Genomic DNA, 144,179 nt, shown 5'->3' with positions numbered 1-144,179 from the left:
GTGAAGTGAACATTTGACAACCCGGTTATTAAAAAAAGCGATAGGTAATTTTGTGAGTTCGGATGTCACACTTCGCATTAGTGTACAGAATCTTTGCTATACTTGTCGGTACTGATGTCTTGTACAAGACCTTCCTGATCGCTATAATCTGGCCATCATCATATTAGCCGTCCACTGATGGTCATAGGCCTCCCCCATTAACCTCCAGTTCCTTCGGTAGGAAGCGGCCTGCATCCACCGTGAACCCGCGGCTTTAACTATAACTAGTTCATCCAACCGTCTCGTAGGACGTCCTACGCAGCGCTTGCCGATCCGTGGTCTCTTCGAGAACTTTGCCCCAACGGCCTGTACTCCGTGCTAAATGGCCTGCCTTCAAACTTCAATGAGCTTATTCGCTTGGCTATATCGGGGACCCTCGTTCTTCTACGTATCTGCTCATCCATACTATAATATTAATATTATAAATGCGAAAGTGTGTGTGTTTGTATGTTTGTCCGTCTTTCACGTTGAAACGGAGCGACGGATCGACGTGATTTTTGACATACCTAGAGATGGTTTATGGGCCAGAGAGTGACTTAGACTTTTTATCCCAAAAAATGCACAGTTCGCGAAAGAACAGCGCGCAAACCGATTTCCACGCGGCCGAAGCCGCGGGCAAAAGCTAGTTTCTAAATAAACCTAATTCCTCATCATTTTTAAATTTAAAATGGAAGGACATTTACTGGGCAACCTCCATGACGAATAAATGTGATGCCGTCTTTGTTTGTTTTGTTCGAATAAACGGAGACGGCATCAGTTAAAATTAATCAACGGGTGGTGAAACAGCCCCTTATTGTCAATCGTAAGCCTATCTCTGTATGAAAAATAATAATTTAATACTTATGTGTATGTATACTCTACATACAGGCTGTTCTGGGGTATCAAATCGTAAATCAATCATTTTCCATTTATATTGTGGCGTTTGATATGAGGCTTTGTACATGGCTAGAAATACCCTAATCAACCCGTTCTATTCATCTTCGTCTAGTCTAGAGGGTATACGCATAAGAGAGAGGGGGCATGTTGTAGAGGCTAAGATGACAATGATGAATATTTCGGGAAATTCGCGCAGCCCAATGATTTACAGACTTTAATAACGCCACGTAAGGAAGATGAATAACAGTGACAAATAACAAAGCAAATAGAAACAAAAATAATTAAAAAGGAAAGTGTCGGCTAAACAAATGGGTACCCATATGAAAACACCTTTTCATGATAATAATATTACGTAACGCATAGCGCGGGAAAGCTGCGTTTGACGTTGGAATGGGGTGGAGCTGCTTGCATATCGGATTAAACTTTTTGTTTAAAAAAAATTAAAAAAAAAAATTTAACCGACTACAAAAAAACCATGAAAATAATTTTCTACCAGTCTGAAGTCGGTCGGTGTCTCAGCACGAGCCAGCAGGAGTAGACCTATAGTCATCTACCTCAATTACGCACTTTATATTGGGCTTCAATCACTCCTGCTGGCTCGTGCTGAGGCACCGACCGACTTCAGACTGGTAGAAAATTATTTTCATGGTTTTTTGTAGTCGGTTCAATTTGTTATAAAAAAAAATTCACGCTTTTTGGTGTAAATAATATAAGATACAATAGTTTAATCAACTGCTAATCACCTTTTACGAACGATTGCTTTTTCCGATGCGGAGACGTTCATTATTGAGACCTGGTGCTTCGGATCACCACCCGTTTTACCATATGCATTACGAGGAGCATAAATTGCTTAGCCACTGTGTCAAAGTAATTAAAATTCAACCCGTGAAATACTTGTTATTGAGTAGTAACTCCGATGGTCAACTGTGGTCTTCATCATCAGTTTCACTTCACCAAATGATGATTTTCAATAGCAAATGCACGAGTTACTGCTAAATACATCCAAATTACTATAGGTGTCCCTATAATATTTGAAGAGTTCTCTCGATTTCCTTAAGATCCAATCATCAGATCCTAATTTGCTGCTTATGGGACCTAATTGAAAGCATTTCTAGACGAACTAAAAAAAAAATCAAATTGGTTCATAAATGACGGAGGTCTGAGGTAACAAATATAAAAAAAAATACAATCGAATTGATAACCTCCTCCTTTTTTTTGAAGTCGGTTAAAAATTAGATTTTTAGTACAAGCTTTTTATACTATACTTTTTGTTGAATGTACTTGCATTGTCATCCAAACTACCCACATTTCCGAACGAAATTTCAAGTCAATGCCATTAAGGAGTTTCATTGAGGAGTTCCGTCCTGCAGAGACGATCTTGCCCGAACTACCAGGATGTCACTGCCAGATTATTCTTCATTCATTCAACTGACCACTGGAAGTGGGAAAATGTAACTTACAAGATTAAAAAAAAAAACTTTGGCACATTCGCATTTGGCGGTCGCATTCGCCATCTTTCTATCCACATCTTAAAAACGATTGTGATTTCATACGATCGGTAATTTTTACTAGGTAATTTTAAAATTAATTAGCGTTAATTAGCACTGAATTTACCTAGAAATTCTGCATTAAAACTATAATTTTTGTTCAATGTTTTATTTTCAGTTTTTTTGTCATCTTTTTTAATTGCTATAAATTGGTTAGTAAAGTTTTATTAAATTATTGTTATTCCGAAGAAAATAACCAACTTTTTCAGAAAAAATACACTACGACAGCTGATGATAATGGAAAACGATCATTATGGCATACAAAATTCGGGCAAACGATAGTAAACAATAAAATTTTATGACAAAAATTTTGGAACTTCTAATGAATAAGAGTTGATATTTTATGTGCATTTTGGCGTGCCATTTTTGTTAGTCGTTCGCACGGAATGCCCTCTTATGCTGTCCCTCTCACACATTCCGAACCTAACTTACCAAGTGACAATAATATTGTAAACTTTAACATGATTTACTCCGTGGATCCGTTTCGTATACCACAATTTCCATTTTATTCCTTCCGGCGTATCCAGCCATAACTGTCGGCGAGCATTAGCACCAGCTTGTGATTTATATGACCAGATTTATAGCTCACTAGTCTTTAGCCGCGTCTTTGCTTGAGCAATCAGGTCTGGTAGTTGAAAAAGTTTTCCGATTTTACTAAACAAAAAATACAAAGTTGCATTTTGGTCTTCATTGAAGATGTACGTACTGGTAGGAAATTTCAAATCATTCCAGCTATCTTCGACATAAAATACCTACCGACAAAGTAGTAGTAGTAGTAGTGTGTTGTGACGGCTTGTGTTGTGTCGCATCAAAGCTATAGAAAGAGAGAGAGACGAGAGCATCACAACACAACACGACACATAAATATGAATGTGGCTTAATTCGTGCTTTCATGGCAAATGAGGGCATGAATTATTACGTCGTACTTTGTCGTGCATACCTACTCGTAATTTGAGTAGACAAATACTTGGTCGTACCCCTAAATTGCAAGAGTAGTTGGTATATCCTGGCGTATGTTATTTTCATTTGTTTTCCCTTTTTTCTTTTTTTGGTCCTAAAATGGTAAAGGAGGCTGATCTATGCGTATTCCTATTAGTGTAGGTAATTAGGTAAGTATGTTAGTGTTTTTAGAGTCCGAAAATTATGTCGGTTTTACTTTTTCTTCCTTTACTTTGTCTATGTATGTATAATACCTGATGGTCCCAAAAGAAGATGAACATCGTTCGCTAGACCGACAGTTTTCTGATTTGGGACCATTTCGTAACATGCGTATTTTTTCCATCTTGTACCGTGGATGTTTCCTTCCTTTCTTTCTCTGTCCTTGGCTTCAAATCTTGCCAGTTTAATTTCACCCACTACTAGTAATCAAATTGATTTGTGGTACTTGGAGTTCGAATATGTAGTCTGGGTGTAAAGGTTCAGTTAATATAACCTAACCAACAAATCGGTCCACCCGTTTAAGAGCTACGGTGCCATAGACACAGAGATACAAAGACACAAAGACACACATAGCGGTCAAACTTGTAACACCCCTCTTTTTGCGTCGGGGGTTAATATAATAAGGGCCCTATACTACGAAGTCCTCGAGTGGCGACCACGAACCGGAAGACGAAGCGTTGGCAGGCCTCCCACCAGGTGGACTGACGACATCGTGAGAGTAGCGGGAAACCGGTGGATGCAAGTGGCGAGTTGTCGTTCATTGTGGCGTTTTAAGGGGCAGGCCTTTGTCCAGCAGTGGACGTCTTCGGGCTGATGATGATGATGATGACTACGCTGTTCAGCGGCCGGCGAAGCGCCAGAATCTTACTGCTGCCAATAAAGGTAATTCCGCCAGTGTGTTGAGGTCTATGCCGCAGGAGGGCCTCTTAGATGGTGTTTTCTTTTTATAGTTAGGTATATTTATGTAGTTTTTATTTATTTTGTTTCCTATCATATTATTGTATCTTGTGTTGTGTTTTTAAGTATGTGTATATTCGTTATCATTACTTACTTAAATAAAGGTTAGGTTAATATAGAACTATAATTAATTTACTTGCAAGGAATGTTTAGTAAAATTTTATTCTGCTTTTTATTATCCTTATGCAAAGTAATATTATGAGATTATGTCTTTCTGCGTAGCAACTATTCGAACATATAAATATTATTCTCATCGATTTTATGTGATGTTAATATTCTGCTTTACAAATGATAGTATGAGAAAAAATATATGCGGAAAGTAATTCGGTGATATGATGATTCTGCTCAAGGTTGTTATGAGAAACGAAATTATGAGATTCGATTTTATGCAACATATTAGTAAACCTAAAAATATAAATATATTTCGGGGTTCTCGGAAACGACTCCAACGATTTCGATGAAATTTGGTATTGTATGTAAGGGGTTTTCAGGGAAGACATATCGATCTAGCTTGGTCTTATCTCTGGGCAAACGCTTGCTATCGAGTTTTAGCCCGAGCAAAGCTCGGTCACCAAGGTACTGAATCATCTGCGAAAGATATTTTCTGCGAACAGCCAGGATCCCAAAATAGTCAGTAAAAAATGTTACCTGTTTTTTTTTTAACATAAACTCATTTTGTAATCGGTTTAAAATAAGCGGCAACCGATGTTCTTCGAGCGCTTATTCCCACGGAAATGCACGAGCTAATGCCCCCCATTAATTAGAGTGGGGAAAACACCTTTTTCCCTCTCAATAGATAGCCAGGAGTTATGGGCCTTCGTCTGCCCTATTATACTGAGCATTTGCCAAATGATAATGCCTGTTTTTATGTCTTTAGAAATCTTAGGTTCGTGACAGGTGTCTGTTAGTTATCATACTTATCATCCCAGCCTAAGACCTCCTCTCAGAATAAGAGAGCTTGTACTGTAGTTCTCATGCAGGCCCAGTGCTGATGGAGAACACCATCACAAAAAAGAGCACACAATCTGGAATAACGTTTAGGCTACTACTTCTTATCCCGATATTCCCACGGGATCTGTAAATCTCGAAAACTCGTCCGTTGGGAGTAGTCATGAAAATTGGCACTGTTTATGCAGGATCAATAAAGATCAAGGTATAAATTTTGGAAATTCCCACTGTTGTTTATAAATTATAATGTATCTTAAATGAAGATCAAAATGTAATTCGTAAATACAAACTGAGACATATGCACAGAAAAACCAGAAAAAGAGACCAGCACTGGTAATCGAACCCAGGTCCTCAGCAATCCGTGCTGCGTGCTATAACCCCTACACCACTGCTGGACAGTGCGGTGCAGGTATTTACGATATGGTTTCACGGGATACTTACCCGTAAAAGTAACAAATTTGGAGTTGAAATAAAAATACAAAAAGACTCCAGAAAATCAATCACAAAATGTAATTTTTTGGAATTCCCACGGGATTTCAATAAAAACCCGGAATTTCAATTCAACTGCTGGGAAATGATAAACACAAGTATTCTAGTATATAACTTTATTTACTTAATAGTCTTTACCCACAGCTTTGCACACGTAAATCTAGATGCAGCAGCTGAGTAGAAAATTTCCGATTTAAAAAAATCCCGTGTGAATTCCCGAATAATAAATCGTGGTTTTCATTAACATTACTTTAAAAACAATCATGTCAAATTTCATAACTCTAAGCCCAGCTGTTGTTGTTTCGAGATTTTATCCCTATCCCGTAGGAATATCGGAATAAAAAATAGCCTATGTTTTATCCCAAATGTCCAGCTATCTACATACCAAATTTCATCCAAATCCGTCCAGCCGTTTCAGCGTGAAGGAGTAACAAACATACTAACTCACTCACAAACTTTCGCATTTATAATATTAATTACTAGGATTTTAATGGAAACATCACATTTAACTTTTACCAAAAATATCCACGTTTCCCGCATTTACCGTTTCCTTGCCGTTTACGCTTCTTTCCGGTTCTTTTCGTCACGAACACAAATAGTTATTTTCCGTGTGGCAAAACAAAGGCCCTTTGTTGAAGGTACATCATTTACCTGTCGTCGAGCACTCCGGGGACATGGTTCCCGGTTTTCCAGGAAACATGTATGAAGTATGCCGTACAAAAACAGCAACACTTATTATAAGGATCAGTGCATACCGGTGTTGCCTGACGTCCGATTTTTAGCCCAAAATTACGAGGGCATCCGAAAAAATTACAACCAACGCTAACTACACATGTAGACCAGCGTCCTAAACAACTTTTTCACTTCTCATGCTTATGTTTATGCTGGATCTAGGCGACATAAATGATTCGACTTTTTATGCTCTAGTGCATAAAGTAAAATCTTCGTCTAAGACCATGACAACAATCAAACAAAAAAAGTTTCAATGTATTTTTTTTTTTTATAAAACTAAAAATCAATCGAATAAATCAAAATAAATTAATAAAACTAAATATTTATATATACCTATTAAGTGAACAATGATTCCCCTGTTGTTATTTCATCGCCTCGCAATCGAAGTGAAAAGCAGAGTGCAAAACTCGAGCATTAAACCCATTTTCTTCTCGACGTTTCTATCCACCCTCGCCCTCGCCGTACCGGCTCGGGTGGCTATATGAACGTCTCGGGTAAAATGGCTCGTTTTATGCTCTTGTTGTACAATCTACTATATGTCTTTCAGTTAGATTATCAGAAACTAATTCGACATGTTTTTTGGCAATTTAAACAAACAATTTAAAAACAAGATATAGCCGCTAATAGCCAGTTAAAGTTCCGCGTGACGCACGGCCGTGCGACACTTTTCTCCTTGGCATACTCCGAAGTTCGAAAATCGAAGTTCGTATCGTATCTTCCCTCTGGCTCTTGTATTAATACTATAAATGTCAGAGGGACCGAACGATACGACTTCGATTTTCGAGTTTCGTAGTAGCCTTGCAAGTCTTCATTCCTGAACTTTGACGCGCTTCTATATTGTCATTTTTGTTTGATTGGCAAAAGGAAAAATATGTGTCCAAAATTTTCTAATAATCTCACTGACGAACTAAGTAATAATAATAATAATAGTTTTTTAATAATAATAATTAATAGTTTTTTTTCTCCATTAAACTACTCGATTCGCTCAACAAAATCGTACCTATGCGGCATAGGGTAAAAAAAAACCAATTTTACCATGTCTAAATTAAAACTGTTTCACTTCAATGACTATGTCACTTCAAAGTTCAATATCTCAAAAACGGCTGAACCGATTTTGATAAAACATATCTAAGAACCACCGCTAGAAAATCTGCTTTCGAATAAAAAAACCGCATTCAAATCAGTCCACCCGCTTAAGAGCTACGGTGCCACAGACAGACTCACATGGCGGTCAAACTTATAACACCCCTCTTTTAGCGTCGGGGGTTAATAAAAGATGAGTATGAAATGGAAATTTACTTAGAAACTCTTCTAATGTTTATATAAAGGTAGGTAAGCATTATTGTGCAAAATAGTGTATGTCATCGCATAAATCATGGGTTTTTACCACAGAATAACTAATAGGTTTTACTTCGCACAACGAATCTACATGCAAAGTTTGTACAGTCAGTAAATTAAGCCTTATTCGTAGTTTATCAGAAGTGAAACAATTCTGACCCATTTTTTAATGTAAGATGGTCGACAAAGAGCATTTAAAAAGACTTCAAAAAACCGGTCAAGAGCGTGTCGGAAACGCCCAGGATAGGGTTCCGTAGCTGTTACGAAAAAATCTTTGTGTATTTTTATTTTAACGTGGTTATTTTCTACATCTGTGTCTATTTTTTATAATTTGGTCAATGGTAACTACTACTAAGGTTTTTATGAATTGCATAAAAATTTCCAAGTGTATTTTATAATTTAGGCTACTATTCACTTGTAAAGTACCTACCTACTATTCTCGAGAAAACTTAGCTATTTTACTATTACACTATTAGTTTTCCTTGTTAATTTGTTATATTTTTAACCGACTTCAAAAAAAGAGGAGGTTTGTTACCTCAGAACTCCGTCATTTTCGAACCGATTTGAAAAATTTGTTTTTCGTTCGTCTAGGAATGCTTTCAATTAGGTCCCATAAGCACCAAATCAGGATCTGATGATTTGATCCTAAGGAAATCGAGGGAACTCTTCAAATGTTGTAGGAACGCTGGTAATTTCGATATATTTAGGAGTAACTCGTGCATTTGCTCTTGAAAATTATCATTTGGTGAAGTGGAATTCGGTGCCTCAGCATGAGCCAGAAGGAGTGATTGAAGCCCAATATACTCGTATAGTTGTAGGTGAGGTAGACGATTATAGGTCCACTCCTGCTGGCTCGTGCTGAGGCACCGACTTCAGACTGGTAGAATATTTTTTTCATGGTTTTTTGTAGTCGGTTCTGTTTTTTGTTATAATTTTTTTATTACCATCTATTATGTCCTATCTCCGTGCTCTCCGTGCTATTATGACCTCCTCATTGCCACTGCGACACAATACACGTAGCGACGAGCTAATGAGGGCTATCGTTTTTTGTCTTTCCAGATGGCGCCACTGGTGCGTGAGGTTTTAAGTGCGGCTTTCAGAGTCTGTTATTACGGGCGTTAAAACAAAGTTTAGATTAACATCATATTTAATACACCTTAATACCGTACCATAAAAATATCCAGCAACCACAGTGTTGCGTAGTCCCGTTTCGTTCGGAAAAAAAAGGAGGACAAAAGTTTCCGAAAGACAAAACTGTCTCAAAACACATACATTCTTTACGCCGTAACGCATAATTGCCATAATTAATTTCAGGTAATGCAAAATATTCACAAAATTATTCTAATTATAAATAAACCCGCGTAGCTCACCCAAAAACTATGAGATTTGACATTTCGGAGACCTCTCGCTACACTAGCGCCTCTAGCGGCAAATTCATACGCGATAGCCCTCATTGGTTTGGGTATGTCGGTAACTCTCGTTCTTCTTCGGATCGGTAAGCCCAGCGTATGACGTCCACCAACGAGATGGACGGATGATCTGGTTAAAGCCGCAGGTTCACGGTGGATGCAGCCGCTTCCGAAGTGAACTGAAGCAACTGAAGGTTTGTAGGGGAGGGGTCCAACAGTGGACGTCCTACGGCTGATATGATGATGATGATTTTTTCCTAAAATTTTAACCCCCGACGCAAAAAGAGGGTCGTTATAAGTGTGTTTGACCGCTATGTGTGTCTGTCTGTCTGTGTGCCTGTGGCACCGTAGCTCTTAAACTGGTGGATCGATTTCAATGCGGCTTTTTTAATTTGAAATCAGGGTTTCCAGCAATCGTTCTTAGATATGTTTCATCAAAATCGGTTCAGCCGTTTTTGAGATATTGAACTTTTAAGTGACAAGGTCGGGGGGTTTCCAACATTTTTTTGGTTAGGTTAGGTTAGGTTTAGTTTTTACAAAAGGGGCACGCTCGACTTTTAACAAAAAAAACCACTTGCTCAACGTTGCGGTCCATAATATACTTAACGTGGCCCTCCTTAAAATCACTTCTGCGTACTTTTGTTTCGGATTGTACCTACCTGATAAGTCTTTAAGCTGTCTACGGGAAAACTAGATATAATAACAACTGGAAATAAAAGACGTCCTTTCGCAGCGATACTCTATTGCAAGAATGACAATAACATCCTAAGCTACCCTCCACCACAATATTATAATAAGTTGCATCTACCAGCCATACACAACACCCTTCCTCTTAAATACCTACTTAGATATTGTTCTTAAATTTAACTATACTAACTTAGCTAGCTTGTACTATTTTAAGTTACAATGTTTTACTATCCATTGGGTACAACAATGTTACTACTTCCCTAATCAATGTCAAAACCATATCTCTTAGGCACTGTTCTTATTCTCCGAGGCCGGTCCTCCGATGTCTCTGGGCGGGACTGTGTGCACTGCGGTGGGCGGGGCGCGCAGCGCGGCTCCGGCGCGGGCGCTCTCTCCGGCTCGGGCGCGAAGTCCCCGCGAGCCTCGGGGGTTGTTGCTGGCTGACTTTCCGGTTCACCTCTTATCGAGTTCTCTTGACCCTCTTGTACTTCCTCTATCTCGGTGGGATAACCTAAAACAGACTTCTTTCTCAGCTGATCGACATGTCTCTTAACGACTTCCCCATTACCTCTGTCCACTATATAATTACGTGTTCCTAAAACCTGAGCGACGGTGCCGGGAACCCATTTCTCCCCGGATCTGAACTCTTGACTCCATACCTGGTCGCCTGGCATAAATTGATCTCGGCTGACACCTTTCGTATCACGAATTTGCTTCCGCTGTGCCTCTTGCACTTTATCTTCTGTGGCGCGTCTCGAGTGGAGCAAGTCCAGCCGCGAACGCAGTGACCTTCGCTGTAGCATCATTGCCGGTGTTTGCCCTGTTGTACTATGTTCACTATTGCGGTAACTCATCAAGTACGTTTGGAGGGCTATCTCAACATCCACCTTTTCTCTGGCTGCTTTTTTTAAAGCTCGTTTACAAAGTTTTACGGCCCCTTCGGCGGCTCCATTCGATGATGGATGATAAGCCGGCGCAAACAAATGCTTTATGCCGTTGTTTTTCATAAAATCACTTATCTCCTGACTGGAAAACGGTGGGCCATTGTCTGAAACCATCTCTTTTGGCAATCCAAATCGGGCAAATGTTTCTCTTAAAATCTTGGTAACGGCTGTAGCTGTGGTTCTGGTCATTAAAAATGCTTCAATCCATTTACTTGTGGCATCTATTAAAATGAAAAACGATTTTCCTTCGAACGGTCCCAAGAAATCCATGTGCAGCCGACTCCATGGCTCAGTGTGGTACGGCCAGGGCTGCGGCGGCGCCCGCGGCGGTGCGGCGGCCTCCGCCGCGCACACGGCGCACTCGCGGCAGCAGCGCTCGATGTCCGAGTCGATGCCGGCCCACCACACGTAACTGCGGGCCAAGCTTTTCATTTTAACGATGCCCAAGTGACTAACGTGTAGCTCCTTGAGTATAAAATGTTTGATACTTTGTGGTACCACAATACGGTAACCCCACATTATACACCCGTTATCGATGTACAACTCATGTCTCCGGTTGTAAAAGGGCTGAAAATGTTCGCCTTCGCAAGTGTTCGGCCATCCTTCTTTAATAAACCTCCTTATCGATCTCAGCGTCTGATCTCTTTCTGTTTCGTGTCTAATCTGCTGGCTCGTGATAGGTAAGAAGTCCTGAACGAACTTTAAATAGCTGACTTCTTTACCTGATTCCCTAGTGGTGCCCTCTGGCGGTAGTCTCGACAAGGCATCGGCTCCGTTTCTATTCGTCGGGATGTACTCGATGTCGTACTGGTACCCAGATAGTAAAATCGCCCATCTTTGCATTCTACTGGCCGCCATTATAGGAATTCCTACTTTTTCCCCAAAAATAGTCACCAACGGCTTGTGATCAGTCCTTAAAATAAACTTCCTCCCATATAAATACTGGTGGAATTTTTTTATTCCGTAAATGATGGCCAACGCTTCTTTTTCTATTTGCGAATATACTTTCTCCGCCGAATTTAACACTCTCGAGGCGTACGCTATGGGGCGCTCGCCGCCGCCCGGCGCCGACGCTGGATGCGAGATGACGGCGCCCACGCCCACGCTGCTGGCGTCCGTCGTCAGCACCAACGGCAGGGCGGGGTCGTAGTGCGCCAGTACTTCACTGGAAACCAACATTTCTTTCACTTTATTAAATGCCTGGTTACAATCTTCCGTCCATTCGAATACTACGTTTTTTTTTAACAGCTGATACAATGGCGATAATATTGTACTAATATTGTTGACAAATTTCGCATAGTACATCACCATACCCAAGAAGGATCTCAATTCTGTTACCGAACGGGGAACGGCAATTTTTTTTATATCCTCTATTTTCTTCGGGGAGGTATGTACGCCCTGGTTATCAATCACGAAACCTAAATATGTGACGGACTCCGCCAAAAATGTACATTTTTCTTTTTTAATTTTCAGACCAAATTTTTCTAGTCGCTCGAACACCTTGTGTAAATTTTCTACATGCTCTGCGTCATTCTTTCCTGTTAAAATTACGTCGTCTAAAAATACACCAACTTTAGGTAGGTCCGCGAACATCTGTTCCAATTTCCTTTGGAAAATTCCGGGACTAGAGGAGAGACCATATATTAGCCTATTGTATCTAAAAAGGCCTTTATGCGTGTTTATAACGGTATACTTCGAGCTCGCTTCATCTAAAACTAACTGTGCATAGGCTTGCGAAAGGTCCAATTTAGTAAACTTCTTCCCACCATGGAGCCTAGCAAACAAGTCTTCGACTCGAGGTAGAGGGAACCGGTCGACTTCCAATTGTTTGTTCAAACTTATCTTATAATCTCCGCAAATGCGCAGGCTGCCGTCAGCCTTGATGACCGGCACTATCGGCGTGGCCCAGTCTGACGTGTCCACCGGCGTGATGACACCCTCGCGCTGCAGCCGCTCCAGTTCGCGCTCCACCGGCTCGCGCAGCGCGTACGCCAGCGGGCGCGCGCGCAGGAACACCGGCCGGGCGCCCGAGCGCACGCGCAGTGACACAGTGCCCCCCGTGAATCGCCCCAATCCATCCGCAAAAACCGTTTTAAACCTGGAACTGAATTTTTCCAAGTTAAAAATTTCTGGTTGCGCACAAAAAAAATGGTCCACGTGCCTATTCCCTGGAATGAACAATTCAATACCTAACTCTTTTAGCCATTGTCGGCCTAAAAGATTGGTTTTGCCATGATTAATTATATATAAGTCCAATTGTTTAGTAACATTTTTGTATTTTACAATCGGTGTGATCCTGCCCATTGTTCCGACTATCTCGCCGGTATAATAGCGGAGACTCAATTTTGAGGGTAACAGTGGAAAACTTTTAAAGTTATCAAAATAACATTTCGCACTTATACAGGAAATGGCGCTGCCGGTATCGATTTCCATTAATAGTGGGCCCTTATTTACCTCAACTGATATAACAAATGGCTTATACCTACTTAATTTATTTTCTTTTACAAAAGATAAATTTACCTCTAAATCTTCTTCTCCCTCCGATAAATCTATATTATTGTCTTGTATATAATTCGTGCCCGTCGGCCCCCTTAGCCTGGGACACATTCGCTTGAGATGGCCTTCTCCGTTACACACTCGACATACGTAGACACGAAACTTGCAATTTTCTTTCCTGTGATCTACTCCGCCGCACGCCTGACATGGAAACTGTTGACTTGATCGCGCGCGCGCCGTTGCTTGCGCCGCGTTCGCCAACCGGTGTGCTGTCCCGCCGTAACCGCTCGGCCCGGACCGCGGGCTCGCGCCGCTCGGCGCCCGGTCCCGCGCGCCGCGCCGCGCCGCGCCCCGGCCGCGCCCGCCAGCCGCTCCACCGCCGCCTGTGCTGCGCCACTCATCGCTTAGCGCGTGGCACGGCGCCGCCGCCGTCGCCGCCGCTGCCGCCGTCGTTGCGCCGCTATTCGCGCTTGGCCGGCGCCCGCGATCTTCCACCGCAGCCGCGTTAATTTCCGCCGCTTCCATTGCTATAGCTAGATCTTTAGCCTTGCTAAATTTTAGATCTTTTTCCGTAAACAGTCTTTGTCTTATTGTTTCGTTTCCCAGTCCACACACTAACTGGTCCCTTAGGCTTTCATCCAGCCAAGACCCAAAGTCACAAAACTTCGTTAATTTTTTTAAATTAGCTACATAATCGGATATACTTTCGTTATTGAATTGTTTACGTTGTCGAAACTTGTACCGCTCCGCTAACACACTGGGCATCGGTTGTAAATGACCGGACATGATTTGAATAATGTCTTTGTAAGTCTTCGAGGCCGGTTTGTCGGGAGTACACAATGTCACTAATAACTCGTAACTTTCTGCCCCCATCAACGTTATCAGTATAGGTACTTTTCGATCGTCTTTAATATCGTTCACGATGAAGTATTGATCCAATCTATCAATATATAGTTGCCAATTGTCCGAATTCAAACTAAAAGTCTCCATTTTGCCAACCGCCATTTTTTTTGTTTTAACGCACGCACAAAAATGTTTTGTTTAAAAAAAAAAAAAACTGTTCACACTTTGCACACGTAAATTCGATCACGACTGTCGCCACTGATAAGTCTTTAAGCTGTCTACGGGAAAACTAGATATAATAACAACTGGAAATAAAAGACGTCCTTTCGCAGCGATACTCTATTGCAAGAATGACAATAACATCCTAAGCTACCCTCCACCACAATATTATAATAAGTTGCATCTACCAGCCATACACAACACACACACACACACAGTTTGTCCCAGGTATTAAGATAGCAGGAAATATATAGGGCTATATTTCCGTACTATATAATAGACGGCGCTAGCGCTTATCAGACAGCCCTTACATACTGATTGTGATAACGTCGTGGGGTACCATAAATATGGTGGCTTTTCGTTACATTTTAACTGCCGCATTTTCGTTGTTTTATTTTTTTACCACTCACTCACTCAAAATTACCCCTCCAACACAACTAAAAAAAATATTAAATGATTATATTAAATCACATATTATTTATTTGAAAAACACAAAATATACATAGATCAATTGATAGAAAAAAATTAACCTAAACTTATAATATAACCTACAAACTAAGACCTAAACTACTTACAACCTAAAAACCACCATTCCGCGTCGTACCCGGCTCAAAGGTGCCCATAATGCCAGCCGCATTTCCCCGCTGTATGGCCAGCTGTATATTAAATTATAATATTGATTTTATATATCATTTTACATATTAAAATTAGACATAATTTTTAGGTTTTCTACAGTATTCAAATTCCGCAATTTCTTCAGTCAACATATAACCATAACGCTGCACTAAATGCTTTAGATAGATCTTAAGCTCAGTAAAGGTATACAGTCCGTAGAAAATTTGTCTAATAGTGGTCCAAATATTATGAAATGGTAACATAATGTAATTAATACTGCAAAACAGATATACAATCTAATACCAGATTTAAGGGGGCGTAGAAATAATGTTCCAGTCAGTTTATCAGCAAACATGAAGCTGTTCGCTCTCGCATTTCTTCTAAGTTTACTAAATTCATGTTGCTGTGAAACATGTGGTCCAAAAAACGATAATATAGCAAATTTGCAGAAGCGTTTGAGACTTTGTAGTGAATCAACATTTCCTCCGGTAAATAAAAACGAGACTGCAGGAATCGACCATGTCGTTGTAGTCAGAATGAGCTACCTCCTCCAATCCTTCCGTGTTGATTTCGACGAGGAAACAATCACGTTTCATAGTTGGAATTATTTCAACTGGCAAGATGACAGACTCCAGTGGAAGCCGGAAGATTTTAAAGGTGTAAAGAAAACAATATTAAGGAGCTACTTAATATGGAGTCCGGGTTTAAAGTTATTGAACAATGCTGATGCTGGTGACTTTGATTTCTTCTACACTAAATGCCATGTAAATAACACTGGTCACGTGCGTTGTGCCGTTCGTGCAGAACACACAGTTATCTGCAAGTCTTCCCTGAAGAACTGGCCGTATGATACAAAGATTTGCGACCTTGAATTCGATCAATGGCGACCAGGAGAAGTGAAGGTGCATTTCGCCTTGAGCCACATCATGTACGTCGTCGATTCTTTCCAAGGCGATGGATGGGAAATACTCAGTGGTGCAGTTTTTAAGAATTTAACAACTGGAATACAGTCGACTGTTATAATTAGGTTAAGAAGACTGTCGGAAGGACTAGAATGTATTATAGTAATGCCATGTTTTGTGCTCGCTATTATGACAACGACGGCTTTGTTATTGGATTATAAAGAGGATACTCGTTTCGGAATGTTATTTCTTAGTTTAATGAGTCATTTTGCTGTGTCTAATGAGATTGATGAAAATCTACCGAAGCACACTCCAGATACGCCACTCGTTTTGCTGTTTATGAGTAGCTCAATAGTTTTGACTATTATATTTTTTGGTTTATCGTTTGGCTTTCGATGTTTAGCAAAGAAGAAGGAGCTGGCACCAACGTGGCTATGTACTTTCAACGACTTTGCTCTAACTAGTAATTTCAAGTATTTAGTAGTCACAAAATGGGATGTAGAAGCCCGAGATCCAAATCATGAGAAGTCGATTCATTGGAATAACTTTATCTGCATTGTTAACAGTGTATGTTTTTTGATTTCGGTTGTTACTTACATTTGCTTATTTGCAAGCTACATTCCTAGTAAAAAGACAGTACCGTATGACTTTGATATATATTAATTTGATTTTCTGGATGTCAGGACTATCTTGAACTTATGGGAACCGGGTGCGATTGTGCGGCGTCCGTACCTCCCTCTATCGTAATTATTGTGATATTATGGCTACTGTTTGTGCTATGGTCACACTACTTGAACCCTAACGTCGCCCTTCTGGTTAATTCCCTGACTTCCTGAGACAAAAGAAATTAGACTTATTGCAAGCTTTTATTTAGTTTCACCTGTCCCGTTGTCTGTCTGTACTGTAATCCAATCTTGCAAGGTAAATTCGACCAACTTCTAGTGGTTGGATTGACTTGAAATTTGGTATACTTATGTAAATTGCGTGACAATACAATAATCTCGTAATGACATCCTGGTAGTCCACCCAGGATCGTCTCCACAGGACGGAACTATTCAACGGTTAATGGGATCAACTTCAAATTTGGTATAAAAATGCAGTTTGGGTGACAATCTAAGTACAGTGCATCTAAAGGCGTTACTAGGCGTACTGTAATTTAAAGTGAAGTAACACTTACACCTACCTACGTATACTGCATGCATAGGTTGCATGTTAACATATACGTGCCGCACAGACGTAGCGGAGAGGCAAGATAAAATAAAAAATATTTGTTTTTCACGGAATGTTATGTTATATATTCGTTTTTTATCATTATTGTAATTAGGGAAAATAAAAACTCTTAACAACATCATAAGTGTTACTAATTTCGTCATCATCCCAGCCTATATACGTCCCGCTGCGAGGCACAGGTCTACTCTCAGATTGAGAGGACTTGGGCCGTAGTTCCTAAGCGAGTCCAGTGAGGTTGGGAATTTCACACACACCCTTGAATCGCTTCGCAGGTTTGTGCAATTCACTACATTTCCTTTCATTCTTTTACCTAGTTGGTGGACGTAAGCTTGCCTTCCGAATCCAAAAGCTTAATGGTTACTTGACCTAACACATATTTCAGAATTAAGTTTAAAATAAATATTATAATTTTGTCATTGGACGAATTTATCTCCAATTCAGTTTTTTTTATGGTGGAAGCATTGTATGTACGCTTCCACTAAACGAAGATTGAGATAGTTAAGATGAGGTTCTTCTAGAGGCAAGGGACCCTTTACAACCCTGTGATTTTTATTTTTAGTCTATAAATGTTTAATAACAGCTATGCTTGGATTTTCTTTGCGACCTTGCTTTCCGGAATACGGAAATTCGTCGAAAAACTAAAGTAATATTTTTCTAAGGATTTCGCATTTTGTACGGAAAAATCCAAGTTTGGGTATATTACCTAAGGCTGCTATTTACTCTTAAACTACTAATAACTCTGAAGAAAACTTAACCGTTATAGTTTTCTTTGTAAGTTTGATATACTTACTAGCTTACTACCATACTGATTTTTTTCAAATTTCATGAAACAGACAGACAGACAGACATACATGGCGAAACTATAAGGGAACCCTAAAAATTAATCTATTTATTATAACGAAATTGCGAGATTGCGGGGTCGCGGTGGATGCGAAAAGCACAAGACCGGTCTGAGTGGAGAGCCTTGGGGGAGGCCTATGTCCAGCAGTGGACGTCTTTCGGCTGACATGATGATGATGATGATTATAACGAAATAGAACATTACGTAGCGAGCAAGCAGGGTTATGGTAATGGCCCTTAAAGTCAACGCTCTAGTCAATTTAAAACGCGCTGATTTTCAAACAGCCTTACTTCTATGTGCTAGCATTTTTTTTTGGTGCCGTTTATGGTGCCCTGCAAAACATGAGGCCCTAGACAATTGCTTAATTTGCTTATGGTTTAATCCGGCACTGGTTAAGATAATTGTAACTGTATATTATTTTGTTTTGAGAAAACTACCTAGGTACTTGTGCAAGGTCCGCCCGGATTGCTACCACCATCTTGCTCGCTAATCCTGCCGTGAAACAGCAGTGCTTGCACTGTTGTGTTTCGGCGTGGAGAGTAAGACAGCCGGTGAAATTACTGGCACTAGAGGTATCCCATCTTAGCCCTCTAGGTTGGCAACGCATCTGCAATCCCCCTGGTGTTGCAGGTGTCTATGGGCGGTGGTGATCTCTTATCATTAGGAGACCCACTTGCTCGTTAGCCATAGTTGAATAAAAAAAAACTTTGTGTCTTGCTTTTTGGCGATGATGGTCATTCCGAAAGTGCTGGTACTATAAAAAAGTGACACATAAAAGTGCCTTTTGCGGCCTATTTACAGAACTTAATAAACATTTTGATTTTGATTTTGACGCAAGGCTTTGGCGTGAGTCGAATTTTTAGTAGTTAGTCAACCTGCCCCCACAGTCAACCATGCCCCCACAGATTTAACCCTCTATTGCATGAGGTATGAAATATTAATGAAATAACATTTTTTTCGAATATTATGTACAATTTTATGCATAGACCCCAAAAATATAAATAAAAAATTTAGTATACGTATTTGTGAAAATCCTTATATGGCTTCGTATGCATTCACATTGTTTGTTACAGTATCCATATATAGTTTCGTATGCAATTAAAAATAAAACCCTTGTCCAAACTTCTAATTATCTGCACATCTTTTTTTCACATGAAATGATAATCTCTGAAACAATTTCTTTTGTCATTGTAACATAAATGGACTTCACATTTTTCACACATTGTAAATGACCGGAATTTGCAGATTTTAACATACTTGGCGGGTTTTCATCCATTTTGGATAGTGACCTATGTTATCCGTACGCACAGACAGTAATGGAGCATCTTGATATCTAGCAGGACGTTTTCTAGAGCTTGTTGGAGTTTGAGTAATAACATTATGATGCTTTGGGGAGTTTATATTTGGCGTAGCTGAACGGCTTGTGGTTGGGGTATACACTGGCCTGATTTGAAAAAGATCAACAAAACTCTTATTGCATATGAAGCCAAATATGAATTTGATTAATATCCCTAATCGCATGGAAGCCATATATGGCTCCTACGAAAAACATGTTCAAATTGGGTATGAAAGATATTATTAGGTACACAAACTATTATAACTATATACTTTTTGACACTTATAACTAGAATATATAATATATTATTTAAAACTTCTTTCTCACCTCAATTTTATTAAAATCACCTCGACCGTAAAATGTTTTTTGCCAAGCGCTGTTTGTGACACTATGACAGATTCAAGTAGGAATAAAGTTGCGAAGTACCCCAATTTTTTTTACGAAAATATTAGGCTATATGTTAATATTATATTAAAAAATATTACCAATGAGACACCACATATGGTTTCGTATGCGGTAAAGGGTTAATCTGAACGATCTCTTTATAACTGATGAGATGTTGCAGTAAAACAAGTTTTTTTCTCATATATTTATTTATTCCAAATTACATGTTAATACTCGAACGTTGGTTGCTTTGGCATATAGATTCTGAACAGACAGATATATACGACAACAAGAATGGCTATATAAATACTATTTATAACATTAGCGAAGATTAACCATATCTCTTTATTTTTATTATTCAAGTCTTCCGTAGCTAAGTTATCAAACCATTTCGGAAATAATAAGTAATTTCCAAAACTTCCTTCCACTTCATTGGTTACTGAAGCAACCCAAGTCGGAGGCGATGTTGTTTTTACTACCATCACTCTTAAAACTTGCGTCAACAGTATAGAAGTAATAGTCAATATTGTAGAACATTGAACAAATAACAAAATGACTGGAGTTTCTGTACTGTGCTTCGGAAGGAACTCGTTAATAGCACTCGAGAAAATAAAATGACCGATCAGACAAAAACCAGAGAACCCCAGACGCACAACGCCCTTAGGGCTCAACAAAGTAGATGTAAAAGTCAATAGCGATAGGATAATGCACGGAATTATCAAAATAACGACTAAACCGTAAGCTTGTCGTTCCAAAGTAAGAGAAATGGATAACAGCACTGCTGATGACACGTTTGTTTTGAACTGAACGTCCATAATGTTCCATCCTGGTCCATATTCAGCGCCAAACATTGACATCGCTCTATCAGGAAATTCAAACTTAGTAATACCATATATGTCATCATCACCAAATTCTAAGGTGCAATTCTGAACATCATAAGGCCAGTTTCTGAGTTTCGAACTGCAGAATGTATCGTAAAGCACTTGTCCAACACAAAGCACTTTGCCTTCATCAGTTATGGCACAATCACTAAAATAGTCGTCATACATTGGGGGATAGACACCGTGTATTAACTTAAATGCAGGTCTCCAAAGTGTTCCGCTAAGTTTGATGATCTTCTTGACTCCACCGTAGTCGGAAGGTGTCCATGCCAATCTCTTATCTATCCATGTCATCCGCGTCCAAACTTTGGCAGTGTAGATACCTTCGAATTCATCAAGGATGAACGACTTCAGCTGAATTCTCACTGATGCGGAGACGCACGACTGGTTGCTTGGAGGTTGATTCCTGTCGTAGTGTGCCCACAAATTTTGGTGTAGCTTTTTATCCCACGCATCTTCTACTGGTACCAAATTAAGGGTGCAATCCTGTGCGGATAGATAGCTGGGTATGCTTAAAATTGTAAATAGAGCGATGAACATGGTCATGTTTGAATGGCAACTGGTTTAGAAACATCCATTAGATGATGCAGTAATCTTATATGACAACGCCCCCTTAGTAATCTAACAATTCATTTGATACCAAAGCCCGTAGGTACCTATTGTCTAACGCTCGCAGTCGCATCCACTATCGCTTTCTAACCATACTCTAAGTATCCCATTTGAAAAGAAAAGTGATGTAAAAATTTCATTTTTAATACAAGTTTTTTTGCTGACTGTGCTTTTTGTTGACTCCACTTGTATTGTCACCCAAACTACATTTGCACAACAAATTTCAACCGTTGAAGAGTTTCGTCTTGTGGAGACGATCCTGGCTGGAATACCAGGATGTTACTGCCAGGTTATTACCAAACTTCAAGTCAATCCAATTACTGGAAGTTGGTCGAATTAAACTTGCAATATTACTTGCTTGTGATTACAGACAGACAGACAACGAGACAGGTGAAACTAAATAAAAGCTTGTAAAATAGCAGTTCGAGAAGAGGAGCGCGGTGAAACACAGACCATAAAAAATACGTTATTTGGTGTTGCCAAAAGTTAATGCGAGAAATTTTGACAGTAGGCCTCTGTGTTTATTCATGCGTGCATACGTGCAAGTGTGCGGCTATCAGCAATCATTCTTAAATAACCCCACACTGTGTACATTTTGCTTAGGAGCAGGGCTCCGCTCAAACTATTATATAGATAAATGTAGATATTGATAGATACTTACAAAGCACCGACATGCATGCATGAAAAGATTGATGAATGTAGAGGAAGCGAGAGCTGTATGCCAGGATCGTAGCAAGTGGAAGGACGTAGTCTCTATGCCTACCCCGTTGGGAAAGAGGCGTGATTTTATGTATGTATGTGTATGTACTTACAAAGTACAGAACCCTCGGAGCGCGAGTCCGACTCGCACTAGCCCGGTTTTTTTAAATGTCAAAGTGCGACAAATAAAACTGTACCTAGTTAGCGATGTTTCATCTAAAAATAATAAGACTGTTTATGTGGGAGATATGAATAACAATTTCGAAAGAAAGCCGTTTGCGGTCGATTTTTCTGGAAGTTTCATTTGGTCCGTAAAACGTCAGGTGAGGCAGGGGGATGACTAATGCTGTCTCTTAGGTCTTATCCTCTTCTTTCAAGATTTCGTTTCGTCAGTTGGTTTCGCTTCGTTCCACAATGTTCCATAAATCGTGATTTCTAAAGGCACAGAATATATAATAGTACTGGCATACAGAATGGACACGCTCCGCCCCGCACCGGTTCGAGTTACCCCACCCCTCAAGCGCAGATTGTAGGAAAACCGTAGGAAAGCAGTCGGGCGCGCAACGCGATGTATGTCGGCCGCACCGTCGCACGGCACTAAGTTCGGGAGCAATAACTTTGCGAAATGGTGATATACTGTGCATTGTATGGGTGTTTGTCAACAGCCAAAGATAAGAAAAGGAGTTCATTGCTCGGCTCGGTGGCCGTGAGTCGCGAGCAAGCGCCAACTTGTCAGTGGGCGCGCGAGAAATTGAGGTTCCTACCCTGCCTACTTCCTTTTCTTAATAATAATGCTTTCTAAAAGTATCGCGATTAATAAGACATGAAATAACTAATTAGGTACCGAATAATTAGTTCAAGTTTGTAGTCATATATTTATTGTAATGTAAAATAATAATGCTTAAATACATAGACAGACACATTTTAAGTAGGTTTAAATAAAAATATATGATTAACGATTACATTTATTTACACATTTAAGCCATACCTACATACCCTATAGTACTAGGGTTTTGCGATAGTCAGCCCTGTGTGTCTTACGCACACATTGACGCGTGTACAGACGTCGTCGTGCCTATGTAGATTCCAGAACGCGTATTTTGTATGGCGTGTCCGCCCTGTGCTAAAGGTCTCAGTTCATTAGAGCCACCTGGCACCCGACCAGCACCGCCTCAACTTTCGGCGTCCACTCGTTATCGACACTATGGTCTTTGGGTGGACGCCGCGTTAACAACGAGTGAACCGCGCGTGGTCCACGAATTTCCTAGTAGGTAGGTTCCTAGTGGTTCACTCGCCGTCCGCGCGTGGCAACCTCGCGAGTGAGGCGATCCGGTGACGCTACGGAGTTTATGTAGTGAGCGCATGCCCATACAAATCCATATGAAGAATACTAACCGCTCGAGGCGAGGCGGTGCTAGTTGAGTGCCGGGTGGCTGTATTGAGCTGTGACCATAAGCCCCCACGCAAAAGAGGGGTGTTATAAGTTTGTCGCCAATGTCTGTCTGTCTGTGGCATCGTAGCTCTCAAACGGGTGCCTACTACATCCATGTAAAATTACAGCTTCCTAGCACTAACAGCCTCTAAGTTAATCCGCAGATGGATAGACTGAGTACCTACATGGCAAAACTATAAAAAGCTCCTTATTGGACTAAGGAACCCTAAAACTTTTTTGTTTATTTTTTATTATAAAGTTACCGGGTGTGGCCTGTAATTTGAGCAAATAATTAAAACATAGATCATACTCCTCAATATGAACAACATTAGTTCATATGTTATAACATGTAAATAATTAGTTTTTTAATTTTTATTACACTTTTAAGTTTATTCGAAGAAGCAATGTAAAGCAAAATGTTTGATGTATGTTTGTAGCGCGACAGGCGACGTCAGTTGATTCTAGAATGGCGTACATTGATAGCAGTATTTAATTTGTATGCAAAAAAGAAAATTCAGAGACTCCATTATTTTTAAAAGTCGCTGAACTGTTGTTTTTTTATTGACGAGTACGATCTATGTTTGTTCCTGATGGGAAGCAATCACCGACGCCCATGAACACCTGTCAACCCGAGGGTCACAGGTGCGTTGCCGGCCCTTTGAGAGACTGATAAGCTCGTTTTTTAAAGATCCCTAAGTTGTACCGCTCCGACACTGTCCCAGGAAACTAACGATTTTGTCCCGAAACTTTGCTCAGGGCCTTAGACACATAAACTGCAAATTGCTTAAACCGCAACTTATATTCGTGGCGTACCGCTATTTATCTAAAGTAAAGAATTTTTGTTATTGCACAGCTAATAATGACTAACGCACATCATACCTTGTCATCATATGTCATGTCATCACATGTCATCATACCGTGTAATCTTTTTTTTAAATATAGCTTCTATTTTTGCTCAACAAATATATAATTACCTATCAATTTATTTTCAGCATGTATATACTTTTTACATAACCAGCACTGGTAGGGGCCAAATTATTTCCTAAATAAATAAGGTTCTGCCGCTTCGCCGGCCGCTGTCGCAGCGCGCTCGATTTGCTCGCTCGGCTCGCGCGTTGTGGTCGCAATTGTACCTACGCTCCTTCTCGCTCCGCTCGTCGTCGTACCTAATTTTCCGGTACCAAATTGACAGTAAAAGTTATTTTGCTATGAGAATGAGTATCATCTATGCACGCTTTAGTTAATTTGCTGTGCAGTCAGTATTTTTGATGTGATTGTAGTATTTTTGTATAGTTTGTGTTGATGTATATTTTCGAATTATCTGCAGTACTAGTTTTGCTTAACATTTATATTATTAGTATTGAAATAATTTAATTGATGTACAAAGGTATATATAAATGATGAGAATAAATTGATAGGCAATTATTTATTTGATGTGCAATTAATAATATTACAAATAAATATGTCGCACATCGCCAAATGGTTATTGAATATTTATGTTCTTACAAAAACAACTAGTTTTAATTGCATCATATTATGTTTGAAGTGTATAAGGAGTACCATGAGGCATATAAATAGAAAACAAAACAATATACGTGATCAAAGTGACATAGAGACTAATAGTATTAACAATATTAGAAAAATCCATCCATTCGGTACAATGATTTAACGAATCCAAGACAGCCTTATCAAGTATTTCTACATTCCATCGAGGTACGACCAGATGTTTTCCAGAGCTGTTCAATACTAAACTATTAATAAATACCAAGAATGAAGGAGGAGGCGTAGTTAATTTGCTTATATATCTTAGTAAAAAAGTTAACAATGCAATAAGCACGGTCAAAATAGTAGACGAAGACACAAAAGTATGATAACTGGGGTAACGAATCCATACTTAGGAATATTTTCACAAATTTCTGAAATTATTGCAAAATGATTTAACAAATTGAGACACAAAATACCTAAACGTACATCATTGTTAACGTGCAATAATATAGAGGTCACAGTAAGAACAGATACAATAAAAGAAGATATGACTATAGAAGCTTCAAGACACTCTGCCTTCCTTTCTAGATATAGTTCAATTGATATCTGATGATCTCCTGTCAAATTGTTTCTCGCTTTTCCTTTGATAATTTGCCAACCATTGCCAACTTCTGCGTTCATAAAAAAAAGTAAATCAACGTCGCTAAATATAATGTTGGCTTCTAGTTCGAATGTCGTTGCATCATCAAATTTAAAGATACAGTTTTTCCGATCATACGGCCAATTTTTCATATTTGTACTGCACAAAACCGTATGTTCTTCTGTTGACATGCATGCTATAGATCCTGTATTTTTCAATTCGCACCTACCAAGCCAGTCCGTATAAGCAAAACCAGATTCAGGTGCTGCTCTGTTTTTCATTTTCAAAATTGGTGACCAAATTTCAAAGCTGTGCATGTAGGTAACTTTTAATCCTTTATATTTATCAGCTTCCCACTTGAGTCTGTCATCTTCCCATCTAAACGTATTTTTGGTGTAAATAGTCAGTGTTTCCTCGTCGGGACTTAAAAAAAAGGCTTCTATGAGATAATCTAATTTGACTTCGACGCCTTTGGTGTTATTAGATTTTGGTTCCTCCAGAACATAATAATATTCTTTTAAATCCTGGCTTAGCGTTATTTCCGGTCTAACCACTTTAGGTCTTTTTAAATCACAATCTTGACAAGAACCGTAGTATAAGCCAGTGATAATGATAAATGTGACCCACTGCATGATTGAAAATGAACTGACCGCTGCACAGTCACAGTGTGGAATTTGATATGGCGTTTGACGCCCCTTTTAAAGAGTTAATGATAATACACGTAATTTATTCGAAAACACTTTAAATCTGATTTGACTGAATTTAGTTAATTATACCTATATGTAAATAGGTTTTCAGTTGTTTAATTATTATTAACTCCTTGTGTATTATGTAGGTAGATACAACAAGCTGCAAGTACAAGCTGTTGTTATACCTACAAGCTAGGTCCCAAGATACAAGCTCAGTCTAGTTATTGGGGTCCGCTTTGCTTTTCTACATAATAAAAAAAGCCGTGGTGGCCTAGTGGTTTGATCTATGGTCTCGAGGTCGTGGGTTCAAACCCCGCTCCGTACCTCGAGTTTTTCGAAATTCATGTGCGAAATTACATTTGAAATTTACCACGAGGTTTACCGTGAAGGAAAACATAGTGAGGAAACCTGCACAAACCTGCGAAGCAATGCAATGGTGTGTGTGAAGTTTCCAATCCGCACTGGGTCCGCGTGGGAACTACGTCCCAAGCCCTCTCCTTCTGAGAGGAGGCTTGTGCCCAGCAGTGGGACGTACATATATACGCTGGGATGACGATGATGAAATAGTTTTCATTTTTTATTTTTTTATTTTATTTTATTTTTGTGTTTCATAACGAAATGTCCGTTTTGAGAGTACTTGTTTTCCGTCGCATCATTTATCAAGCGGACGGAGGTGCGACAAAAACAACCGGCGCTAATTTTAATACCCCCTTTTGACATTTTTACGATTATTAGCTGCCTAGAAAATTGTTATTAGTGTGTTGAGTGAGACCGAGAGCGCTAGTCTGCGGGATCAACTAATACTATAAAACATACTAATATTATAATACGTAAAGATTTGATTGTGCGGGTAAGTCTTTCCCGGCCCGGATAATACCGACATGGAAATACCCGGGCCGGGAAAGACTGTTACCCGATTGTGCGTTTGTTTCTTTGTAATGGAAAATATGAAGAACTGTTGAGCTGTTTTTGTTTTAAATGAACTAAAACAATTACTTTGCTCACCCGTGACTTAAATATTTTGATAGCTCGTTTGTGCAAGAAATGTGTGTTCATGCAGTTCCTCCACATCCACACTGTAAGAACACACACAAACCACACAAACCCATCTATCACCACCATCAAACTACACTAACGCGTTTCGAACTCAACCAGAGCTCTTCTTCAGAGCAACACAACCGTTCACCATGCTACCAGATGTTAACATCATGTTTGTGTGATTTGTGTGTGTTTTTACAGTGGACGAACTGCATAAACACACATTATCTTGCATAAACGTAGCTATTAGCTATCATAAGGTTGCTGGTGACCAAGTAATTGTTTCAGTTCACTGATATGGACCTCAGCAAAGTAACGCCTGATTAAATATATTGTTTTTGTTTTAACTGATTCGGTTAATGTTATTGATTCAATCAGAAAAATAATTTCTTTATTTATTACTAATAACTAAAAAACGTGCCTATCAGTCTCTCAAAGGGCCGGCAACGCACCTGTGATACACCTCGTGTTGACAGGTGTCCATGGGCGGCGGTGATTGCTTCCCGTCAGGTGACTCGCATATTCGTTTGCCCCCTCTTATATGAAAAAAATACTAAGTCTTCATGATGGTGTACACTGTCTCGTAAATAAATTATGATACCTACTCCATGCTCATTGATTGATACAGCCACTTTATATCCTCGTGGGCCCTGGCGTAAGAATAACGGTCAAACGTACTTGATAAAGTACAAGTGGTTCACTGAAAAAATAATCTTATTTTTTTTTAAATAATATCCAAAATAACAAAGATGGTGAACCACGTCTAGGGCGTAACTAAAAAAGTCTGTTAAAAAGGTCAGTGCCCTAAGTGTAAGTTTTCGGTTACAAATTACGTCTCGATCGCGTTCGCGTTAAAATCTCAATTTGTATGGAAACACGAACATCGCAAACGTTCCGCTAGAGGCGCTGTTCGTGTTTCCATATAAATTGAGATTTTAACGCGAACGCGATCGAGACGTATTTTGTAACCGAAAACTTACACTAGGGGTACAGGTCCCAGCAGACTAAATTAGTTACCGAGCCTCTTTATTGATCACCAGGGATTCGATGGACGTTGCAGACTGCTTCTGATCGAAGCAACTGGAAGTATATAGGCAGGCGTAATGTTCAACAGTGAACGTCTTATGGCTGATATTATGATGATGATAATGCATAGGATCGATCATCTTTCCATCTAAAAAGGGTGGCGGGTAGCAACTGGACTCTAACTGCCCAAAATAGATCGGAGTGGAAGAGGTTGAAGGAGGCCTACACCAAAAATTTGGTAGAAGAAGGCTGAGAAGAAGAAGAAGAAGAATGCATAGGATAGCGCTCATCTAGCGTCGAAAGTACATTGCACCAATATAAACATTTTATACAATTTCAGCGTGGCCGTTCATTATTTTAGTAAGTGTACTTCTACTGAAGTCTGACTGGTGAACAGACAAATCGCATTTGCGCCTCTGACCGCTTTCTCAACCGCACACCCAATTAGGTTAGGCGTTTGGTGCAATTAACAAACTTTTGCACTCAATTCTGCGTCTGGAAGCCACTCTCCGAGAACAACGAAGGTACTCGTTTGTCAAGATGATTTTCCACCGGCGAGACGAGACGAGAATTGAAATTTGTATGGCGGCGCCCGCGGCGGCTCGAGAGAGAACTGCGAGAGAGACAGGGATAGATTAAACATTTATTTACCTACCTACACATTTTGATGCACTTAAAACTATATTAGAGGGAAAGAACATAAAGTTAACATCGAATAGTATAAAGTGGGCCCCACTGCGTAATGTTACGGCCAGCCGCAACGCTGTTTTTCAGTGGGACCACTCAACTTTTGTCCATGGGCGGCGGTGGTTGCTTTCCATCAAGTGACATGTATCTACAAGAACAACCTAATCAACTTAGAAACGTTGGAAAATCCCCGACATTGTTGTCGACCGCCACAATGTGCTTTGCGAGCTGGTGTGTTAAAACAAGTATCTATTCGAACCACTCAAAAATATGTTACTAGGGCCTTATTGCGCCCGGAATAAGAGTCTGTGGTACAATTTTCGAAACTTTGAATAAGTACTTTTTTTATTCGACTGGATGGCAAACGAGCAAGTGGGTCTCCTGATGGTAAGAGATCACCACCGCCCGCCAAACATCTGTAATATGCGTCAAGATGCGTTGCCAACCTAGAGGCCTAAGATTAGAGGTGAGACGTACTAGGCAAAACGGGCGACTGAGTCTTGCGAGTACGCGTCCACAAAAAAAATAGATCCAAAGACTAGGTCCACGAGTATCTACGAGTACTTGACTCAATTGACTCATTGCGTAAACAAAATGATTCCCGTAAATGCGCTCCCGTGATTGCGGTATACACCGTACTAGTTTAAGTAGTTTTACGAATATCGATCTACCGAAATGTTATCAAAAGAAACTAGACTTTTTTGTGTTCATGCTAAAAGTGTTATTTGAACAAATGATAAATCCCGAAGACCCGAAGTTCCCGGACGTTTTGCGAATAGTTCCAAGCGCGAGCGCAGTGAGCGCACGCATCATGATTGTTTTCAAGTTGGCGGAACGTTGTCAACCGCCGTACTCCTAAATACTCGTACGCTAAAAGAATCCCGGGCGGGAACGCGTACTCACGCGTCCAAGCCAAAACCTGTTCCAAAAACCTAATACGTCTCCTACCTAAGATGCAAAAACCTCAAGCGCCAGTAATTTCACCGGCTGTCTTACTCTCCACGCCGAAACACAACAGTGCAAGCACTGCTGCTTCACGGCAGCGAGCAAGATGGTGGTAGCAATCCGGGCGGACCTTGCACAAGGTCCTACCACCTGCCAATATTTACACTACATACTACATATCTTACTATATATTGACGACCAGATGGCCTAGTGGTTTGAGAACCTGACTACGAAGCCTGAGGTCCCGGGTTCGATTCCCGTGTCGGGGCAGATATTTGTATGAAAAATACGAATGTTTGTTCTCGGGTCTTGGGTGTTTAATATGTATTTAAGTATGTATCTATCTATATAATTATATTTATCCGTTGCTTAGTACCCATAACACAAGCTTTGCTAAGCTTACTTTGGGACTAGGTCAATTGGTGTGAATTGTCCCGTGATATTTATTTATTTATTTTATTTATTTATTTATCTTTACACTTGACTGTACTTGACTTTTACACAAATCGTCCTACTACTTATACAATGTTTTACTATCGCGGTCATTACTAATTTTATGTTAAATTCGGGTTTTGTTCCACGTACCTTGATTTTAGAGATACTAGATGTTTCGGCACAGTTGCATGCGCCATGATCACGAGACTATAGAGACGTAACTGTCAGTCAGAAAAATAAATCGGACGTAATCGATCTACCCTCTGCCTAACAATACCTACTTTTCACGAAGGACAAACGGCCTCGCAAAGACCTGCCGCCCAGAGCCCCAGAGACCCCAGCCCCAGCCCAGAGCCAGAGCCAGAGCCTCGCAATGGGTAAGGCCGCCGCTGCTAAAGCGGTCCATGATACCTGCTTCCATATATCCTATGAACACTTCACGGCTGTGGACGAAACAGCACTTATGTCACAGTAAAAATCGCGCAAACACCTCTGGACTGTATGTCAAAGTGTTAAATCTTATCCCTTGCGCCCCGCATCAGCTCAAATGAAGGCGGGAACAGTCCGTATTCCCCGCAAGCGAATGGAGAAAACTGTTATAAACGAATTAAGATTTTAACTTCAACTGCGCTCCATTCGGACTGCAAATAAAACTAATTCGTATTGCGGTTTTAATTGAAGCTGGAAGGCATATTATTAGCGTTCCGTACCTTAGCCAGCTACAACGGACGGAACACTTATGGTATGCGCGCACGAGCACCTTTTGTCTCCGCGACTATTTTGTGTCTCACATCAAGTCTATGGGTAGTTGCGTCGGTACGTGTGCGCACTTCCATACTAACCCATTGACTTGATGTGAGAGACAAAATAGTCGCGGAGACTAAAGTTGCTCGTTGCTCTTGACTCGTCTGTAAAGGCCATTTTTTTCGGAAACTCGAGGAGGGCATATCAGACTAAGGCCTGCACTGGGGCTCAGGCCTCTCTAAATGAAAGCTTGGGCTATATAGTTTACACGCGGGCCCAGGGGACTTCACACACTTGAATCGCTTCACGGCTGTATCCAGCTTTCCTTACTGTTAACCTGCTCTGAAAAGCTGATGGAATGTTATTAACTATCCCATACATACATTCTGTCACATAGTAAAAATGACAAATTTGATGTATGCCGAAAAAAAAGACCACTTTTATTTATGTACACGCAGAAATATGACGAATTTTAAAATGTTTCACCCGAAATTATTTGTTTTGGGCCTACATTTTAAGTTAAGACTTGATTTGGACAACATTCACTTATTACTTATTTAATTTTTGCTCCTAATTTATAATGGACAATATTCCATTTGGGTTTAATTAATTTACAACAAAAATAAATTTTGTTTGTAAATATTTTTCAGCACAATTAAAACAGCAGCCTGCAGGAGTTCCGTGACTTGTTTAATCTTAGTAACAACACACGTCTGCGCGGCCACCAATTTAAGCTATCTACTGAACGATCGCACAAAAATCCTCGTAAACATTTCTTGTGTAACAGAGTGGTCAAGACATGGAACAAACTACCAGAACATGTAGTCTCAGCACTGAATGTGAACCAATTTAAGAACCGGCTCGACCAACACATTAACAATACAAAGAATACTTGACCAGGGAACAGCTAGATACAGGCACCTATCAGTTGCTTGCAACTGCCTGCCTGATAATTTATATAATAATAATAATAATAATTACATTTCGACAAAATTCACTTTGGATGGTATTCATTTTGGAATATATTCAAAATGGTCAATTCAAGTGGACGATTTTCCATTTGCACCGAATGACAGTAAATCTTTAACCCGTTTCTACAATAATACATGTGTATGGCCATATTCTGGCAAATAAATACATATTGAATTTGAATTTGGTTTGGCTGTCTGAATCATTTGACAGAAGGCGTAACATAATCGTAAAGTCCCTAACCGTAATCGTAACTTTTAACGCCGAGTTCGATCTCCTAAGTTTAGGCCCTAAACTTTTAACGACATGCCTCGAATTATTTTTCCTTGTTTAATTATTACTTTCATGTTTTTGAGGTCACGTTGATTTGACTAATTATAATCTGTATTTTAATTATTTACAAGCTTTTCATTATGCAAGTTATTAAACATACGAATAGGTAGATAAGTAAGTTGGATGCCGAGCCTGCATTGCACTGTAATTGTTACATGCTTTTGAACTAGGTACATAGGTATAAATTTTGTTTACCACGTTGGCGTCACCTAGAGCTCAAAATTGAGTTTCATTTCAATTAAATTTTTGACGACCAGATGGCCTAGTGGTTAGAGAACCTGACTACGAAGCTTGAGGTCTCGGGTTCGATTCCCGTGTCGGGGCAGATATTTGTATGAAAAATACGAATGTTTGTTCTCGGGTCTTGGGTGTTTAATATGTATTTAAGTATGTATCTATCTAAATAATTATATTTATCCGTTGCTTAGTACCTATAACACAAGCTTTGCTAAGCTTACTTTGGGACTAGGTTAATTGGTGTTAATTGTCCCGTTATAAAAAAAAAAAAAATCGTAAAATGTGTTGCTAAGCGCAAAACTCGGGAACAACTGGTCCGATTTCGATAATTCTTTTTTTGTTGTGTTCGTTACTATCAGGAGAAGGTTTTCATGGAAGAAAATAAAGAAAAAATACAACGGGGGCGAAGCCGCGGGCAACAGCTAGTTTCAAATAAACATAGAATAAACTGGAAAGCTATCAAATTAAGCAAATTGACAGGCCGAACCTCGGCCAGACAAGTGACAATCAACGTTGCACTATTTCTGCAGCGGAACAGAGAAGTGCACTTGGTTCGCGATATAATTACGGAATATTGAATTAGTTGTGATGAGAAAAGCTAACTTTTGAAGCGCTTGGGAATACAACATAATAGTAGTTTATTTATATCTAGGGACTACAGAGAGCCGTTATAATAATAATATTAAATCCAGTGGTAGTGTAGGGGTATGGCACGCAGCACGGAATGCTGAGGACCTGGGTTCGATTCCCAGCGCTGGTCTCTTTTTCTGGTTTTTCTGTGCATCCATGTCTCAGTTTGTATTTTCGATATGGTTTTACGGGATGATCGTAAAAGTAACAAAGTTGGAGTTAAAATAAAATATACAAAAAGACTCCAAATAACCAATCATAATAATAAATTAATTTATTTCGGGCAACTTGGCCCATACAATAAATACTTTACAGACTAACATATATATTTATAATCAATAATATTTAAAACTAACTATGCGAGTTTTTTTTTATATAATGTACCTACTTAGAGTGCGTATCAGTTTCAGAGAGTGACCTCGCAGTCTCTCATTCATGCTCCGTGTAAATATGTCACTTAGTTCAGGTACATTATAGTGTCCGGTCAATATCTTGTAGGTTTCGATCAGATCACCACGCTGCCTCCGCCTGTCCAAAGGGTAAGTCCCAACTCTCTCAACCTGTCTTCATACCCCCTGTTACGCAGACATGGTACCATTTTTGTAGCATTTTTTTGTGTGTTTTCAGTATTATTATTTTTTATAGGGATCATTAGGTACACACCTAATCCCAGTGCGTGTGTCAGTGGGTGTATCGTATGCCAGTTGAACATTTTGTGCCGTATCCATTTCGTGATACCATGTTAAATGGAACGAGTTGTCATTGAACGCATCTAAATCCAACCACAGGACAGTTAATAACCCCGTCAATACAACCAACAGTTAAAACAGTCGCCAATTAATCGGCAAATATGTCAGTTAGCCAGGCTGTCAATATAATCCGGCACTCGGAATGACAACTTTGACAGTTTGAATTTATATTCCGGCGATAAATTTGCTTCAAAAGTAGATTTTAGGCTTTGATTGACGATGCTATCTGGTAATAAATAGTCTTCGTGAGAGCGGCGGGTACTGGGCGATTTAGGCCGGATATTGATGAAAAAATGTGTTTAAAAGAGATATTAAGTTGAGTTTTGCGGAGTTTGATGAAGCGTTAAGTTTCTAGCGCTTTTAGGTTACCTACTTTTTTTAAGAACCTTAGCTGGTTTTTAGGGATCCGGAGCCAAAATGGCAAAAACGGAACCCTTATAGTTTCGCCATGTCTGTCTGTCTGTCTGTCCGTCCGCGGCTTTGCTCAGGGACTATCAATGCTAGAAAGCTGTAATTTTGCACAGTTATATATGTAAACTATGCCGACAAAATAGTACAACTAAAAATGTATAAAAAAAATGTTTTTGGTCACCTCCCATAGACGTAAGGTGGGGGTGTTTTTTTTTCTCAACCAACCCTATACTGTGGGGTATCGTTGGATTGGTCTTATAAAACCATTAGGGGTTTGCTACGACGATTTTTCGATTCAGTGATTTGTTTGCGAAATATTCAACAATTGCAAATTTTCATTAAAATCGAGCGTCCCCCCCCCCTCTAAAATCTAAACCGTTGGGTGGAAAAATTTGAAAAAATTCAGATATCAAACTTTCAAGGAAAACTATAACGGCTAAGTTTGCTTGAGAATTATTAGTAGTTCATGAGTAAATAGCAGCCTAAGGTATAAAATATACCTAAACTTGGAAGATTCCGTATAAAATACGAAATCCTTAGAAAAATATTACTGAATATTTTCGTAATGGCTACGGAACCTTATTTTGGGTGTGTCCGACACGCTCTTGCCCGGTTTTTTATTTATGCGTTACTGGCAATGAATGTGTTAAGACGTGTAGTCGCATTCGCATGATAACGTCTGCCGGGATCTACTGGGATTTTTTAGCCAGTCACGATTTTGAATGGGTCCCGACTGTTAGGTATAGTTTAACTTACTTAGCAGTAACTGTTATATATTAAATAAGTACTAAACTTGTTTTTCCTTTTTAGTTTTTATAAAAAATTTCTTTAGACAATCATGTTTTTGATTTTTTTTGTAAGTTTTAAATTATACTTTTTGATGTTTCCGTGAAAATAATAGGTCAAAAGTGTGAATGAGTGACAACTTAAAATAATACATTATTTTTATACCTTCCAGAAAATCAAGTTGAAATATAGATATATTAGTTGAAGAATAAATGTATTGACATAGCCCGAAGAATTGCGAAACTGAAGTGGCAGTGGGCGGGGCACATTGCCCGCAGGACTGATGGTCGATGGTGTCAGAAGGTTCTCGAATGGCGTCCGCGGACTGGGAGACGAGCTCTCGGCAGGCCTCCAACAAGATGGAGCGACGACTTGGTTAAGATCGCGGGATCGCGGTGGATGCGGAAAGCACAAGACCGGTCTGAGTGGTGAGCCTATGTCCAGCAGTGGACGTCTTTCGGCTGACATGATGAAATGTATTTGTATTAAATGAGTTTTAATTTAAACTTGCAATCTAACTCAATGCACATATTGTACTTCTGTCCTATAGGTACAGTCACCAGCACCAATATCTGACACAACAAGCGTGCATAAATATCTGATACGACTCTATTTCTAGGGCCGGTATTATTTTTGCGCGGATATTTTTGCACGCTCTGCTGTTGCAGATATTAATGCTGGTGACTGTACTTACCCACTTTGATTTTGAGCATGATCGTTCGTGCACTTTTCGTGCATGTCATTTATTTATCAAGAAAGATATATATTTGTCAGTAATAAGTAGTACTTATGATAATCTCAAACCTTATAAAAGCATCGCTTTTTCTTCTGTTCAGTATACGTTGTCCCAACTGTTCCTATTGGCTAAATTAGCAGCCATTCGGCCCGATATTAATATCCAACAAAGCAATCTATTCCATATCTCTGATAGATAAATTATATCATTAGTAGCTCAGCCGTCTATTATGACTGGATGTAATAGCAGGAGAATGCATGATCGGAAATATGACAGAATAATGACCTTTATTTATGTGCGAAAATACATTTGAAATTATGAGCTTCTCGGTGGAGCAAAACATTCTGCGGAAACTTGTATGCTTGCGAAGCGTAGGATCATCTTCTTATGATCTCGGCCTATATATATCCCACTGCTGGGCACAGGCCTCCTCTCAGAATGACAGGGCTTGAACTGTAGTTCCCACGCGGGTTCAGTGTGAATTGGGAACTTCACACACACCATTGAATTGCTTCGTAAGTGCCGGTTTCCTCACGATGTTTTCCTTCACCGTTATAGCTTGCATTTCCTCATAGTGAGATCTGTGTAAGATAATAAAGTAGGTACCTACTTACCTAGTATCACCGAATTACCAAGTATCACCGACAAGCCAAGGTTTGTCTTGTAACCGGTATTTCATGATATAACCGGTATTAAAATAAAACCCTTTGTCGCCTAAAGCATTAGGTACTTACACGAAAACCCTCGCTGGTCGGAAACACTGTTTGTGTAGGATTGTTTATTTTGCGGCTTACAATTTTCTGAACTATAGCCTAGTTCGGGCTAGTGTTTACATTAAAAGATTATCAACAAGGCGATGTAGGTCAAGCGCGCGTTGTAGAATACTTTAGATAGCAGTGGCAGTGGGGTGGGATATATTTTTATTAGGCGATCCGGAGTAAAAGAAGCGTGAGTTTACACAACCCAAATAATTCGGCATCATTAAAATTACAAAACAATTTAACCCGATGAGAATGGAGTTGCTACGGCGCCATTATGCCTCTTATAGATAGATATATTTATCTAATCTAATCTAATCTAATCATGTCAAACACGTAAGAAATTCACAAAAGGATCGTCAAATGTATTCGATCGAAAAAAATAAGCTCAAATATTCGAAAAAACTAAACAAGAAGGTTATTCATTTCACAGGTGATTGGTGACCACAGGTCTGGCTCTTTCCTCGGGCAACTATACCTATTGGCATTGCCATACATTATTGCCATTTATCACTATCCCGCGGGAATTATGCAATTTTTCGGGATAGGTAAACTATATAATACAATACAAATATTCTTTATTGATCACCAAAAAATCTAGTTGAAAAAATCAGGTAGACAATAGGCGGTCTTATCGCTAAGAAGCGATCTCTTCCAGACAACCAGCAACACTTTCTTCCAGACAAACACTTTCTTATATCCTTCCCAAGGTCTCAAACTACCTTCATACCAAATATCTAAACGGTTCAGCACTTTAAGCATGAAGGAAATACAGAATTATTTATATTATTTATTATTAGTAAGGTTAAGGATTCTATGAAGTGAAATATTTTACAACAAACTCTCAACCTAGTCTCGGTGTCTCTAAGCCGCATGAACTGATTACACGCTCATAGATGCTATAACGAGTTCACCCTTGTTAATACAAGCTCGCACTATGGAAGGCTGCATTCTTGCCATAAACGGAGCGTCTTAGGACGTGGTATATTGAATAGCTCAGAATTCCTCAGCGAGCTATGGAGAGAGCTGTGCTTGGGGTTTCTCTACGGGATCGAATCAGAAATGAGGAGATACGTAGAAGAACAAGGGTCACCGTCATAGCCAAGCGAATTAGCTCGTTGAAGTGGCAATGGGCAGGCCATATAGCAAGGAGAACAGATGGCCATTGGGGCCAAAAGGTTCTCGCGTGGAGACCGCGAATCGGCAAGCGCAGCGTAGGACGTCCACCAACGAGATGGACGGACGACCTGGTTTAAGTCGCGGGTTCAAGGTGGATGCAAGCCGTTTCCAACCGAGGCAACTGGAGGTCTATGGGAGGCCTATGTCCAGCAGTGGACGTCCTATGGCTGGTATGATGATGATGATAATTGAATAGGTATAATATGTGAGTCATCGTCATCATCGATTGACGACCAGATGGCTAAGTGGTTAGAGAACCTGATTAGGGTTCGATTCTCGGCCGGGGCAGATATTTGTATTAATAATACGAATGTTTGTTCTCGGGTCTTGGATGTTTAATGTATTTAAGTATATTTATCTATAGTACGAGTACCTACAGGCTTTGCTTAGTATGGGACTAGGTCAATAGGTGTCAAGTCTCCAAGTATTTGTTTATATTTATTTATCATCATCTCTGCGTATATACGTCCCACATGCCTCCTCTCAGAATGAGAGGGCTTGGGCCGTAGTTCACAGGCCAGGCAGCTTAGGTCATCGTGAATGACTCTACCTATACCTATAGTACCATTTACAAAAAGAAGTTTACATTAAAATATAATGTATTTTTACAAAAACTTATTTAAGTGTAGGTACTTTTGTATATGACCTGGACAGGGCAATATTATGTAGTTTGATGGTCGTAAGTAATTGTAATAATACTCCTAAGTTATCTGCGAGTATTATTTTTTTATTGCTCTGCAACCCTATTCTAAACCAAAACGTTGGTGCTGAATAATAACGACCTTCGCGCGCAGCACTAGAGTTCAATGTTGCTTGGTGGTGCGCGGTGATTTTGCTAATAAAAATTACGTAGGCATATAAAATGGCGGCTTGCGTCAACATCAAAAGAGAGAACCTTCTGTACTTGTACTATTATCTATTCTGTGCTTGAGGCCATAGGTCAAACCACTAAGCTACCACGGCTTATATCACATCTCATTAAATTAGATTTATACTAGCCGTTACCCGCGAGTCTGTCCGCGTAGAATTTGGCTGTTGCTATCCCGCGGGAAGGCAATTTTCCGTGATAAAAAAAACTATCCTATTGTGGGGGGAGGTTCCAATATAGAGATCTCTCCAGGCAGGTGTTATGCCTGAGGACCGAAGTCCGAAGGACGAGCGTTTGGAACTTGATTATATGCGTCTGAGTTTAGAAACTTCGATAGCGTGATGAGCGCGATGTAGAACAGTTTGGAGTTTCTATAGTTGCTCACTAGATGGCGCTAGGAGTCGCTACACTATGTCCTTCTCGAGACTCAAACTATCTTTATAGCGAATTTCATTTAAATCGGTTCAGCGGTTTAGACGTGATGAAGTAAGAAACAAACAAACAGACTTGCGAACTTTCGCATTTATAATAGTGGGATTGGATAGTCGCTTATCGCTCTGCTACTGCACGGCGTTTCTTTATCTTCCGAATTCGTGGATAATTGTCAATTAACTGGCAACAAACTGAAACTTTATGCAACGGAGTTAATATTTGGCGCAAAATAAACAGACGATGCATCTTCTATTTTGATACATTTTAACATAATAATTTTTTCACACCTCTCCTTCAGAAAAAGTAACTTTTCCTCCCTGACGAGAGGGAGCAAAGTGCAACTTTTCTGTTCAAGGCTTTTCTAAGTGTTTTATTGCAAATGCCATTTTTTTAAATTGATAATTGTAAAGCTATGCCATTTTCTATGCTGGTTGTTCTTTAATAATATCTAGAATTATTTTTTTCAAGTTTCTTAATGCTCGGTGTGAAAAGTTGTATGAGCCACTCGGGAGCAAAATTATTTTCATCTTGGGCGTTAACACTTGAATCCCTCATTACGCTTAGGATTCTACTTTAGAATCCGTCGCTACGCTCAGGATTCTATTGCAGAATCCTTCGCTACATTCTGGATTCAATGTACGCCCTCGCCGTAAATACACCATTTTGCTCCCTTGTGACACAAATAACTATTGAGGATTCAATTAGCCGTACGGAAAACTCTTCTGCGAGCCGGTTCTCTATCGTTTGCCTGATTTTCATGTGACATAATGTATACTTTTCCATAATTTTCATTTGTCATAAAGTAATTTATATCTGAAACAGTATTTTCTTCAGATTTGATACCTATTAAACTAACCTAACCTATTGCATTCTATAAGATGACATTTTAATAAATCCTGAAAACGTGACTTACTGGCACTTGAGGTATCCCATCTTAGGCCTCTAGGTTGGCAACGCATCTGCAATGCAGATGTCAATGGGCGGTGGTGATCTGATCTCATACCATCAGGAGACCCACTGGCTCGTGTGCCATCCAGTCGAATAAAAAAAAAAAAAAAACAGCTCGGTTTTATTTATATATATTTTATGGAAAACGTTGTTATGGCAAATGAAATTATAATAAATGAAGTGATTCGCTGCGAGCCCTCTATGTCCTTAATGACTAATGAGAAATAGCAGGAACATATCATCAGACCGATCGTTCTTAAAACTGTTTCTGAGAATCTCAATAAATCGATAAATACACAACAATTGATCACTAGATATGTACCGAAGCAAAGTTTGCAATTGAGTTTTTCAATAAAAACGAAATTGGATAACGAATTGGACTTGACAGGTAGTTTTGTTAGTGGAAATGAACACGAGAATGTTCGGCCCGTTTTTAAATATCAGAACAGCGGCCGTTAGTTCAGTTTTAAACGAGAAATTTAAAAACTATCCTTATGAGGAGAAAATTGTTACCCGTACTTCAGTAGTCCCTTGTCAATCCACTGACAAAATTAAAACCTTAGTATGGCTTTACGCCTTTTTCTTAATAGCCTAAACGGTGTGCCAACTGTGAGTCTGTAGGGGAGGCCCATGTCCAGCAGTGGACGTCCTATGGCTGAGATGATGACGACGATTATACAGTGTCCCACTGCTGAGCAAAGGCCTCCGTTTTTTCCTTCCAATCGTCTCTGGCTTCGGCAAAATGTCGTCAGTCCGGCTGGATTAGCTCCAAATCGTCCCACCACCTCTTAGGCCCAGGCTCGTTGACATTCGTCTTTGTTCGCGAGCAACACTAACAGCTAACCCCCTTATTCATAAAACTTAACAAGCCTATGTTAACTAACAAATGCTTTGTCCCTTTCTAACAAATACAAATGTCGAAGTGACAGATAAGGACAAACGAATTTTAGCGGCATTTTAACTAAAATAGGTTTGATTGTCGTTTATGAATAAGGGGGTAACTGTTCGGTTTTTATGGAAGCATATTTTTTTATTGGGAAATAGGAGGCTAGATCAAATTTTGTAACATTATAGGTATACAGTACTTACTTAGGTACTATTTATTCCGTGCTTTCGTGCTACTTATTGAACCTTAAGGCATAAAGAAACGTTATAAAACATTTATACCAACTTTAAAACACAAGTTGTGACCGCACTAACTGCTGAATTAAAACGTCCTCGTAAAAGGAACAGACCATTAAAGCAAGCCGTGGAGTTTTATAACTGGAAGTTTACCGTTCGGAATAACGTGGTAAATATCTAGTATTTATGGGATCTTCAGTTGGATATATGGGCTGGAATTCAGGTCAGTTTTGTCTAGAAGTTAGTTTAAGAGTTGTCTTTTTTTGAAAAAGTTGCCGAATTTATGGGAAAACTAGTTGTTTATACCAAGATAAACGTAATATACGACAGCAACATTAGGAAACAAATTACGGCTAAATAAATTAATACGCTTGAATAAAAAATATATGTTGGTAAAAATACCACTTCCACTACCGTTGGTAGTGTTTATATTATAGGTTTTTTTTTTACTGCTTTATGGTGTGCAATAAAGAATATTTGTATTGTATTGTATTGTAATACTTCATGGTTCCTAAAACTGCTTGTTTTGCTAGTCTTTAAGACTATAACAATAATCAAAACCGAACAGCTTAAAAAATATACCATTGTTTACCTAAGCATGGGGGAGGATAGAACTTTGCTTACTTTTGCTGACAAGAGGTCAAAAACTAAATGAATGACCCCTCTGCTTGAAATGCCATAGGTTTTGATCTATGGTCCTAGGCTAGGCTATCAAGGCTACTCTACCCAATATGAGTCCGGCTCTACACGTCACTGGTAAGACATAGTTATATAAATAACAAGGGTATGTACTTAATACTTATATTCACAATAGTACATAAGCAGCCATATTAGCGACACCACATCTGTTGAAGCCCCTTCGTATCCTGCAAATAAAAATGAGAGTTAAAGTTGTATTAAATATAATGACCCGGATAACTCACGTCTTAAATCGAGTTTAGCTCTACATGTTTCGGGCTAATCCGTAGCCCTTCGTCTTCGGAGCAACGCGACTCAGCGGCTGCTGCAACACGCGCACTGCGCGCCGCCGCTCTGCTCGCGCGACTACCCGACGAAACTGACACCGGCACACAACTACCCGCGTTTTCATCATCATTACAACTGTCAAATGTAGGGTAGCACACAACACTAACAACATCGCTCTGTAAAGGTACGTTCACACACACCGATGACGCAGCACGAGTATTTAACACCGTTTTCCAACTCGGAGGTACCGTCCAACCACTATCCCGGTTGAAATTCGGCCGACGACTAATCTCGATGGCTTCACGCACTTTCCGCGGAATGAAAAATTTCTCTCTCAGTTAAAGTTGTATGACTATTTCATGGTGGCCAAAACAAACTGGTCTGTATCTATCACGAGCATAGGTATTATTCGAACATTATCAAATATGATATAAAATAACTTTTTCACTTCTTATGTTTGTATTTATGCTTCGTATTTATACTGGATATAAGCAATATAAAAAAACATTTTGTTTTTCACTAGTGCATAAAGTGAAATCTTAAAATAATCACAAAAAATTGCAGTTCAAAGTTAGTCAAAATATTTTGAAGATATCTTCACTAAAACAATGACTTATGCATGTCAATAATCTACAACCGGTTCGGAAAAACCTCTGTGGAGAAGAATCTGACAAGAAACTCAACGAGATATAAACAGATCTACAATGTTTCTAATGACTCATCATTAGTATACTTATTTATTATTTATGGAACAAAAACTACCACTGTTCTCGCTAGTAACTCCAGTTCCCTTCCATGGGTGCCCGTAACTGACAACCACAAACCGTAGGCCGTATTCCTCATACCTCATGTAGCCGTCCTCCCCCCACTGCTTCCCCCACCAGTTGAGCAGGACCCAGTACTCCGGCGTGTACCCCACCAGAAGCATGGCATGGTTCAACTGCCACGGCGTGCAGAATGGATCGTCATATACGCCACTCCTGGGTAACAAATAGTTACTTGTGTCACAAGGGAGCAAAATAATGTATTTACGGCGAGGGCGGTACATTGAATCCAGAATGTAGCGTAATGAGGGATTCAATTGTTAACGCCCAAGATGAAAATAATTTTGCTTCCGAGTGACTCATACAACTTTTCACACCGAGTATGACGAAAATTGAAATAAAACAATTCTTAATATAATTAAAGAGCAACCAGCATAGAAAATAGCGTGGTTTTAGAATTATCAACTTTTAAAAATTGCGTTTGCAAGAAAAACACTTAGAAAAGCCTTGTGTAGTGTGAGCTGCGCCACACGCACACTCTCCCAATATGTAACCTATATAATAAGAATTCATTTTATGTTAATAGAGAGTATTTACACAGCACCTGAGAGTTTCACTTGTCCCTCGATCGCTTCCTTACACTTGAACAGAAAAGTTGCACTTTGATCCCTCTCGCCAGGGAAAAAAGTTACTTTTCTGAATGAGAGGTGTGAAAAAATATTTTCTTCCAATATGCTTTAATTTCATCATAACCGCACTAAATACACAGCCCAAGGGACTTTTCTGCTCTAGAGCAGAAAAAATGTATGAAAATCCTTTATTGCATTGTTTTAGTTTTTTTAATTGCACGACCAAAGAGGTAACACGAGTATTTTTGCTATAAAATTAGCCTGCCTAGTGTAAAAAAATCTAGTGTTAGGTTGGTCAACCTGACGGTCTTATGAAATTTGACAGATTGCGTACAAAAAATCTATCCTACCAAAAATGGTAAGTACCCGTATAAGTATTTAAAAAAAAACTTTGTATGTTTGGTTCTCCAACCTGGCGCCCATCCGAAATATGACAGATCGCGGGTAAAAATATCTGCTATATATACTAACTCTACCAAAAAAAAATAAGAAATTAAAAAAAAAAACAAATTGTCGGGAACCTTGCGAATTTTCCGTGGACATTTTTTGAGAGTGCGAATGTAAACTTACAATTTATTATTTATTTTTATTCGAATGGATGGCAAACGAGCAAGAACAAAAATGGAATCATCGAGTGCTAGAGATATTTCTTTCCTATTATTTGTTTAGCATGAGTTTATTTTTGCGTCTACTATTCCTGTAATAGTTGAAAGAAAAGCAGATTATGCACCTCGCATTAAGTAATTTATATTTCCGTCGTGCTTTTTAAAGCCCTCGCTAACGCTCGGGCTCCAAATCGGCACTCGGTGCAGTAATAAATAACTTTCTGCTTGGTGCAACAATCTACTATTTCAAATCATCAACATCATTCCAACCTATACTAAGAAAGAAGAAGAAGAAAGAAAATGCGTTTATTGCCAACAATTAGGTAGGTATATAATGCATATTACACAAGAAGGGTACCTACTCTAAAAATTAAGTTAACTTACTACGCTTGGACTTGGGCCGTAGTTCCCAAACACTGTTGCAAACTACGAATTAACTCCAAACTGCACTGTGCACTGCGCTATGGAAGGGAAGGGAAACTACATTGTTTTGTTTTCCCAGACAAAGTTCATAAATCGGTGGTGATCACCCCATCAGATGACCCCATCAGACGACCTTATTCTATTTTCTTTAAGCCAGTAAGGTGCAAGTCTACCCCTTTGCATCCCATTCGGACGCCCATGGTTGCCAGTTGCCACGCACAGTAAAATGGTGGAATCAGTACCCGACAGCGGTCTTCCCCTGGTCTTTAAGAAAAGAGTTTTTAAGACCGGTAAAGGACTCTCGTGGCAAGCAGTTACCATCCGGTGCTCCCGCGCTCGTTTTTCTTAATATCGATAAAGAAATACCTGTAAAGTTGAAAGGTAAACGGCGCTGCATTGACAGCCACAGCCAGGGGTCCAATGGCAGCTAGAGCCAGCTCCATGGCGTCTTCGTCTCCTGCTGGGAGGAAGGCCCAGCGCTTGGGCTTGGCGCGCACCAAGAGGCTACTGTAGCGGCAATGGTCTCTCTGGGAAAGACAAGGTTTTACGTGACCATTACCTGCTGGATAACCAGGTTAAGCCATTCTAGCGCCACCTAGTATCGAATAGATTAACTACTCCGATGAACATGTTAGTTTTCAACTGCCATCCTTCGGACTTGGTAAATTACCATTATGCCTCTGCCTCAACTAAGGGTGAGGTCTGTATTGTTAGTTCTGCATTTAGGAACTAGATGGCGCTAGACGTTCAAACCTTAGCTGCTAAGGTAAGATAAGGGAGACTGGTATCTAAGGGTTGATGCAACATGACAGCGCACGCTTTATTGAAAGAACAACTACTCGTTCATTATATTTTCTCAACGAAATGTGCAGCTTCGATTCGCGAATCAGTGTAAATTTACCTTAAGGCTACGTACGTAATATGGTTTTTGGTTGCAAAGTACGTAATTTACGTTTAATTCGCAGTAACGTAATCGTATTTCGCAGTTCGTTGTTTAGCAGTTTCATGAATTTAACTTTGATGACTGTCAGCCGATACCAGCCCTTTTCCCCTATTCACAAGTAACAAGCAAAGTAGCAAGCATTGAAAATTTACAGGATGTCTCTGACCACAAAACACAGACAGTTCAGAAGTCAATCTCCAGTATGTACTTCACTTTTCATACCTACGCTCGGCGGTCGCTCTAAGGTTGTCAACTATGGCTTATGCACAAAAACTATCGTGGTAGTGGCACTCGTATCTAGTTGTTTGATTTATTGTTGAGAATGAAACGGGAAGTATGGAAATGTAAATTAATAACTAAAATATTTTAATTTTAATGTCATTGTTAATATTAAAATTTGTCACAGAAAATATCTTGCGTCGATTTCGTTATTGGCGAAATTCACGATTATTTAATTTAAACAACCGTTCACTGAACAGATAATAACTTTTTTTTTTGTTGCTCCATTATTGCACAAAACAGTTCACAGACGCGTGTCTCAAGCGGATGGCACTCGCGCTCGCACTGGTCCCAACCGGTTCGAAATATCGTGTCCGTGAGCAGTGTCTATGTGTGCATTACTCGAGCGCACTTGTATGGAGATTGATTTCTGAACTATCTGTATTTTGTGCTCTGGATTTAAATCGAAGGTTTGATTCTACTCCCATAACCGAGCTACCTTTTGTTCTGCAACTTTTTCAAAATTATGATCACTGTTAATTTCTTTTTTTTTTCATACAGATTGACAGCACATTGATAAATGATTACCTAGAGATGACAAATAATTGTCAAAAATAATTTAAAGGCCCGGTACCAAGAGACAGCGATAACACCGCCGTGTCCGATACACTGATTTAACGATTAAACTTTGAGGATCAATAAATTAATTAAATTGTCTAAGTTCAAGTTATTTGAAAACGTTACAAAACAAAAGTAGCTTAGTTATGCGAGTAGAATCGAACCTTGAATTTGAAGCCCCGTGGTCAGAGATACCCTGTATAAAGTTGGTCGCCCTACAGCAGTTACCTTTCCTTCGTAAGGATAAGCAGTCTCCGTGATGAGGCCTGCCCTCGTGACATACCGCATCGTGGCTCGGAGCGAGCCGCCTTGGCAGCCGTCGTTGCCGTCCGGTCGGCTGCAGTCAATTATCTGCTGTGGACTGGAATCAAAATTAAAAAAAAGGTTATAAGGAACAAAACAAAACAACAAAATAAAACAAACAAACAAAACAAATTAATTAACATAACATAAAACAACAAAACAAATTGTAGTTTTGTAGCATTTTATCACTAATTAGAATATCGTACCTACATTGACTGATTCACAGAATTTCAATATTTGCTCCTGGAAACAATAAAAAAGTGCTTCTGCTTGTTCTTTCAACCATATTTCCAATCTTCAGTTCAAATTCGGACTCGTATCTCTTAGTTCCATTAGTGGTATTCTTGTGCGAATAAAAAAAAACACTTGATTTTTACGGTAAAAAAAATTCAAATTCAAAATTCAAATGATTTATTCAGTAAATAGGCCGCAATGGGCACTTTTACACGTCATTTTTTAAACTACCAGCGCTTTCGGAAAGACCATCATTGCCAAGAAGAATGCGCCGCAAGAAACTTGGCAGAAAGTCAATTTTTCATAAAAATATAATTATAAATAAAATACCTACTTAAAAACTATATTATACAATAAAAGAAAGAAAAAATACAAAAAATAATAATAAAAGAAATACAGGGATGTATGGGGTCCCTTAGTTACAATACTAAACACTAACTATATCTAAACTATATCTACGTTCAGTGGAAGTGTAGAATGCTTCCACCGTCATAAATTTTAAAATAATAATAACAATAATTTAGTTCTGAAATATACATTTCATAATCATTCATTTCATAATAGGTAATACTCGGAAGCCCGGTTCAAATTATTCCAGTAAAATCATGCCAGTAGCAATACATTGCGGGGACACAATCCAAACGAGTTACACAAGATCGATCGAGCACCGCAGTGTAATGCTACTGGAATAATGTGAACCAGGCATAAAGGAAACCATCGTGAAGGAGCCCGCACGAGCCTGCGATGCGATTTAATGATGTTTGTGAAGATCCTTATCCTCATTGGGCTTGCGTGAGAACTACGCCCCAAGCCCTCTCATTCTACGGGGCCTAAGCCTTACAGTGGGACGTATACAAGCTGTTAATTAAACAACTGAAAACCTCAGACACCCCAAAAATATTTTTTCATTTTAAGTAAGTTGATTGAATTTATTTTTTAATATCTTCATTATTTTAAAAGATGTTGGTGTGTTTTGCTAAGTCAGTAATTCTACTTAATTTCTAACTCTACACTCATGATTTGTTTTTGTCAGTTGCGCTTTGACGTTTTTAGAAGAAAACCACACAGTGACAGCAAACAGGCCAGTATTCAATTATCGAAATAGTATGCAACCTCGCTAAAATATTTAAATGGCGCCTGTTGCAGTCGTAACTTTTAGACTGGGCACAATAAAAAAGGGATTTAAAGACACAAACACAACCTGATTTAAAACATAGTGTAATCGATTCTACTCTCGATTCTGAGCAAACTACTTTCTGGTTTTCAGTTATTTAATTAACACCTTGTATAGGTTGTTTTTTTTTTTATTATTTATAGGTTGAGTGTCACCTGAGCTCGCCCCATGCGCCGTGTCGTTTGTAGAGCTGCGCCTGCAGCGCGTGCGTCACAGCGAATGCGTAGCACGCGCCGCAACGCAGCTGCTGCTCGCGACGCGGCCTGAACCCCCTCGTGCGCCAGTCCACCTTTAAAAGCAACAGTCTTATAACCTCCTACGCAAAAAGAGGTGTGTTATAAGGTGACAAAACGAGAGTACTGTCTAATATGATAGTCCCGGGGTACTGTAGTTGTTATGAGTGAAAACCACGAAGGTTTAACACGTTATAAGTTTGACGCCAATGTCTGTCTGTGGAATCGCAGCTCTCAAAAGGATGGAATGCGAGTTTCTTTGTGATGGTTCTTAGCTGTTTGATGGAAAGCGGTTCAGCCATTTTTGAAATTTTAAACTTTGAAATGACAAATTTTTCTATGTTGGTTACAGCTCTTTTAGGAGTTGTGGCACTTACTTGTCTAGGAGCCCTCTTGTGGGCGAGTTTGTGGAAGTCTCTTCGGTGGTGGTCGTGAGCAGGGTCCCACAAGGGGAAGGTGTCTTTTAGCTTCAACAAGTTCTTTAGGTAGTCCATTGGAGCCTGGAAATTGATACTGATGATAGTGTTACTAAAAGACTTTGAACGTAGCGAATATTCAAAACTTTAAACCCCTAGATAATACTTAAACGAAATTCATTAAGTACTTTTAATTTTTAAACTAAGTTTTACTTTCACTTTCTATTATCGAAAATTGAGAAGTTCCCAGGACTTTCCAGGTTTTAAATAANTTAACCCCTAGATAATTCTTAAACGAAATTCATTAAGTACTTTTAATTTTTAAACTAAGTTTTACTTTCACTTTCTATTATCGAAAATTGAGAAGTTCCCAGGACTTTCCAGGTTTTTAAATAATTCAAAGCCAATTTTAGATTTTTTTTATCGTATAATTGTTTTTTTGTTATTTATTATTATTTAATAATTTAGATTTTTCGTCTTTTTCTGGTAATTTATGATGTGTAATAAGTAATAAATAAAGTGTATTACACAAGTAAAAAAAAATCGAAGCCTAATTTAATTTCATTTATATCAGTTCAACAATTTAAACGTGAAGAGGTTACAGACAGACAGTTACTTTTATATTTATGATAAAGAAAATACACACGATTATGAGGGTAGATAAGTTTTTTTTATTAAGTTTTGCTAACCGAAAACTAGATGGCGCCACAAGTTGCTGCAGATACAATTTCGAAGTTTTATAAATAGAAGGAGCGGCTTTTAGCGATGTTTTAGCACAAAATTAAAACGGCAATATTTAATATGTGTCTAACTGTCGGTAGTCATGCAAAAATATTATAAAAAATGTATAATACTTAATATACAATATACCTTCACCAAAAAAATACTGCCAACTTTTTGACATTACATATTCTATAAGTGTTATCACATCATTATTGTAAGTGTCACAAGGGTCATCGTAAAGTCTCGACCATACTAACATTTTTGGTGGTGTACACCTGTATTAGCAAAAATCGCCATCTGTTATCATTTCATGAAACTTGAGAGCCTTCCACCAAGCTTTATTTCGTTGCATTGGTTTTAACCTGTTTTTCATGCGTCGGACTAACCGTATTGTAATTTTACTTACAAAATCTCCTAAATGATTCAAATGCAAGGAGTAACTCTGTTTTCCAGCCAAATATTCTTGATTATGTGACGCTACTCGGCGTAAATTCTGTCGCCATTTCCGAAGTGCCGCCATCTCGTGGTGAGTAGATTCAAAGTCCTTGTCGTACACCGCCTATAAGAAAATGCGATCGCAGCCCTTATAATATGATCATAAACATTATGATATGCACTAGGTATTACTTGTCCTATTATGATTATCTATTCATTCTGTGATACCACATAAGTTCTAAGTTTATGTTATTCCTAAATAAATGAACAGTTTATTTAGATACCTTACATAAAGATAATTTATAAGTGTTCCTTAAACCTCTTCCTAAAGATTACATGTGGTTAAAATAGCATAATATGTTATGCATAAGTTAACTAATGTAATTAATTTTAAAATTGCCACGCCCCAACAGGGCATCATTTTTTATAACTTTTTGTAAAAGGTGTTGCAATAAATAAATACTGAATATAATACCTATAAATAAAATAATAATCCTTTATTATTCCTCAAAACATAAAATAACTCATGCACGTTGCATTAAAATATCTTTTAAATTAAAAAGTATGACTTACCACTGATCAGCACTACTTAAAATGTAGCTCATGAGATTTTAGCGGGTGCCCTTGGCAAGGTCTAAAATTTTTTTTCCTAAAATTTTTGGACCAAATTGTTTGGTATAATATTGTATGGCATATTTACCTACTTCTTTTTAACATTTCTTTTTTGCATACATGTTTTTCTTTAAGGTACTTTTGGTCTAAAATTATTGTCTAAAATTTTTATTACTAAAATGCTAAATCCATAATATTGTTAAATCTAATTATTATTTAGTCTAATATTCAATGTACAAAAAAAAATTATGAAAAGAATGAATATTTGATACTTGGATATGCGAAACAGTAAAGGGGGGACGGGGGGCGAAGCCTCCCACAAGCTCGGAGGGCAGAGGCCGGAGCCCCTTGCAAGAAAGAAAACCCAGGTAACATGATTGCTCAACTATAGGTTAGGTTAGGTTAGTATTGTGTCAGTAGCGCCTTAACTAGGCGAAAAAGGAGCTCCGCGAAGAGGAGCTCCGTCGACTTCCCCTCAGTCTTTAAATTCATATTTGTTTTCCAGACATAAAATTAGTGGTTACAATATTCGACAAAACAATGTTATACCAGACAAATGTTATACAAAACAATTTTTCGACCATAAAATACTATGAAAAACAATTACGACCAAACAATTTTCGACATTTTTAATCATTCGACGAAACGTATTGTTACACAAAAGAATATGTTACGAAAAAAATGTATGCAAAACAATTTTAGACCAGTCGATATAGACCCGATTTTAGCACTGATCAGTGCTTTGGCATACAACAGGAGTAGCGCTGATCAGTCCTAGAAGTCATAAGCTCTTAGCCTCAAAAATATACGGGTATTTTGGAAATACATACTTTAAAATTAAACGAATTTGTTGACCTACGTTAAGCCTATATTTTTTTTAATTCATTAATTTTGTTTTAAATTAATTATGACCAGCAAATTAAATTTATATTTGGCTTGACCTTTTAGTAACCATTGAAAAATAAAACCTACAAATAATAATTTAACCAACCTTTAACACCTACTGCATTCATTGACACTATTTGCTTCATTTTAATAACCATGTATCAGTCATGACCCACTTTACCTACTATAATCAAATGCGGGCTTATTAAAGACCTGGACGACCGAGTTTTGCTGGAGTATTTTGATAAATTGTGTGGAGAAGTTACATAGATAAATAAAACTTAAGGACCTAGATTTATAGACCAGACTTCCAGTCTACAAGTCCAACACGATACCACTGAACCACATGCTAATGACAGAATTTTTGAAATTATCGATCTTATTGCGTGTGACATTCCTTATTGAGTAATTCCTCGCTGTATAACAAACAATGGATCCTAATTAAAAAAAAATATAACAAAAAATTTAACAGACTACAAAAAACCATGAAAATATTTTTCTACCAGTCTGAAGTCGGTCGGTGCCTCAGCACGAGCCAGCAGGAGTGAACCTATGGTCATCTACCTCACCTACGCACTTATATTAATATTGGGCTTCAATCACTTCTGCGGGCTTGTGCTGAGGCACCGACCGACTTCAGACTGGTAGAAAATTATTTTCATGGTTTTTTGTAGTCGGTTCAATTTTTTGTTAAGTATAAAAAAAAAATTCACGCTTTTTAGTGTATATAATCTAAGATAGAATAGTTTAATATCAACTGCTCGTCACCTTTTACGAAAGATTACTTTTCCGATGCAGAGACGTTCATTATTGAGGAGTCCTTGTGCTTCACCATCCGTTTTACCATATGCATTAGGCGGAGCATAAATTGCTTAACTGTCTCAAAGTAATTAAAATTTAACCCGTGAAATACTTGTTATTCAATTTTAACTCCGATGGTCAACTGTGGTCTTCATCATCAGTTCCACTTCACAAAATGATGATTTTCAAGAGCAAATGCACGAGTTACTACTAAATATATCCAACTTACTATAGGTGTTCCTACAACATTTGAAGAGTTCCCTTGATTTCCTTAAGATCCAAGCATCAGATCCTGATTTGGTGCTTATGGAACCTAATTCAAGACGAACGCAAAAAAAAAATCAAATCGGTTCATAAATGATGGAGTTCTGAGGTAACAAAGAAAATACAACCGAAATAACCTCCTCCTTTTTTGAAGTCGGTTAAAAAACAAAAATTTATTGTCAAGCATAAGCTAAGTTAAGAACACCATTTGGTATCACATAAGAAATTTACCCGGCATGTCTCTTAGCGACCATGAAAATTAATACTTATGTGAAATTCAACTTACCTTATATTCATGCCAATGGGAATCAGGAACCTCATGATGTATCAACAAACCATCCAAAATATGTGCTTGAACGTAACTCGGATTAGTTTCTAAACCCCTGCAATCGCTAACGTTGTATGTTTTCAAAAAATCACCAAAACCTTCAGTTCTATGAAAAAAACTCAAAGCATTTTTAAACAATGAATCCGTGGCGCAGTTCACACATTTTTTATATCTCGCATTATTTAATATGAATTTAATTTCGTTAAGAGTTTCGTTTAAGTGTAATTTCGAGTTAATTAGAGATATTTGAAGAAGAATTATAAGTAAGTACATTTTTGTGTAAAATTAACCAGCGTCTGTCATTCATGAGTTAATTGTGGTAAATAAGTTTCGGTGAAATTACACTGTTTTATATCTTATTTCAAACTGTTACATGTTAAATTGCTATGCATTATTATAATGCTGTGCTTTTATATTGCAAGCCTCAATATGGAAATTTGATCAATGAATAAAATTGTTTACGTAGTAATTGTTTGAATACGAATACAATTTGCGAAATCATTCTGCATTGCTTGTATTTTATTAAAAGTTTTTATTTAATTTGCAACGTTCGGTTCGTGTTGTGGTTTCGAAAATTGCAAACTATTTTTTAATCACTTCCTGCTGATTCCTCTGTGTCATAGATACTTAATAAGTCCGGCGATAGTACAGTCTGATCTGATAGTACAATTCTGGTGATCTGGCCAGGATCGTCTTCGCAGGGCGGAACTCTTCAATGGTTAATGTCATCGACTTGAAACTTGGTACGGATTTATTGTTAGGATGAGAATGTAAGTAGAGTCAGCAAAATAAAATTTATTTTAATGTTTATTTTTTAACAAAAATGCACGATCATCTCGGCCTATATATTTCCCACTGTAGGCACCGCCCTCCTCAAATGTAAAACGCAGAGGTGCGACCCCGGGTTTGAACCCACGATCCTTTGCTTGAGGGGCCATAGGTCCAACGACTAGGCCACCTAAAGGCTGTCATGAAACATCGAAAATTGCTAATAAAACAACGAAAATTTAATTATAAATTTCTTATTTATTTGTCAAATTTTATGATACAATCTAAAACACCATGGCATAGCTCGACTGCGGTCGTAGGGTAAAACGTAGTAACCCAGAATAATGAAAAAAACAACAACTCAGAATAATCTAAAACAATCTAGGAACAATATGGCTACAACAAAACATGTCCTAGTCATAATACATAATTATACAAAATATCACAAGTGAGATGTTTTAGGTTACTGAGATACCAAACCGATGACGCCAATATAAATACTATCTATAATAATTTTAGGGACTAAAGTCCTTCAAAACTGATTCTCGAGATTAAGCGTCACTGTTTGTAACCGCTAGAACTAAAAAATAGAAGATCCTTTTACCTAAAATAAATAATTATAAATATTTATTTCACATGAGGTTAGTTTCAACTGTCATTTCATTCACTATGATTGTCTGAACTGTCGTAAAATTTTATTATTTATAAATAAAAAAACCTACAATAAAAAATACAATTACGAGAAAAATCTGACTAATTCCTACTCAATCCGTTATAAATTAACAGTGTTAATACAATCTACCTTCTATGTCCGTTAAGAAATAAGATTACATGTCATGATATACTTTTTCCTATATGCATTAAACGAAACAAGAAAAAAATATACATTTAAAGTTACACTATTTTGGTGCCAGCACCAGTTTAAAACAATTCTAGCTTATAGCGCGTAATACACTGAAATGTCCAATTTGAAAATTCTAAAATTTTGCAAGAATATTCAGGCATAGTACATTATGTACAGTTAAGCTCCAATTTAACTACAACGTTTTAGACACCAAATTGGGAATATTTCGCCGGATGACAAGCAACTCACAAAAATTTCAACACTGCTCTTCAAAAAGTCGTATCTAGTTAGTAATTTCATACTGAGATACGGGCTTTGTTGTAAGTAGGTATTTGGTACTTAGTGACTTATGCTTGTCACCCGACGATTTGACGTTTTGAAATCACATTTTTAATAAATGCAATAAACATTCAACGATTATTACTTACAGCGAACAGAAAACAAAATTGTCTACTTAAACCTATTATTAACAACTAGTACACCTAATAATACTCATGATCAATACCTAAATAGAACTTCTAAGAAACCATTTCTGTCCCAAATAACATTAGGATTGTAAAGAAGCCATCTTGTCTATGTGTAGTGAGCTTGTGACATTTTTTTTGTGATTTTCATGCCTTTTACTTACATGTCAAAAAAAAATTGAGCGTACATTAATTTAGGATAATAATATTTGCGAAATGAATATGAACATATTAGTTATTCATACTTTAACTTTTTAACTCGCTCCATCGTTTTGACTTAACAGAAGCAAATGTCAAATAATATAATGAGAGTTTTAGTAATAGACTAGTTGGCGCTAAGCATCGTGAGGTCCGTTTGACAACTTTGAGATTTGCGTCACGTTTGTGTTTTTTTTTTATTGATGGCTACGAGGACATTAGCCAATGACAAAGTTAGGGAAACAGTTGTTATAATATGATAGGACGGTGATAGGATTACGGATAAAATTTAGGATCAAAAAGGATTGGAGTTAACGGATTGGTTAATTAACTAACTGTGACAATCATAGCAAAACTGTAATGTCAAACGGCCCACTCGATACTAACGCCATCTAGCGATATTTCGCCCCTTATTATTTAGTAGAATTTTTTTTCCAAAAAAAGTGTTATATTAGCCAGCTGTCAATTTTATTGCAAAATTGGCAAGTTGACCTGATAATTATGGTCAGTAAATACAATCCTAACGTTATTTGTATTGTATACACAGTACTTTTCTGACTACGGACTTTGTTCAGGATGTAAGGTGTTTAGACAGATTCTTCGATAGCCATACGATCTCGGATGAACTGTGATTAGTTTTACATCGGACACTGTTAATTAGAACTTATTATGTCGCCGGATCTGGTTCAACTTGTTATTAAGAATAACAAATACGTTCTCAATAAAAAAAAATCATAGAAGACACAGGCATAACACAGAACTGACAACGTACTATCGCTTATGATTAAGGCATTGAAGAAAGCCTGAAATATGTCATTACAGCGTCTAACAATTAAAGAATCCCCCTAAACAAAATCTCTTCAACAAATTAATATTATTTGCACTACAATTTATAAAACAAACAGTAGTGCAATGAACATTTGCTTAACTCTTAATGAAAATATACTAAAATGAATTAAATCTCTTATAAATAAGTAAAACAGAATAAAAGCGTCTCGCTTTACATAATGAGCATTTAATCAATATTTTATTGATTGAACATTTTAGATAAATTATATAAATAGAAAATAGTTTCATAATGAGGGTCTCTGTGGAGATTAGTTGGCGCTAATATCGTGAAGTTCGTTTTTCAAATTTTGACATTTGCGTCACGTTTGTGATTGATAGAACAACTAAATGAGCCAATCACAAGCAAGACTGTAACGTCAAACGGACTTCTCGACACTAACGCCATCTAGCGTCCTTTCACCCTTATTAGAAAAAAAACAGAATAAAGTTCTAAATTGTCCAAACCATAAAATATCAAACACTAGTTGAATAGAAATGTGATTTCAAATCGTCTTTTGACACAAAATTGTATACAAAATATTGCTTCTACATAACATTGAGCTATAGTAGTCTTGGGTAAATATTTTTATTTCAATTGATTCAGAACATCAATTAAGGGATACTGGAAAGCCGGTTTAAATTTTATATAACTACTGAATTAAAGTTTCTATCTAACCTTATATTTCACTTGGTCATCAAAACATTTTTTTTCTCTAAAAATAACACCACCCAAAGCAGTTATTTATCTATCTTAAGTCCGGCACTGTTTTATTTTTGTCATAAATTTAAGTGACAAGTGAAATGTAAGTTACAATTTGGTTCACAAAGCTGATGTCGAAGGAGCGTTTTTTTTCTCATTTAGAAAACCAAATCACGCTACTCATATTAAAAAAATACACTCGTTTGACCTCAGCATTAAAGTGAAGACAGTTAAGCATTGAATTGTGTGTAATGTACACTGGTAGTAATATAGTACCCAAAATGAAGCTCCTAAAATTATATATACAAGTCATTCACAGCACTAGAAAAACTGTTATTTTACTAACGCCATTTTCTTAAAATAAAAAAGTCATCGGAAGCATTTTGTTGCTCGTTTAGTCTGTAGCTATTAAATGTTTTAACAAATACGACTTTTGTACGGTAAAACTGAAGAGAATAAGCTTTTTCGGAGGAGCGTTATTTCCTCGAAAATTTTTTATACGGGGATATGTCACTTTACTACGCTAACTTTTTTCATTTGGTTTCCACTGGAACTCAAACTCGCAGTATAATTCCGAGTTCAAAATGCCTAATATTAATTTATCATATTTTATCTACATGCATATCATAACTTCCCTATTATATGTTCAGAAACGACTATCAAATGGCCTTTATTAAGAAACCTGGTATCTGCGGGTGCATCTTAATGTTCACATTAAAGTACAGTGCATCTTAATGTTTACATTAAAGTATCGGTAATACTTTTTTAACAATGCATATCTGTACATATTGTAGAAAACATGACATGCATGTAGATAATAATTATTTTTCAAAGTCAAAGTCAAAATACAGGCCATATCTGAACATATTATAGAAAACTTATGATATGCATGTAGATAAAGTTATGTATGCGGCTATACATAATTAGGCATTAAAACACTCGTGTGATCTTATTATGAAACTCGCCTTCGGCTCGTTTCATAAAACCACACCCGTACTTTAATGCCCCTCATTATGCACCAGCCACATAAATAACTATTATACGACAAGCAAGCATTGGCTAAGATATATCGATGAAGGTATGTCATACTCATATGAAAAAATAAATTTTGCATCTCGCCAAGTGAAAATCGCCTGCCATTGTTGTTCTATGACGTCAGCAAATAAACCTAATTAATTTTGTATACTAGGTCAGCATCATCAGCCAGAAGACGTCCACTGTTGAACAAAGGCCTCCCCCTTAAGCTATGCCCACACCTCAACTTGCGCCGATCCACCGGCATTGGATAGACATGCGCTAGCGGGACGCGCTGCTGTTCAACTAATTTTGAGGCATGCGCAATGGCTTGGGCATCATCATCATCATCTCAGCCTATATACAGGGTGGCCCATTTATATCGGTCAGTATGGGAAAGTCTGAAACTATACGACATACGAAAATTTCTTCTTAGGAACCATGACATCGATTTTAATAACAAGAAAAACTGCATTCATGCATTAAAAAAAAACCTGTACTCAGCTCGGGGAATCGAACCCGGTTGTTTTGAAAAAAAAAAAAAACTTCGAATACCTACTAAAATAAATTAAAGTATGTGAAAACAATGCATTTTATTCATTTTAGACATAATGTTTCATGGACACATTTACTTCTTAAGACGTACACAATCGATATCTGAATAGAAAATAAGTTTACCGGGTTCGAGTACGGGTTTTTTTTAAATGCATGAATGCAGTTTTTCTTGTTATTAAAATCGATGTCATGGTTCATAAGAAGAAATTTTCGTATGTCGTATAGTTTCAGACTTTCCCATACTGACCGATATAAATGGGCTACCCTGTATACGTCCCACTGCAGGGACAAGCCTCCCCTCAGAATGAGAGGGCTTGGGCAGTAGTTCCCACGCGGGCCCAGTGCGGATTGGGAACTTCACACACACCATTGAATTGCTTCGCAGGTTTGTGCAGGTTTCCTCACGATGTTTTCCTTCACCGTAAAGCTCGTTGTATCCACGTACACTAGCATCCACGTGGTTTACTAATATTTCGGCGAATAACGTTTGGCAACCTGTTTCATTTGGCAACTTTTCATTTCCCAACTGTTTAATATTTCTGAAACTGTAAATATTTCAGGATTTTTATAAAACTAACCTAACCTAACCTAAAGGGTGCTACACGATGGCCCTGAAATAAATTATGAAATATTTACAGTTTTAGAGTTTGCGAAATGAAAAGTTGCGAAATGAAACAGGTTGCCAAACGTTACGTTGCGAAAAGGCAGTACTCGGCATCCACGTACAGTCACCAGCATTAATATCTGCCACAGCGGAGCTTGCAAAAATATCTGATACATCCTTCCGGCCCTAGAAATTAGTAGAAATAGAGTCGTATCAGATATTTATGCACGCTTGTTGTATCAGATATTGGTGCTGGTGACTGTACCTATTCTTTTCAATGAGGGCTACCGTTTTCGCGCTCACCAGTTGGCGCCACTGTAGACAAAGGTCCTGCCTGAACTGAAGTATAGTGGTTAGTTAGTTACTGCGGGCGTGAAAACAAAATTTACATTTAAATCATATTTAACCTTACAACCGTAGGTACCATAAAAATATCGAGCATGTCATAGTGTTACGTAGTCCCGTTTTGTTAGGAAAAAAGGGAGGACAAAGGTTTCCGAATGACACTGTCTCAAAACACAGACAATCGTTGCCCCGTAACGCATATTTGCCATAATTAATTTCAGGTGTTGCAAAATATTCGCAAAATTGTTCTAATTATAAATAAACCCGCGTAGCTCACCCAAAAACAGTGATATTTGACATTTCGGAGACCTCACGCTACACTAGCGCCTCTAGCGGCGAATTCATACGCGATAGCCCTCATTGTCCTCAGACTACGATCACGGTGCGGTGTCAGAGGACTTGCACGCACAGACGCTCGCTTAGTAGCTGAATAAAGGAGCGACTACAATGCTGCTTAAAAAACGGTGACGGTACGGAATCGTAGTGACGCATCGTATGCGCACCGTTTCTATCACAAGCCCTCCACACCGCTACTTAAAATACGCAGACTGTGCGGAATCGCAGTGAGGTGCCGTAAACGTCACGACTTTTGGTAGAGAGCATGCAGTAAAGTCCTGGCGTTTACGGCACGTCACTGCGACACAAAATACAGATAGTTCAGAAGTCAATCTCCTGTATGTACTTCACTTTTCATACCTACGCTCGGCGGTCGCTCTAAGGTTGTCAACTATGGCTTATGCACAAAACCTATAGTGGTAGTGGCACTCTTATCTAGTTGTTTGATTTATTGTTGATAATGAAACGGGAAGAATGAAAAAATAAATTAATAACTAAAATATTTTAAGTTTAATGTCATTGTTATTTATTATAAATTTGTCACAGAAAATATCTTGCGACGATTTCGTTATTGGCCAAATTCACGATTATTTCATTTAAACAACCGTCCACTGAACAGTTACGATAACTTTTTTTTGTTGCTCCATTATTGCACAAAAAGTTCACAGACGCGTGTCTCAAGCGGATGGCACTCGCGCTCGCACTGGTCCCAACCGGCCCGAGATACCGTGTCCGTGAGCAGTGTCTATGTGTGCGTTGCTCGAGCGCACTTATGTGGAGATTGACTTCTGAACTATCTGTGTTTTGTGACTGCGATTCCGTACCGCCACCGTTTTTTAAGCAGCGGTGTGGCCGCACCTTAATACAGAATAACTTAGAAGTGACGTCATTGCAGCAAGGTCTTTCATCGAAGCCGCGCGCTCTTCCCGTTCATGCTACGCAATTCGGTGTACGGGCGAGAGAAAAACTTCACGTTTTCACCGGTAGAGAGCGGTACGTAGCTGTGCGCTCTTTTTCGATACATCATGAGCCTGTGGACAAAAGTTTAATGTTAATTTTTATCACTTAAGAGTGCCGCCAGAGTTGATCACCCACACAAGAACATATCGTGTACCTAATGACAGCAGGATTTGGCATTTACTCATTCATTTAGTTCATTCTCCTTTTGTGCAATCAGTTCTTTTTGTAGCTGTGTCTGTCATTATCATTCACTACAACTCTCGTGGCAATAGTTATAATTATTAAGTCACAATTTATATTATCAGAATATGAATTCTTATAGATAAGTAAAAGATTTTTTGTAAGACTGAATCTTAGTCTATAATATTCGGTCCTCTTAAAGCAAAGGCGGTATCTAAAAAAAACTTTTCAGTTATTTGTACCATTGTGTAACTTAAGACATTAACCAGATGGTTTATATAACTCAAAAGTGTTTTTCTTTTGAGATACCACTTTTTGTTTTATGAGGGCAGTACTTTACACAAGAGTAACTAATAATACCTTACACAAGACCCAAAACAGACATAATTATTTTATACTATAGACGTACACTTTGTTTGTTTCTAATTTACCCATTAAAAAAATCTATCTCTAATAAAAAGCTTCACTATTCCAGTTTAACGGACTTCTTTTCATCACGTTAAAGTGGAAAATTATCACAGGATGGAGACGAGGTGTCGGGAAACAGCTAGTTATAAACATACATATAGTTATGTTAAGTATTACAGGTATAATATACCGATAAACAAACATACGCGAAGAAACTATTTGCAGAACAGTTTTGCTATCTAATCTTGGTGTTAAAGTGAATATTTATTTAATTTTCATGGCGCTTGAACACAGTTTTCCATGTAAATTTGTATGTATGCAATGTTAATTAGGTATACGAAACGATAATAGTTTGGGCCTTAATAATAATTATTATTATCTAGCCTGGATTGATGTCCCACTGCTGGGCAAAGGCCTCCCCCCCATGTCCTCCATTGGCCTTAATATGGACTCCAAAATGTTCCAATAATTCGCCCACACAATCGAATGTGGCATATGCCTATAAGTAAACTATATTTCTTTAGATATACATATGTATGTATGTATATATTAACTTTACTATCGTAATTGAAATTTTTATAGCGTTTGAATCGAACCCGGGACCTCAAGCTTCCTAGCCAGGTTCTCTAACCATTGGGCTATCCGGTTATCTAAGGTTATGGTACGTCTGTATGACATTCACTGTATCTAAACATATACAACTCGTGATTGTCACGTACTTGAAACTTTAATGATGCATCTGTGTGTATTGCACATCTTTGTATAGGTAATTATACTGCAGTTTATGTTAGTGCCATCTTGGCCTTGCTTACTGTAGCCTCGTAAAGCCCAATTAGTGAATCACAGCTCAGGACTTATTGCAATGTGACATCAAACTCAATAATAATAATAAGTCACATAAAATTGTATTATTCAGTACCTATGTCGTAACAGGTATTAATATTTTTTACCTTATTTAATATTAATTACTTAAATCTAATTTTATTATTTTGTACTGTTCTGATTTCTTTAAAAAAATATAATTTGAGTATAATTTTTGTATGTAATTTTGTTTAAATAATGTAATTTACTTTGTTTATTTTAATTTAGTAATGTTTTATTTAATTTTGTAGTGCCTGCTAATGTTTAATTATAATTATGTAGGTACTTCAATTGTTTAAATAAATGAATTGAATTGATTGAATTTAATTTTTAATATTTAAAGTCCTCTGTTTAAGGTGTAAGGTGAAATTTAATATCGTTCGGGTAGCGGGCAGGTCGCCTGGAAACCCATAAAGGTTCATTAAAAAAGCAACACTATCAAATTAACTGTCTGAAAGTTCAAATAAAGTGGATTTACAGTAAAGTTCAACTTTCATTCAAAGGACAGTTAGTTTCATCTCGTACAACCTCTTTGACCAGACCAAGCATTTATTCAGGTTTTAATTAAAAACATTCTTACAGATTTCTGTAATGTTAGCACATGTACCGTGATAAAAAATAAACATACCAAGTTAAGTGCATAAAAAACTTTCAAAAATGTATAAAACTATAACTTGTACGACTTGTAATGATGTCATAGGTTCTTGCCAAAAAGCTATTAGACCTCGTGACGTAAATAAAAAAGAAACTCTACAAAAAACAACTTTAATAACCTAATGCTTACGCAACAAACGAAAAACAAACTTAAAACCACGGTGTTCAGAAAGTTAAATCAATTAATCAAAGTCAAAATATATCTACTTACATACCTATTTAATTTAGGCTGTACATAACAAGCACTTATAATGAATATCGAAGAATCTACTATCGGTTCGGAAAATCCTAAGAATCTGGGAGAAACAAGAAGGTATTTCTTTTTTTTTCAGAACAAGTGTTCAATATTTACACCCAAAACGCACAAGACACAACTAATTTTTCCAACACTGCAGATACCTATACTCTTTGAATCTCTGTCTTCAAAAAGCGTATCCCTGGATCGCCAATGCGTATTAGAAATATTTACAAAATCATTAATTGAGTAAGACGCCTTGGATATTGTTATTGATGTCAGATTTAATTATTATAGTACTGTCCGTCCGTTTTCGGTTTATGACACATTAATGTCAAAAGGATCGCATTTACCTACTAATCTCTTGAAAGCTAAATGGATTTTTTTTTCCGAAACACAGCAGTATAAGAACTGCTTCTTATCTTCAGGATTAGAGAGAGTAACTGTAGAAATACATGTGATAAAAAACATGCCATAAAACTTGTATTAAGGTTGACGTTCATTTAAGTATTTTTTATCATGACGACGCAGAAGTGCAAGAGTTTTGTATGAACACAATAAATATCGTAATGTTTGTTAACAAACATAAATGAATCCGGAACGTCCTGTAGCGTTGACGTGAAACTATTTTATCACGCTGTATACGTAGATTATAACAGCGAAGTCTTTTGTGAAAAAACACGCGAGTTTACGAAGTGAAGTTCCACATTATCAAACTTTGCAGAGTAGATAAATTATTCGTTATTTATTTATTCACGATTGTATTAGCAACTTTAAATTGGATATGTACCATTAGCTAAATTATTTTAACGTTAAATTTGCGGCATAAGCATGTTTTTTTAGTAAATTGTAGGTCGATTTTCGGTTGCAGTTCGTTACTACTTATATTTTTAGTGTTTCTACTCTTTTTTCCAGGCCCCATTAATTTAGATACGCAACTGGGTCAATCCAATATTTAGTGCAGCTTGTTGCCATGGTAACGCCCCACTGAGTTACTTATTAAAAGTATGATTTTATGGGGTACAAATCCACTAAAAGTTACTTTAGTTATGACAGTTTTAAAGCAATTCCTTCATGGTAAATCTCCTAAGCGTGCTAATAGTATAAATTGCAAACTTTTTTTCTAACAAAGCGTATCCACTTATGTCTCCTGAGTCACGGCACAGAATAACAACATTAAAAAGTTGATTGACCCAACTACAAAATTACCTATGAAGGCTCAATTTAAAAACGAATATAAATTCTAACGACTTCAATTGATTTTGTCCCATATTGTTAATTTAGCAAGGTCGAATATTGGTATACATTTATGTGGTCGATATTACACACTATGCCTGTAAAAGGGTCAACACAATTTGTACTGTTAATTCCCTGTGTACAGAAATTCAGTGCGCTAGCTGTGAGTAAATAAGCTGCGCTAAAAGTTGCGCGGACGCAAGATCTCGTGAATATTCGCTAGTACTGTTCCGACGGCCCGACCGACCGTGCGCAACCGAGGTATCCAAGTTGTTTTAAACCTAAGTACCTATTAAATTCTGAAAATAGTTTTTTAAAGAAAAAGTAACTATTAAAAGTTATTATTGAGTAAGATATGTTTTTTGTAAAAACGCAGTGTCGCAAAATATTTGTTCGAAGAGTTCGAGGTTAACTTAAGTGTAGGTATTTTGTTAAGATATTTTCCGCACAAGTTTTTTTTTTTTTATTCGACTGGATGGCAAACGAGCAAGTGGGTCTCCTGATGGTAAGAGATCACCACCCATAAACATTTGCAACACCAGGGATATTAAGATTGGTTATTGGAATCTTTTTGTATTTTTTATTTCAATTCCAAATTTTTTGTTACTTTTACGGTCATCCCGTAAAACCTATATCGAAAATACAAACTGAAATATAGATGCCTATGTTTCAGTTTGTATTTTCGATACCAGGGATATTGCAGATGCGTTGCCAACCTACAGGCCTAAGATAGGATACCTCAAGTGCCAGTAATTTCACCGGCTGTATTTTCATCTTTATTTTAAACTACGAAATTGTTTGCAAATGTTTAGGACGTATTTATGTCCAGTGAACCGTTTTGTTACATCAAAACAAGAAACAATTCCGAGTTTTTTGTCAATAATTTATTGATGCTAGAGACTAGGATGCCTTATAGGTTGTTCTTTACCTATTTGTAATACCACTTGTCGGAAAAAATCTTGCTTTACTGTTTACTGAACTGAACATGCCTGTAAATATTGTTCAGGATATTTTAATTGTGGTTGAGAAAGCCTACAAATATAACAAAGGCGAAGGTTTGTATGTGTCTGTGTACGTTTGTTATTCCAGGATGGATTTGGATCAAATGTGGTATGTAGATCCCGATATTCCCACGGGAGCAGGATAAAATTTCGAAATTTCAACCGCTGGGTTTAGATAAGAGTCATGTTTGGCACGGTTGATTTTAAAGCGACGTTAATGAAAACAACGATGTAATTTTTGGTAATTCCCGTGAGAATTTAGCAAAATCCCGGAATTTAAATTCAACTGCCTGATCCCACTAATATTATAAATGCAAAAATTTGAGTCCCAGGGACATAGGATAGTTTTTATCCGGGAAAATTGCATAGTTCCCGCGGGATAGGGATACCTAAACGAATTCTACGCGGACGGAGTCGCGGGAAACAGCTAGTTAGTAATAAAAAGTAGTGAAGCTGATTTAGTAATGTGGTCATTTCTGTAGGTATAATAATTAAAATTAAATTTTATTTTTTTACAGATTCGACCACACAATTGGACATCAATATCGGCATTATTACACAACTGTTTTAAAATATGGGGTTTATATCTGGGGTGCGTGCATGCAATTTTGTATCTTAGTACACGGTAATATGTGTTAACGTGCAAGCGTGGCACATAACTTAACTATTTTGTGTTTGTGGCAATAAAATTATCAAACATTGTCGTTTTATTCAACCCAATATAACACTTCTAAGATAAATCACATAACTATGTAATAGCACTTAAAACTAATTATTTACATACCTACCTAGTTTCTTCGTTTATTCATTTTACATAAGGGAAATAATATGAAAGTATCTCCTCTTAAATAACTCTTGTTTTTCTATTTAAATAGTTTATTATTTTTCTCCAAAAGAGATTATTATTTCGTGAATTATCGCAAGTGTTTTTTAATAAATAAATAAATAACATAAGGCGAAAAAAATATCTAACAATTTCTACTTGGATAACATTTAAAACTGATCTAAGAATATAATACAATCTTCAGACTTTGTGTACACATAAGAAGCAATACAAACAACAGGTACACTGAGATTTTTTTAATAAATAAGTCCTAAGCGACCTGCGTAAGCGACATCAAACAAAATAAATTACCCTTTTTTCCTGCAGAATTTATTTAACAACATTCAAAACCGTGAACAGTATAATGCAAATTGTATATGGCTTTGTTAGAGCTTAGTACACATTAGATAATTATAATAATAGCGAATAGATACAGATAAATCACTGAACAATGCCAGTAGTGCTAGTACAAGGTCACTGAGTTTTTTCCATTTCGTTCACGGTACAATTCATAAGACTGTATAGTTTTGTCACACAAAATGTTCTTAAAACTATGCTGTCGCCGCCGGTAGTTTGAAAAAAATACGTAGTACTAAAAATCACAATGTCTTCTCAACTAGGTAATATTAATAAAGAGAAGTGATCGTGTCCTGTGTTTGTTTATTCTTATAAATTAACTCAAAAACTACTGAACGAATTTTAAAAATCATTCCCCTGTAGAAAGTTTTATTATCAGTAACTACTACATTAAAATTTTATCCTAGGTACGTGTAAGTTGTAAACTTCTCACAGGACGCAAATGAAGCTTACATATTTTAATTAACTTAAAAGATCATCGAATTTCACAACAGCCTCGTATTTCTTACAACTACCGTGAGACATACATAATCATTAAAATAAAATACACAGGTCGCTAAGGTATTAATAATCGAGGTATGCCCGATATGTTTCGGACAATCCGTGGTTCATTGTTAAGGTGAGCTGATACCTATATTTTATTAATAATTAAACTCGTAAATAGTTAGTGACTTTTAAATTAAATCGGTTGCTTTCTTGACCGCATAATAGCAAGTATAGTTGTATTATTGATATGGATCTCTGCGAAATAACGATTGGAATAACCCAAGACATGTACGTGCAAAAATACCGTTACTTAATATTAAACAAAAAACTTTTTAGAAAGTTATAGTTACTGAGTATTGTGAGTATGGTACAAAAAAACTATAACAATGAGAGCAAGATCGGTTTTGTCGTAATGGGATGCAAAAACCATACTTAGGTGAAAGTAGGTCAAGCTATGAGCATTTTAGTTGCGAAAATTTTGCATTTTTATTATGTAACTGAACTACGCGAAATTTACTTTTAGAAGTCTCAGTTTCAGAGTAATAAGATAGCACTTCTCTAATGATTTTTGTTACATTTATTCAATTTAATTGATAGCCATATTGTTTTTCGTGTTTTTGGCTATCTATCGCATTTGATGCAGACCACGCTGTCGTCGATATGGTATGGAAATGATGGTGGTGTGGAAGTACAAGAAGAAATAGTACATGTAGAAAGAATAAGTTCAAAAAGAATGTCATGATCATGATAAACAAAGACAGCTGACGGCTTGGTAAAATAGTAATGTAAATCGCTGCCGCTTATTTCTGTGCCTTATTCCATCATACCTCAACATTACAGTGTCATGCTGACAAAGTAACAAAAGGATGTGCGTTATTTAACGACCTTGTAAAACGATAATTATAAATAATTCTAGGCTTATACGACATTTTTAGTCACATGCTAGTTTAAAACATATCTATTTACCGTAACGTCTCTTACGATGTTAAAGAAGGCGTAAGCGTCAACTACAGGTATGTAAAAGGTAGTCGCCAATTTCAATGATTTATACAGCCACTAACTGGAAAAATTTATGTTAAGCTCAGTTTATCAGTGTGGAGGGTGTTAGGTACGCTTAAAACAACTTTAAATTAGATTTGTTTTTTCAGTAAGTAGCCATTAGAATCATCTCGGCCTCTCACCGGTCTTGGTCTCCACATTCTACTGCAGATCACAGGCGTCTTTGCGGAACGAGAGGGCTTGAACCGAAGCTCCCACGCGGGCTCAGTGCGGATTGGGAACTTCACACACACCGCTGAATATTTTCGCAAGCGTGTTTCCTCATTCCTTCCCCGAACATAAATTCCGAAAAACTGAGGTGCGAGCCCGGGTTCAAACCTAAAACATCGGTTACACGATCATCATTCAGCTCATCATTCTGGTCATAATGATGACAGAATTACCCTGTAACCCTCGCATACCGACGCACTGATGGTCCAGGTTAGTCATAGTCATATATCTTTATTCCATTGACACAAACAATTATGCACTAGCTTACGATTAATGAAAATCACATGTTCTGAATAGTATATTCGTCAATCCGATGCGAATGACAGATAACCAGTATGATGGACTGAATCGACGGCAGAAAGTGCGTGTAACCGAAGTCTTTGAACCTCTGCTTTAGAGATCAGGTCAAAGCACAATCAAACCACAATTAGTATTTTATTCCTACCTTTAACTTAATTTTAATTAAGGGGCTGTTTCACCATCCATTGATTAGTGTTAACTGACGGTTAAATGTGATGCCGTCTCCGTCTATTCGAACAAAACAATAGAGACGGCATCACACTTAACCGTCAGTTAACACTAATCAATGGATCGTGAAACAGCCCCTAAATATAATTACTTACAAATTATCAATTACTACAGTGTCAATTTGATATCAAAACTTTTTTGCGAGCAACATAAACTTTAAATTAAGGCAAGAATCAATTTAAACTCAAGTTTTTATTGCAAAAAGTTTTCGACAGTAATTTTAATTGGCTGCAGGAAGAAATAAGCAGATAATAATTACAATTTTAAGTGAACTTTTTGTGTAATTGCTTTTAAACTGATATGTTTCAGATATTCGGAACAAGGTCGAGTGAACGCTGTTATTGTTAATACGGCATTAAAAATCATATGTGAATTGGAAGGGACAATATTTACACAGACTGTTTTGGAATTAAAGTAAAGAAACATTTTTATATTTACCTATCTATTTTATCATCATCATCTCAGCCTATATACGTCCCACTGCAGGACACAGGCCTGCTTTCAGTGTATCTATTTACAAAGTCAATATTCACGATTAAAGCATGGTAAATACTAAATGTTAGGAAATGCAAGTCAATGTAATGCACCACCGCTGAAACAAATAACTAAGGTAGGCATAGATTTGGCAAATCACGTTAAGAAAGAATAAGAAAATGGTCTACATGTTCAAACATGACCATGTCAGGAAGGCATTTATAAAATTGTTACATGAGTTAAACATACCTATACCATTATGTGTTCGCAACCGGAGTCTAATTACAAAAACCAATAATTTTAGAGTTAAAAGTTACCTACTAAAAATATATTATTTAGCGGCTTTAATTCGGAGAAGCGAATGCAAAAGGATTTGAGCCAAGGTTAGAAGACAATCACTAAGAATCTCAAAATACGAAACGTCGCATGTTATCAAATCTAAATAGCTATACTTGATATTTCCCAACAGAAATTTTAAACTATTAGCAGGTTTACATCCTAATCTATTTCTAACATTTTGTCCTTATTTCTAGATTATTTGTACACATTTTCGGTTAAGGTATTGTTTTTGAAAAGACGATATTGTTTTTAAAAAGTTTTGATGCTTGAATAAATTTAGAAGCGCCGATTAAAATATAAAAAAGGTCCTTTTTCCAACTGTATACTCTGTTTCTGGTATTATCTACTTTCTTTATGAATTTAAACCCTTGCCTTATCCGTGATCCCAAAAAGGAAACGTATATCATTAATTTAAGTCGCAATACGTTTGATGTATCCCGCTGCGACAATTGTCTTGACTATAAATAGAACATCCTGTATGAATCTGATCTGCTCTGGGAAGTTATGAGAATACTGAGGAAGTTACGTACGAAATGAAGTTAGAGATAAAGGAACTATAAAAGAGTTAAACGCACATAGAAATAAATAGGATATTCTTTGCAAAGATATTCGAAACAAATATACGACTTGCGGATCATTTAAAAGCGGCTATTACCTAAAATTTAATTAGAAACAAACTTTTTACGTTAAATTATTTTCAGTCAAACCTTCAAGAATATAAAGGAATAAATTTTATAGGATATACATACTCCGTGGTATAAGTGAGTACATAATACTTCCTTAATTTTCTTTAGATTAAAAGAGAATATACAAGCTGTGTGTTAGAACGTGATGTATTTTTATGGCTATCGAGCGTTCTATCGCGTTAAAATTTCCTAAGCGCCAAAGTAAATAAGTACTTTCCAGGGGTTTTAAAACAAACCTGTTAAATCGAGTTCAATCTAGTGCTGTAATCTAGAAAAACCGTAAACGACGGTCAGCACTAAGCCAGGACGTGTCTCAGACAACCTATTAGAATTAGCTCGCGCACGCGCAGTCACGACATGAGATTATGGCTAGATTGAACCACACAAGGTGAAGAAAATGTTCCAGAAAAATCTACTAACTGTCTACTCGGGACTCGCACTTAAAGTCGTATTTTTTAAAGCAAACCTTCAGAATTGCAAGGTGTAAATTAATCAAACGCTTGGAGTGCGGCGTCCAAAATAAAATTGGAGACGCTTAAGACGGTTATACGAGCCGATTAAGTATGCGCGATGCAAGAAACAAATAATAAATTAGCGGCATCCGACAGAAAATTTGTTAAATTAGAAAAGTTCACAATTAGGTTAGTTTTTGGAATCACATTGATTTTCATTGGTTAATGGTTTAGTATTTTTTTGAGGAATAAAGATGTGTGTTTTGATTTATGTCTATCACTTAGTATGACTGGGCCATGTTCCGCCACTCTGATAAATTTAAAACATTTTATGGGACAGATAACAAAAACTTATCTAATGTGATCAAACAAGCCCTTGCTTGTATTTTAAAAGGAAATAACTTAAGGAAGTTACAGGATGTTTATATGTAATCTTATAGGCAAGATTTCAATGTCGAGACTACTCGAGGCATCAGTCTTCCGCCTATTACTATGAACCTTGATTGATATACCTATGGATGTACATGCGTATACTTCTTATATTTTTTTTATATCTTGGTTATGGTCGCTAGATGCGGTGTCTGAAGATGACAAGTGACTGGACACAAGATATAAAATGGAAAATACTGTGATTTTTCATATGTAAAATTCCAAATACTAAATCGTATTGCGAAATCTAAAAATATGTAATTTCCTTTTGGATTGATTGTGTCTGGCCTGGAATGATTACCTAAAAATTTTGAAATTCTAAAATAGATTAGGGTAGATTCATAGTCTAAGCCAAAGTGTGACTGGATTGGCCATTTTTATTAAATATTATGCAAAAATTATTACGGCAACCCGACCCGACAGTGGAAGGTGATGAATAGAGGGAAAAATTGGACTTATTTTTGCATGGCCACAGTTTGCATATGCTTGCAAGCATAAAAGCATTTTTTCCGTCAAATGCTTTAAGATGGCGGTAGAAAGAAATGGCGGATGCAGCAGTGATTGCAAACGTATTAGATCATAATAGGTATGAACATAATTTAACTCAGACGTCCGAAAGCTGGATAAAAATCGTTACACGTGGCCTTGTATTGAAGCAAAGTATTTATAAATCCAAACAAAACCAGCATTGTGTTGTGTAGTTGTCGTCCCTTGAGTCAATCAATGCTAACCGCCATTCTTAACTGCTAGGTCATTTTGCAATCTAGAAATTATTGACACTTCCTTCAATGAACGCAGCATTTTTTTTTTTCAATGAAATACTATATACTTAAAAAACTTTGTTTACTTTCGATTTGACGTAAAAACTTGCAATTTAATGTTTTTTAGGAAGTGATGTTATTGTGCAATGTGTAATTGTAAAAATATATATCTTTCAAATACTAAAGTTTTCTTTATTTTAATTAAGTATATATTAAAAATTAAATAATGTAACTCACAAAAATGGCGCTTACGTCAAAAATAAAATAATGCGTTCCTAAGCGTAAACGCCTTATGCACAAAAAATATTCATGCCATTATTATACCTAAATATGAATATAAGTAGGTTTCAAAATTATAACGAGCAAGAAAAAAGTTTTGAACAATAAAAAATATTATGTGATAAAATACCGTTATAACTTTGACACTTACTTAATCGATTTTTAATTATTATACTTAGTTCTAATATACATAATACATTGCAATTTATCACAATCTTTAAACATGATGCTATAATATCAAAGTCACTGGGTAATAATTTATTTATTTACAATTTAACATAATATGGGGGTTACCATGAAAATGAATGTATTTACCACCATAAACCTTAGCCTACTTTTTATAGGGATCCAAGTACATATGACATTAACATTTATGTCATTAACAGTTCGGCAACAAGGGCATAAGACTTACATGACGTAATATAATGTTATTCACGTTACTATACTAACAACAGATATGGCTGTATGGATAACATTTCCTTTGCCTATCCCTAGGCAGAGAGATGAATGAAAAAATAAAGTTATTGATACTACGGTTACACAAACAAGATAGTAGTAAAGTAATATCAAAACTAATATCGATGATGTATTAAGTCAAATCTGCTTTAATTAACTAGGTACACTTTAAATATTGAATCATCCTTAAAATGTAAGTTATATACTATAAATACAAATATATATCTAAGTAAATAAGCAAATTCTATAAATTTTAAATAAATTCCTTAGAAATAATTTAATTTATCATAGTCAACAGTGTTATATTGGGTTTTCTATCACTGTATTAATGTAAATTTTATTAAGAAATAATTAAAAAAGCTTGTATGTTTTTCTGCGACAAAAATAGGGAATCTATAGGGTAGGGAAACAGGGTTTCTTTTCTAATTATCCCCTAAACAGAGGCATGTATTTAGGCTTAGTTAAATACTGAACGAAATATTTCTGCGCTATCTTAGATTGTCGGAAGTATCTGTGCACCTTTTTTTTTCTGAAAATGCGTATTTCCCCAATGAGGGCTATCGTTTTTTGTCTCACTAGATGGCGCACTGTTGCGTGAGGTTTTTAAGTATGGCTTTCAAAGTCTGTTATTATGGGCGTGAAAACAAAGTTTAGATTAAAATCATATTTAATACACCTTAAAACCGTACCATAAAAATATCGAGCATGCCACAGTGTTGCATAGTCCCCGATTTGTTCGGAAAAAAGGGAGGACAAAGGTTTCCGAAAGACAAAACTGTCTCAAAACACAGACATTCATTGCCCCGGAACGCATATTTGCCATAATTAATTCCAGATATTGCAAAATATTCACAAAATTATTCTAATTATAAATAAACCCGCGTAGCTCACCCAAAAACTATGAGATTTGACATTTCGGAGACCTCACGCTACACTAGCGCCTCTAGTGGCGAATTCATACGCGATAGCCCTCATTACCGGCTCGTGTTCGTACACAGATTCGTTCATAATTTGCTTGGAAGCAGGAATTGTCGCTGTCTATGTCGTGTTCCATGTGTTCTTCGTATCTCACTAGATGGCGTTGATTCTATGGTGGTCATCATAGTGATGTCCATGCAATGAGGGTTTTCACGGAGGCGAAATATCGCTAGATGGCGTTAGTATCGAGAGGTCCGTTTGACGTTTGCTCGTGATTGGTTATAGTAGATTATTGTCGTGGCCTGGAAGTAGGCAATTGCTGGCTGAGTATGAGTATTAAACGGACGAGCTTGCGAGTCCGTTTAACTAATACGAAGCCAGCAATTGCTATTCCAGCCGAGACTAATATAAAGCTTTTCTCAAAAATGGTGAATAATTCTGAAATAGTATTCTATACTACTACTTTTTCTCTAAATATATTATAAAATTTAATTTTATTCCAATAATTTTCTTATGCTTTCCCGCCTTTTTTCATTAAAAATAAACTGCAGGTGTATTTTTCCACCGAAAACACCACAAGCTATTTCAGACCCAATAGAAAAAGTCCGGGGTTCCAACAAAATACCTGATACCGGCCATTAGACTTGGCTGTATACGACTTGTGCCAACATATCCATGGCCTTTTAAACTTTAAAAAAAATGTGACTGATTGCAGGCGCGCTAATTCATTTTTGTCGAGCTAGCGCGCCTGCAATCTTTTTAACTTTTCGCTGACCATAAACTATGCACTTCACCTTCTGATATGTAAAGAATAATGTCAACTTTTACGGACATTTTTGAGAAAAATAACTAAATGAGCCAATCGCAAGCAAACGTCAAACGTCAAATGCTCACGATACTAACGCCATCTAGCGATATTTCGCCTCTGTGAAAACCTTAATTATGATCGTGTATCTACGTAGTACTGGTAGCAACACAAACGCATGTGTGGTAATGTTATTTGGTTGTGTTATTTGTTGACTCTCCACTTTGAATGACATCAAACAGTCAGGTGCACAGATACTTCCGAACATTGCGTAGTATAATGGAATGATCTTACTTTGTCTGGGTCTTGTGTATCACACGTCGGTAGTAGGTATAAAGATGTTTATATCTGAAACAAAGAGCAGATATTAGTAATCCTGTATTACAATGACATCAATTAATTATTTCCTATTTTTTTATTGTATAATTATTTAAATTCATAAGTAAAAATTTGTTTGCTGAAAGGCAAGACATGAAGGACAGGACATAAAATTATTGTACATCTATATATATTTATATATTATCTTTATCTTTATCTTTAGTACCTAGATGTGAGTAAGTACACCCGAAGGCAAAAATATCTATACATATATAGCGTCAAATATATGTATACATAGACCTTATGGTAAGTAGAATAAAGGTATATAGATGTTTTTGATGTTTTGAGAACATACATTTATGACCTTGACTGTACATAATATTTTTCCAAGAATAAAATGGATTACCTAAAATTGTAGTGAAATAACGCAATAACAATACACAATTTTAGGAGCCCTCTAAGTACGCCATGTTCGTCTGTCTGTCTGTCCGTCAGACCGCGGCTCAGCATTACAGCTGCGTTATGACTGTTAATACTACATAAAGCTGTAACTTTGCCTGGGTGGGTACATATCTCTCGTCTAAGTCACTACCAACACTCTTGACGTAGCATCGGATGAGTTTACATTACACACCGTAGTAGAGTCCAAAACCCAACGAGCCTCAACACGTCGCCCAACACTCGTGTCGAGCCCTACACTCAGTTAGCTGACGTCATCATCATCATCACAGCTTCCCAGTGCAGCAGGGCTACTACGAAACTCGAAACTAGAAGTTCGTGTCATGCGGTTCCTCTGCCACTTATACTATTTAATACGAGAGCGAGGGGGACGGTACGATACGAACTTCGAGTTTCGTAGTAGTCCTGCAGCACTGTTGGGCATAGACCTCTCAGAATGAGAGGGCTTGAGTTATACTTCCCAAGTGAGCCCAGTGCGGATGGGGAACTTCAGACACATCTTTGAACTGCTGTGCACGCACGCACCTGAACGGTTTCCTCACGATGTTTTCCTTCACCGTAAAGTAAACTTTAAATGTAATTTCGCACATTTGCGAAAAAATCAGAGGTGCAAACCTTGATTTGAACCCACGATCCTCCGCTTGAGAGGCCATAGGTCAACCAAGGCCACCAAGTGGTAATTTTATTAAAAAAATTTTTTTTTTACTCACCTCACCCAATCGTCCCCGCAGCCAAGGAAGCGGCGACCACTAGCAGCGCCGTGGCGACTCCGCCAGCGCCGACCTGCGCCGCCACAGCTCCGCTTGCCCGTGTCCCGAACGCCTCCGCTGCGGTCAGCGAGCCTGAGAAACGGGCACCGGTCAGACCGGTGGACGCTTCGCAGGGTTTTGTGGTACACGCTCAAATAAGGTATTTTGGCATCTGTTTGTGGTACGCGCTCAAATAAGGAATCTGACACCTTCTAAAGTGGTAAATGCTCAATATGGGAATTGGACAACTCCTAGATTTGTGGTTTATGCTCAAATAAGGCATTTGACACCTTCTAAATTTGTGGTACACGCTCAAATAAGGTATTTTGGCATCTATTTGTGGTACGCGCTCAAATAAGGCGTCTGACAACTTCTAAAGTGGTAAATGCTCAATATGGGAATTGGACAACTCCTAGATTTGTGGTTTATGCTCAAATAAGGCATTTGACACCTTCTAAATTTGTGGTACACGCTCAAATAAGGTATTTTGGCATCTATTTGTGGTACGCGCTCAAATAAGGCGTCTGACAACTTCTAAAGTGGTAAATGCTCAATATGGGAATTGGACAACTCCTAGATTTGTGGTTTATGCTCAGATAAGGCATTTGACACCTTCTAAATTTGTGGTACACGGTCCAATAAGTATTTGACAACTGCTGAATTTGTGGTACAAACTCTAATAAGGTATTTGACAACTCCTGAATTTGCCATAACCCAAAGTTATTATGAAGCTACAGATATAACTAGCGAAGAAAAAAAAATCGGTTGGAAATTTACTTTTGCATGTCACAAAACAATAATGCCAATAGACGTGTCTGTCAACTTGAAAGTTCGACTTTAGCGACATAAGTATTCATTTGATAGCAACTTATGATTGGTTATTTGGAGTCTTTTTGTATTTTTTATTTCAACTCCAAATTTATTACTTTTACGGGTATCCCGTGAAACCATATCGAAAATCTGAGACATGATGCACAGAAAAACAGAAAAGAGAGGAATTCAGGTTATCCGTTGTGTAAAAACTGAATTTAGACCAATTTTTCCTATGCATACATATCTCAGGATTCATTAACTGTACCTACTTACAGAAAAACTAACAACCGTTTAACAAGTGTCAGTTCAAAAAAATCTTTATATTTGGCATGTTTGTAATAATTATAATTAATTATTATTCTAAGAAATATGTGTCATCTTTAACTATTTTGTATATTTTTTACCTTTCATTAATATGGTCTTTACGTAAAATAAAATATAGCGCAATTTTCTATAATCTTAACTTTTAATTACCACTTTTATTGTTTAGTTACTCTTTTGGCCTCATCTGCGCTTTCCTAATTAAAAAAGACTAATTCAAAGGAGAATTAAGAAATTGCTGAACATAAATTTTCACTTAAAAATAACGTTATGTTAATCCATATCTAAGTCAAGTGCGCTATACCAGTGAGTTAAAAATTTTAAAATAAGAAACAAACAATATTCCATATCCTAAAATATAAAATCTACATACTAAGCCACAAAACCCAGATGAAGCGCCCACTGCATGCAAAACACTTATAAAACTAAAAAATATCTGTGAAAAAAGTTAAAATATTATAAACCAATAAAAGTTATTATACATATAAGCTGTTTGTAATATAGTAGCTCCGTTCCTAAATAAATAAGCAAAGAAAAATTAATATACAAACACCAATAACATCAATAGCATGCAACTAAAGAAACTTTGTATTTTTTGAATTATGAAGGAATAATTAAGTATAATAAGGTATAATAGTGCCTACAAGAATTATATTATATACTACAAAGTTGGTATTACACATTAACGAATTTGGAATATTCTGCCACTCTATAGTAATTAAATAATTAGGGTACGATATAAAACTACAAAAAAATACGGATGCAAAAGGTACTTAGAGTTTACATAACAAGTTCTTGCAAAGTTCAATCATCTACTATAATGCGAACGACATCTAACAGTGAATGAATGACATACCTATAGGACCAACTGCATCGGTGAATGGGGAATGAATGGAAAAATAGATTAATAAAATGTCGCTTTAACAAAAATGGCGTACCGAAGTTTCATGGCAACTCTGATGTGACTAGCGATCTAAAGATAAGTGCATTATTTTAAAGATACGAAATAGAGCTTTTCAAGGCTGGAGTGAATAGGCTGTTAATGAACTAGTGCACTACATCTTCGGCGGTTCGCTGCTCAGTTCATTGTAAAAAAATACATTACACTTTTACATTACTATTAATATGAAACTTCGGCAGTTGTTTCACTTACAAGCTTTTTGAATTGAAATGGAATTTAATAAAAAAACTTGTAATAATGACAAATTCTCACTTTTCTGTATTTTGGGTATTTTTTTTTTTCTGGTATACATTGTAAGTCGGTTTCTTGCCTTATAGAATTGATTTTTGTTTCTTTCATAACAATGCAACCGATATCCCCGAAAAGTAAGAAATTGGTGTTTCTAGTTGTTTGTCACATATTCCTAATGAAAATGTTATTTCTAGAATATTCGCCGGGAGTTGATAGGTAAAACCAGGGGCTCTTAGACATTACCAATGCTGCCCGCTAATTATTTTTAACACTCTAAACTCAGGTTAGGTTATCTTTATCATACAAAATACAAGTAGTCTTAACTATTCCGAATATTAAAACATATGGCTGGGTTACTATTTTCACTGGATTTTTTATGCAAAATTTTGTTACCCCTTCGACGCAAGACTATGTTACAGCGATGGTATGGAAACATCTGGCAGATGTATTAAAATTCCGAGATTTTACTAATTCTCATATGAAAGCACAAAAATTTACATTGTGGATTTCATTAACGTTGCTCATAAAACAACTGTGCTAGATTTCACGACCCAGCGGTTGAGTTTTCGAGATTCATCCCTATCCGGCGAGAATATCAGGGTAAAAAGTGCCCATGTGTTATTCCAGAAGTCCAGCTATCTAGACAAGATTCGTACTTTAATCCGTTCAGTCGTTTTAGCGGGCGAGAAGGAGCAAAAACCTACACACACACATACTCACAAACTTTCGCATTTGTAATTTTAGTGGGATTTGTCAACATTAATTAAAACATCCTGAAAAATATTTACAGGCATGTTCAGTCATTCTTATTCAACTTTCTGCCAAAATATTCTGGAATAATTAAGTCACCTGGTATATTTAGTCATTTAATTTATGAATAGAGGGGATTCTTATCCCTATATCTGATCGGACAGGACCCAAGATTATTATTAAGAACCTTCTCCATATAGTATTAAAGAAACCAACCTCCGTATTTGGTGAGCAGCTCCATAATAACGCCGTTGCTCCAACCGAATCCGGTCTGTAGTTCGTACTTTAGCCGCCGAAAATGGTTGCGTCGTACTGAAAAATGGTCTTTATTAGATAAATGATCCAATGGTAGGGGCCAAATGGTCACAACCTCCGTATTTGGTGAGCAGCTCCATAATAACGCCGTTGCTCCAACCGAATCCGGTCTGTAGTTCGTACTCCCCACCGCCGCCGAAGCCGCCGAAAATGGTTGCGTCGTACTGAAAAATGGTCTTTATTAGATAAATGGTCCAATGGTAGGGGCCAAATGGTCACGCTGAGCATCATGCTGATTGTGGCCCTTTATGTGCTTTTCGGCACTAAAAGAAGATAATATTATAATGTGTTTGTTTTTTCGACTTTCGACCGGGGCAAAGGAACTGGTCCGTACATACATAGTTTAACGTTTGGACTCCACAGAAAAGCAGCGTTGCGGCACATGGTGAGTCGATGGCCTTTTTGGTGTTCTTTCGTTTCATCACTTAATTTAGTTTTACTGTTAGTTTTAGTTATATTATATCTTCTGTTTTTAGGGTTCCGGAGCCAAAATGGCAAAAACGGAACCCTTATAGTTTCGCCGTGTCTGTCTGTCTGTCCGTCCGTCCGCGGCTTTGCTCAGGGACTATCAATGCTAAAAAGCTGTAATTTTGCACGGATATATATGTAAACTATGCCGACAAAATGGTACAATACAAAATTAAAAAAATATATTTTAGGGTACCCCTCCCATAGACGTAAAGTGGGGTTGATTTTTTTTTCTCATGCAACCCTATAGTGTGGGGTATCGTTGATAGGTCTTTTAAAACCATTAGGGGTTTGCTAAGACGATTTTTCGATTCATTGTTTTTTTTTGCGAAATATTCAACTTTAAAGTGCAAATTTTCATTAAAATCAGGGAAGAGATGAACCCTCGCTTTAAACTTCAAACCTCGTACCTTCTCCAACATAGCAGTCTTCTGACTCCACACAGCGAAGTTCGACCGCACCCACTTGGTAGCCATTTCCCTCGCCAGCCGCTGTGCTTCAGGCTGGCCGGTCTTGTCCAGGCCTTCCACCACTATGTACTGGAGGGGCGGCCACGCGTTAGGGTAGTCCCACTGCTCGCCGGAGTGCTCGAAAGTCGTCGGTATACCGCCTTCGTAAATGTCCACCTGAGGATGTTCTTAAATTTTAGAACAGAGGCCGTATTATGGCATTCCAGGACCTTATCACGTCTTAAATGTTATGTTCAACTATTTGACTGTTTGTTGCCTTAATAATTTTTGAAAAATAAACAAAAATATAACATAATCTTATTAAAAAAAATGTTATAGTAAGAGAGTATTCAAACTATTTCAAACGCATTCCAAAAGGCTTAAAAATCGACTTAATTTTTGGTGGGTTGTGTGTGCGTGCGTGCGTGGGTGTGTGTGTGTGTTCGACATTAGTATCGAGTTACCCAATAAGAAAGAGAGAGAGAAACATTCATTCACACATATTCGATATACGTACATTACAAGGAAAGAATAAACACAAATGAACATGGCAAACCATAAATTGGGTCCCACTCAGTATAACATTGCGGTCAGCTACAACAATGTTTTCCAGTGGGACCCATTTTAACACTACCCAATACGATACTGACCTTACTAATATCCAGATAGTTAATGACTCTGTTAACGTAGTACTCCTTTCGACCCTTGTCATAGCTCCCCGTCCAGAGTGGTGCGACGTTCGAAGGGTAGAAGTAGTCTCGACGCCGACCTGACTCCAGGTTGAAATCCAACCAGACACCCACGTCTTCATGCCATAGCACCTAAGAAAAGTAATATTGACTTTGACTTTGACTTTGACTTTAATAGTGCACAGTTAACAAAAAATCGGTTATGTGCGAGTCGGACTTGTAGGTACATGAAGTACGTAGTAAGTAGTCGTATGTTTTAAAAACAGTCCAGTAATAAGTTTTTGTTGAAAACTCTATTGCAAGCTCACTCGCGTAACCCCTAGCAACTGCCGGCAGGTACTTTGGCTGCCTAGCAACGCCTAACAACGCCTAGCAACCAAAAAACGCTGAAAAAAACAAGTTTCTTGTATGACGACCCCTTTAATTTTTAATTTTATTTTGTTTTTAGTATTTGTTGTTATATCAGCTACAGTAATACATAATCTGCGAAAACTTCAAGTGTCTAGCTGTTACGGCTCAAGAGATAGAGCCCTGTGATAAACGGAGGGACAGACAGACAGACAGCGGAGTCTCTGTAATAGGGACCCGTTGGCGCCCTTTGGGTACGGAACCTTAAAAAGTGACATGTAAAAGAGCTCTTTGCGGCATAAACGTCTTGATTTTTGATTATTTTGATATGAATTACCTTTTCTATGGCCAGCATAAGTTTCCCGTGCTCCTGTCTGTAATAATCGGCTTTCGCTTTGTTCCCAAGCCGAAGGTGGAAGTCCCGCATTATCTCGGCGTTCCAGCACATGATGGCGTTCAGGTCTACCGGGATGATGGAGCGGGTCTTCAGATTCGTCAGGTTTCCTGGAAGAGAAGATTATTTAAAGTACTATTATTTTAGATTCTTGACATTTTAAACATTTAATGAAATAAATACAGATAACTCACATCTTAAATCGAGTTCAGCTCGACATGTTGGTTCGGCAAGAGCTAAACTCGATTTAAGACGTGAGTTATCCGGATTTATTTCATTAAATATGATAGTCTCACTGTAATTGTTCAGAATGTTAAACATTAAATATTGTTTTCGCCAATATGCTTGAAAATGTCCGCCTAACTGTCGCAAACATAGCACACGAAGTTCTTCCTTATAGACTGTCACAAATTAAAAAAAAAACACTTCCGGGCCGCCACTCACTCAGCTACGCTTCGTCCGTCAAACTCTACTCATCCACGAATTGCTTTTTCCCGGCCTCGGCAGTAATGTACTATTTTAATGATTATTTTACTATATTTTTGCTATGACAATCCTTAGTGGACAACCAACCTTATTTTAATTGTTATTTTTTACTATATTACTTTTCATTCTTAACATTTTACTTTTAAATAAATAAATAAATATCACTGGACAATTCACACCAATTGGCAATTGACCTAGTCCCAAAGTAAGCTTAGCAAAGCTTGTGTTATGGGTACTAAGCAACGGATAAATATAATTATATAGATATAGATACATACTTAAATACATATTAAACACCCAAGACCCGAGAACAAACATTCGTATTTTTCATACAAATATCTGCCCCGACACGGGAATCGAACCCGGGACCTCAACCTTCGTAGTCAGGTTCTCTAACCACTAGGCCATCTGGTCGTCTACTACTACTTTTATATTATTATTAATTTTATTTAACAGGTCTGTATTAACTTTGGAGACTATAATATAAATTCTTGTAACTTTACATAATTATGGAAATTATGATGTAATATAATGCATAAATAAACTAAACTAAATAAACATACCTTTGTTAGTGCCGTTAAGAATGAACCACCTAGAAGAGAAGTCCCAGCCCGACTCGGCTGCAGCTTTGAGCTCAGCATACAACTCTTCCTTTTTGTCGTTGCTCTCAAAATGTCTGAAAACATACATTTCCATGGTAAGAAAGAGTCGGACGCCTTTCATTTCACTTTATATCTTAGGCTACGTACGTTTTCAGCGTGCCGTCCCTCTTCAAAGTATCGCTTGAGAAAGAGACGGCGGCGGCGGATATTATAAATGCGAAAGTTTGGATGTTCGTTTGTCGTTCAAGATTAAACGACAGGATTTGAATCATCTTGATATAAGTATAATTAATGTGTTTGAGCTACAATTGAAATTTGTGTTATACTTTATTAAACGGTATTTGACTATTTTTTCTTTATTTTGTAAATCAAAGCTTCACAATGCGTATTAACGAACGGAAAAACGCATTAACGCCCAAAATAAATTTTGTTTTATTTGTGTTTATGTTATTTATTAAACTAACCCCTATTTCACCATCCATTGACTAAATTTATTTGACGGATAAATGTGATGCCGTCTCTGTTTGTTTTGTTCGAATAGAAGGAGACGGCATCACATTTGTCCGTCAAATAAAATTAATCAATGGGTGGTGAAACAGGTCCAAAGTAACAACGAAGAAAAATTTAACCTTTTTTTTTGGAATTTTAGCGGTGTACACAGACAGGTACAATGGGCAGATCAGGAGTGAAATTGTGCGAAACAGTCATTCGACTCCATCTTTTACTACTTTATAATTAGATCTATGAAATTGCAGACAGGTCGTCTTAATCTCCTTTTGAGCAGCTGTACACATGCGGGTACAGTAGACATATGGGTTTAAGCTACCTAAACATAACTTTAACAGAGTTAGAAAGGTTTCAAATTCAATATTAGACAGAGAAAGACTTACGTATGAATGAACTGGAACAATCACTTTGCTCACCCGCGATTTTATGATAGCTATACCTAGTGCCATCCACGAAGACGCGTGATTTTGTCAAAATTAGCCATTAATGACATTGTAATAAGAACCACGGCAGGCGCATCGTGAATGACTCTACCTATACGTTTATGCAAGAAATGTGTGATTTATGCGTCAGTGTAGTGTGGTGGTGATAGATGGGTTTGTGTGTGTTCTTACAGTGTGGAGGTGGAGGAACTGCATGAACACACATTTCTTGCATAAAGCTATCATAAGGTCGGGGGTGAGCAAAGTAATGGTTTCAGTTCATTGATATGGACCTCCGCAAAGTAACGCCTGATTCAATGAATTACTTACGTGTCACAAGCAAGTCTTGCAAACAAATGATTGATTTATAAATTTTGTATCTGCAGATTACTGAGAGCTGACATAATTTTGTATGAAGATAGAGAGAGAGACGTCGAACTGGGTTTTTGTATCAACACAGGTGACTTTAAGTCTACAGACATGAAATTTGATTTATTAAGAAAACTAGGATTTTTGGGGTTTCTATGGTAAATATTTACAAACGTCTATTTCCACTAGTTCCATTATTTAAAGGACTTCAGATAATAGAACTGGTCGGAATGATATTTTATTATATATTATATTATTACTGAATGCAATTTTTTCATTTACGGTACTACTGAGATTTTTTGAAAAATAATTTACACACAAACACCACGCCTGTATTCCCAAATGGGGTAGGCAGAGCACACGAAACGTTACCGCTTCGGAGCCACTTTTAGCCATTTAAGGTAGATTGACAAAAAAAAAATTAGATTATTAATAAAATAGAACTACTCGGAAAAAACATTCCCACTAATTCTATTATCTGAAGTCCTTTAAATAATGGAACTAGTGTAAATAGACCAATTAATTCCAAATTACCATTAAACAGCTTACCTGGCAACATCGACGTCTTCTTTGTAGCTCTCCGGCCGTGGGCCTTGTGACATGTCATTATACCTCAGCATTGTATGTCTAAAATAAAATAATTTGTGATCAAAATCAATATATTTCTATAAGGGCCACTGCTTGGCTTGCCGCGGCCCGCTGTTTCATGTCACACACAAAATCGTGTATGTTTTAATTTTGGTATTGTTATTAGTTTTTGTTTCATTTGTGTTTGTTGTTTATTTCATTTTATTGTTTAATTCTGTTAACTGTACTTGCATTGTCATCTAAACAACATATCCGTACCAAATTTCAAATCGATGCCATTAACCATTGAGGAGTTCCCATCAGCGGAGACGATCCTGGCAGGACCACCAAGATGTGACTATCAGGTTATTGTATTGTCACCAAATTTACATAAGTATGCCAAATTTCAAGTAAATCGGACTACTGGAAGTGGGTCAAATTTAGCTTCCAAGATTTGACCCAAACATTATATTTCGAGACGCTGGTGATGAGGAAATGATGATGATGTATGGAATGAGGGTACTTCCGCCTCTCCGTCAGGATGCGTTAATGATGTCGGTACTTCTCGGTCCTTTGGAGCACACTTGTTTTATTTCATCAGCCGATAATAATTAAGTTACAAAACCAATCAGAGTATGTACAGAGCTAATCGACAGACGAACTGACAGAATCATTAGCCTGGTGTTGTCGACCCTACAGTCCGAAGTAGAATGACGCTCCGGCCAACGAGTAGTTACGTCACACACACGGCGTTCGCCGCCATCTCGATATTCTAATAGTCAATTGATAATCCTATAAGGCTTCCTAATTTTTGTCCACGACATATCCAAACTAATATTATATATGCGAAAGTGTGTTTGTATGTTTGTCCATCTTTCACGCCGTAACGATGCGACGGATCGACGTCATTTTTGGCATAGAGATAGTTTATGGGCCCGAGAGTGTCTTAGGCTACTTTTTATCCCGGAAAAATGCACAGTTCCCGAGGGAACAGCGCGCGATAACCGAATACCACGCGGGCGGAGCCGCGGGCAAAAGCTAGTAAATAAATAAACAAACAGGGCAAGCTAAAGAAAAGCTTGTAATAAACTTACATAATGCCGTCATGCTCCACGTCGATGGTGTGATTGGTCATCCAGTAGTCGAACTCCCGGTCCAAGGTGTGGATGCGCGGGCGCAGGAACTCTAGGTCGTCGGAGTCGTCCACCACCGCCTTTACCATAGGAATTAGGAGGGGGGGTTGCGATCTACAACAAAAATTACGTCAAAAATACGCATAACTGATAATAAGGCCATAAAAAAACTAGGTACGTATCATAACAATCTAAGAACAAAAAACTTAAACACGTCATTATCATCATATCAGCCGTAGGACGTCCACTGTTGGACATAGGCCTCCCCCATAGAGCTTCAGTTGCTTCGGTTGGAAGCAGCCTGTATCCAGGGTGAACCCGCGGCTTTAACCAGGTCGATCATCTATCTAGTTGGTGGACGTCCTACGTTATAAAAGTCTGAAAATCTTAAATTTCTATGTCTCTTCGACTATGTCCGTAACCATTGAAATTGTGATAAGTCATTTCGTCACTTGTTGTATCAAAAAGGGCGCCAAAGGCATGACTTGCCCGAGGCGTCTATATGGCTAAGGCCGGCCATGATACAAGGTTTTCATTAAATATTCGTAGCTGAAAACCTGAAAGTAGTTTGTTCTGGAACGGGAGTAAGATCTGAACATGAAACTACCGTGAGACTCACTCATATTAAATATAATGACCCGGATAACTCACGTCTTAAATCGAGTTTAGCTCGACATGTTTCGGGCTAATCCGTAGCCCTTCGTCTTCGGAGCAACGCGACTCAGCGGCTGCTGCAACACGCGCACTGCGCGCCGCCGCTCTGCTCGCGCGACTACCCGACGAAACTGACACCGGCACACAACCGGGTCGCGTTGCTCCGAAGACGAAGGGCTACGGATTAGCCCGAAACATGTCGAGCTAAACTCGATTTAAGACGTGAGTTATCCGGGTCATTATATTTAATATGGGAGTAAGATCCATTACACTAAACTTTTTTTTAATCCCTTTCTTTCACTGTGCCCAGTCTAAAAGTTACGAATGCAGCATAGACTAATTAAATGTCTTGGCAAGGTTTTCGTCACTGCTTTGAAAAAATCTCGTATCTAAAATCAATATGTCAACAAAATTGAACCTTAATGTAATGTTCATAAAGTTCACTCAGAAAAATTATCTATTTTGAGGTACGAGTTTTTTTAAAGTAGTGACGATTTATTTAAATACTTTAATATTGGCCGTTTTTGAGTCAGTATTTTTTTTTTACTTAAACCTGATTAGCCCAACTGTCAAGTACAAATTATGAGTTAGAAATTAAATAGAAGTAAGTAGACTAAGGGGCTGTTTCACCATCCATTGATTAGTGTTAACCGACGGTTAAATGTGATGCCGTCTCCGTCTATTCGAACAAAACAAATAGAGACGGCATCACACCTAACCGCCAGTTAACACTAATCAATGGATGGTGAAACAGCCCCTTAGTAATATACATTTTTTTAAATGAAAAAAATTGCAGTAATTTAACTTAAAATATAAAAAGGTGGTGTCTGAGTTTTTCAGTTATTTAATTAGCACCTTGTACATCCCGTATAAAGTACATTGTTTAATTAACTTTAATGAAAAAGTACCTCATAACGTAGTATATCCTGCCTCCGTTGGGAATGAAGCCGATTCTATCGACTACATCCATAAAGTTGGAGACCATGCCTCTCGCAGTCATTCTCATTTCCGACAGCAGAAGCCCCTTGATGATCCAGTAGGAGTCCCAATAGTAGAACTCCCGGAATCTGCCACCTGGAAGGGTGAAAAATGCCTTAGTAGAGTCCATCCATCCCAGCCTATACACGTTCCACTGCTGGGCACAGGCCTCCTCTCAGAACAAGAGGGCTTGGGCCATAGTTCCCACGCGGGCCCAGTGCGGATTAGGAACTTCACACGGACCATTGAATTGCTTCGCAGGTTTGTGCAGGTTTCCTCACGATGTTTTCCTTCAGCGCGGGTGCAGGGCACTGGATTGAACTTCACAATCCCAAAATTCTCTCCACAGAATGTCATTTCTACTCAAAAATTGTGCGTGAAGTGGTTGAAACAAAAAAAGAACAAAAATTTCAAACGGGACGATGGATACAAGCTTTCATCTTCGTGGAATCCTGTTATAAATAAGTGTCGGCGTCGGGATGTATGTTCCGAGGGACGGTCGGACGTTGTTAGTGTTGTGTGTCGTTGTGATGGGGTGACAATTAAAAATGACCAAGTGCGGGTAGTTCGAAGGACTCGCACTGCTAAGGAGACATGACCTCAGTCAGTCTACTCGTGACCACGGCCACTGCAATGTGGTCGGAACGGCGAGGTCATTATTACTCTTGTAACGTGATCTAATCTATCTAATACCTTTAAACGAGCAATTATTGTATATTATATGTTTCGGGGATCTCGAAAACGATTTTGATGAAATTTGGCATGTAGGGGTTTTCGGGGGTAACAAATCGATCTAGATTGATCTTATATCTGGGAAAAAGCTTATTAAAGAGTTTTAGCCCGAGTAAAGCTCGGTCGCCCAGGTACTGGCATTTAACTAATAAAAATCACGAAATTTTAAAACATTATTACTCACTACATATTTTGTATGTTCTTACCCGGTACTATCACAGGATTCTTGACATAGATGATGGAGTACAGTTCCTGGTTCTCCTCTACATCTTTGGACATCTTTCTGCCGAGCTGCAGCCAGAGCCGGTTTAGCTCAGACGCCCACTCCAGGAGTTGAGGGTCTTTGATCTGCTTCAGGAAACCTGGAACACGTGATGAATCAATAAGAGGCTTGTTTAGAGTGAGAATCATTCCTGTAGTGTAGGATCAAGCCATGGCGGTTTAGTGGTTTGCGCTATGGCCTGTGTGGTATCTAATGAAAGGGCTTACTAAGTCGATTCTAAAACTGAAAATGAATGAAAATGAAAAATAGTTTATTCAGTATCTTACTCAATTTAGCAGGTTTACAGGTTGGTTCCTCCTTTTAAGTATTAAGATACCTGTGTCAGGAGACACCGCTCCTCCATCGAATGTAACATTTACATGCACAATGTGTTACAATTTATACTTAATATTAAGTTATTAAGTTAGGAAAAAAATATGTCACATCATTGTATTTCAGTCACTTGTTTTAAATTAAAATTAAAAGTAATTTTCAAAACATACCAAGTTTGGGCTCCTGCAGATATGATACGGTTGAATCATTATTTGTAAAATATACCTAAAATGAATGACTCAAATATAATGATGTGATATATTTTTAGATTCGGCTTAGTAAGCCCTTTCATTAGATACCACACGCGATAGGTTTCAGAACAAAAACATATTTAAGATTGGTTTTTTGGAATCTTTTTGTATTTTATATTTCAATTCCAAATTTTTACTTTTACGGTCATCCCGTAAAACTTAAATTGACCATCAGTGGTGTAGCGGTATAGCACGCGGTACGGAATACCGAGGACCTGGGTTCGATTCCCAGTGATGGTCTTATTTTTCTGGTTTTTCTGTGCATCTATATTTCAGTTTGTATTTTCAAAAACATATTTTCCTATACAAAAAAAAAAGACGTCATAACTCCTCTCCTTTTTTTCCGTGCTACGGGTCAAATTGATTCGTATGGCCTAAAGATCAATCGTTCCGATTATCATGATTTTAACACCATTTGCAGCTTTTTACTGAGTTTCGGGGTGCTGTTAACACTAATTTATGTTTTGAAGGTTCTTGAATGGCGTCCGCGGACGGGAGACGAGCTGTCGGTAGGCCTCCAACAAGATGGAGCGACGACCTGGTTAAGATCTGGTTAAGGATCCTGGTTAAGGATGCGGAAAGCACAAGACGGTCTGAGTGGAGAGCCTTGGGGGAGGCCTATGTCCAGCAGTGGACGTCTTTCGGCTGACATGATGATGATGATGTTTTACATTAGGTTGTGTTTATAAACCTTTTTTATTGTGCCCAGACTAAAAGTTACGAATGCAACATGCTCCAATGAGGGCTATCGCGAATGAATTCGCCACTAGAGGCGCTAGTGTAGCGTGAGGTCTCCGAAATGTCAAATCTCATAGTTTTTGGGTGAGCTACGCGGGTTTATTTATAATTAGAATAATTTTGTGAATATTTTGCAATATCTGAAATTAATTATGGCAAATATGCGTTCCGGGGCAATGAATGTCTGTGTTTTGAGACAGTTTTGTCTTTCGGAAACCTTTGTCCTCCCTTTTTTCCGAACAAAACGGGGACTATGCAACACTGTGACGTGCTCGAAATTTTTATGGTACGGTTTTAAGGTGTATTAAATATGATTTTAATCTAAACTTTGTTTTCACGTCCGTAATAACAGACTTTGAAAGCCATACTTAAAAACCTCACGCAACAGTGCGCCATCTAGTGAGACAAAAAACGATAGCCCTCATTGCGGTTCTACTCGTAAGATAATACTTTAGCGAGATAATATTAATTAATTTATTTATTATTATATATTAATTGATTAATTTATCTATTTATTATAAAAAACTATTTATTATTATTATTAATTTATTATTATTATATTAAGATAATACTTTAGAGAGAAATACTTTAGCTAGGTTGCTTTCTTCTAAAAACGTAGAAACGCAGCTGGCAAATACAAAATTAAGTTATGGATGTAGACTAGAATTTCTGACTAATCATAACATACGAATATTTTTTGAAATACTGAAGGTATTCAATAATAAATGCGATCAACTCGCTTTAAATAAAAAATATTTTTGAGGTGTCTGAAGTTTTCAGTTATTTAATTAACCTTTTAGGTATATAGGTTAGATATATATATCATAATCGACACGTTCTGTTCATCTTCGTCCAGAGGGCACAGACACGTTGTACCTATAAAAAGTACCTAATACTCGACTAATAAGCCTGAGACAAATATAAAATTTCACGCTACTCGACTATAAATGTATATAATACGTGACTTGTTAAAATTACATGCTATTGACTTGATTACTCCTCGGACTTTTATTAAATTAGTTCACATTAGCATTGTTCACGCATGTAGAAATCTTGAACATGAAACTACCGTGAGATTCACTCATATTAAATATAATGACCCGAATAACTCACGTCTTAAATCGAGTTTAGCTCGACATGTTTCGGGCTAATCCGTAGCCCTTCGTCTTCGAAGCAACGCTACCCGGTTGTGTGCCGGTGTCAGTTTCGTCGGGTAGTCGCGCGAGCAGAGCGGCGGCGCGCAGTACGCGTGTTGCAGCAGCCGCTGAGTCGCGTTGCTCCGAAGACGAAGGGCTACGGATTAGCCCGAAACATGTCGAGCTAAACTCGATTTAAGACGTGAGTTATCCGGGTCATTATATTTAATATGTAGAAATCTGTTGAAAAGAATAAGTAGATAATTTCGTACTTAAAAAAAATGAATAAAACCAACTCGTGTGTTTATTTAATTTTGACGACCGGACGCAAGCGGTCAGAGAACCTGGCTGGCTATGAAGCTTGAGGTCCCGGGTTCTATACCCAGTCGGGGCAGATAATTGTATGAATAATACGAATGTATGTCATCATATCATGACCGTAATAGGAGCGTATCAGGCACGGAATGTAACGCGACACGGACTACAACTTGTCAAAGGCGTGTCATACCCATAGGAAGCATATGTGTTAAAAATAAAGTTGTGTTAAATACTTGTGATGTATACATATCATTTAATAATATTGTAAATCTGTTTTAAAAAAATATATATACCTCGTTGAGTTTCTTGCCGGATTCTTCTCAGCAGAGGTTTTTCCGAACCGGTGGTAGATTTTTTTTGACATTCATAAGTGCTTGTTATAGCCTAAATTGAATAAAGATATTTTGACTTTGACTTTGACTTTGATATCGGCACCGTTTTTAGGGTTCCGTAGCCAAAATGACGAAAACGGAACCCTTATAATTTCGCCATGTCTGTCTGTCTGTCTGTCTGTCCGTCCGCGGCTTTTCTCAGGGACTATCAATGCTAGAAAGCTGTAATTTTGCACGAAGATATATGGAAACTATGCCGACAAAATGGTACAATAAAAAAATAAAAATATTTTTTTTAAGAGTACCTCCCATAGACGTTAAGTGGGGTGATTTTTTTTTCTCATCCAACCTTGTAGTGTGGGGTATCATTGGATAGGTCTTTTAAAACCAGGGGGTTGCATAAACGATTTTTCGATTCAGTGATTTGTTTGCAAAATATTCAACTTTAAAGCGCAAATTTTGATTAAAATCGAGTGTGTCCCCCCCCATACCGGTAGGTGCAAAAATTTGAAAAAATTCAGGATATACCTAAACTTGGAATATTCCGTACAAAATACGAAATCCTTAGAAAAATATTACTTAATTTTTTCGTAATGGCTACGGAACCCTATTTCGGGCGTGTCCGACACGCTCTTCGCAGGTTTTTGATGCTCCGTCCAGTTTGATGCAACGAAACTTACTTTTGTATGAAAATGGAAACTGCGACCAGCGGCGAGCGTACTGGCGACTCTTAAGAAACGTGCTAGTTTTTTTTTATTCGACTGGATGGCAAACGAGCAAGTGGGTCTCCTGATGGTAAGAGATCACCACCGCCCATAAACATCTGCAACACCAGGGGTAGTGCAGATGCGTTGCCAACCTAGAGGCCTAAGATGGGATACCCCAAGTGCCAGTAATTTCACCGGCTGTCTTACTCTCCAAGCCGAAACACAACAAATGCAAGCACTGCTGCTTCACGGCAGGATTAGCGAGCAAGATGGTGGTAGCAATCCGGGCGGACCTTGCACAAGGTCCTACCACCTGCATAGTCTCATACTTTTCAATACAAAGAATTATATTTTTGCCTGTCACATTCCTATTACGGTGCTGGTATGTTACGGTACTAGAAGACCTTAAAGATTGATAAGACTTACTAGGATCTTCCTTCCAGTCGTCCGGAATCCACCTCTCGAACTCTGAACCCTCAGGGTCAAAGTTATCTGTCACGAACTTCATGATGTCAGCCTTCGTAGGATGGGATCTGGTTCTGGAATAGATCATCATTGATTAGCAAGTCTCATCATGTTGTCTACGTATAAATGTTGCAGGCACAGCTGCAGGGTTGTTTGAGATACGAGGTTGAGTAAGAAAATACACCTCTAGTTAAAGTTAATGATAACATAATAGTAAATTATATCTTAAGGGCGGTAAATTAGGACTTACGAACGAGAGTAGGGTTGCCATAATGGAAAAATGAAATGCCCTGATAAAAATCCTGACATATTCCTAAAAATCTTGACATTTCTTGTAAGAGAGATTTGGCGTAAGCAAAAAAATAGGATCTTCATAGCTGTGATATATATCATATTTTAAATTAAGATTGGTTTTTTGGAATCTTTTGTATTTTTTATTTCAATTCCAAATTTTTTGTTACTTTTACGGTCATCCCGTAAAACCCATATCGAAAATACAAACTGAAATATAGATGCATAGAAAAACCAGAAAAATAAGACCAGCGCTGGGAATCGAACTGTCCAGTGGTGGTGTAGTGGTAGCACGTGGCACGGAATGCCGAGGACCTGGGTTCGATTCCCAGCGCTGGTCTTATTTTTCTGGTTTTTCTATGCATCTATATTTCAGTTGGTATTTTCGATATATTTTAAATTGTTAAACTATTCATTTTGTTGAATACTTACAAATAACTTACATTTATATTTTTTATTCAATAAAACTGTGTAAACTTTGTAGTAAATGTATAATTTCCAAAAATTCTGATACTTGCCAAGTCCGGCCGCAATCCTGGTAAAGGGTCAAAAATCATGCCACGTTAGGACAAATCCTGACGTATTGCAACCCTAAGTAAGTCTCTTAGAAACCCGAAGTCGAAGACTGAGAGGGCTGAATGAGTCGATGTTCGTAATTAATTACAGTACCGCCCGTGTTACATGAGTACAATGTTTTTTCATCACATCCTTTTTTTTAGGGGTTACAACAAAGTTAGCCTGCATGTTACGACACTGCTTTGCTTACAAGCAAGTGTGATAAAATACATTAAGTGTATTCACACAGAGCATGAGAACAAGTCAATCTCTTCAGTTAATATCCTTTATACTCACTCATTCATCATCTTCTGGAACTCTCGCATGGTGGCTTCAGCGGAGACCTTGATCTTCATGTCCACGAAGGTCTTGGAGTCCGTGTATAGCCCGGCCATTTGCACCGTGTCCAGCAGTGGGCCGTGGCAGTATATTAGACTGAAACCAACATACAATACAATACAATACAATGATTCTGTATCGTACACCACAAATAGTAAAAAACGTTTATTGCCACAACATAAATACAAGAATGTCGAATTCGGAACAAGATTAGAAAATTGTAAATAAACCAATACATCCATACTATTATTATAAATGCGAAAGTGTGTGTTTATATGTTTGTGTGCTTGTATGTTTGTCCGTATTTCACGTCGAAACGGAGCCACGGATCGACGTGATTTTTGGCATAGAGATAGTTTATGGGCCAGAGAGTGACATAGGCTACTTTTTATCCCGAATAAATGCACAGTTCCCAAGGGAACAGCGCGCGATAACCAAATTCCACGCGGGCGAAACCGCGGGCAAAAGCTAGTTGGAAATAGACCAGCAACGTTCCGGCAATGGGTACCAATCTCAGGGAGTGCTAGGGCACATGATAGCATGCACCCAGCGCTGATTTTCAGACCGGTCCCTTACGATAATGCCCTGTTTACATTATTACAGTAAAATCGTTCCAGTAGCATGGCACTGCGGTGCTCGATTGATCTGGTGTAACTCGCTTGGATTGTGACCCCGCACTGTATCGCTGCTGGAACGATTTTACTGGATAAATATAAACAGGGTCTAAGCGAATACTCGTACAAAAACTAGTAGGTACACAAAGAGAAAATTAAATTTAAAAAATCAAAAAACCTGACTGCTTTAAAACTAAAAGGAAGAAAATAAGTCTAGTGGTCTTGAACTCTGTCAAGAAGCTCATTTAAGGTTCAACAGTCGGGACCCATTACCAAGATTTTTTGAGATAGTTAAGATTTTTTTTAATTCCTTCGCTATTATTATATATTGAAATATTATATCACTCTGAGAGTTATGACGAATCCAATGATACCGCATATGTTACAATCCGTCCAGCCGTTTAGGCTGCAGCGAGGACCAAAGAAATGGACATACATACCCACATACATACATACATACGCTCGAAAAACATAACCCTCCTTCGGGCAGTCGGGTAATTGCAAGGTAAGCAATAGGCGGCCTTATCGCTTAAGAGCGATGTCTCCAGGCAAATGAAACGTCGCTAATTTGACGGACAGTTACGGACGTACGTACGTACAGTACGAAAATAATATCGCAAATTTGCACTTAGCAACCAACGACTAGCAAAATTATTGTTTCGTAATTTTTTTAACTACGAATTTCCACAAATTACTGAGATGTCCAAACAAGTAATTGGTTTAATTAACATTTTAAATATGAAAGATCATTTGACAAATGGATATTTAGCAATTGTTACCTGGAAAAACTTCTCTTGGTCAAAAATGTTTGCTATAGTAGATATTAATAGTGTATTATTTATTTGATATATTGTGTTTCTTTTAAGATGAATAATTTATACCGAAAAGTAATTCCTGTTTTTTTCCGAACGGTTAAAATCATGTAAAGTAAAAGTAAAGTCTAGTGGACAATATAGGTAATGCATTTACTCATTTTGTTGAAATGAATCTGAAAAAACTTAGGATGTTCATACTTTCTTGAAACGAAATCACGAACTCAACGAGTGGATTACACCCCGTATAATACAAATTAGCGCAACTTTACACACCTGAAGAATACCTGATTTGTTTACTTTCTCAAGCATGGATCTTTTTCCGCGTTTACACTAATTTTCAACTTTATCTTCAATGTCATAAGGTAGTATTAAGTGCTGCAGAGTTGAGTATGATACGAGTTTGAGTAAGAAATTACACATGAGTAACATGAACGTGAAACTGGATTTAACCGGTGTAGCTAAAGATGATATTGATATAGTCTGTTAGGTGTCTCGGTTTAATGGTAAGTAGTTTGTTATGATATGACTAACTGCCCGTGGTTTTGTCAACGTGGAAAATTGAAAAAAATTGTTCCTAATTCCGGACGAAATAAATATAACCTAACCAGCATAAAGTTGGAAAACCCTGACTTTGTCACTTCAAAGTTCAATTTCTGAAATACGGCTGAACCGATTTTGATAAAACATGTCTAAGAACCATCGCTAGAAAATCTGCTTTAAAATAAAAAAAACCGCATTCAAATCGGTCCACCCGTTTAAGAGCGACGGTGCCACAGACAGACACACATAGCACAACTTATATCATCTTTTTGCGTCGGGGGTTAAAAACCTTTACACCTTAACTGTTCATCTTGAAAATCATCAAAAATGGAATCTCCCATGGTAAAACTGACAAATTTGATATACGTCGCTAAAACTAATAACCACTTGTGTTTAAGTAGACACAGAAAATTACCATTTGTTAATCGCACTCCTAGATCAAGAGTATATCAACTCAAAATAAAACCCCTGATTTGGACTTCACTCAACTTTTGGAAGGTCTAAATTAAAATCTAAGAGTGCGAAATATGTTCCACTTAAAGCAGCGTTATGGGCATAAGTAACTCTATATCCACTTTGACAATATTCAATTTGGTCTCTATTAGTAATAATATTGGTTCGATTTCAAAAAAAGTAAATTTATGTGGACGACTTTTTCATTTGTACTGAATGACAGTAAATCTGAAGACTAAAGGTAGCCCAATAATATTATAAATGCGAAAGTTTGTAAGTTTGTTTGCTTCTTTGTTTGTTCCTTTGTTACCTTTTTACGTCTAAACTACTGAACCGATTTAGATGAAATTCGGTACACAGATATTACGAGTCCCGGAGAAGGACATAGGATAGTTTTAATCGCGGAAAATTGCTTGATTGAATTTTATGCAGAGGTCAACAGCTAGTTCATAAAACCGTGTGCGCCAGCCAACCAGGGCACACTTGGGAGCTCATGATTCGTATTCAGGTTCTCTAACCACTAAGCTAATCGCTCGTCAACCATAAATTCATTTACATTCATATGCCAGCTTACTTTTTGCCGTTTTTTCGCTAGATCGTTGACCCGCACACGCGTAGCCTTAGTGATAATCACGAACACACGTGGTGACTGGTAACACGTGCTTATCAAGCTTAACTGGCCCTATCTACGAAGTGCAAAATTCGAACTTCGTATCTTGCCGTCCCGCTGATGCTAATATTATTTAATACAGGAGTGAGAGGGATGTACGATACGAACTTCGAATTTTGTAGTATCTTGGCACCCATTTAGATCTCACTTCTTTTGTCGTTAAAGTCAACAATCAAGACATAATTATATCCTAATATTGAACTTGGCTCTCATTTCACACTTATGTTTTGATGGGATTTAAAATCCTTCCGTAGATAAAAGACACCTTTGTATTTTTTATAGACAAAACTGGCTGGTGATTGATCTCTTCTCACCTGGTAAAAAGGGAGGATGAGGCCAAGGGTATCTCACCGGTTCAGTAACATAAGATAAGATAAGATAATGATTTATTTACCAAAATAGATTACACAGTCATAGAGATATACAATACAATATGAATCGCCATGCTACTTATGAACTGAAGTTTAACTGTGGTTCACACACTAGGTCGAGCCTGTATCGGGTGAGCCCAACAAATTACCAGAGGAGTAGCAACTAACATATATATTCGATTTTACAGAGCAGAGCCCGATGACAAACACAAAAAATCGCGATATTGCCTCTTAACTTAACAATAGAAATATTTAAAAACATGGTTGAAAAACTCTTTCCACACAAAAAATTGTTAGTTTAGTCAGTAGGTACCTATTAGTTTTGTATAATGTAATGTACTGTAACTATTGTGCACAATATTGTTAAAATGAGTGTTTGGTTCGCCAACAAATTATTTTGCAATTTGGCGGTGTGTGTGTGTGTGTGTGTGTGTGTGTGTGTGTGTGTGTGTGTGTGTGTGTGTGTGTGTGTGCGTGCGTGCGTGCGTGCGTGCGTGCGTGCGTGCGTGCGTGCGTGCGTGCGTGCGTGCGTGCGTTCGTGCGTGCGTACGTGCGTGCGTGCGTGCGTGCGTGCGTGCACGTGTGTGTGTGTGTGTGTGTTTGTTTGTTTACCCAAACCAAGACTGTACTACTGTTTTTAGTAATTTCTCTGTTTCTGAGTATGAAATCGAGAGTAGCATGTATTTTAGTTTTTTATGCAATTGTTTTACCGTATCATTACGACCATTGCATAGTTTTAAGATTCGATTGTATATGAGCGAGTGAATAAATTAAATTAACCTATCGCTCTAGCCTTGTAGAGCCCTAGCTTGTATTAGCTGTAAGTACAGACGATGGGGTGGAATGGGATCCTTTGCTGATATATTCCTAATTCATTTTAGATTTTCCCGTGTGGTGTCGGGTTACAATTTTATTACACCTCTCCAATTCTCCCGTGGATCTCGTAACACGCGACAAAGGATATAGGTTAAGGTACACCGTAGGCGATAGGCTAGCAACCAGTCACTACTGTACCGTTTTTGTCAAACTTTAAACCTAAAATTGCTAAAAGTGGCTCCGAAGCGGTAACGTTTCGTGTGCTCTGCCTACCCCATTTGGGAATACAGGCGTGATTAGGGTTTGCAAGATCCGGTCATTTTAAGGATCCGGATAATTCGAATAGGTCCATTTATTAAATCCGGATATCCGGATATTTCGGATAATACGAATCTTTTACTAAATAAAACAAAATGGTATAAGTAATTTAATGAAACGGTAAATCAACATGTTTGTAATCAAGTAACAACCCAATTGTGCTAACGCAGCATAAAAATTACTCGTTTTACGTCAAATAAACATTTTATTTTCAAAATCAGAACATTTGTAGGTATATTAAACATCGTCTTAATAGTCTTAAGCTTTGAAAGAAAGAAAGAAAAAAAGAAAAACATTTATTCGTGACATTTTACAAAACAAAGAAAAAGAAAAAAGGAAATCAAGACAAATTTTGTCACGAAATGGTCCCAACTCAGCATGATGTCAACCTTGCGGCCGACGCTGGTGATAGTGATTTCACACCTATTTATAATTATAGGTCAATCGAATAGAATACGTAAAAACAAAACGCTTTTAAGGATTCTGTTATAAATAGGTGTGAAATCAAGATCACAAGAGTTAGCTGAAAATCGTTTGAAAACTTAATTTGGTCCTAAATGCGTGTAATCTGAGTTTGCCCCTTGCCAGGGCCCAGGAGGTGTGCATAACTTTTGGGAGCCAAATGATCACAAAATTTTCACTCTTTTTTTTCATTTTCTTGCTTGTAGCACAAAAACGGTACATTCGTCGGAAATGTCATTTCCTTCATTATTAAAGAATGTTAAATTCTGTGTTGAATGAGCATCTAAAACTTCAAACTCGATTTAGTGATACAGCTGAAATCAAAGGTTACAAACCGAGACTTTTATCGGTTACCTAAAATGACACTTTAAATGATGCCCTGATTTTTACTATATTTTCTTAAATTACTCGTATACAAAAGAAGATCTTAAGATTAAGCATAGAATGATCTAAGGGCTGCCAGTACAGCACCTGAAAGAATGACCAAATCCGTCATCGGGGCCACTTCTGTTCGCTTAGCCTGCTAGACCACAATTGACCACAAACGATGTTTTAGATTCCATTCGACGCAAAGTTTAACACACACACACACACACACACAAACATCACGCCTGTATTCCCAAATGGGGTAGGCAGAGCACTAGAAACGTTGCTAGCTTCGGAGCAAAGTTTTATATTCTTTAATATTGAAGAGAATGACATTTCCGAAGTACCGTTTTTATGCTAGAAGCAAAAATCTGGAAAACAGGAAAGATTTCAGGGTTATTTTGCACCATAAAGTTATGCACACCTCATAGAAAGGGGCAAACTCGGATTACACTCATTTAGGACCTAATGAAAGTATTAAATCGATTTCCAGCATGTTGGAAATTGATTCTTCGAAAAATTCGAATTCGATTAGTCTATTATGCTAAAACGAGATTTATAACCCAGACAGAAATAATATAAATTAACTGAAGTAAGCATAGCAACGAAAAAGAAAATGGCAACAATTAAATTGAAGCAAATCATTGTAAATGCACTGCCCTGGAGCTATAAACGGACTTTAAACAATAGTGCAGTGCCATACCAGTGCAGTAATGCTTATAAGTGCGAGCGAGAGGCTCGATTGGCAACCATCCGTAATACTTTTATTATCTTATTGATATAGCCAAGTAGTTGACGTCCATCCCAATAATGTACATTAGTGCAAGTTGGTCAACTATAAAAGCAAAAAGAAAAGAGCAAGCTCTATATTTTTTATGTTTTAGGAAAGCCCGAAGCATGCTATAGCAGTATAGTGCGACTCTTAACCGCGGGTTAAAGGAAAAAATACTGAGATTGACGATCCTATTATTCGTACAGTTATTATTTCATTTTGCGAAGCAGGATTAATAATATTTAATTATATTTCACTTCGTTAACAGTACTATCCGAAAGATTCAAATAATCCGAATCCTTAAGGTGGTCAGATCCGGATCCGAAATAGAGCGGATATCCGGATAATACGGATATCCGGATATCCGGATTGCAAACCCTAGGCGTGATGTTTGTGTTTGTGTGTCATTCTAGAATTCATTAAGTACAATGGCGATGATGATGATGTTGAGTTTCATGCCACCATTTGGCTGACGATCAAAATGATGTGCCGTCAATCTATCGATTGCTTCCCGCTGTTACAGCTACAGGTCACCCAGTCACCCATTCATTCATTTGCGACCTTGGTCTCCACTCCGGTAAAAATAGAACTGATTCAGCCCACAGTTTGTTTATTTTTAGGGTTCCGTACCCAAAGGGCGCCAACGGAACCCTATTACTGAGACTCCGCTGTCTGTCTGTCTGTCTGTCCATCACAGGGCTCTATCTCTTGAGTCGTAATAGTTAGACACTTGAAATTTCCACAGATTATGTATTACCGTGGCCGCCATAACAACAAATACAAAAAAGAGAACAAAATAAATATTTTTTTTAATGGCATCGCGTTCTTTGGCTTTGGCACATTCAGCCAGCACTGGCCAGCAGCATTATGCCAGCATGGAGGTTTGGAGGTAAGTATTACGCATTAAAATCTCCTTGTTTACCAGTTCGCGAATACAAATAAAATGAGCACCATTCGATTTTTAAATTTACTTACATCCCTAGAGATGTAAATCGAATTCACAACACGGATTTAAAGTTAAATGCAACCTACTTTCAGCTCGCTCGGCTCGCGCGTTGTGGTCGCAATTGTACCTAACGCTTCTCGCTCCGCTCGTCTTCTTACCTAATTTTCCGGTGCCAAATTGACAATAAGTTATTTTGCTATAAGAATGAGTATCATCTACGCACGCTCTAGTTAATTTGCTGTGTAGTCAGTATTTTTTGCTGTGCATGTCAGTATTTTTGATGTGATTGTAGTATATTGTATATTGTAGATTGATGTATTATCTGCAGGACTAGTTTTGTTAAACATTTAGTTTATTTGTATTGAAATAATTTAATTGATGTACAAAAGTATATAAATGATAAGAATAAATTGATAGGCAATATTAAGTATATAAAAAAATAGAACTTACCTATCACAGGTTGGGGGGAAACTACTCCTATCTGCCATCACCGCTGCCGCCATCATCATCATTGACACAATCCAGATCATCATCATTTTAACTAACAATGGCACTTCACTAAACACTTACACTAATATCACTAGTTGTTTAAGGAACTATAACAACTTATCACTATATCACTTTAAAAGTATTTTGGTAGAGTTACGATTTTGGTTTTACGTGTTCAGGAATGTGTTTGTGATTCTAAATGGCTTCCTTCTGAATGGTGGGCTGGTCATTTTTGGTGGTATGGCGGGGGGGTTCAGTTGCTCACGCTCGACATGCCTGGACTATCTGGAAAGAAAGAAAAAGATGGTTAAAAAAGAACTAATGTTAAAATACATAATTGATGGAGAAATTGGAAAAAATATTGGCAACGTTACTGATAACGGTTGAAATGTTTAAATTGTCGCTGATTCTGTTGAGAATGTACAAACAATAAAAAACACAAAACTAGATTATATAATATTAGATACTGATAAGGATAGAGGAATAGATGACGTAAATGTAGCACTAAACGAAACAGTTGCATGCGTCATGATAACGGGTAGACTGATGAATTTGTGGGTGGACTTTGATGTTGCACAGACCATTCTAAAATAAAATGTAATAAATATAACCAGACTACCTATATTTATTCGAAAATCTTAAATACAGAAAATGTAAAATTACAACTCAAAACTAATAAAACATAAAACTGCGTCGAAATATTGGAAGTACAGTGTAAAAAATACGCATTTATTGTATTTTTTACACTGTACAGTCACCAGCACCAATATCTGACAAAATAAGCGTGCATAAATATCTGATACGACTCTATTTCTAGCGCCGGAAGGACGTGTCAGATATTTTTGCACGCTCCGCAGTGGCCGATATTAATGCTGGTGACGGTACTTCCAATATTTCGACGTTTTCGTATAAGTAACGTTTCGCGCTTAAACTACTCCACTGATCGCGATGAAAAATTTGGTACCTAAATATGTGGTTTGAGACTGTAAGAAAAGTCATAGTATAGCTTTTATCCTGGAAAATTGTATAGTTTCTGCGGGCTCGTGATAAACGATGTCTTCGCAGATGAACTTGCAGGCAACAACTAATTTTAAGTGAATCTAAAACACAAGTTGTCCCAGGCATTCCCTTATAATTTAACCAAAACACAATAGTCTTCAAACGACTTGATAAGGTGTGGTATTTTTTCTTTAAAAAAATTGGTCCAAATGCGAAGTTTACCTTCCCAAACAAATAATTAATCAGGATTAAGAACTTCCTCTCTTTATTTAAGTCAGTTAAAGTCATAGATGTCACTGAAACACTTGAAACGAAATCAGAACACACATGTCAGTACAAAGACTATAAAGGAAAGATATAACTGGATCAGTGGATATAAAGTAGCGATGTGTCGACCAGTGAGCTGAATGTTGAATTGCAAACAGACACTAGACTCGGCGGGTCCATTGTTGAAGGCACTGCGCAAGTCACAGCACTTTGCAGATTGAAAACTTTACTAAATAAGTTTTTTTGCTTAAAAATTAACAGCAGCGGACTTCGAATTAGGTATTATAATTTCAGCACCGACTTCTAACTTGCTCTTTCAAACGATTTTTTTTCCAAATTGGACCGCAATTGCTGAAGTTGTCGATGAAAATATAAAGACCGATTTTTGAAATTTTTGATGTTTTTTTTTATTTGCAATTACCAATTCCAGTTTTACAGTCACGAGTTTTAATCCGATCCTCTCTGGAAAGCTTGACCTTCTAGCTCTCCGCAGAGATATTAGCTCTCTTTGCGTTTTCTATAGGGTCTACAACGGGGAGTGCTCTGATGAACTCTTCGGGCTAATCCCGGCTGCTAAATTCCATCACCGCACTACTCGGCATAAAAGTAGCTTCCATCAAAATCATCTTGATGGGTGGCGGTCATCCACCGTGCGGTTTAAGCGTTCCTTTTTACCTCTCACATGTCATTTATGGAACAGTTTACCGGCCTAGGTTTTTCCAACTCATTACAATATCGCTATACATTCAAAAAGCGAGTGTACCATTTCTTGCAAGGCCGGCAACGCATCTGCCTGCAGTGCTGCGGATGTCTATGGACGACGGTAATCACTTAACATCAGGTGAACCGTCTGCTCGTTTATCTGCTATTACATAAAAAAAATCTTATTAATAGCTCCTGAAACTTTTATTGCTGTTTAGGTGCAAATTATTCGAGAACAAACTGACAGCATCGAACTCGACTCAAATTATTATGGCATCGTAAGTTCTAAAACGTTGATGGATGTAGAATACGAGTATATATATGTACATCATAGTAAAAATGTATAGTCGTAGCTCAAATACAAGCATTAGGTACTACTATTAGATAGATATGTATTTACTCTGTAGAATACATAACAATGATTTATGACTACTGGAAGCAAAACTATTTCATCTGTCACGTATTGTCATTGGAATATTGGTTCCTTTATAGCAGCAGCTGCAAAGTTTATTATCGAGCATGTTGCATGATCCTTGACGTTATTTGGAAATCTCTCGTAGGTAAATCTCGTATAAGCGCTCGACGTTCAAGTGCTTTACACAACTATGCTACACTTAAAATTCATAAAAAAACTAAAACAGAACATTATTAAGCATTTAAAGGAGTCCCCTTAGGCGAGGTTCCGAAGATGCTGGCAGCGCTCCTTCTCTTAATAGACAATTATTTGTCCGAGGAAGCTGCCAACTCTTCGGTCTCCTGTGACGTCAACTAACCTCTTTGATATTTCCTAAATTTTCAAAGCGCTACGACCCCATGAACCAAGGGTTTCAATACAGAACGATAAAAAGTCATATTTAGTGCCTAGACCTAGACCCCTGTTATTTCTATTAATTGATTAAGTTTACATTATGATAGATCACACAAAATCATCTATTAGCCAGAAGAAGAAGAAGAAGAGTTCGTTCGTCTTTAAAATTCTCTTGAAATACTTTACTTTCATTTTTTTTGCATCTTTTAGGAATGATGAATATAAACTTCACGGTCATTGACCGAGCCTCGGAAATACCCAAGGTATGCCAGAGGACGATCGCAAATACCTCGTTTCAATGTTAGGCTGCGCTCCAGAAAAGTATAGTTGAATGGCGGTCATTGGGAAACGAATAATGGTGCCAAGAGGATAGTTTGCGACAAAATAGGAAGAGTTTGGTAGGAACCGCAAGATTTGCACCAGAACCATGCTGCCAACCATGATAGAACTAATAATATTAGGAATAGAAACGATCATCATCGCCATCATCATCATATCAGCTGTAGGACGTCCACTGTTGCACATGGAGCTCCCTCTAGTTGCTTCGGTTTGAAGCGGCCTGCATCCACCGTGAACCTGCGGCTTTAAGTCATCCACCCATCTCGTTGGGGGACGATCTACGCTGCGCTTGCCGATCCACGGTCTCCATTCGAGAACTTCTCAGCACCAACGGCTGTGTTCTCCGCGCGAAACGATATCTCATCTATATTAATAGAATTAGAAATCAGCCGAGAGATTTCTATCAGTCAAGTTTCTAACGGTGTATTCTTCTCATCATAATCCTGAGTTAGCGGCCGTTTTGCTTTTGCGGGGACACATTAACAAAATTGTGTAAATAATGTATTTACTTTATTCATGTTCCTAATTTTTTGTTTTATTTCTGTGCCATTATGTAAATTTTGTTGTATTTATGTGTCTTTGTGAGAGCGAAGGTCGTCTTTCATTCTTTCAATGTTATTGTTTCCGAAAGCGGACCAACGCTTTCGGAAACAATATCAAGTAGGGTAAGTTATATGTACTACAAACTATAACTTCTCTCGAGTAGATGTAAATCGCTGTCGCCTACGTTTTGCGTCAACCTCAATTACACGTGGGACAATACAATGGCGAAGTGTGGCAACGTCGGATGACAACGACAGGTACTTTGTTAGTACATACATACTTACATACATACGTACTTATAGGACATACGATACTTCCAGCTGACCGTAACTAACACATGACTTTTATGTATACTTGTTAAAAACTATTTTATTTATGTAAAGTATGTACAGTCTTAGTAGTAAAGTATTCATCATCAATCATCATCATCAGCCCGAAGACGTCCACTGCTGGACAAAGGCCTCCCCCTTAGAACGCCACAATGAACGACAACTTGCCACTTGCATCCACCGGTTTCCCGCTACTCTCACGATGTCGTCAGTCCACCTGGTGGGAGGCCTGCCAACGCTTCGTCTTCCGGTTCGTGGTCGCCACTCGAGGACTTTTCTCCCCCCAACGGTTATCTGTTCTTCGAGCGATGTGGCCTGCCCATTGCCACTTCAATTTGCATATTTTTCCAGCTATGTCAGTGACTTTAATTCTTCGTCGAATTACTGTCGTTACAGTAAAGTATTACTGTCGGTAAAAGTATATACTTTAGTCACAAGAAAAAACTGGCCAAGTGTGAGTCGGGCTCGCGTACCGAGGGTTCCGTGCAAATTTAAAGGTATCTATGGTAAGTATGTAGTGTAGGGTAGGGTCACTTTACTGCCATAGATAGACGTAAAAATTCGTGTAAAAATACCATTTATTTGCCATAAGACTATTTGTAGGCTTTTCTATAATCTATATACAACTATTCTTTATAAATTCTGTTCAAATTTTTATGCCGTTTAAAAATATAAAACCTTAGTTGGGTAATTATTTGAGGTGTAAGATAAATGTTACAGAAATAAAAACACACATTTTGATGTGGTCTGTTTTATTTTGAACATAAGGATATGTACCGATAAGATGCTTTATATTATAAGAGATCGATAAAGTTTATTTTGGTTAAAAAAAGCAAAAATCCAATTTTAACGGTAACGAAAATGAGCATCGAGACCACGAAAAAGAACATTTTGTTTATTTTAAAATCTTATAATTGTACTATTTGAATGAAAATCCGATCATAATGAGAAAACGAATAATCATTATTTAATTAATCAGGTATCAACAGAAATAGACAATCGATATCTATATAAAAAAAAATTAAAACTTGACCACGAAAATGACGACTTCAAATTGTCATTTTTGTAACCTTTTAAATACTATCTAGAAATTACTTAATTAAAGTAAGATTAATAACTTCAACTCACAAACCAAAACAGTTTTTAATACCTTCCCCCCCGTGCAGGTCTACGGTAAACCAGAACGAAATTATGTTACAACGAAACAACACAACAAAATGCTCCTCTAAATGACGAAGTTTTCTTTTAATATTTAGATATATACATTTCACACGTACATTCAGGGCAAAATAATTCTTGAACCTCTTGCCAGTTAACAAAATTGGCGTCGCACTGGTCATAATTCCTATAACCACACCTGGAGCAAATGTTGTTGACGGTCAACCATTCTTCGTTTAAATCAATTAAATCAATAACGGCATAAACGATTACACTGTAAAAAGCAGATAATTCTATAAAATGTGTTCTGTATTTTTTCTACTTGTAGGGAAAATCATCTTTTTCGTGGTCTTTAATCAGTTTCGTGGCCCATAGGACCACGAAAATGATGACCACGAAATTGAAAAGCTCTTACTTTCGCGGCTCTGCAGTAAATATCCTATAGATTTGAAGCAAATGAAATCAATATTCAATAACTTAACTGCAAATGACACAGCACCAGTAAAACATTATATTTATTTACCCAATACTTACCAAGTCGCAACCGTAACGAAAATGACGCTCGATCTTTGACGCAAATCTAACTGAACCTTTATTACATTAATTATAGATAAATAATTATGACTTGCGATAAACATTATACGTTATATTGACGCAGTCTTATTTTCAAAGTTGCTTATAGTTAAAAAAAGATTTACAGGAGGTTTGACCTCTTTTTTTTGTTTAAAATATACTTAATAAGTGTGGCTACGAAAATGATGGTGTATTTTGGAACAACGGGAAATGTAGAAAAAAATAGTCTTATCAATGTCCTAATTTTTTTATGTTTGCATGCATGGTATATCATATTATGAACATTCAATCCATGTTTTAAACAGCAAGTTTTCTATACCTTGTATTTTTTACAATACTACAAAGTAATCAGGGATAATCCGAACCTGACCACGTAACTGACTTTTGTGCAGAAAATTTAAGTTATTGTGGAAAAAAAGATAAAATAGAATAAAATGTATTTACCACAAGTTTCAGTGATAATATCCTAAGCAACTTAAAAACAATAAACGATATATTTCTAATTTTATAACTGAAAATTTGAGTCTGAACACAATTGAACCTCTCGAAATAATAACCCAGTTCAAAGATAGATAGAACAAAAAATATGCTTCATTTTTTTTTCTGCTATCACTGAGAAATGTCAGGATTCCATCGCATAGTTAATTCAAGTATACTAATAAAAAAGTAATAGAAGTCAAATTTTTGCAGTGCCGTCTTAACATTTATTTATTAACATAAACTACCAACCTAATTGTTTAAAATGCAAGTTACCTACATGGTCAATTATACCACTACCGAATGACATCAACTTCGAAACGGCTATTAATAGAATAGTACAGCAAGCAGAATATGAGATAGACTCACGTTTTGCTTTTTGCTGACTATTGCCGCATGCAAATGTATAAGTACTTATTAATTGTTGTCAAGTACATGTCAATGTAATGTCTCTTTCTCTCTTTATATACCTATATCCCATTGCAAGACACAGGACTCCTTTCAGAATGATAGCGCTTGGGCTGTAGCTCCCACGCGGGTCCAGTGCGGATTGGGAACTTCACGTACATCATTGGAATTAGATTAGGTATTCGCTTAATTAATTTCAAACTATATTTCGAAAAGCTCAGCGGTTCGAGTCCGGGCTCAAACCCACGACCCTCTGCTTGAGAGACCATAGGTCAAATCACTAAGCTACCACGACTTCGTAGAGTCGCCATCATATATTTCGGAGCGGCCAAGGTGGTCAAACATATCGGAACGTGCGTGACTCTATTTTCAAGGGATTAGAGTAGAGTCCATATTCCGAAATCATAGCCTTACAAAAAAAAATGGGAACCACGCAGCAATCACAACAAAAACAAAAGGCAATCTGCATGACGTCCCACGCTCCAGCGTCATACATCCAATTGGCCAATCCGCTAAATTGCAATTGACGTCGGGGAATATGGGTGCGACGGCCTGTCAGCTCTGGAAGTTTCGGGACAGTTGGAGGAAGCAGATTGTACCGACTCTTTAAATTGCCATAACTTTCCTACATACACACGTGATCTGAATGAATCGCCGCACAAACATCTGATCCAATTACAGAATTAGCAAGAGGAATGGAAATGTTCTGTCATATCCGCGTGAGCCCTCGCGTATTTTATGAAGAACAACACTAAAATAACGACCGAATGAATTTTATTAGCCTCGTGCCTACATCCTTCCTTTGGGAAGGACATAAGAAATAATTATAATTGGACACTGTGATAGATAGATAGATAAAACGTTTATTTGTTACACACACAATCAAAATTACATAAATAAGAAAAAAAAAAGAACAGTCCTAACTTAAAAGTAAACAATTTTCAATTGTTTGTGTGCGCTGCAGTAGTGCAAAAGGGTCATGGCTCAGTGGTCAACATTGCTCATAGGAGCAAAACACTGATATTCTGCCACAACCCATGTGGTCTTTTGTAAATAAAGTACATAGTGAAAAACTAGTAAGTAGGAAAAGTTCCCTGAACATCTTAAGCTCTAAGCAATATAATTTGAAAGTTTCAAAAAGATATTCCAAAAAAGTACCTTTAGTAGGCAGGAGGATAGAGCACACATTATGCATTGAAAAAAGAATTTTAAAAATGTTCAAATAATATCCAAAAATTTATCCTTTAACCGCAATTCCTTCGTGTTTTCTATTTGTACTTAATACTTATTGTTGTAGCTTGTGTTGTGAATAAATGTATTTTTCACCTCAGCAGCTCAAACAGGCAGGTTTTGCTATTCAAAATCAGTGAGCAAAATCGCATTATACTCGCTATCGCTCGAATCGTGATTCAATTGTAGAATCCTTCGCTTACTCGGGATTCAAAATCAACACTCGCAGCAAAAAACGACTTTGTTCTCTTGTTGCACAAATAACTATTCTTTATTAAAGAACACACACAAATCACACAAACCCATTTATCACCATCACCACACTACACTAACGCGTTTTGAACTCAACCAGAGCTCATCTTCAAAAACGAAATTCAAATTAAAACGTTCGTTGAGGTTTGTTAGTCTAACATCTAGTAGCATGGTGTACGGTTGTGTTGCTCTGATAATGTAGTGGTGGTGATAAATGGTTTTGTGTGATTTGTGTGTGTTTTTACAGTGGGGAGGTGGAGGAACTGCATGAACACGCAAAATCTTGCATAAACTTGGCTATCATAAGGTCACGGGTGAGCAGAGAAAGTCTTTTAGTTCATTTTCTTTTTAACGACTGTTCTGTGTTAATTGCAGCCATACACAGCCCTGGCAGTTTTAACTCCCGTTATTTTTATTAGTTCTGTGGATCCGATCAATCGGTCCTCTACTACTATTGGCTACGATTCAACAATGTCATCGCATGATCACTACAATTTTTGCAGATGTTGCTATTAACAAACGAGACTACTGAAACTACTGTACGACTACTGTTGTTATTACTGAAATCAACGACTTTTCAGGAAATCCCACTAATTGCAAATCTGTTTGTTTGTTACGTCATCACGTCTAAACCACTGAACCGATTTAGATTAAATTCAGTAAACAGTTAGTTTGGGTCCCGGAGAAGGACATTGGATAGTTTTTATACCGGAAATTGCTTAGTTCCTGCGGGATAGCGATAAACGAATTCTGCGCGGACAGAGTCGCGGGTAACGGCTAGTTTATAAAATAAATCTAACCTAACCTATTCAAAGTAACCAACGCATGAGGTGGTCTGTAATTTTTTCTGTTTCAGGTGTTAGGACAATCGGTCATTAGGACAAACGACGTTAGGCGATACGACGGGCTCCCAAGCTTTAGACTTGATACTGAACCTGTTTTTTTAGTCATGGAAAATGATGTTAAAGACACTTCTCGGAATATTTTGATCTAAACACCTGAAAATAAGTACGAATATCCGTTGCATGATATACGGCCGCACAATTGACATTTATAGCTATATCAATTGAAAGATTGGTGGATTAACCTTGGTGGAGTCGAATGGATCCTTGATGGATGGCAAGCTGAATTTCTTCTAAGGTTTTGATGGACTTGTTTCTACATAGGTACGTAAAGGACTTAATAGCTGAGTAGTTGTATGTATGTATGTATGTAAACTCTTTATTGTACAAAAGAAAATTAACAAAATACTATTGACAAACTTTGAGATACTTGTAGTTGTAGTTGTCACTACTTACTAATAACATAAATGCAAAAGCATCTGCCTGTGTGACTGATTCTTACCTATTCTCTTCACGTTTAAACTGTTGAATGGATTATAATTCCCAAACGCAATTTCCACAAAATAAACTATATTTTAACACTGAAAAGAACTTTTAACCGTCTATTTAAAAACCATTTTCTAAAAAAATCAATGAATAAGTCTCTCGAACAATGCGCAAAAATTATGTATAAACTTTTACACATATTAGGATATGTACTTAAAGAAATGTATAAGAGTATCACAGTAGTACTCAATTATTTCCTAAAAATACTCATTGCTTTACATTTAATAGTCACATGACAGAAAACAACGCGACATTTTCGCAACATATCAGTTAATCTATCTCTAATTAATCACTTATCAACCTGAGCCAACTCATCTCCCCACTGTTGACACAAGCAAGACAAACATCTCTACCGTAATAGCACATTCTCTCCTTTCCCAACCACTCATCAATCATCATCTACCTCTATTTACAGTCATGACGTCAGGAGCACATGTCAGTGACGTCGCGGTCACGTGAGAGCCCCTCCCACATAAAAACGTGACTTTTATGGTGTCCGTGCGTGCACTCACGTCGCACGTCTCTCATATTGGTGGACTTTGGGAGTCATCGGTCACACCCTCCAAGTGACACAATAATACAATTTGTTGAGGTAAACCGCAGTTTTACATATAAATGTCTGTACTATAATAATAAAGAGGAAAACCGCTTGTTGGTGTGTTTGCATATGGGAGGTAATCACTAGAAAAAATCAACAGATTTTGAAAACTCCTTTGCCAATATGTTTTATTCCGGACAGTGGAAGTTCCCGTGAGACAGTGAAAGCAGCGGGTATCAGCGAGTGCACTGCGTCTATAAACAAATTAACATAGATAGGAAATTTATTCTTCGCCTGACATACTCGTACATAAAAAACGGAGAATGAATTCATAAAGGTAACGTAAGTATATGTACATACGCTATGGCACAATATAGTTACCGGAATGCCACAAAAACTGATAATAATCCCTATAATATAATATTATGAATGCGAAAGTAACTCTGTCTGCCTGTTACGCTTTCACGTCGAAACCACTGAACCTATTTTGATGATATTTGGTATATAGGTAGTTTGAACCCCAAGGATCAACATAGGATACCTTTTATTCCGGTAGAGGGCGCCACCGCGCGATAACCTAGATCCGCGCAGACGTTTTCGCGGGCATAAGCTAGTAAGGACATAAAAGGTAAGTGACTCGGCAGAAAACATGTCAGTGATAAAAAAACGCCCACCTGTCTGATAGAAATATTGAATCTTAATCGCGTAATCGTCGCTTCTAATTCGTTAACTCGTTTAATCGTATTCGTTCATTGCATCGCCAATCTTATTTAGTTCAGAATAATAGTTTTTTTTCCACGTAGGATCCAAAGTGTAGACTAAATAGAAAAGGAAAAAAGTGTAAAGGCAAGTTCACAAAAAAGGGAAAATCAAAGGAGGTATTTAGACGATTTATTCACGGAAAATCTATAAATGTAACAAGTGGGTGTGTCCAAAACGCTTGCGTAAGGTACGCTCAGTATAGAGTGCGCATTGGCAGGGTGCCTTGCCAGTGATCTTCCGTGACGGTCATTTGTCTTCGCTAAAAGCGGAACAATTGGAGACCGCGAATCGAGTACAGATTTACGTAAACTGTACTGTAAAATGTCGCTCGTACACACAAAAAATAACTCTGTCATACAGTCACTTGCATTAAATATCTACTACAGCGGAGCGTGCAAATAGTACTTTGTGTCTTAAGGGACGTAAGTGAGGAATTACGAACGAGATTCTATTAGAAGCCCGAATTCGAAGACTGAGTCGTAATTCTAGTACCGCCCGTGGGACATACAATGTTTTTCATCACATGTGCGAGGAGAATTGTATAGTTGTGAAAGAATAAATATTATTTTTACAAAAAATGCCGATACCGCTGGCTGCGCTCTCGGGCAGCGCCAGCAAGCTCCCCCGCAGCGTGCGCCAGCCTTTGATAAAATTCAAAGGCGCCTGCAGTGCTCGCCGTCGTCGTTCGTGTCGTGCGCAGCAGCAGCGCGCGCAGCATAATAGTAACCAAGCATAATAATAACTAATAAGTTACGCGCAATGACTCATTTACCGACCTTGGGTTTCATGACAAGAACGAAGGAAGAAAAGAACGAGGGAAGGTCGAAGGTTTTATTTGGGGGGTTGCAACCAAGATCGCCTGTATATTACGACACTGTTTACGAGCAAGTGTGATGAAGAATATCTGATCTGACAAGTCCTTCCGGCCCTAGAAATAGAGAGTCGTATCAGATATAGGTGCTAGTGACTGTACACTTGGCAATTATGTTGTACCGACAGTCCTTAGCATTCTTCCTAAGTCTTTCAGTGTGTTAAAACATTATTAGTTATTCTCTTAAATACAATGTTATTTGCACGTGTAGCAAGCAAACGTGCTTAATGTTTCAACCGATGTAAAGGTTTGAAACGCAAATAAAAATGGAGTACATGGGGAAAATAATAAATCATTATAAAACACTATGAACATGTGTCTGAATATACTTATATATTTGTAAACCTCTTTTTTATGTATCCTGCTAGTTAGAAATCTCTGTGTAACAAACAATAATCTAATAATCCCATCCGATTTTCATTAGTTAACGTGACTCATCTTTTGACGGCTAAAATTAAATCATAAAAATTACAAGGGTGTTTTTTTGATCTTCCTCAACCACTAACTAGAATATTCCAGATTTGTTTTGTAATATCTCGTAACTAACAAACAAAGTATTTAATGAATATAAGGCAAATAAAGCATCAAAGGACATTCAAATAACGGCTAAGCAAGGAGTATCTAACATGGGTACAAGACACAGATGCAGATGACACGTGGTTTTTCTGCTCCTACATTATTGGTCAAAGTCAAAATCGTTTATTGCATATCGACGGTGAAGTACCAATACCTCCTAAGTGAATGACTTTTGACATGCAATTGAGGACCTTAGCACCCTCTAGCTAGAGAGCTAGCTAAAGCTAAGTTGCATGTACGAGATTTATCAGTTAGGAGATATTGGGACTTCACAGTCGATATCAGATTACAGGCTTGAGCTGGAACACATAGACTAGATATAAATGTGATGGCAATACAGAGGGAATCACTAGTGAAAAGACTAGATCGCAAAATCGCACGGCTTGCCGTGGCATTATGCTGAGTGGGGACCTATTTAGCGTCATGTATGTCTTTATCTGTTCTATGTTTGTTGTATGGCGTTAAATAAATGTATTTTCTTTCTTTCTTTTTTTATATCTTTCAAAATGACCACACGGCTTATAGTCCACAGCAAGGTGTAGTCATTTCGGCTTTCTGCGAGGAAGCACCTTTGCGATGCAGCACTTACGCGATGTGGTCATTTTGCGATCTAGTCACTCTATTAGTGTAGTAGTGATCCATGGGAATCTATTTTTACAACTTAAAATTTTTTTGCTATTCTAATTAAAAACTTTACTATTCTTCAAACACAATTTGAAACAAGTGCATATTATCACAAGCCTCAGTATCTACAGCTTTTCTATACGGTACCGTCAAAGAAGAAATTTATATGCGACAACCAGACGGCTTTGATGACAGAACTGGCCGAGTATGCAAGCTGAAAAGAAGTCTATATGGACTTAAACAGGCACCTAAATGCTGGAATGAGTGCATTCATGATTTTCTTATAGAATCTGATTTTATACAGAGTGAAGCTGATCCCTGTGTCTATGTCCGAGAACGTGGACAAAATAAGATACTAATTGGGCTCTATGTTGATGACGGTCTGTTGGCTGCATCAGATGAGAAAGAGGCAGATGATTTCATCCAAAATGAATTGAAAGGTCGGTTTAAAATAACGACAAGAGTTCCGTCTTACTTCCTTGGGCTCGAAATAGAACAAAACAATGAATGTATTAAGGTTCATCAAGCTGCTTACACTCAAAAATTGCTAGACAAGTTCGGGATGAGTAACTGCAAAGCTGTTGGGACACCCATTATAAAATGCGAAAAGGAAATGGAGAAAGAAGAATGTCCTGATCAACAGTCAAATTTTCCATACCGACAAGCTGTTGGATCTCTAGCTTATCTTATGGTTGCAACGAGACCAGATATAGCATATGCAGTTGGGGTGGTATCAAGAAGCCTAGATAACCCTACCAAAAATAATATTCAACAAGTAAAGAGAATCTTTAGATACTTAAGAGGAACTGTCGATACAGGACTCGAGTATAAAAAAGGCGAAAGTCGTCTTGTATGCTACAGTGATGCAGATCACGGTGGTGACGATACAAGCGGATGCTCTACGAGCGGAGTGTTATGTCTTTATGCTGGATCGGCCATATCCTGGCGAAGCTCCAAGCAAACCACGGTTGCACTGTCGTCTACCGAAGCGGAGATAGTAGCGGCCAGTGAAGCAAGTCGAGAGATTATTTGGCTGAAAAGGTTGTTACAAGATCTAAAAGTAAATATTGACACGCCTACTTTGCGAATTGATAATGAATCAGCAATTAAACTGGCATACAACCCTCCATCGGTACAGCATCGAAAGACTAAGCATATAAAAATAAAACACTTCTATGTCAGACAGTGTATATCTGAAAATGATATAGTCATTGAACAAGTACCGACAGCAGAACAATTGGCTGATATATTCACGAAGCCTCTGTACAAGCCAAAATTGATTAAGCTTTGTGAACAGTTTGGCTTGAAAAAGGCAAGGAAATGTTAAAGTACTTCCAGTAAACGAGTCTTCTAGTGACTTTATAGAAGTCTGTGTTTGATATCTGTGTACGGTTGCTATGACTTGTTATTCTTTGATTTGTCTTTATTCCAATATATTTTCCCTTAACAAATGCATTTACTTTAATAGCTATCCGTGTAATGGTATACACCGAATAGTAGCCCTATAGTTTCTGAACCACAAATTAATCAGCGCACCCACGCTTACAAATAAAAAAGACTATAACTATACACGACAAGTTGCGAACCAGTGAAGAATTTCAATCAAGGTCGAAAAGAAACTATAAAGGTCAGCGAGTTCGCAAAATTTGACTAAATATCGCATTAGAAACAGCGATACAGATTCAGTTATATATTTGTTATAAATAACAAGTGACCTTGTCGAGTTACTCTTACTGAGCAAGGTTGTATATTTGCAAATTCTTTTCTCGCGGTTGCGGCTTGCGATAAATAAATAACAGTTATGATCAACCGCTCGGCGATACCACTTTTTTGCGGATTATTTGGCTTGCAAAAAATGGTCAGCAAAATTTTGTATATTAACCTGTCAAAAGACAAAATTGCTTTTCATTAGAAGTAAAATTAACATGGGATAAATAACAACAATTGACTAAATCTTAAATAGAAAACACGCACTTAAATGCATATTAAACATCCAAGTCTCGAGAACATTATATGTTAGTATAATATATAGAGCCTACTTAAGACAGATCTTGTGTTTCTTGTTTTACAGCCTTTTTTTTGTTATTTTTCACCTGCAGAGCACAATTTTAAAAATATTATTTAAAATAAATGTTATAAGAAGTCATGAACAACTCGCCGCTATATGTTCTGCAAACTTCAGTCTTACTAAAGCTAAAAGAGGTCAAACAATCATATATTTTAGTAGAAGTAGTAGAAGTAGGTTTAGTAGACAATGGCCAGACAGTCAATTGTTTTCCAATTAACAGTTCAACAGTTGTCTTAGCAACAGCTGAAGTTTTATGATCGCTTTGAATAAATTATAAAGACACGTGTTTTATATGTTGTCCATGTTGTTTTACGTCATTGAGTCTCGAAGTATAAAATTATTAAGACTGCTTGTAAAGTGAAATTACAAAACTTGTTCCGTTCTTTTCGCTCGACAAACGAAAAATACAGTTTTTAGAGGTGATCAGATTAATAGTAGGTTCAATGAACAATATTTTTTCTTCGTCTGATCCGATCGGTTGAGATGTTTTTTTTTAGATTAGGTAGCTAGTCGTGTCCTACTGATGATGGGCAAAGCCCTCCGCCCATTTTCTCCATTCGTATCGATTTTGCCAATCAAACCATTCCATAAGATAATCTTACGCCTTCCACAAACTTTCCGTATCAGATTACAAAATGGCTCTAACCAAAATGGTCACCAGTAAAGTCACCGTAAAATTTTCCGGTCGCTTGATTTAGAAGATAAATAGTTACAAGTGATGAATGTCAGTTTGTGTTTGTTGATCTAGCAGGTTATTACGTCGGTAGTCACTAAGCCGAATATTCCACGGCACTTTTTTTACTGACACTCGAAAGTAAATGACTAGATTTCTTAGATCTTTTACTATAAGAACTGTCATAAAAAATGGTTGCAGCCCTACCTTGGTTGACTATACGCCTATGTTTGGTAGACTATCTAATGGAATATTATTTTATCGTACCCCCTCATATTTAACGAGTGTGACGTCAGAGATGACGCAACAGGGTCACGCGGCTTAGCCACCTTTATAGGTTTAATACATTTTATTATTAATTACATGTCTGCCATTCGGTAATGATTATTATATGGGCCATGTTGCCCGAAATAAAATAGTATGATTATTATTAAATCTACAGCCTGACAACAAAGTTTTTGTATTTGTTTTTGATCCCCAGTCGTTTTATACGTCTTGGTTCACTCGGGCCAATTTTCAGTTTCTATCCTGTTTTCTTGAGGTTGTTAATTGAACAAGAAACTACTTACTTAGCTTAGAACAATGACGTGCGATGCACGTCGGTTTTGACAGCCCACGTCATCTAGAATCAATGGTGACCTTTTGACATGGCTTTGTTAGTTTTTGCCGCACTTAGGCTGCATTTCCACCAGAGATGTGCGATGAATGTGTTTTTCATGAACCAATTAGAAACGCTTTATTTACCTTAACACTGCATTTATTCAAAATAGAGGTTAGGAATCCTAAAATCCTAATCCTAGGTGGTGATCTCTTACCATCAGGAGACCCACTTGCTCGTTTGCCACCCAGTCGAATAAAAAAAAAAAAGTTAACTGTCAAAGGAGGGTCATTGAACTGTAGTGTGCTTTTATGACCCATAGAGTCATAATTAGACTTTTCCCGGACTTATTATGTATCTGTATTCGTGTTCATGGACCTTTGATTGTAAGGAAAAGTACCGGAGTAAAAATAATTATTAATACGATAATATCGTTAAAGTTCGGGAATGGGGGGTCATGATATGGGTAAAAGAAGTGTCGCACGGCTCGACGTCACGTGGAACTCTTCCCTTGTTCCCCGTACATAACCAACTTCCGTTACCAGCACTGGGAGAGGACAAATAATTCCTACTCCAAAACCGGTTTCGTAAAAGGATTTTTTTTTCCTCGCACAAAACCAACGTCACAAAAAAAACACCCTGCCATCCAGCTCGCGATCTGAATGCTGTGGACACGACATTGCCTTGATCTTCAAACAGGTGATCTTGAGAAGCGGTTTTATCCGGTAGCGTTCAGAATCGTGACAGTCCACTCACAGGTAGATAACTAGGGTTGCCGCACGACGACAGCTCCACATAGCATCTATGGGCTACTTACGGGCTCACAACTTGGTTGTCACAACTGGCAAATAAGTAAACATCGTAATAAGTCAACCATAGCCGAACATTTATTTGAGTCAGGACTAAACCACTGGATTGAGCATCACAATGCCAAAATCCTCTCCATTGAAACGGTACGAGAATATCGTGCAAGATTTTGTTACATTGCTGTGCCGTGTGACTTTGGATTTATGAGTGATCACACATCGACGGTGATGTATTGCTACTTGAGATAGTTCTCGTTTTATCGAAGAGTTAAATAGTTGTCGCTACGAGTTCGCATAAGAAAGATTTTTTATGCTCATAATCGATACGAGTACATTCGCAAACTTATAAGTAGGTAATCTTATAACTGAAATATTTAATAATATGAAATATATGTTAAATGAAAATGCCGAAAGGCGCGAATTAAAGCTACATTCAGTATGGCTTAGAGCCTAAACACATATATAAAAACAAAAAAATCCTATGCATTACAAATCAACATAGAGACTTGATAGAGACACTATAGAGATTGTTTTAAATATATATATTTGTATCTCGTTGTGTTTCTTGCCGGATTCTTCTCAACGGAGCTGCGGAGGTTTTCCTTGCCGGTTTTTTTTTACATTCATACATAAGTGCTTATTTCGGATATTCAAAGTTCTTCGTTCATTAAACAATTTGTACTTAATAGTACACAAGTTTTTTACTTAGTAGTACATTCGGCAGTTACTCATGCTATTCATTGGCTCTTTATACTAAAAAATACTAGCTGTTGCCCGCAACTCCGTCTGAAGAATTCTTTATCGCTATCCTCCTGGAAACCGCAATTTTCCGGTATGAAAGTATACTCGGCGGCACTAAATTTAGCCCAATCTATATACAGCATTACTTATTAAGTAGGTACTGCATACATTTGAGCACAGAAATGAGGGCCAGATTTTTTCCGCTCAGTATAGTTTAAAATTATCTTTGTGTCAAATTTCATGTGAATCCGTGTCGAACTGTTATTCCATCCAGACCTCTTCACAAACTGTTATTGCGTGATTGAGTAACACACATCCAAACCTCTTCACAAACTGTTATTGGGTGATTGAGTAACACACATCCAAACCTCTTCACAAACTGTTATTGGGTGATTGAGTAACACACATCCAAACCTCTTCACAAACTGTTATTGCGTGTTTGAGTAATACACATCCAAACCTCTTCACAAACTGTTATTGCGTGTTTGAGTAACACACATCCAAACCTCTTCACACTGTTATTGCGTGATTGAGTAACACACATCCAAACCTCTTCACAAACTGTTATTGCGTGATTGAGTAACACACATCCAAACCTCTTCACAAACTTTCTCATATAGGGTAGTTAGGATTAGTGAGATTATTTGATTTGTTCAGATACGGTAGAGATACGATATTATAATGTCAAGGCTAAAGAAAAAATGCCGTTTTATTACTAAATATTCGTCATTTCAAGTGTCTCGTTTTCGTTTGTTAATCATGTCTGTCTAAACTCTATTTATTTTGTGTTAAAATAGTTACTATTTGAAAGTTAGAAGAACTATGCTAAAACTATAACTATCCTGAACTTTAAAATATATATAAAAATATATATAAAAATCAAAAATTGCAGTCAAAGTCAAAATATCCTTATTCAATTCAGTAAGGCAAAATAGTTTTTCAGAACTATATAACTGCCAACTCTCCTCTAGGTTTTAAACAGAACAAAACAGTACATATAATAGAAAAAAATCAGGACTCTGGACGTTAGGGTTGTTAGTAACAAAGACCTGTGACTCGCAATGCTACAGCTTGGAAAGGTACCATACCTATACACTCGCAAACAAGTGCAAATTGCTCTAATTTCCTTATTAAAGTCGCCCACTCACTGCCCGTCTCGTTGTAGCCCGTAATTTGTACATTTAGGTCCTATATATAGAACTACATGTCAAACATTGATTCGGTATATGGTTCATGCCAAATAATGAGCTGTTTTCGTTAAGGTCAATAAAATAGTGTCGTTAGGTTATGTTACAAACACTAACAGGCATGTATAGTTCAGGAAATATGAATAGTAACTTACCCGTACCCGATAAACCAACCCGGATACCCGTAAAAGTAACAAATTTGGAGTTGAAATAAAAAATACAAAAAGACTCCATAAAACCAATCAGAATAGTAGCTTGTTATGTACGTAGTGAACCTTACAGATGGTCAATCCAGATTTCCTGGACTGTACCTATTACGAGTAGTATATGTATTTTCAGCCAGAAATTCACGTAAAAGAAAAGTTTGTCACTTAGTTTTTGTCAAATATAAATACAAATAAATCTCCCTAACCTAACGAGTATTCGAAAATATTGAGTGATGTATATGAACTACCTTTAAGGAGCTAGCTCCGTATATCGATGCAACTGCATGCATTCGTCTACCCGTGAGGCCGTGATCATGATCTATGTAACTGAATATAATATGAACTAAAATAATTTCTTTGCTCACCGCAACCTTATGATAGCTAAGTTTATGCAAGATATGCGTATATCAATATCATATGCATAAGATATGATATGTAAAATTAAAACGTTTGTTGTGGTTTGTTAGTCTAACATCTGGTAGTTTGGTGTACGGTTGTGTTGCTCTGAAGATGAGCTCTGGTTGAGTTCGAAACGCGTCAGTGTAGTGTGGTGGTGGTGATAGATGGTTTTGTGTGATTTGTGTGTGTTCTTAGGTAGAGGTGGAGGAACTGCATGAACACTCATATCTTGTATATACTTAGCTATCATAAGGTCGCGGGGGGGCAAAGAAATTCTTTTAGTTCATTGATATGGACCTCCGCAAAGTAACAAAAGGAAGGAACTATGTATCCGATCACGGACGACATCCCTTAAACAAATTTATCTAGTGTAAATAACGGTGTTATTAAATTTTTTAAACAAATCTTCTTCATAAAGTTAAGGTCTAAAGCTGTGCTGTTTGGGCTTTACGTTGAAGTGTATCACTTATCGTCATTCAGTCGGCTTCTTCTTTCAATATATCCTTGCGAGTCCTCGCGTACTTTATAAAGAACAAATTAGGACTAAGAATAGCGGTCGAATGTAGGTATTTAAAATAGCACAAATTGTTCAATGAATAAAGAAGTTTAAGATTTTTGTAATAATATCCAAACTAACAAAGCTGATGACCCTCGTCTAAGTACTATTATACATCTCTTACATTTAGGACTCAGGAGGAAGAAAGGTGTATTGGAGTTGACACTATTCCAAAATTATTCTATTATCATTATTATTTTCTTTCTTTTCGGACTCTAGCAAGTTATTTAACCTACTAGCTTTTGCCCGCGGCTTCGCCCGCGTGGAATTTGGTTATCGCGCGCTGTTCCCTCGGAAACTGTGCATTTTTCCGGGATAAAAAGTAGCCTATGTCACTCTCGGGCCCATAAACTATCTGTATGCCAAAAATCACGTTGATCTGTCGCTCCATTTCGACGAGAAAGACGGACAAACATACAAACACACACACTTTCGCATTTTATAATATTAATATGGATATTTAGAAAGTGTTACTTTAAAGTACGCATGTTAACTATAACGTGTCGTTTTCGTTTTACGATCAAGCAATAAATATAAAAAATACCTACAATACAAACGGATAAGAGTATAAAACGAATAAAAAAAATATAACTAACGAACAAGAACTATTTAGGATCAAGCAGTTTACTTCGGAAATTCTGACAGACACGAAGATTTTAGTACATTGTGTCTTAAGGGCGGTAAATAAGGAATTACGAACGAGAGTCTATTAGAAGCCCGAAGCCCAAGAAGCGTCAGCTTACCGCCGCCCTCCCCTCCCCCCCTCCGCAGCATGTGCATGGCGTGCGTGTGCAGCGCGCGCACGGAGCAGCAGCACACCATGCAGTAACAAACTTATTTGGGCTTCATGGCATGAAAATTAGTACGGGCAATGACTCATTCACCGACCACGGGTTTCATGAGAAGCACATTAAGGTCGAGGGTTTTATTTGGGGGGTTGCAACCAAGGTAGCCTATAAGTTACGACACTGTTTACGGGCAAGTGTGATGAAAAATAATATAAATATTTATTAAAAATCGCGTTCCGTTTCACGGTAGAAACTGCGCACGAGTTGCGTCACGTGCATGCAAGGCCGCGCGCGATACAATGTCACGGTTATGGCTCGCCCAATACGTTCCGTTACACGCATATAATCCGGGTTATATTGGGTTTTGTTTGTTAGTTATTTAAGAAGAAGGAGGCAAAAACGGAACCCTTATAGTTTCGCCATGTCTGTCTGTCTGTCTGTCCGTCCGCGGCTTTGCTCAGGGACTATCAATGCTAGAAAGCTGTAATTTTGCACGGATATATATGTAAACTATGCCCACAAAACAGTACAATAAAAAATTAACTAAAAAAATTTTTAGGGCTCCCATAGACGTAAAGTGGGGGTGTTTTTTTTTCTCATCCAACCCTATAGTGTGGGGTATCGTTGGATAGGTATTTTAAAACCATTACAAGTTTGCTAAGACGACTTTTCGATTCATTGTTTTTTTTGCGAAATATTCAACTTTAAAGTGCAAATTTTCATTAAAATCGAGCGTCCCCCCCCCCTATAAAATCTAAACTGGTGGGTGGAAAAATTTGAAAAAATTCAGGATTGTAGTAAGTATATCAAACTTTAAAGGAAAACTATATTGGCTAATTTTGCTTGAGAACTATTAGTAGTTTAAGAGTAAATAGCAGCCTAAGGTATAAAATACGAAATCCTAAGAAAAATATTACTTAATTTTTTCGTAATGGCTACGGAACCCTATTTCGGGCGTGTCCGACACGCTCTTGGCCGGTTTTTTTACGTGCTTATATTGTTTTCGTCATTAACGTTTCGGCAAGTATTATTAAAAGAGATGATGCTCAGGGTTTTTTTTTTAATGAAAACTAAGACAATATCGAAGCTTAATCTAGCGTTATCAAAATTCTTGCGACATGTCCTTCCGTTGTGCTAATGAACGTGGGATTGTAATCCGGTCAAAACGCTCGAATATGTCCCACTACTGGACACAGGGGACACAGGCCTCCTCTCAGAATGCGCGGCTTTGAGTGTCCTAGGCCTTATGCTACGAAATTCGAATCGTGCCGTCCTGCTCAGGCTAAACTAAACACGTTTCAAACTCTACGATTTCATTCTGAAAACCCAAACACCGAGCACACATCCACTGTCAAACAAAACCACCATCGTACTCAAACGTAATATTGGGTATCGGGGTAGCAGCTTTGCATAAAATGGACAGTTATATAATATCGTAACAAATTCTTTGCCAATACTACCTATACTCTACAATACAATGACTCCTTCCTTATACACCACATATAAAATGTTGTTGTGTCAAATACTTGTGACGTAGGACATTGTAAATCTGTTTAAAAAATAATATATATTGAGTTTCATCCCGCGTCTTCCCTGCTTTTTTTAAACCGCGAAAGGACGCTCTGGCCTTGCAATCACAATAAAATTAATATTGCTAGCAATGTAAAGGTAATAAGGTAAACGTCTGAGTGGTTGTCACTGTACCAGTAGTTGTCACCTTTAATTTAGTCATTAGCATTAAATCACCATAAATTATGTCTCACATTTAGTGCACTCACAGTTTAAAGAAAGAAAGAAAAAGAAAACATTTATTCGTGACATTACATGACGTGACGTGACATGGATAAGAATAATAATAATAAAAATAGAATAGAAATAGTTTGTGCAGGTTTCCTCACGATGTTTTTACTTCACCGCAAAGCTTGTGGTAAATTTCAAATGTAATTCCGCACATGAATTTCGAACAACTCACGAGGTGCGAGCCGGGGTTTGAGCACGACCCTCTGCTTGAGAGGCGATAGGTCAAACCACTAGGCCACCACGACTTTTTAAAATTGGTTTGACGTACTTTATAGATGGCCCCTAGAGATGATAGTAGGGTGTCATCTATTGGGCAATAGCGTGTCAAGCACTGGGACATTTTCCTTAGCTGTAATTGTAATACAGGAGAAACGAAGAACGGAAAGAATTCAATGCAATCAATAGTTTTGATGACGAAACATGAGGAAGTGTAGTAAAATAATCTACTAAAGGTCTATTAATACGTTGAAGAGTTACTTGAAACACAAAGTTTTAAAGCTATTTCAAGTAGGAAATCAGCATTCTTCAACAAATATTTCTGGTCCACTTTAGATAGTGTAGTACCTATATGCTGGGATCAATATTAGTTGATTCCCCATACAATTTCTAAGAAATTATCCTCCTGTCGCCCAGTGTCGTCCTATATATAGGACATATTGTAGGTAATGTGTGTGACATCAAACTTTTTCATAACTGACAGAAAGTTTCAAGTTCAAAACTTAAATTTGAGTGGGGCGGCAGGTTATAATGGAAATAACAGCTATCACATGGTTCAAGTCCGTGATGGCCTAGTGGTTTGACCTATCGCTTCTCAAACAGAGGATCGTGGGTTCAAAACCCGGCTCGCACCTCTGAGTTTTTCGAAATTCATGTGCGAAATTACATTTGAAATTTACCACGAGCTGTACGGTGAAGGAAAACATCGTGAGGAGGCCTTCCCAATCCGGCCTGTGCCCAGCAGTGGGACATATATAGGCTGGGATGATGATGACATGGTTCAAGTTAGTGAATCCAGCTATAGTTTTTTTATTCGTTTAACTTTAAAAGGAATAGCGAATGTTGTTCTGTCAGCGTGATAATAACGTTTACTAACATTCGCCGAGACTTTTATTGCATCTCCTTTGACAGCTGTCATCCCAGTTCAATTGACGTGGTTATAAATTGTTCTGAAATTAGTACTGTTTACTGGTGACACATGCAGTCAATGACATTGCATATATAGCAAAAATAGTGGCTGTTTATCGGGCGTTTAGAAAACTTGGCAGCAATTTACAATAGTCGTAGAATGACAATAATGAGACAACACTACGTAGCTTCCTTTATAATAATATGTCTAACATTGTACTATAAATTCTTTTCCTTCCTATAAAATTAACTTATAAGATCATGATAATATGAGTGAAGTATTTAAATAGGAAAAGCGAACTTTTTCGCAGTGTTACGTCATCTCTTCCAAATTCAATTCATTCAATTCTGCAGGTGGTAGGACCTTGTGCAAGGTCCGCCCGGATTGCTACCACCATCTTGCTCGCTAATCCTCCCGTAAAGCAGCAGTGCTTGCACTGTTGTGTTTCGGCGTGGAGAGTAAGACAGCCGGTGAAATTACTGGCACTTGAGGTATCCCATCTTATACCTCTAGGTTGGCAACGCATATGCAATACCTTTGGTGTTGCAGATGTTTATGGGCGGTGGTGATCTCTTACCATCAGGAGACCCACTTGCTCGTTTGCCATCCAGTCAAATAAAAAAAAATATTCAATAGTTAAAATAATAAAACAAAACAATGCGATACCTAACTATTTTTGACGTAAGAATACGTAATTACAGTCTACAGCTTGTAGTGCAAAAAACAACCTGACAACCAAGCTTCGACCAAGACATCGTAAGACATAAGTACATGATTGCGAATTACCGAGAAGTAAAACAGCCGGTTCAAATGAAGCTGGTTGAAAACTGCATTTTTGCATTGAAGATAACGAAATTTTAATACAGAACATAGTCATTTCAGTATCATACGCCAAGGATAGAGAGCGGTGTGGAGTGCCAGACGGTTATTTCTGGATGAAACAAATCAAGATCACGGCAAAAAATTAACAATCTGCTTTGACTTACCGAGAAATCTGATCAGGTTAACACAACACAACACAATAGCACTTAAGTAATTGAAACGATGTAGCACCGTTGGGAACAATCACCGCGTCCGCTTCCTACAGCGGTCAGGTAAGAACTGAATGATTGTACACTTCATACACTAGTGAAGGCACATATGAATAGGTAGAGGCAGTGACGTTTAGTCGTTTAGTGAACGACGCTAGCCGATCGGTCAACTTTGAATGACGTGGTGGCGAAAACTGAAAAAATACGCGTTACGTAATGGTTAAAATGCGATGTAGCAATAAGTAGGTTAGGTTAGATTGCTTGTGCTGTGCATGTCTTTTGTGGAGGCATAGCTTGCAATTAAAATTTTGAAAGAGTTTTGACCTAGTTAAAGACATAGGCATAAATAAAATTAACGCCTCTAAGTATGGGTAAAAAAAGTTGAGAAGACTCTTCAAGCTAGATTACATGTTTCCGATACCATTAACAAGGAATTCGTGAATAATAATGAAAGGAAAATAATAGTACTGTAAGATCATTGTAAACATCAGATTGTTTTTACTTTAAACTAGTATAATAAATATGATGCTATCGGAAAGTTTTTTAATGATTATCGTTGCTGTTGCTGTTATGCTGCTTGAGTTTCAACACGGAAATATTTATCCATTGTTTTTGAATTGTGTTTTAGTACAAAAATAGCGTCTCTACATGTTGTCTGTGAATTATTCTATTTTAATTCATTCTGAATGAAATCAAATGAATGGGGCTGTGCCCAGCAGTGGGACGACTACGTCAATTATACGTCAATGATGTCAATACGGTATTTGACAACTGTTAAATTTGCCACATCCTGTATAATTCTTATAATAAATATAGATACACAGACAATGTTTAGCGAAGAGAAAAAATAATTCGTCGAAAATTGGATTTCTAGTTGAAAATAAACTCCGCGTGCTATACCGCTACACACGATGGTCAAACCTCATGGTGTAGCGTATAGCAACGGATACCGAGGACCTGGGTTATTAGTGATATTCTGTTTTTTCTGTGCATCTAATTTCAGTTTGTATTTGCAATTTCGTTACGGATGACCGTAAAAGAAAAATTTGGAATTGAAATTACAAAAAGATTCCAAAACCAATTTGGATTTCTAGTGTTTTTTTGAAAAATCTTTATATCTGTCTCTTTCTAAAACGCTTTTCTCTATGCAGCAAGTATGGCGCTACTTGCGTGTGACGTCACATGAAAGAATGAAGGAAAGAAATCATTTATTCGTGACAAAGTACGAAATAAAAAAAAGAAATTAAAATTTTAAAAGTTTTATGTCACGAAATACCTAGTCCCAAATCAGCAAATTGCCGGTCTTGCAACGGACATACAAGTAAGTCTTTCTCTGTCTAATCTTGAATTTCAAACCTTTATAACTCTGTTATATTTGAAGATAACATTCAAATTGATTTTCTGTTCGATAACAAGCTTGACAGCTTTGATTTATAAAATAAATAAAAATAGTCAAATACCGCATTGGTAATAATTGCTGGGATAAGATATTGTTTACAGCCAATGTATCTGGTTAGATACGTCACCACATTAGCACTATACTTGGTTTCGATAGGTATTTAACTAAATGTAAACAAACTTCAGCTGCCAAATTTGGTGCATTCAAGGATTTTTAACATTTTACTAGCATTTTACTCATCTATCATTGTAATACAAACTAGACTAGTGTATTTCAATACAGAAATGTAAATGTTTAGATTTATTATTTATAAGAGCAATTTCATCACATCCAAGGCAAAACAAACAATTTCATTTTGGACATGACACGTGAGTGACAACAATAGGGCTCCATTTTGACCATTCGAATACGGAACCTCATTTCAGATACTGAACAAGGTAAGAAGAAATATTTCTAAAATGTTTTAACTTCAGTTTGTTTTTGCATTACGACTCTAATTGCGTATTCTTACGTCAAAATTATTAAGGTATTGCTTTGGTTATGCCAGTTAAAGACCTACTAACAATTAAAGATCAAAATGCAATAAAAGATAGTAATACACATTTAAAATTTTCAAGACATTTTGAACATGAAACTACCGTGAGACTCACTTATTTTAAATGATAACATAACGGATAACTCACGTCTTAAATCGAATTTAGCTCGACATGTTTCGGGCTAATCCGTGCGCGTGTTACAGCCGCCGTGTTGCAGCGTCGCGCTGCTCCCAGACGGAGGGTTACGGATTAGCCCGAAACATAAATATAAATAAATAAATATATCATAAATAACACAGACAATTCACACCAATTGACCTAGTCCCAAAGTAAGCTTAGCAAAGCGTGTTATGGGTATATAAGCAACAGATAAATATAATATATAGATGTAGATACATACTTAAATACATATTAAACACCCAAGACCTGAAACAAACATTCGCATTTTTCATACAATATCTGCCAAGACACGGAATCGAACCCGGGACCTCAAGCTTCGTAGTCAGGTTCTCTAACCACTAGGCCATCTGTAACCTAGTGTTACTTTTCGGTTACAAAATACGTCTCGATCGCGTTCGCGTTAAAATCTCAATTTGTATGGAACACGTACATCGCAAACGTTCCGCTAGAGGCGCTGTTCGTGTTTGCATACAAATTGAGTTAACGCGGACGCGATCGAGACGTATTTTGTAACCGAAAACCTATACTAAGGGCACTGTCGTCAAACATGTCGAGCTAAACTTGATTTCAGACGTGATTTATCCATTATGTTATTTTAAAGACGTGTTCAACTTCGAGAAAACAAGTTATTTAATTGATGAAAACAGTTTCTCGGCCACGAGGAAAAAACTACAACATAACCAGGTGATCTAAATATATAAACGACAAATAAGATGCAGACCATTCCGCAACTCCAACTTAAACAGTTGTGGCATTTGATAACAGATAACGTAGAGATAAGCGACACAAAATGGCGATACCGTGTTAAACTAATTCTTTGTCAAATAAAAAGCAGCAGTTGCGTCTTTATTTAAAATAATTTGTGTGAAATTATACATGAGTATTTTAAAGCATGTTACAGAGCTCCTCTGAAATCCACGTTGCATGCTAACTGCTGGCAAAATTTGTGCGCCTTAATTGTTATTGTGGGACTAACTGTGTATTTACCACATTTTATACAATAGAAGAAAGAAAAGAAAGAAAAGAAAAATAGAAGAAATTTATAATTTTTGACTCTAGACAGCGAAATCTTCTAGATAATTTAATTAAGAGAATTTCTGTAACGTAGATAATTTACTTTGATGTATTGCATCATTATAAGTTGAGATTGAGCATCAATCAATTTTATTGAGTTCGACAGTTTATAGGACTTATAGGTTTATTATAAAAATAAGACAGTGTCAAAAGGAAGTTAAATAATAAAGATAACAATTAAAGGATAAGCAATTCAAAATACCTATTGGAATTTCAAGAAGAATTACGACGTCAATTCTTTTACTCGACACTGAGAAAAGTTTCCAAATGTACAGATTCTTATTGAAAAAAAAAACTAAATATCATTGCTAGCTATTATATTAGTCGTGTAAGAAAATTGTCCTGTTAATTTTTGCAATTCATACAATATCACTATCACACAAAATCAAACCGTATTGTTACAGCGACAACGGGTTTTGGTGTCATCAACGGCGCAGGCGCAGATGGTGTGTCTTCGCGGAGGGCTCTGATTGGCTGCGCAGTGTCTCACGATACAGACGGAAGTGAACGTCAGTCAACACCAGTACCACTACCGAGTTAACAGTGACCGTACTCGATAGCGACGGCGTAAATTATTTGTAGAGGCGCTGTACAATTCTCCATACAAATAATTTAGGCAGTCGCTATCGAGTACGGTCACTGTTAACTCATGGTAGTGGTACAGTACCCTTAGTGTAAGTTTTCGGTTACAAAATACGTATCGATCGCGTTCGCGTTAAAATCTCAATTTGTACGGAAACACGAAAAGCGCCTTTAGCGGAACGTTTGCGATGTTCGTGTTTCCATACAAATTGAGATTAAACGCGAACGCGATTGAGACTTATTTTGTAACCGAAAACTTACACTAAGGGTACTGAACGCGAATGCAGCGGAATTTAATCGAGATATTAATAGTATGTTAGAGGGAAATTTCTAACAAGTAGGACTTATTATAAGTAGGTACTCTTAATTATTGCTTAAGATCTCGTGAAACATATTGAAAAAGAATTTCCGAAAAGATCGAAACTACATAAGCGATCGAAGCTGCATATCGATAAGGCCTATTGCTTACCTTGTAATTTTCTCTCTGTGTACCAGTTTTCTGTGTCGCTTATATCTACTGAGCGGCAATAGTTATTTGTGTCACAAGGGAGCAAAATTGTGTATTTACGGCGAGGGCGTACATTGAATCCAGAATGTAGCGAAGGATTCTATAATAGAATCCTGAGCGTAGCGAGGGATTCTAAAGTAGAATCCTGAGCGTAATGAGGGATTCAAGTTTTTACGCCCAAAATGAAAATAATTTTGCTCCCGAGTGGCTCATACAACTTTTCACACTGAAGTTTCTTAAACTTGAAAAAAAAACTAAATATTATTAAAGAACAACCAGCATAGAAAATGGCGTGGCTTTACAATTATCAACTTTAAAAAATATCATTTGCAATGCAATAAAACACTTAGAAAAGCCTTGAACAGAAAAGTTGCACTTTGCTCCCTCTCGTCAGGGAGGAAAAGTTACTTTTCTGAAGGAGAGGTGTGAAAAAAAAATTTGGCTCTCAAATGTATGCAATAATAGGTAATTTTGTATAGAGATTGGGCTAAATTTTGTGCCGCTGAGTATATTTCTGGTGTACAATAAAGATTCATTGTACAGTAGTGTATTGTAGGTACATATTCGAACCGTGCCTGATTTATAATCGTGGGTTGAACCGTTTATTATGTAATTTTTCAAATGCCTATACTTCGTTTTTTAGCATTAGAAAAAAGATAAACAATCTCGACAAGTCTTTTTATTGTAAAAATAAGTGGTCTATAAATTTTTAAACAAGTTCCTATCAAATGAATATGTCGCTAAAGTCAAACTTTCAAGTTGACAGACACGTCTATTGGCATTATTGTTTTAGACATGCGAACGATTATCAACTTTAGGCACTTGTCCACCGGCGACGATGAGCGGAAGCGAGTAGAGCGAGTAACTAGAAAGAGTGGGCGAGCAGCGAGAAGCGAGTGTAGTTTTGTCGCTCAGCTGTAAATGTTCGCGTGCGACGGGCGATTACTCGCTCCTCTCGACTCGCTCGCGCGGGCGGCCGCCCAGCTGACATCGCCGACGTGTGAACAGCCAGCGATCAACTATAATATATGTGTCTCTTTTACTCACACAGGATCTTATATCTTTTGTTCGTTTCTTGAGCGAGAAATAGTCGACAGATCGTTTCCTCGCCGCGGTGAGACAACTTTAGGGTGGTAGACCACATATTTGGCTGATAGTACCTACATATAAGCGTTTAGACTTTTAGCTTCTCTTCTATGCCTTGAGCCACGTGCAAGTATCACCTGGCTAGTATGACACACGTGTCGCTGCACGGACGTATCCGTCACATGTCACATGACATTTGTTTGTGATTCCCCCCTGGCACTAGATTCACTAGAATGCATACATACGCCTACAAGCGTTTCAAATAGGGCGCCATTCAACTCGTGGTACTTAGCAATTTTGGAGGGGGAGGGGGTCGGCTGATTTTTCAAAGTCAAAGTCAAAATATTTTAATTCAATTTAGGCTAACAAGCACTTATGAATGTCGGTTCGGAAAAACCTCCGACTGAGACGAAACCTGGTAAGAAACTCAGAAGTATAATTTTTATTAACCCCCGACGCAAAAAGAGGGGTGTTATAAGTTTGACCGCTATGTGTGTCTGTATGTCTATGTTTCTGTGTGTGTGCTCTTAAACGGGTGGACCGATTTGAATGCGGTTTTTTTAAATTGAAAGCGATTTTCTAGCGATGGTTCTTAGATATGTTTTATCAAAATCGGTTCAACCGTTTTTGAGATATTAAACTTTGAAGTGACAAAGTCGGGGGTTTTCAAATTATTGTTGGTTAGGTCAAACACCAGTAAAAAATCGACATTTTTAAATAAATCGGCCGCGAAATTTGAAAGCGTTCGCAGACCACATTTTGGCTCCTGCGGATGCGCACCACTGGTGAAATCATGAAATCAAATGTAATTAATTATGCATATAAATACCAAAAACACAGAGATGCTAGCCCGGTATTCGAACTAACGACCCTCTTTTTGAAAGGGGTCAAAGCACTAGAACCACGGCATCCCATAGGTACCTGTCAAATTTACAAACTTGTGTAACTTTTAATAAAATCTCGCTCAAAGCTAAGATAAAACAAAGATTCGAAAAAACAAGTTTATTTTGTAAAACAAGAATGAATGTAACAAATAACTTCGAAATGGAAACTTGCCAATTGCAAACATTATATTTAACAGTCCGCAGGGATTGTGTTATTTGTGTTATAATGAGAGGAGTAAACAAATTTTTATGCGTAAAAAAAACTGCACAGTATTTTCCGCACTTTATTATGTTGGTTAAATTCCACTTAAAAATAGCTGCGACTTTTGGGTTCTATCTATATCTTAGAAGTTACAGAGTAATCCTTACGGCAAGGATTCTCAATCTTTTCAATTCCATGAGTATCTTTACAGGCTTTGTATTTTCGTATGTTCCACCGTAGCGTCTAGACTGCTCATCCGATTTTAACAAAAATAGGGTGGCAATCAATTTATAATTCAACGTTTTTGAAGATCAAATTCCTACGGGTTTTTTTTTAATCCCAGAATTTCACACGCGAGTGCATATATCAAGTAATATTTAAAAAAAAAGTCATGAATATCAGGGCAAATCTTAAAAATAATCCAAAAAGCAGCAGGACCTCCCAAAAAGCAAGACACGTGCTAGAAAAACAGAACAATTGCCAACCCTAACCAAACTGCTTGTTAAAATGCGAGCCCCAAAAAGGAAAACATGTCTTAGGAAAGCAAGACGGCTGGCAGCCCTAAGGGGCTATGCGCGGGCGCGAGTACAGTACCTACCCTTAGTGTAAGTTTTCGGTTACAAAATAAGTCTCGATCGCGTTCGCGTTAAAATCTCAATTTGTATGGAAACACGAACATCGCAAATGTTCCGCTAGAGGCACTGTTCGTGTTCCATACAAATTAGATTTAAAACGCGAACGCGATTGAGACGTATTTTGTTAACCGAAAAACTTACACTCGAAACTCGAAGTTCGTGTCGTGCCACTCTGACACTTATACTGTTTAATACGAGAGCGAGAGGGACGGTACAATACGAACTTCGAGTTTCGTAGTAGCCTTGCAGTACAATCCTTAATGCACGCGACGAGCGCAGTTATCGCTGCTCATCTATTTTTCAATAGGCGTGTAAGTACCTGCTTCGTGCGAACCGCTTGAGCTAGCGTAGACCAAACTAACCTACATACATACATAAAATCACGCCTCTTTCCCAACGGGGTAGGCAGACTACATCCTTCCACTTGCTACGATCCTGGCATACAACTCCCGCTTCCTCTACATTCACCAATCTTTTCATGCATGCACGTCGGTTTAGAGTACTCCTGCCCCGACCTTTCTTCAGAACGTCCTTGATTTGATCGTGGTACGTTCGTCTAGGCCTTCCTCTTCCAACGTTCCCATTCACGATCGTCTTATAGATCTGCCTAGTCAATCTAACCTACTTGTTTAAAATGCGACTTGCAAAGCACGCGAATGCCGCAAGTCCAATTTTACGGGAAACCCACACATGGGCACGGCGGCCATGATACCGCGCCTCTGGAATGCCCGGCGCTGATTGGCCGAGAGCAACGTGCCTCCGTGACGTCACGCACTCCGGCGCAACTTATGGCGGAAAACGGGCGCTCGTAAGTCAGAGGAGGCAGCGATTTAGACCCATATACAGAATAGCATAATATATACAGAACATAATAGCAGCTATAGAAATACACCATCCAAACTAATATAATAAAGATAGTTTGAGAGCCTTTAAAGGAAATAAGATAGTTTTTATCCCGGAAAACTGCAAAGTTCCCGCGAGAGAGAGATAATCAAAATTTTCGTGGGTAAAAGCTAATTATGTATAAATTTCAGCTGTTTATCTATTACGGTTTTAGAAACAGCCTTTTGACTTACAGACAGACGCACAGTGTAACAACATTACTAGGGTTCCGTTTGCCATCCTGCAGGTACGGAACCCCAGAAATGTAATACAATATAAATGCAAGTGTATCATCCCACTAGGCCACTAATATTATAAGTGCGAAAGTTTGTAAGTCTGTTTGTTTGTTACTTCATCACGTCTAAACCGCTGAACTGATTTAGATAAAATTCGGTATACCTACTTACCTACAGATAGTTTGAGTCCCGGGGAGGGAAATAGGATAGTTTCTTTACCAACAATTGCATAGTTAGTAGGGATAGCGTTAACCGAATTCTACGAACGGCTTTTTCTAACATGATTCAAATGACAGATGCCAAACTGACGTAACTAGAGACCCTCCTACTGTTACGCAAACTATCGATATTTTTGCATATGCCTAGTGCTAAAAATGGCAATAGCATATTTGTTGGTTTAAACGTTACGCTGTCGAACTGAAAGTCTTATTTGAATTGTAAAATATAATTTATTCAACATTTCGAGTGTCACTTTCCGACTTCTTAATCTTGCAAATTAATAATAAGTTCGTTTATTTTACCGCTTTTATTTTTACCGATAACCCTCACCTCTAGCAATTGCGGCCTATTGACAACAACATTTTAAAGGCGTTCACTAAAGAAAGTAAGTTAATATAACACAGTGCCTAGAGCCTTAGAGTGCCTTGAGTTCAGATATTCGAACAATCAGCAGTTTTAATGTGATTTCATTTTTTCAAGCATTATATCTCTGTCGGAAAAAAATAATTAGTTACCGCCTTACAAAGTTACATAATCATCAAGTGTCGTTGAATCATGTTAGAACACATAGAGTATAGTAGACCTATATTTGCAGTTTATATTATATTTAGCACAAGGATAGAATCAATTGCAGTAATAAACGGCTGTTAGATCAATTTGTTAATAGTGGGAGCCAGGAAGATACCACTGAGGGGCCGTCTGTTTTGCTTTTGCTATAAAATACAGTAATAGCGGAGAATGCCACTAAAACTACTTATATTATTAATGCGAAAGTTGGTGTGAGTGAGTGAGTGAGTATATTTGTTACTCCTTCACGCTGAAACGGCTGAACGCATTTGGATGAAATTTGGTATGTAGATAGCTGGACATCTGGAATAAAACATAGGCTACTTTTTACTCCGATATTCCCACGGGATAGGGATAAAATCTCGAAACAACAACCGCTGGGCTTAGTCATGAAATTTGACATGATTGTTTGTAAAGTAACGTCAGTGAAAACCACGATTTAATTTTCGGGAAATCCCACGGGAATTTTTTCAAATCCCTTAATTTCAATTCAGCTGCTGGATCTAATGGTTTACGTGTGCGAAGCGGCGGGTAAACACTAGTATTATAAACGCGAAAGTTTGTATGGATGTTTGTTACTCTTTGACGCAAAAACTACAGTATGGATTTTAATGAAACTTTTCAACAATAGAACTCATTCATCAGAATAACACATAGGCTACTTTTTATCTAGATATTATAACGGGATTGGGATAAAATCTTAAAATATCCACCGCTGGGTTTAAACTTAAGTTTAAATTTGGCATGGTTGTTTTAAATGTAACGCCAATGATAAGCCCACGGTGTAATTTTATGGGGTTTTTTTTTAATATAAAACGAGGGGGGCAAACGAGCAGACGGGTCACCTGATGGAGAGCGATCACCGTCGCCCATGGACACCCGCAACACGAGGGGAATCACAGGTGCGTTGCCGACCCTCGGAAATTCTTCTCGGGAATTTTTTTTTGTTACTCATTAACGCTAAAACGGCTGGACGGATTTGAATGAAATTCGTTATGTAGATAGCTTTATATTATTTTTGATTCTTATTTCTATTATAACTAGCATAGTATGTAAGCCAATTTTGTCACTAACACCAAATGGAACCTTCCGAATTAAAATATATATATTTTTTTAATAGCTGGTCGTCTCAAATAATACATGACATGGGTCACTTTTATCTTGATATTCCCACGGCATTGGGATAAAATCTCGATTATAAGTTTTTAGGAATTCCCATAAAAATTTGGTAAAATTTCAGAATTACAATTCAACCTGGACCTATGGTTTAAGCGTACGAAGCTACGGGTAAGCACTAGTAGTAGTACGGTCAAGGACTTTAATGAGCCCCCATGGAACCATCTCACAGTACAATCATAGTGACATAGTGACAATCGTAATGACTTTTCCTTTGAAAAGGTCCCATGGTGGCTCATTAAAGTCCTTGACCGTACGTAGGTAATGTTATTTTTATTTTACTGCATAGGTATTTAATCGCATCATGAACAATGTAATTCGAGGAAAATAGCACAGGGGAATTTGTTACCGTACATATTTTAGGTTAGTGATATATTGAGGAAAACTATTATGAGAATTCTGTAAACGCTCTTTTAGAATATTATTTAAGTACAAGTAAACCAGCAAGTATTTAAATATTTAACTATATATGGGACTTGTTGTAATTAGACATCGAACTCTTGACATTGAACAAGTGACACAGTTTCATGTTCATAAAGCAAAAAATTGACTTGGGCCGCAGAAGGTAAGATATATTTTATCTTGTTGGTATGGCACCTAAATCAACAGTGGGAAGCGAAATGTTTGTAGGTGTAACGCAAACTGGACCGAGTGGATCTGGTAAAGATTACAGGAAGCTTTTGGTTGAGGGTACGGTCAGCACCAAATCTGACAACAATGAGTGCATAAATACCTGATATAGGAAAACACTTAAGAACTTTTGCAGGTGGTAGGACCTTGTGCAAGGTCCGCCCGGATTGCTACCACCATCTTGCTCGCTAATCCTGCCGTGAAGCAGCAGTGCTTGCACTGTTGTGTTTCGGCGTGGAGAGTAAGACAGCCGGTGAAATAACTGGCACTTGAGGTATTCCATCTTAGGCCTCTAGGTTGGCTACGCATCTGCAATACCCTGGTGTTGCAGTTGTCTATGGGCGGTGGTGATCTCTTACCATCAGGAGATCCACTTGCTCGTTTGCCATCCAGACGAATAAAAAAAAAAGAAGAAGCAGTTCTGGTGCATAGGTTGTCTATCCCGGTTCAAGACGGCAACGCGGCGAGTGTATTGGGCACCTTTGCACCAGGTATGACGCGGGGCGGTTTATTTGACTGATTATGTATTTGTTCGACCTTTGTGCATTTGTTTTAATACTCTTAAGATGACCTGTTGTATTAGTACCTAGTGCACATAATTGATATGGGACTTGAGTCATTTTTGAATATGGAACGAAGACTTATCTATATCATCATCCCAGCCTATATACGTCCCACTGCTGGGCACAGGCCTCCTCTCAGAACAAGAGGGCTTTTGGGAATCATAGTTCCCACGCGGGCCCAGTGCGGTTTGGGAACTTCACACACACCATTGAATGGCTTCGCAGGTTTGTGCAGGTTTCCTCACGATGTTTTCCTTCACCGAAAACCTCGTGGTAAATTTCTAATGTAATTTCGCACATGAATTCCGAAAAACTCAGAGGTGCGAGCCGGGATTTGAACCCACGATCCTCTGCTTGAGAGGCCATAGGTCAAACCACTCGGCACTCGGCGGCTTATCTATGTACGGACAAGTTACTACTACATACAACAGATCACGTTCTTAATTGTTACCTATACGACTCTATTTCTAGGGTCGGTAGGACGTGTCCGATATTTTTGCACGCTCCACTCTGGCAGATATTAATGTAGGTGACTGTACGCAAAAACCCGTCATGAAGATACGCTTGAAGGCATATTTTTATGTCTTCCGATACCTAATGATGATGACTGGATACCCGAGTGTTTTAAGAGCTGATTATGAAGCTTCTAACGGAGGTGGAGCCAAAGATGCGTTATAACCTTAGTATAGTCAGCAGCAGAAAGATGAGCAGTTGTGATGCTCAAAATGATCTAAACGGTATCCGTTCATTTCGCAACCAACGTTTGGAAACCTGAGTATAATTTCGCAACTTTTCACTTCGCAAACTCTAAAACTGTGAATATTTCAGGATTCGTTTCACGGCCATCGTGTAGAACCTTTTAAGTTAGGTTAGGTTAGTTTTATAAAAATCCTGAAATATTCACAGTTTCAGAAATATTAAACAGTTGCGAAATAAATCAGGTTGCCAAACGTTAGTTGCGAAACATTAGTGAACCGATCTAAACGCTCTCTTATTACCTTTGCAGTAGAGTCGTGTGTGCATTGCGAGCACCATAACCGTTCATCCACTTCTGCTGCTACTGTACATACCCTAAGCATAGATAAAGTTGAAGCACTAAGCTAGCTATAGATAGGTAAGAATGGAATCATGTGCGTATTAGATTCATTGACTATCAATAAGATTCATTGACTATCATTGACTAAAAATAATATTGATACGACGATAGTAAATAAGAGGTGCGGCCTATCAAATAGACATAACACTCAAAGATACTGGATTACATTTTAAGCTGTTAAGACTGAAGTTTAGTCCTACGTCGACAATCAAAAAGGAAGAGGGTAAATGTAAACTTGAGAATCTTTTAGTTGCGTCATTTTTAAATAGCAAAGAGAAACTTCGACAAACTTAATGAAAGTTTTAGTTTTTGACAAAAAACGCTTTTGATATGAGCATTTTTTTGCTGACTGTACGTTTTATAGACTGTCCTTATATTGTTTTCCCAACTACATATTCTAATACACAATTTATTATTAGCTAAATACCAAGCATATATCAAGTTACATAATGTTTTCATAGGGAGATACGTACTTTGAATACCTCGCTGCGCCCACGATTTTATTTGAGAACCCCTCGCTGCGCTCATGATTCCACTCTAGAATCGCTTACTCCGCTTTGGGTTCAAAATAACGCCCTTCGTGTAAAAAAAACCCCGCAGGTCTGTAAACTCTGCTAGCATGTGTTTCAATCCATATTATTTAATATTTATATATCTACTTCGGAGATCTCAGAAATTACTTCGATTTCGATGAGCTATATATTTGTATGGGGGTTGTCGAACAGTCATTATTTTTGACATTCATTCATAAGTGCTTGTGTTGAAACCTTTTTCCGGACTCCGACCCGCCTTCGCTTATGAGTTGGGCTACTCGATTGGAAAGCAGCCGGCCTCGACTACCTGTCAGTGATCACGCAAGCCTCCAACGAAACGGGTTAGAAAGGGCACAATTAAATCGTCATACTTCAAGTTGAACTACGAATGCCAAACCAAAACTCCTTTCAAGAAATACCATCCCATCAAAAACATTACATGTAAAACTCTCGCAACTTAGATACTCATAGTTCTGATAGGTATATTGCTAAAAAGTTTTGAGATGCAATGTTCTAAGTCGGTTATTTTAGTCAATATTAGGGGGTATACATAGAACTCGATTTTGAGCAACTTGGCTTATTTTAAAACTATAGAAATAAAACTTTTTTTTGTTCTCAAATAAAGAGTATCTGACTTGGTCATTGGCTACGGAACCTTAAATAGTTACGGCTTGACGGATTAATTAATTTTTATTCAGATATCAGACGTCTGGGGGCCTACCATGATCTTTTCATAAACGATCCAAACGCAGAGCAGTTCAATTTAGGCACCTAAACTGAATCGTCGAAATTGACCTGAATTTTTCTAGGCAACGGGACGTGGCTGTCTCACTGTGACGTCATCCAGCGTATTTCGTAAATAAATTATAAAAAATTAAATACTCATCCAAATTCAAAATCACTGAAAATGGTATCTTAAAATATCCTAATCTTTCCAGAAATAAAATAAAAACTATAAGTAGGTTATTTTTTTTGGTGCATCCCAATTCGGGTAGCTACGAGATTGAGAAAGTAAGCAGTTGATATTATCGTATCTGCGTACCGTGCGGGACGCTTACTATACTCTAGTTAATTTATAAATAAATGATACAATAGATGCATAAAATACCCTGAACATTATTTACTTACAACCTAAGCAACAACGCTATATGCACAAGCACAATTCGCTTTAATCTACGTTAATCTGCCTTTGTTAACACCATATAATAAAATACAACACGTATTAAACAAAGTAAATAACATTCATAAAACAGTTGATCTCGTGTTTTACTGCCGACGATGTTCAAGTAAGCAAAATTATGTTGACTTAGCTCACGTACCTAATGTCATGGAAGGAGTTTAATATTGCAACATATAAGACAAGTAGTGAAGTTCAGGCTAACCGCCACGCAGCGATGACGAAGCTATTTTTTAGAAAAACACTGTATTGGTGTCATCAAAATTCAGAACGTAGGTTTTTTATGTATGTACGTTCACTTAACGAAATCTAGAGTAAGAATGGCTTGTTCCCAATTCTACAGATTTTCTTTACATATTCCCAACTGAGCAGATTCTCATCTCAATAAATAGATTCCCAACGCGACGAATTCCCCAACTCGATGGATTCCCAACACGGCGGATTCCCAACTCGGCGGATTCTCAATTCAAAAAATTCCCAACTTAACGGATTCCCAAGTGCCTTTTCACATGCACGCGGTCACGGCACGGTCGCCGTGCCGCGTTAAGTATAAATGTACTATAGCCATTACCCGCAACTCCGTCCGCGCAGAATACGTTTATCGCTATCCCGCGGGAAATATGCAATTTTCCGGGATAAAAACTATCCTATGTCCTTCTCCAGATCTCAAACTGTGTACCGAATTTCATCCAAATCGGTTAAGCGGTTTATTTTGACAATTATTAGCCCCCGCCCCTCTTGTCACACCATTGCTATGAAAATCACTTTTTTTCCAGTGTTTCAAACCACCGGACCCCTCCCCCCACTAAATGTGTGACGTAATTTATGGATAGGCCCCTACCTCAGGCCCTAGGTACCACTACGAATTGCAAAATTCGAACTTCATATCTTGCCGTCCCGCTGACACTTATATTATTTAATACGAGAGTGAGAGGGACGGCACGATACGAACTTCGATTTTCGTATTTCTTAGTAGCCACCCAGATCCTATTTTCGCGGGTGTACGGATTCGGATTCTAAAGTCATTGTACATATTGTATAGGTACGCCGATTCACCCAAAGTCAATGTGTCACCTTTAAACATAGGTAGGTACAGTTGCATCACCATTTTCAACGCGATAGCTAAATACAACCGCATTCATGATACGACAGAAGTGGGTGTGTCAAACTTATCAACGACCTTCTACGTGCCTTATATGTACCTAGTTATGTAGAATCGATATGGTCTGATTAAGAATAACGTGCAATTTATGATTGTTATCAATCCATTTATATGTAGTATATAGGCTTTTCTTTTCTATATAAATGAGGATTAAATGGTATTATTGCAAGGCGTTATACATTATGCTTTTCTGATTGGCGGAGCGTTCGTGCATGTAATATAATATACGTAAATGTAGTAAAATAATCTCGTAAACATACCTACCTACTCTGTATATGTCAGCAAGTGATTGGGTTAGTTGGACTTTTAACTGAATACTTCTGTAATATTCTTAAGGATTTTTTATGTTTCCATGCATTGACGAAAGTCGAAAGCCAACCGTGAACAGTTGAGTTCAGTTTGTTCGCTCGAGCTCACCTTGAAAAGGAACTACAGATTGGTTCAAAACAGTCGTGCGAACATCGCCTATTAACGCGAGTAACCTGTGTATCTTTTTTGATAATAACCTATATATCTGTGTCTCATGGTTGTTTTGATTCAAAGCCATACATAGTCAACGGCACTAAAGTAGAACTCAAAATTGTACTTATTCTTCTTCCTTCTTCTTTCTTTTTAAATTTAAGAGCTATGCTCTTGTCGGTGGAGTAATCGCCACTCCGCACGGTCTTTGGCCAGCTGTTTGACTTCCTGATACGACACGACACCCACCCTTTCTTTCGCCTATTTAAAATAGATCAATCTTGTACTGTACTTATCACTTTGCTCAAATTCATCTCAAACGAGCGAGAAGGAAAAGGTTTTAGGTTCTACTTCTGTGCTGTTTACTACACTAATGTTATATTAACATACAAAGTGACAGAAAATATCAACTTATTCGCAATCAAATCAGGAAGCGGACAGAATTAATATGGCATTATATTCGAGACAGCAAAAAATGTAGCCCGTGCTTTCTGATCTGATGCAACATTGGTTGTGATATTGCAATACACACTGAGTAGTATTCAGCCAGGCCTTTCAGCCAAAAGGTCTTAAGTAATAACACATAACAGTGATTGTATGTTGACGACAGAGTAGGTAGGCTAGTGGTAGAAAACCTGAATACGAAAGGTTCCGATTTCAGCATAGGGGTAAATATATAAGTAAGTATAGATGTAAATATATATAGAAGTTAATAGAATTGGCGTTTGCAAGCGATCAAAGTTTCAGATGGGTTGTTCAGGAGCCCAGTGGTGCGATTGGTAGCACACTTGACACCTATGGGTTCTAAATTTTATCCGATGCACCAGAAAAACTCTTTATTTTTATAAAAGAATTAGGTATGCGAATGGTTATTAGTATTACATTATGTTAGGGTTAGGATATTACGAAAGGAAATGTAGACTTGAATTATATTAATCAATATCAAATTGGTTGCTCCATGTGTTTCTGAAAAAAATATTCAGACAGACAGACAGTTCATTGATCCTATAAGGAAACCTATAAATTCATAAAACGGTAAAAAAAAACATGTTTTATGGACCTTTTGAGAACGCGTTAATAATCGAAACAGCTGTGAAACCCGGAAACCCTACTATCGCAAAGTCAGACGCATTTTTGGCGAAGCCGAAGCGAAGTGCAAAAATCGAACTTCGTATCTTGCCGTCCCGCGCTGATGCTATATTTTTAACACGAGAGTGAGAGGGACGGTACGATAGGACATTTCTTATTTAGACTGGATTGATACTGATTATCACTACACAGCTTAACAAATGTAAGTCCTCATAAATACATAATTTTGCACAACCACGCCCATTTCTACACGCGTATAAATAAACAACCTTGCAAGGATGATATCACTACTTTTGACGTGTCAAATTAGCAATAAAAATTGCGTTGAATGTTATTTTTTGCAGCTGACGCACATGGCAATAACGTACAATGTTTAATTTGTTTACTCTTTGAATTTTACGGCGTATCACTGGGCAATAACTGGAGTGTCGTACTCGGTTTTAGAATAGAAGTCGCCAAGCGGTACAGCGGAAGACCAGCGCTGGCCTACAGGGCCAACACTAAGCTGAGCTGGGACCGCTTCGCGATTTCGAAAAAGCTTTCTTTCATATTATTTTTTCCTTAAATTGTCTATGTGTAATATGCTTGTTTTACGAATATATAGATACCTAGCTAAATTATTCTATTCTATTCTAATAGAACGGACCAAACCAATCTCGTTCCATGGGTGTATTAACTATAAGTAAATCACTAAGAGACATAAGACTGAGCAGAGCTCTGTTACCAATTACGAACTCAGGACTCAACTCTGTACTATTTTTGACTAGCTTTTGCCCGCGGCTTCGTCCGCGTGAAATTCGATTATCGCGCGCCGTTCCCTCGGGAACTGTGCATTTTTCGCGATAAAAATTAGCCTATGTCACTCTCTGGCCCATAAATTATCTCTATGCCAAATATCACGTTGATCCGTCGCTCCGTTTCGACGTGAAAGACGGACAAACACACTTTCGCATTTATAATAGTATGAACTCTAAGGAAAAAATGAACAGGGCAAATGAAGTTAATTTCTCCAATACACTTGTGGCCTACTTCTCCTCTTTAAAATTTTATGCGCAGAAAAACAGTGTAACGATTCTTAATTTATGACGTTTTTTAAAGTCCATATCTTTTTATAGGCAAGTCACCTGATAGGAAAAAAATCCCCGCCTATACATATTTCTATAGATGAAATACAATAACAAATCTGATTTCTTTTGATTGATCTGACCTCTCGTACGTGGTCCGACATGCACTTAGCATGTTCTTCACTGGGAAACTGCCGCTGCTTACACACTGCAGATGTTCGTGCAAGATCGATTAGTTAAAGTACACACAGGCTTTTTCCATCATAAATGGCATGA

General features: G+C 37.7%; 4 protein-coding genes and 1 long non-coding RNA gene across 6 annotated transcripts; 2 read left to right on the top strand and 3 right to left on the bottom strand.

Moving 5' to 3' along the window:
• The first annotated feature begins 15,427 nt into the window (after window positions 1–15,427).
• LOC141438722 (neuronal acetylcholine receptor subunit beta-2-like) lies at window positions 15,428–17,281 on the top strand. The gene has a single exon (XM_074102645.1). The coding sequence runs from the start codon at window positions 15,432–15,434 to the stop codon at window positions 16,641–16,643; it is 1,212 nt and encodes a 403-aa protein (XP_073958746.1). The 5' UTR covers window positions 15,428–15,431; the 3' UTR covers window positions 16,644–17,281.
• A 2,686-nt stretch (window positions 17,282–19,967) lies between these two features.
• On the bottom strand, window positions 19,968–21,263 carry LOC141438723 (acetylcholine receptor subunit alpha-like). Its single transcript, XM_074102647.1, has one exon. The coding sequence runs from the start codon at window positions 21,196–21,198 to the stop codon at window positions 19,999–20,001; it is 1,200 nt and encodes a 399-aa protein (XP_073958748.1). The 5' UTR covers window positions 21,199–21,263; the 3' UTR covers window positions 19,968–19,998.
• A 20,478-nt stretch (window positions 21,264–41,741) lies between these two features.
• LOC141438750 (cathepsin K-like) lies at window positions 41,742–53,133 on the bottom strand. 2 transcript variants are annotated; one of them, XM_074102692.1, is made up of 8 exons: window positions 52,773–53,133; window positions 49,896–50,048; window positions 48,728–48,850; window positions 48,273–48,406; window positions 46,635–46,767; window positions 44,993–45,153; window positions 43,051–43,185; window positions 41,742–42,105 (listed from the first exon to the last, which is right to left on the bottom strand). In XM_074102692.1, exons 1-8 carry the CDS (start codon window positions 53,085–53,087, stop codon window positions 42,045–42,047), a joined length of 1,215 nt encoding a protein of 404 aa, XP_073958793.1. In that variant the 5' UTR covers window positions 53,088–53,133; the 3' UTR covers window positions 41,742–42,044. The 2 variants fall into 2 exon arrangements, with proteins under 2 accessions (XP_073958793.1, XP_073958794.1); XM_074102693.1 differs by having other exon boundaries at window positions 43,051–43,182.
• Window positions 53,134–58,321: 5,188 nt separating this feature from the next.
• Treh (Trehalase) lies at window positions 58,322–126,056 on the bottom strand. Its single transcript, XM_074102863.1, has 15 exons — window positions 125,920–126,056; window positions 101,103–101,426; window positions 93,468–93,605; window positions 92,286–92,398; window positions 87,989–88,144; window positions 86,981–87,146; window positions 85,380–85,532; window positions 84,268–84,345; window positions 82,382–82,494; window positions 81,276–81,442; window positions 80,552–80,722; window positions 79,863–80,078; window positions 79,040–79,148; window positions 75,560–75,686; window positions 58,322–60,501 (listed from the first exon to the last, which is right to left on the bottom strand). The coding sequence occupies exons 2-15, from the start codon at window positions 101,186–101,188 to the stop codon at window positions 60,375–60,377; spliced, it is 1,920 nt and encodes a 639-aa protein (XP_073958964.1). The 5' UTR covers window positions 101,189–101,426; window positions 125,920–126,056; the 3' UTR covers window positions 58,322–60,374.
• LOC141438845 (uncharacterized) lies at window positions 64,153–65,706 on the top strand. The gene is made up of 2 exons (XR_012452518.1): window positions 64,153–64,265; window positions 65,524–65,706. It is a non-coding gene; the product is annotated as an uncharacterized lncRNA (long non-coding RNA).
• Window positions 126,057–144,179: the final 18,123 nt, after the last annotated feature.

Source organism: Choristoneura fumiferana, chromosome 19 (assembly GCF_025370935.1).
Source record: "Choristoneura fumiferana chromosome 19, NRCan_CFum_1, whole genome shotgun sequence".
Lineage (NCBI taxonomy): Eukaryota > Metazoa > Arthropoda > Insecta > Lepidoptera > Tortricidae > Choristoneura > Choristoneura fumiferana.
Note: the sequence above shows the minus strand (reverse complement) of the source record. Positions and strands in the feature narration are given on the sequence as shown.

Bases quoted from the DNA above. Each gene is read 5' to 3' on its own strand.
- LOC141438722 (XM_074102645.1), top strand. From the start codon at position 15,432: ATGAAGCTGTTCGCTCTCGCATTTCTTCTAAGTTTACTAAATTCATGT.
- LOC141438723 (XM_074102647.1), bottom strand. From the start codon at position 21,198: ATGACCATGTTCATCGCTCTATTTACAATTTTAAGCATACCCAGCTAT.
- LOC141438750 (XM_074102692.1), bottom strand. From the start codon at position 53,087: ATGTACTTACTTATAATTCTTCTTCAAATATCTCTAATTAACTCGAAA. The intron at 48,407-48,727 runs GTAAGTGCCACA...TTGCTTTTAAAG, and splicing joins ACAAGAGGGCTCCTAGACAA to GTGGACTGGCGCACGAGGGG. The intron at 43,186-44,992 runs GTATTTCTTTAT...TTTGTTACCCAG, and splicing joins TTTACCTTTCAACTTTACAG to GAGTGGCGTATATGACGATC.
- Treh (XM_074102863.1), bottom strand. From the start codon at position 101,188: ATGATGATGATCTGGATTGTGTCAATGATGATGATGGCGGCAGCGGTG. The intron at 84,346-85,379 runs GTAAGTTTATTA...ATTTTATTTTAG, and splicing joins GTGGAGCATGACGGCATTAT to ACATACAATGCTGAGGTATA. The intron at 81,443-82,381 runs GTATGTTTATTT...CTTCTCTTCCAG, and splicing joins TCTTAACGGCACTAACAAAG to GAAACCTGACGAATCTGAAG.